General features: G+C 44.7%; 1 protein-coding gene across 1 annotated transcript; it reads left to right on the top strand.

The window, feature by feature from the left end:
• The first annotated feature begins 50,435 nt into the window (after positions 1 to 50,435).
• AP5S1 (adaptor related protein complex 5 subunit sigma 1) lies at positions 50,436 to 138,953 on the top strand. Its single transcript, XM_069632255.1, has 3 exons — positions 50,436 to 50,555; positions 95,688 to 95,891; positions 137,035 to 138,953. The coding sequence occupies exons 2-3, from the start codon at positions 95,707 to 95,709 to the stop codon at positions 137,462 to 137,464; spliced, it is 615 nt and encodes a 204-aa protein (XP_069488356.1). The 5' UTR covers positions 50,436 to 50,555; positions 95,688 to 95,706; the 3' UTR covers positions 137,465 to 138,953.
• The last annotated feature ends 5,226 nt before the right edge of the window (positions 138,954 to 144,179 follow it).

Below are 144,179 nucleotides of genomic sequence, written 5' to 3'. Positions count from 1 at the left end.
AGAGACCAATGAGAAAGGGTTAGGGGCGGGTCATTGCTTTTAAGTCTGATAGAGACATCCTGTTCTGCGCTCCATCCAGTGTACAGGTTTGAGGGGTATGACAGGAAGTAAGGCATGGGACGTGAACTGGGGTGCAAACATACCCAAACGTTGGTGCGGGGGCCGGGGGAGTGGTAAAGGCCACCTTCAGAGATTTTGTGGTCCAGAACAAATTTACTTCTTTGTCTCAACTAATTAATATTTGCAGCATTCTGTGTCAAATTAGCAGCAATGGTGCAGTATAAAGCACAGTGGAGCTTAAGAAAGAATGCACATTTCTATTGGTACCGGATATCATGGTAATGATTTGGTTGTGTTGTGTCTTTTGTGGTTGACTTTGTCAATTGTTAGTTCATGGTGCATTTCCAGTTGCACTGTACCACAACCCCACGTAAGCTTGAGTGGTTTTACAGTTGGCGTGTCTGTGAAGTGTCCCACAGGTTCTGGCATCAAAGCTGTGGGATGTGAATTTGTGTCATGGCTTAGTGGCACCAGACACAGCACAAATTAGCTTTAAATCACATAATAAAGCATAACAAAGCATACAAGGTGGAAAAAGTATAGCTTTTATGAATGCAAACAAATGCAACCTCTTTCATATTTGATGTTTCAAAAGTTAAAAACCGGTGTCTACTGTTATTGTTGTTGACAACAATACCCACCTATAAATCATTATGCCTCCCACCCTAACAGACAACCCATCCTTATAAGTAACTCTGGCACCAACATATTACAGGTAAACACAATGGAACATGCACAAACCCAAAAAAGATGGCTACACTAAATTTCCCTACAAAGCACTAACCCGCCACAATAAACCAACACAGCTTACCACACTCCCCATAAACAACACTGTGAGGTTGCCACCATGGAATGAGGCACAAACAACAGATTCAATCTAACAAAAATACTTTTTTTTAACTTAAATGTCAGGTTGGTGTAAGGCTTAAGGTGGGATTTCCTTACCTAACAAAACTAAGGATAGTCTATGTGAGTACATTCAACAGTGTAGGGATGTCAACCATAAATTAAAGTGTTCCAAAAGTAATTTTCTGAGCTATTTATATCACAAGCTTAATATTTAACTTCTTTTCTGTAAAGACCAAAATGTTCATCACAATGTTCAAATCATCTCCTCTGGGATTTGAGTTTATAAGGTTCCACACCTTTTGAAATGTCAGATACCCTTCCCCAAGTTCAATACAGTTTCTTGGTAGCAAGTCTCAAGGTTTTCTACCCTATGTTCATTGTCAAAAGAGATCACAAAAAAGAAGTATCTTGAAGCTCTGTCTTTGAACTCAATTCCAACTATTTTTCGCAGTTCAGAGCACCCTTCCCCAAGTCTTTAATGCATCAATAGTAGTCTTCCTCTTGACACAATAGTAGATTTCATTGTTTGTATATAGGGGTTCTTTGGTCTTGGCGCAGTTGTTGGATCACACAGTCCACCCATTATAGGACACACAACCAGGGGCATTGAGTTCTCTTTGTAGCAGGTCAATTAGGGATTCTCTGGTCTTGGCGTAATCGTTGGACCACACGATCCACCCATTAAAGATCACCCAACCAGGAATCTTGATTTCCTTCTGAGTAGTTTAAATATTCAATAAACAAGTGGTTTCTGAAAGGCAGCTTCATAGACAGTTTTCAGACCTGATTTCAACTCTGCAGTTAGAGTTCTTCATACGCTTTTAGTTTCTTTCAGTACATGATTAAACTTTTTCATTCAGTTCGTTTTATAAGATTATCAGATTTGACTACCAACAAACCATTTGTTTTGGAGGGGATAACTTGAATCTCTGTTGTTACGGAGTTACAGATGACAATCGATAGGCTGCCTGACGGCCTTCCACTGTTCTGATGTGTGGCTGGCTGATGTAGAATGGTAAAACCCCCATCTGAAAGGGATTGACGAGCCACGATTCCTTTAATAAAACTAAGTATTTGCAACCAATTATGGCCTCTTTTATGGTCCTTCATTTAAAAGAACTGGTTCCACGCATATTCCAGTTTACAAACCTCCACTCATTTGTGACTAAAGGGACTCACCCCCACCCCCAATTTCTGAAATACTTAGCTTAGGAACTCTGTGAGCAGAGACCAGTCCTTCATCTTTGACTCGCACAATGAGGTACTCTTTCCATTTGCTGTGACTGGTGGGTTTGAGCGTTCATTATCAATTGGCTTTTAACCCTGCTGCACCACCCACTACCAAACCTCCCGGGGATATCCCTCGTTTTCCTATCTGGGAGGGCAGGGTAGACCTCCAGGCCCTGTTGCCTAACATGATGGCTAACTGCTAGAATCGTATTACCACCCACCTTCATTTTTAAACCCAACTCAACTGTTGAAACAGTGTCATCAAATGGAAAACAGATAAATTCAATATCCTTAGATGAGAACATATACAGATTTGAGATTTCCCTAAAGAAGGCCAGGATAGCTCTGTGATTCAGTGACTTATGTTCCAAACCTTTTCCAGTACATTACAGCCATAGGGCCTCATTACGGTAGGCGGTAACCATGGCGCTATTAGCGCCATGGTTGCCGCCGGTATTTTACCGTGTCCACCTTGGTGGATGGCGGAATTACCGCCCTACTCCAAGGTGAGCGGGGGCGGTAATTCCCCATTCACCAAGGCACTTCCCCATTCCCATTTTTGCTCCATTAGGGCATAATGGGAATTGGGAAAGCGCTAATTACGGTACCGCAAATTGCGGTACCGTAATTAGCTCCAAGGTCCCTTTGTGGCAAGGTCGGGTCCCGCAAAGGGAACTCGTAAGGCGGTAAGGGTTTACCGGTACCGGTGCCCTTACCGGTACCGGTAAACCCTTACCGCCTAACGTGTAATGAGGCCCATAGTCTCGGGATTGCAAAGGGGGCTAACTCGACCTCCTTACTCTCGTGCTCCAATTGTGAAGCCCCTTCCACCATCTCACTCCTGTCTTGAACCGAAGTACAAGAGCTGTGAATAGTCCTTTTTAAGGGAATGACCATCCCTGGGACCATTTCTCCAGATGTAGCAGTGCCCCGATTTCCTCCCGCAGTCATAGAGGGCCCTGCGATCGTTGACATCGGGATAGAGCTTGAATCGACCAGGTGGATCTTCTTGTTTGTAGAAAAATAGGAGCCCATTTTATTGGTTTGGGCCTGTTTTTTACAAAGGCAGTACCGGATCATCCAGGAGGCAATTAGCCGTTAGGTGTTGCCCCCCTCCAGCGAGAATTCTGCAAAGGTGAGGGTTGTAGACATTCGCAGCATCAGGACTCAACTACATCGGCACACCAATACAGGCCTTGACGACCTGCGCCCAAGTTACCTTTGGGTTGGTGCACTTCTTATCTGGGTTTTTACGCAGAGCTGAGAGTGCCCTACCTTCAATTAAAGGGGGCTCTGTTACCTGGGCCTGCTGCCCGGCCATTCTAGGATGCTCAAAGGACTCCCTCGCCCGCTTTTCATCCACTATGCGAGGCTCTGACAGGGATCGAATGAAAGTTACAGACCCAGTATTCTTAGTTCTCCTGGATTTTTGAATCTTTGTTTTTTGCCTTTCTGTAGATGTCGGTTCCAATCTCCTATCTTTGTTCTTCTTCCACTTAGCTTTACTCCTCCTTTGATGTGCTTGGCACACCACCTCTTTTGGATCACTTTCTATGGGGGGGCTCTATATGGGTGGGCTTAGACACCGGTGTCCCTTCATCTGTTTGGGGATCCACACATTCGATATCTGGAGCGTGTGAAAGTCACCTAGGAAGCCTGATTTTGCACCTTGGCCTTCAATTCCAATAGAGTGGACATAACTGTGGTGTTTAGGGCGTTCATGAGGCCAACCATCGACGATTCACATGTGCCCATATCCCTGGTTAGTTCCAGCAAATTCACGGAATGGGTCTGAACTTCGCACTTCAGGAGTTCAAACACGTTAACTTGTAAATTTAGTACACATTTCAGGGTCGGTAGAGTGGCATCATTTGCTACCGGTCCCTTAGAATTAATACTAGTTCTTTGCCGATCTGTGGTGACCTGGTTGGGGGGTGGGAGGACGTGAAGCTATACATTTTTGAAATAGTGAGAGCTGCACCAAAATGGGACTCATGGGTGGGGCTATGCTTGGAGAACTCGGTATTGCGGGGTGCAGTTTCCCCCCCTGAGGGACCCCTTCTATCAGATGGCTCCGATCACCCACCTCCGAGTCTGCCAGCCGGGGAGAGCTGTGGTCTAGGTCGCCAATACTCCGACACTTTCGGGGAAGAAGTCGCTGATGTTCCTCATGGTGCTCGTTGCTGTGAGGGTGTATATCAGCCCTGATGCCAAAAATTATCGAGAGTCTCCATTGGCCGGAAAGCACCTTTCCTCATTCTCAACTGCATTGTTATTTTCTTGGGTGTGTATTTGCGCACACTCCGTGCAGAACATTTGGAAACTGTTGGGGTCAGGAGTTTTGTAAACGTTGCTCAATCCCTCCCACCTCAATGACTGGATACTCCACCTGTGGGGCCCTCAAATCGTCTGTCGATGCTCCACTTCGCACATAGTACATTGAGGGCATCACGTTAGTCAAGCAGCTGTTGAAAACAGTCTGTACCCCTTTAGGACCGGGGATGAAACGGCCCACCGACACCCACCCAGTCAGACGGACCAACTCAGAGCCTGAATTAATGCAATGGGGAGTAGGTTGGTGGTACGCAAGAAATGCCTGGGCATTGATGAATGCTGGTCGAGTGTGTGTTTAGTATGTTTCTAGTTTGAAGGGAAAAAAAGAGAAACTGGTACCCTAACCTTGACATCGGTCTTCGATGAAGATTCAGTTTTACGAGGGCATTAAATCCGGAAGTCGCGGTAGTTGCTGTCTTGCAGGGGCTTCCACCAAACGACAAAGGAGGCAACAGAACACTGAAAGATTGTTTATACAACAAATGTCGCCCCCCAGACCGGCCCACTCAGAACAGGAAGAACACTCCCAGGCATCTGCGTCGCTCCGCTTGGTGTGGAATCAGAAAATATAATATTAAGGCTTTTACACCAGGCAAGGAGAAATACACCGACACAAGCTTGTAAAGATTCCCAGAATCTTTATTGCAAAACTGAACAAATAGCTATTTGGCCGTCAATACATCACATAGAGCATCAGCAGGGTTCAATGTGAGCAGTGAACAGGATTTGCTAGCTGGACTTCAGTGTATTTATATAGTTTGTTATAACGATGTCCAGCCTCCTACAAGTTAATCATGTACTGGGCTAGGGTCGCGCCAGGTTCGTTCCTAATTTACATATCTTGTGCATGCGGTTTACTTTTCAACATATTTGCTAACAAACACTATTATTTTCTAGGTTTAACTTTACACTCTTTACACTTTGCTTTAATACAGATCATGCAGATGTTTCACATATCGTGTTTAGATAGCGTTATTGTTCTTGTATACTTGTAGGTTAACATCGCTAATTCAAGTAATCCCCCTGATCCCGAGGTCAACAAAGGACAAGGTCTACATGACCCTAACATGTAGCCTGAAGACAGGTTGGACATTAACTCTCCTACAGAGGTTGAAGAGGTTAAAGCAAGAACAAGAGAACACAAGACGGCCATTTTAGGCCACACGGTGACTTTGTACAATAAACTAAAATGGCGGTTTTAACCTAAAATGGAGGCTTGATTCACTTAAGGTCACGACCTTGCAATACGGATTTCCTCACAAAGCGACTGGGCATAGGCCAACATATACAATGAGGACGAAACAATATTATATCAGTTCTAACATTGGGAGCGAGGTTTTTGAGTTATTTTGCTCCCCCCACAATACTGGCAGTAAAAAAAGACCAGCGAGGCACACAAACGAGCAGGGTATGAAAATGAAGAACACTCCCAGTTACTTCTTCCTCCTCTAAGTACCATAGAGGGGAGAGCGAGTCCCAAGAGGGAAAAGAAGGGGCATTAAACTATAAAGGTCGGGGGACGGCTAGATTGTTGGACATTAGGATAAGGGGGATACCATGTCTCGCCTGAAGGCATCCCACTCTCATTCCCTAAGTCCCCTGCCCCCAGGTGATCCTCCCTCTCTTGTTCGCCCCAGGGGTCAGGATCCAAAAGCGATGGCCTTTCCCTGCCCACCTGCATAGAGGATCCCAGGGAAGTAGGAGTGAGAATACCCTCAGGTTTCTCACAACACTCCGTCAGTTATCACAGACAACTACCCAATTGAAATTGGTAACCTGGAGCACACATTTCCAACTGCTCGAGACAACTCGCAAAGTATCTAAAACTTTTTATCATGCAGAGCTCTGAACAGTTTAACATTGCAACAAATCAAATATGTCCTGATCCCTCGCTGCCTAAATAGTTGCAGATCTTAAAGAGCCAAGAGACCATGAAAATAGTTGATTCTGCTATACATGACCCAATAACACAAGACAAAAGGGCATAGCAAGGACCTTTACTCCTTCCCCAGTGAGGCAGAGATCTAGCCGGCCCAAGCAACTTGTTGAATGGCAGCAGCGGGTTAAAGACTTGCTAGTTGGTGCAAATATTTAAGGTTTGGCTTCCAAGGAAGAACATCTGTCTTCTAAATGTTAAAGTCCAAGAATGAAAGTCTGACAGCAACTCCTTTGTTTCACACCACTGTAATTCCAACATGTCTAGGTACACAAATAAATTGTCTGATAAGGTCAGCACCTTACAGCAATTGTTTAGAACAAGCTTTCAGATTGTGGTCATGCATGAAACAAAGACAATTTGAATATTCATTAAAAAAAAGTGAACCCCTATTCTAGTGCGAAGATAGCAGACAAAAGCTTTAAAAAGGCACAGATCGGGTAGTTAATTGTAGCTCTCATGTGTGAGCTTTCATTTGCATTTACATTACAGTAATGTTTGCCTATTTCACTTGTAGGAAAAGGCTTTGCTATTGAAAAAATTAATTGCCATGCCCTCGTTAAGGTGTTGGCTGCACGCCATGCCCTTGTTAAGGTGTTGGCTGCATGTCATGCCCTTGTTAAGGTGTTGGCTGCACGCCATGCCCTTGTTAAGGTGTTGGCTGCACGCCATGCCCTTGTTAAGGTGTTGGCTGCACGCCATGCCCTTGTTAAGGTGTTGGCTGCACGCCATGCCCTTGTTAAGGTGTTGGCTGCACGCCATGCCCTTGTTAAGGTGTTGGCTGCACGCCATGCCCTCGTTAAGGTGTTGGCTGCACGCCATGCCCTCGTTAAGGTGTTGGCTGCACGTCATGCCCTTGTTAAGGTGTTGGCTGCACGCCATGCCCTTGTTAAGGTGTTGGCTGCACGCCATGCCCTCGTTAAGGTGTTGGCTGCACGCCATGCCCTCGTTAAGGTGTTGGCTGCACGCCATGCCCTTGTTAAGGTGTTGGCTGCATGTCATGCCCTTGTTAAGATGCTGGCTGCATACCGTGTCCCAAACACTATTAAGTGAGTCCAGCTGAGCAAATTGAAAAAAAAAACACTTTTTTTTCATTATGCTCAGCCAGGATTGATGTCCTCAGCCCATAAAACGCCTACATCGGCACCCAAATAAAAGGTGCAGCACATGCTGCATACAGGAGTGGACTGGCCTATAGGGAACTCTGGAGATTTCCTGGTAGGCCTCTGCACCCTGGGGCTCTTTTATGTGGTAATCTTTTTTATTTCCATATTTTCACATTGGAAAAGGGTTGCGCTAGATGAAAATGTGTGATTTGGGGCAACTTAAAAAAATTATTTGCAGGGCCTCTTTTAGTTCCCACTCCAACCCTGGCTTCATGTGCCATTGCTGGAGAATTGCCAGGTCATTCAATGGATAACGGAACATAAACGTATACGAAGTCGTCCTTGTAGGTACTATATAGATATATGGAAGGGGCGCTGCAGGAACCGTCGCTCAAGATACAGACAACCTCTGGGTGTTCATTTCAGTTGGCAACATTTTCACTGTAGTCAGTAAAAAATGTGTGGGAGAATACATCTGCAGTGAAAAAGTTGGCAAGCAAATTATCACAAAATTCAGATGAAAAGTATTTAAAAATGCAGTGATGTCAGGGTAAGCATTGGGGTTAGGGACAGTGTGGCAGGCTCGTGATTGACTGGTCTAAGTTAGGGTATGGGTTAGGCTAAGGCTGGGAATAAGCGAACAACTAGAAGTTAAGGTCAGAGACAAGATTTCGGTTTTAATAAGTGGAATGGTTAGAGTGTTACTGGAGGGCTGGTGAGGTTGGGGTTTGGTTAACAGTTCGGGTAGAGTAAGGGTAGGGGATATGTAAGTCTAGGGTTAACAGAATAAGGGGTTCATTTAGAGTTTGAGGGATAGGGAGTTTGAGGGATAGGGAGGTTGGGGAGGAATGGTGATGTTGGAGTAGGATAAGGGTTTAGGTTGAATCTAGGGGTTAGGGTTCGGTTAGTTTGAGGTAGAGGTCAGGGAGTCAAAGATGACATGGGTAGAGCCGAGCCAGAGCCAAGCCATGGTGCATGGCTCAACTCTAACAGCCAAAGGTGAGCTGAGCCAGCAACAGATGCAAACCCTGAAACACAAAACCCATATCTGTCATCATTTCACTTTAACCCCTACAAAAAAGGCCAATTCCTGGCATCCTCCTTCCAGCCCCACAACACAATGCATACCTAATGTCCTGCCTCCCTACCCGCATAACAGGAAACCTATACCTGGCATCCCAATTTTTAGAAGATGGGGCACAGTGAAATTAAGTGATTTGTTCCAATGAATGTTTGATTCTGTGAAGGGGTAAAGTGATGTCTCCCAGTTCAATGAAAATCTACGTTTCTGGAGCAGATCAACATGATGTGGTAGCCAATAGTAGGATACACAATCATCCACGTCTGGAATAGATGCACAACTGTCCCATGAAGGATTGACACTAAGGGGGGGGTGTATTTCCCTAACGATTCACAATGCTGCTTTATGTCGGTACGGAAGAGCCCTGAACATAAAATGAAGAAACCTCACAGGAACCTGAGCGCTTTGTAATGGCTTGGATTGCAGAGGTAGTGACACACCAAATCTAATGATGAGGCCTGCCTGAGGGCTAAGAAGGTGATATTGGGGCAACTGCAGAGTTTGGTGGGATAGCTGAATTGTGCACTCAGAATTATTCCCATGGGGAGGCCCTTTGCATGGTCTATCGCGGGGGCCATGTCATATTTGACAAAACACATCACCACACCAGGTTGTCAAAAGAGAAGAAGCAGGACTTGGTGATTTGCAACAGTTTTGGGGGGATTTTAATGGGGTATAGGTCTGGCCAAAGGAAATTGAGAACAATGGCCAGTTGGGCCTGTTCACGGACGCAGCCAGGAGTGTTTGGTTCGGGGCCATCCTTGGCAACAAATGATGCCGGCAGCAATGGCCGGACAGCTGGAATATTGAGGGATTGTGCAGGAACATAACATTTTTGGAGATTTTTCCAATTACAGTAAGAATATGCGGGCGGAAGAGCCCAGTAGTAGGGACGTGGTCTTCTGGTCAGGCAGCATGTCTATCGTCTGCTCAATCAACAGCCAGAAGGTGGGGTGCCCGATGGTACAGAGGTTGCTGAAGATATTGGTGTTGCTGTGTCTAAAGGTCAATATGCCCCTCCTGGCAAAACATGTACCAGGTTTTCTTAACAATGCAGCTGTTGCTTTGCCCCATTTTAAACTGTAGGAGTTCCAGCGATGGCTACCAGGTGGGGACCTAGCAATGTCATCCTTCCCCAAGATACTATGAGGACTCAGTGCCCTGGAGTTAGCATCCTTGACAGAAGGTTTGGTGTAAAAAAACAAAAAGGGCATACGAAAGAGTATTTAAGGAATTCAGGGAGTTTTGTGAGGGATGGGGTATGGAGGGCATTTTCAATCGATGTGCAATGATGATATTCTTGGGGCAACTACTTACAGGGCGGGTAACAATGGGGGTGGCTAGAACACAGCGGCCATTGGGTTTTTCACAGGATTAGAAGGAAGGAAGGTCCCCACATCCGCCTATTTTGCCATCAAAAAGGCATTATCAGGCTGGAGGAGGTCAGTGGCACCAATGGGGGATAGTAGGAGGCCCCTAGACCCGGACAATCTAACAGCAAGAATACGGGTACTGGGGGGGGGGATCTGCAGAGATGAGTGGGAGGTGGCGATGTCCAGGGCAGCTTTTGTGACTGCATTTCTTGGTGCTTTCCGGATTGGAGAGGTGGTGGTTATGGAGAGGTGGTGGGACGATCCACAACTGACTTGTTGGGGGAGGAGGTTGTCAAGGGACAACCTATCATTTGAGGGGAGTGTCCTGGCCCACATATGGTTGAGAAAGTCATCAACAGACTAGGAGGGAAAAGGGGCCAGGGTGACAATGACGGTACATGCCATGACAGACATCTGCCTAGTGGGGAGGCTGCAGGCATATTTAGGGTACAGGGGTGGGGGACTAGGCGAGCCTGCTGTTCTTCCACAGGGACTTTGAAAAAGCATTGGAAAAAGCAGTGCTTGGTGGGATTGGATTTTCCCCACACTCCTTCAGAATTGGGGCAGCTAGTTACCACGGCTGCAGGTTACAGGTATGGAGAAAGACAGATCAAGGCAATTGGGCGGTGGAGATCTCACGCATACAAGGGCTACATCAGATCACACCTCTTGTGGTGGAATAACATAGGGGGATGTGGTGAAGGTTTAGCAGGGTTTGGCAAATGTTAAAATGTGATGGAATACCGTGAGATGACTAACACGCTGTCCTTTTGTGTCATTTTTGAGGAAGGAAAATGGCAAAACCAGTAGTATAGGTCATAGGACACTCATTCATAAGGCTGCAACAGAGAGTGCGGAAACAACCCGGGTTGCTGTCCGACATGACAGCATTTGATATCCACTGGATAAATCGTGGGGGGTTGCAAGTGTGCCAAGTGTCATCATTGGTGGAAGGGCAAATACGGAGGGTGCTGTCAAGCCCTGTGTTGTTTATTTTACACATTGGGGGAAAGGACCTGGTGAGATCAGGAAGGAAGGAGCTGATCAGGCATTTGCTATCTCGGTTAACCTGGTTTGGACACAACTTCCCTGGGGCATTGATCACCTGGTCTCAGATCATTCGTAGATTGAACTGGGGGAATCCGGGGCTGGCATGCCCATTGAACATGTCGGCACGGAAACTGAACAACGAACTGGCCCCAGTTGGCAGCTTGACACGGGCGCTTGCAAGTCATCAAGGATGGCCGGCCTATTGAGGGTGTCAGGAACTTGTCACCAAGATGGGGTGCATTTATCCCAGCACAAAACTAGTATTGCAGAACTATTTCGACGTGATAAGAACATTGGTACGATTGGGGGGGTCACGGACCGGTGGGTCTGCACACCTGCGGCAGGTGGAGGAGGACGATGGGGACACTGAGCTCCCTTTCCAGGGGACTCTGGAGCTGGAATGGGGCACGGCTAATGAGAAGGGCATGGTGGGGAGTGGACAGGACCTCACCACCATGCAAAGCCCCTGCTGGGCGGGTGCCATGGTCCGCCATGGACCACTTACCAGTAGAAGTGTTCGAAACTATGTATTAAATATGAATGATTGTGTATTTGAAAAATGTCACATTTTTGGGAGGTGATTTATGTTTGCTGAGAAATTCGAAATGTGGCCGGTTCTGTCATCCAAAATTATATGTGTCACGTATGTTCACTCTTCACCTGGGCATGCCCCCCTGGTCAGCTCAATGCTCACATCCAAACACTGAGGCCGCCCAGATTAGTATACATGGTTCGTGGCTGCAAACACTTTAGTTAGGGCGAGGGTTGTGAAAAAGCCCAGCGGGCAGTATGTATTTAGAGATTCAAGCAGAAAGCAATTGTTTAACAGACATATCTCTCAAATATAAAATCGGTGGTCAAACTTATATCCCAAAAATGCTATTTAATTGTAGACAAAGCACACTGGAACACTTAGCTTTCTTATTTTGAAAGCGTACAATAGCGGTGTGCCAAACTGGCCATCTCTAAATGATAACTGTTAATCAGAAAATAATGTATATGATTATTTTAGGTTTTTGATAATGTCCTTTGTTTCGTAAGTGTAACATTCATATTAAGACTACAATATAGTCTGAGAGTGATCAATAGAAAAGAACATTGGAAAATAATAATAAATAATAAAAAGAGTCACTTAAAATGTTAGTACAATTCAATAATGTATTTTTTAAATAGCTTATTTTTTCCAAGAAGGGTAGCCTCAGATTCAAACAAATGATCTGTTTTGTTCTGTGAGCAGCTGGGCAATATTTAATGTTGTGTTAGCCAATGATTAGTTGGCAGTGCCGAGATGCCCACAAATGTGTTTGGTATGCACAAACACTAATAATGAACAACAAATATTTAAATATTTACAAAATCCAATGTAGTTGCAGAGCCTGCAGCCCGGTCATTTAAAAGGTCTGTGAGGTCTCTAGTGCCCCCTGCAGAGCCTATGCCTATCCACCACACCTACCACAAATGGACAACGCGCGCTCCTTGTTATGGCGACAATCCTGTAACGACAATGTATGTCTCCAAATACCACGCCCGTCCCCACCTCGGGGCTGCCGTTGCTGCTCTCAGTCTACTTACAACCATAAACAACATCCCGGCACCTCTCCCTTCAAGAGAGTTGTGTTTTTACTTTGGTTACACTTCTGTCTACAACAGCTGGAAAGGCTCTATGGAAAGGCTCTAGCAAGCGTTCACCTGACAATGCAACATTTACCCACAGAGAGACAGAAACACAGCGCAAGACAGTGAGAGATTCAGAGACAGAGATGCAGGGAGAGAAAGAGCGTGAAATAAGAAAGAGGGTAACAGCTAGATTGCTGCTGGCTTCCACAATTTCATTATTGAGACTTTAGTCCTACAGAGGCGCCCATCCTACACTTACGGGCAATGGAACAGGCAGCACTGGTTTCCTTCCTGAAAACTGTTAAGAACAAAAACAAGCAGAAGCAGCTGCTAAGAATAACCCCTTTGAAGATGTGCAAGGGCGACTTCCTGTTTTCGCTCTTCCAACCGGTAGCAGTTAATAGTAGTCTTGAGCTAAGCTACAGCTCTTAATTATTCAGTTGCATTCATAAAACCGAGCAACATTACAGGCCAACACACTACATTCAGTCTGGCTTTAAAAGAAACCAAGCCTCAGGCTATCTTGGACTCTTTCCGCTCCTCTGCTTGTTTTGCTAAGACCCCTCAAGTCAGCCTGCCTGGAGTCATTTTGAAGTAGAAACCCCAAGGCTCTTCCTTTCTTGACAGTGACAGAGTGATAGAAGGTAACAAATAACATTTTATAGGGCTTCCTTTGTCATAGTCTCGTGTGAAGGGTTCCATCGAGGTGCACGTTGACTCTGGATCTCGAGACAGGTATGCAGGAATAGAACAGGGCTGAGAGAAAGAATTGGCCGCTGGCAGAAGAATGGTCACTTCTGGACTGTGGTCGAAGTGCATGAAAAGAAGTAGGGGAACTATGTCCACTGCTGCCCTGCCCTGCTCCCCACAAACCCCATTGCTACGCCCTCTCCAACGCACAAGACAAACCCCCAAGCAAATGCGCCAGCTGCTTAAGGGAACGTTTCAACTTCTTCCTACACTTTTATTTTAAAATGAAGCCAACGGTTTCTTTTTAAAATAAAAGCATAGGAACAGTAACCCTTAATTTAAACAAAGTGGAGGAGCACCGCTCCCAACCACTCCCACCCACTTAGATCACTGCTTCTGGAGAGGGGCATCAAGTGGAGAGATTTCCTAAGAAAATCTTCAACCTCGTGGCCATTTCCAAAAGCAAAGTTTCACTGGAGGTTCAATGTGGGACCGCACTCGAATTAGGTTTTAAAGCGTCACTAGATGTCTTGGACTACGACTCCCATGATACCTCAGTATTATGGCTATGGCTGATATGAGCTCTAGTCCAAACCATCCATAGAGTCAGAGGTTGAAGATTTCCTTCACATCAGCAGAGATTTAAATACACATTTGCCAAATGTATGTCAACAATAAGAGAGGTCCATTTGTGCAGCACCGGCCTCCTTGTGATAAAGGTACCAATAGGGATGGGGGCTTAGGTGATAAACATTAATTGTAAACATATAAGGGGACAGCCTCCTATATAAGGCATACCATTTCACTTCAGAACTTTAACAAGTAGCCATGCCAAGTTCACAAGTAAAACTCAAAAGACTAACATGTGGTTGTCATGTGCTATAGCAGAACAGATAGCATCTATTTTCTAATAGGTGCAAACGACTTACCACGTTTGTGAATTTAAGTGAGCCATCAAGGACGACATTAGGGCCTTCAACCTTTTCAGATGATATGGGCTCTAAATCCCAGGAGTCCCCCTATTCTTGGCCCCCCGCCCCCAGTGTTATGGCACAGCAACATCTTCTTTCATTCAGGACATTACATTTGCACTTTTCAGTGCGCAAGTTAGTCTGCCATTGTTTGCTTATGCCTCCAGGCTGTCACCTCGGCCTCTCCCAGTATCAAACAACTTTCTTATCAACTCGTTGGATCTCCATGGCACGCCTGCCACATTAATAATCAGCAGCTTTTCACTGCCTCCGAAGCACGCCAGGATGCCTCAAACTGCTTGTCTGTACTGTAGTCAGGGGTGCCTCAAACCTCATGATGAAATGGGCCACCATGCGCCCTGACACATCTCTAGCCTGCCCTGTATGCCATATAGACTCAAATGCCCGTTAAGGCTCCTTCTGAGCACGTTTGTACACAGTGGCATACTGCAATATGCTGCATAGACACATGCAGGGTACCAGCAACCACAGTGCAGCGCGTGAGCAGCAGTGTTTCCAACGTGTTTGCGCTTGGGTCCAGCTCCCAGAATCACGGAGAGCGCCATGGTCCTGGATTCCTACACCTCCACAGTTGTGTCGGTGGGCTAATAGTTATCATTTTATATTAGGAAACAGCAGAACATTTCCTTTGAAATGCATTATATAAGATTCATATTTTGAAAAATCATAGAGATACAACAGTACATTGAACTGTGTAAAATCAGATATAATGAAGTAGAGTTTTGAGCTATACTGGACACTTAACAATACATTATAATATTGATTTTCCTGAGAATAGTAAAATTAAGTGTTCGGCGGAATACTGAATAGTTGGACAAGTATTCTGCCGAATACGCAGTCGAATAGTTGCCTTTTTAATCTTGCATCTCTTTTCTTTGTTGTCTATGGAAGATGTTTGTGTAAACCATGAAAGGAATACATTATCAGAAAATAGACTGTTCAATAACTGCACAGTTTGTATATTTGTGCATTCATAGGTTTTGCTCGTTGGGAAGGACCCGGGTAACTAAGACGAGCCCAAAAGGTATAGTATGCATGCATGCAATCACTGGGATGTGTCTACTTATGCTTTCCAATGCTCCTTTTGAGCCTGCTCATCTTTAGCCTTCTGGCTGGGATGTGTCTACTTATGCTTTCCAATGCTCCTTTTGAGCCTGCTCATCTTTAGCCTTCTGGCTGGGATGTGTCTACTTATGCTTTCCAATGCTCCTTTTGAGCCTGCTCATCTTTAGCCTTCTGGCTGGGATGCGTCTACTTATGCTTTCCAATGCTCCTTTTGAGCCTGCTCATCTTTAGCCTTCTGGCTGGGATGTGTCTACTTATGCTTTCCAATGCTCCTTTTGAGCCTGCTCATCTTTAGCCTTCTGGCTCAGCAAGGCAGTGAAACACAAAAGGAGTGATTACATCACTATAAATGTGCGCGGTATAAATAAATAAATGTAAGTTAGCACCCTGCCGACTGCTGAAGTGCTTCTGAATACAAACCTCTGGCAAACGCCCTGCTTTACACCTGCTGTACTGAATGGGGATTAGGCATTTTAACAATGTCTTTTCATTAGTAGATGGTTTTTTTCTTTCTTTTTCGGGTATGGAATGTTTGTAATGTTTGGGGGTGGGGGATATGGTAAAAGACATCAGACAAAAATATAAAGGGAATGCAGAGTCCTCCATCACTCTCGGCTGACCCAACTGGGAAGGGACAGTGCTGAATTTCAATTCTCGAATTGGCATCTGCATATTTATTTGCCATAGTTGTTTCACTTGTACATCCATTTGGTCCAAGGTTTCTAAATGGTATCTCCTTTCCTTTTTTGCACACATCTCCCCCTTTTCTAACCCTAATTCTGGAAGAAATATTTCTGCCACAGACTGATGCATTTTGGTAAAACATATATAGCCATGTTCCTAAGTAACCTCTGCTACATTTACTCAATTTTAAGGGACTCAGTTTGGCAACAATAGACAGTTGGAGGGCTGGATATGTCATCTATGTTTCTATATTACAAGCACTTCCCACTGAGCCATCTTACTTGCTTTATAACCTTGGCCTGCAGGATGAATACAGTCCTTTGCTGCCGGCACACTACCTCCTGAGCTCTTTAACTCAGGCTTTGGAACTGGGATCTCTGCAGCAGGTACATTAATCCACTTAAATATATTATGTGAATTTGGAAGTGATGGCATTGGAACCTGTAACTCAGATTTCTCACACATGTCCTCATCAAATCAATGGCAGCGGTAAGGCACTCAGTCAAAGACAGTACTGCAACAGGTGCACTTATTTACATGCTGCATATAAGGGAAAACAGTTACAGAATTGGCTAGCCAGTCTGGAACTGTGGAACATGTATGGGTAAGAGATAGACGAGCCACCCGTTAAAGAATGAATGCTTAATCAGCATGACGAAGGGGGCATAGCACCCATGGCTCCTCCCCCCTCTGCTCCGCGCTGGAGCAGTGATCCATCTTCAGAGGAACAGGGATTATATCCATTAGGAGCATTCATGTGGTATACTAATCCCATATATGCGCCCTCCGTGGACAGTAGTGATTACATTATATGTGTTGAAAAAATAAGTAAGCAAAGATCAGGGTTCACACACATATAATATGAGTGCTGCAGCTTAAAAGCAAAACTGAAAAAAGCAGGGGTGGAGGTCCAGAGAGAAAGAGGCTGGTAGGGCAACAACGATGAGACAGCGAATTGTATCGGATGCATGGGTAGGAGGAAAGATAAAGCTCAAGTTGGATGGAAAGGGCATGGATGATTTTAAAGAAAGTTAAAGGGAAATTAGAGAAAGGCAGAAGTAGGAAGAAGAAAAAAAGGAGAGAGAAACAAAGAAGGAATGAAGAGGAATGGGAGAGAGAGGAAGCAAGACATACAGAAAAAGGGAGAAGAGATGAGAAGAAAGCAAAAATGAGAAATGAAGTGAGGAAAGGGAAAGGAAAAGAGAAAGAAGTAGGGCAAGGTGATGAAAAGAAGTTGATATTATTAGGGGGTGGAGGTCGCACACAGAGAGAGATAGAGGAAAAAAGAACAGAAAAAGAGAGAAAAGCTTAGAGAGATGCCACAAGGAAGTGGAAGAGATTCTTTTAAAAGCATACTCTTCCAGATGAAGGGGATTAAGGGGCTATATGAAGGAGGATTGACAATATGTACAGGAGCAGGAGGGGTGGCACCAACAGCATAAAGGGGTGTAGAAGAGGGTCTCCACAAGATGGAGGAAGGGATATATTGGAGGAGGTGATGCTGGAACGTACAGGACGAGTCCTCTTGGGAGACAAGCTTTTGAATACATTGAAGATGATGCGGGTTATTATAGTGACAACACTATGTTAGAGGATGAACAAAGAGAGGAAAGCAGAGATGAAGAGGACACACAAGCCCCTTCTACAAACACAGGGCTTGGAAGCCCAGATTTGGAAGAACCAGCGAGGAGGCCAGAGCCTGTTGAATATCCCAGACATCCAAAGATGCGATCAAACAGTTTACAGAATAGAACACTGTACATGAATAGACTGAGGAATTTATCAGGAAGGAAGAGAAATAGTATGACAGATGTAGTGACAAAGACAAACGGTGCAGCTGCATTCGGACAGGGCGCTGGGTTTACCCAATTCCCCAGATTAGAGAAAAGGGGAAGACTTCTGCAATACATGCCGTGGCCAAAAACAGACACAAATAATTTAATTTGTAAATTGCCATCACTTACATCGGGGCGGGTAAATTCATCTATGAATTAGAGAGAAAGACAGCTGGGATGACCTTAGCAGTAGGTGGCATAAAATGCTTGCTTGCTGCCATGTTAGGGGAGCAATCTGATGATATTTGGAAGCAAGCAGGATATACTGGGGAGACATCCCAAGATACTAACCATGGCGCAGCACCTTTTAATAATTGTCGAGCTGACATATGGAGAGCACTTAGGGTTCAGTCCCCAGACTCGTGAGATATGAGCACAATTGTGACTTGCAAAGTGTGAGCAGATGAAAATCCTACAGCTTACGTTCAGGATATTTAGCAAAAAGGCCGGTTAGAAACTAGAGAGCCATGGGACAAAAACAACTATCGTCCATCACAGGGACTTCCCAAGGAAGTGCAAAGACAATTGAGGGAAATTGAGAATGCACAAGAATTCATAACATCATTTTATGGTCAGGAAGCACAAAGAGGAGTTCCACTAAACCCATAAGTATTACTTTACGGGGTACACGTATTGTTAGCATGGCTTTCAGGAATACAGGACAGACTATTGCAGTCACCCTCAGAATTCAAAGTACCCACGGACGTGGAGGAAGGGCAGATAATTAGTTGAGTTAAAAACAGAAATAGTGAGAGGAGACAGTCATTTTACACTGAGTTGATGAGGAGGCAAACTGAAGAACAGTGATAGTTCTTGATGAAGGACATAGATTGACTGACTTAACAGATGAAAGTTTGTTTACAGATGATGACTCAGATGAAGAAGTGATGTTTAATAAGTCTTACATATCAGTTAAACATTGAAAATAGGGAAATACCTCAGAGAATGTCACTAGTAAAAGGAAATGAGTCCATTCTCCAAGAAGATTTGGCATACGCACAAGCAAATTGTGGGCCAGCAGTCCATAGGATATTGGTCTATTGAAATGAGTGGGGGCAGTCAAAATTAAATTGAAGCAAGGAGCTATTTTACCATGAGTAAGACAATATCCCATGTAAAAATAAGATGAAGAAATTATGAAATTATTGTCATCTTAGTGTGACAAGGGATATTTCCGAATCCCCATCTAACACGGCTGTGTACCAGGTGAAAAAAGCAACAGGGGGATCGTGGAGATTTACTGAGGACTTACACCCCCTGAATAATATTGTTGAGGCAGAGTACCCATTAGTTCCAAACCCAGCCAAAATATTATGTAAAGTCCCATCCAAATATTCTAAATATTTTACAGTGATTGGTTTAAAGAATGTTTCTTTTCCATTCCCTTGCATGAAGAGTCACAGTATTTAACCTTGTTTACTTACTACGGAATTAAACTAAAACATACTCGGTTACCCCAGGGGTACTCGGAAATCACCCTTGGTTTTTAACCGAGTGCTGAAGATGAAAATGGGAATTGCACAACTTGATAGCACAATAATCCAATACGTAGATAACATCTTAGTATGCAGCAACACAGAGGAAGAATGCAGGAGCGACTCAGTAAAGCTGATGACAGTTTTGGCCGAGAAAGGGTACAAAGTTGATAAAAAGAAAATGCAATATTGCCAGGAAGAAGTCCTATATTTAGGCCAGCTAGTATCAAAAGAAGTAAGGAAGGAAGGCGACACCTGAAAGAGAAGAAGTAATCATGTAAAAACACACAACACGGACAGTGAAAGGGTTACACCAATTTCTAAGCCTTTCCAATTATTGGAGGGCGTGGGCTTTTGACTATAGCACATACATAAGACCACTTTTAAAAAGGGCTGAAGGAGGTGCAAAAGGATGACAGTGATGTAGACTGGACAGGCATGATGAAAGACTCCTTTGATGAATTGAAGCTAGCAATTAGCATAGCTCCCGTGTTAGGGATCCCGATTACAATGAAGAATTCTGTTTAATCTCCCATTCAGATGGAGTAGTGATTACGACTGTCCTTGCACAGAAAATTACCATGGGACACAAACCATTAGCATTCTACAGTGGGATTTTAAGATCCAGTCATGAGAGGTCATAATCCCTGCGAGCAAGCATTGTCGGCAGCAGCCTTCACGAATGTGAAATGTGCCAGTATAACCTTGGGCTGCACAGTTACATTATACGTTGAGCATGCCCTATTTGCCATACTTGAAAAGCCCAAAAGCACAATGACCACACAGAGAGCCTCTGGCTGACTTAGGAAGTAATTATATCAAGCCCCTCAATTAAAATTGTCAGGTGCCGAGTGGCAAATCCAGCCAGATTTATAGCAGAACCAGTAAACAAAGGAGAGAACATGCATGATTGCACTAAGTACACTAAATACCATGATGAAATACCACAGGTCAAGGAAAATTTCCTAGGAAGGGGGATAATTCTCTTAATTGATGGGTCATCGCCAATAGACCAGAGCACTGGCAAAAGGCACAGGAGTAGTGAAGGTAAAAGAGAATAAAAGCTTTGAGACAGTGAGAAGTGCAATATTGCCAGTGAATTTCTCAGCACAAGTGGCAGAATTGGTACTGCTGATTTTGGCAGTTCAAGCGCATTAAGAGGCAGTAACAGTGTATTCTGACTCCGCCTACATGACGTCAACAGTACATGCAGGACTGTCAGGTTGAAAGAGGAGGGGCTTCTTGAACGCAGACGGCAGATCAGTGCAGGCTTATAGATACACTTGAACCTCCATCAGCTATCGCCGGGGTGAATTATTCAGCGCATACCAGAGGTGCAGATTTGATTTCTCGTGGTTAATGAGGCCACCGATCTTGAAGCAAAAAGAGGTGCATATTTTCCCAAAATATCTGACATTGCGACTGCACAAACAAATGTACATGTGCCCACAACATGGTGATGAAGGAGAGTTTTAATACGCTACCCATAACACAGATTACCGAACTACAGGCGTGAAGAATCCTACAGAGTCATCACAGATTCCCAGCCTAGTCTCCTTCCATTTGGCTAGGGAAAGGCAGAGGCTACCAGATCCTAACCCTGGGGCTAGTGTTAGGAGGCAGGATCACATGGGAGGAGAATGCCATCAAGGGAATGTGTTGACTCCATCAGAAGAGACGAGGTATTCCACCTCTTTTGAGGATGAGGCACCCATAGTGTCCGAATATTTAATGCCATGTTACCACAGTAAGGCCACTCCTCCTGGACTTTCCCCAAGTAGCCAAGTATATGAACCCCTTGGTAAACATGGAAAATATGTATATAAAAGTCAGGGAGTAAATGTTACTACTTTTAGTAGTAAGGATTTTCCATGGGGTACAGGTCATAAACCTAAGAGAAAGCCTGTATGTCCTTTAAAATCTTCCCCTAAATATACATCATATAACTCTCCTAAACAACATGGATTCAATAGACTTCAATGTCCTTAGCACTAGGATGAGGAAGAGAAGTCCAGGGTTTCCGAAGTGTAATTTGCAGTCTAGTTGTTATAATGACCCATACCTGGGCAGGGCCTTTAAACATTTGAAGGCTTTTCAGGTGTGGGCCAGAGAGCAAACCGAAGCAGCAGAAACGGCAAAAGAAGCAGGGAATGGAGTCGCACTGTGCTGACAGCGGGACACCGTGTAAAGTTTGTGGAGAAGGTCGAGATCCCTGGCATATACAGAGGATGAGCAGCAGGAAGCGGTATCAATGCTAGTGACCCCAAAGGAGAGAGACGCTATCAGCATCCTGCAACCGACTCCGGTGTCAGTCTTTCACCGTCGAGCATAGAGGGTTATTGCAAAGCTCCATTGGCAGCCAGCAGGAACAGAGGAAGGCTGGCGGGAGCTGTCAAAAAAACTGCAGGAGTCCTGATGAAGAAAAGAGGGGCCAGTGTGCCAAACAGAGACACCAGGAAAGACCGGTGGGTTGGACTGATGCAGGTGACCCTGGTGCACTCCGAGGGAGACCATTGAGCAATTTAGAATTCTGAGCATTTAAATATAAGCAAACTGGGTGCATCTCTCCTATTATGAGATGTGAAGCAGGAGAATATTGTAACCAGTGTAAGGAAGGCATGGTATCAAGAATTAGACACAGACACAATGGATAGAAATTTCAAAACCTTTATTTAATGTTTGGCTTGGGATGGTAGAATTCCTAACCGGCCTAACTCTTCAATGGGCATAATCTCGAGCATTAAATAATAAACACGTCCAAGTCAATCTGCTCAAAATAAAAAGGCATATAATAAGAAAACCTAACCTTGCCCTCCTTCTCAAAGTAATGTGTTAAGAAAAAACAAATGTAAAATAGTGTCTCCAAAAAGAAATTTTAGAATGGCTTCAGCAATCCCCCGGGGTGTAGAGAGTTTTTTTTATGAAAAACAACAAAAAGATAGGTGGATTGCACAGTTCTCCCAGTCTTGCACACTTTGGCTTACTAGCACAGTTCAACAGTTCGATCAGAAAAAAGAAAAGAAGTACGAGCCTGGCTGAAGGACCAATCCCTGATTAATTGGGACAAATGATTGTACCGGATGGAGATTCTTCATGCTAAAGAAACTAAATTGCTCAGGCAGAAAACAACTCTAGGAAACTCTTCAGGCCCTTAGGGATCTGGAAAAACCTAAGGCAATGTTACATCAAATTTCCTCTACAAACCTAGATTGTGAAGCTATCCAGAAAGCTTTCACCCGATTAAAAAGCCTCAGCACAAACTCAGATTAGCGCAAATTTAGCATACTGCTCCTAACTCTATTGTTGAGGAGCTAGATCAATATGTTCAACCACACTTTGAATTCAAAGGTACATCGGAGGAAGCATCATGAAATAAATGAGTCCCACTACGTGTGTAGGAGAAGTTCTGCCCTCTAAAATGATTCTTAATAATTGAGATCGGTTTCTTACTCGCCTTAGCCATGCTAGTTTTAGGGATGGTTGTGTTCCCATGGTCCTGAAGAAAGTCTCTGTGACCCCCTTGCTAAATAAATCTGGTCTGGACCAAAAAGATGACACCAACTTTAGATCCATTTCCAACACCCCTTTTTTACTAAATGTTTTGCATAAGGTGGTTACATCTCAATTTCAAGAATATTTGGAAACATCTTGGGCGTTACATTCAAGACAATCAGGCTTTTTACGGCACTGAGAGCGTCTTGTTGAATATGAAATATGAAATGCTTCAGATCATGGACTGGGCCAAGGCGGGACTGCTGATGTTGCTAGATCTGTCAGCGGCCTTCGACCTTGTCGACCATGGTACATTTTTGAACAGGTTGATGAATGCTGGTAGCTACTCAGCCACGGCCTTGGCCTGGATAAGGTCATTCTTGACAGGGCATTTGTCGAGGATAGTATATGGCATTACGTGTTCACTTGAGGAACCTTTGAAACGTGGTAAGGCTTGTTTGTCTCCCTCCCGTATATTGCTGTCCACTCTGACTTCCTGGACGGTATCGGTGTGCATTTTCACCAACTATGCAGACTATGCAGACGACACCCAGCTCGTCTTTGAGTTGAGTGGCAAGTGCACGGAGGATGCAGAGCTTATTAACAAAGTGTATGCCACAATTCAGCAGTGTATGGCCAACAATTAGATGTGCCCGAATGCTTCTAAAACTGAGATCATGCTATTTGGTTCACCAAAGGCAAGATATTAACTGGACTCTCAGTACGTTGGTTTCTCTAACGGAAACATCTTATTAAGACAGTGGGTAAGGTTAAGACACTGGGCGTCACTTTTGAATCCTCTCTGAGCACAGATGCAAACACCGAAAGTGTTGCTAATAAGGCCCAATATGTACTCCGGCTTCTAAGGCTGGTGAAACCTTATATTTCAAAGGCCAACTGTGCCACTCTGGTTCATGTTCTAATAACGCCAAGGACAGACTACTGTAATTCTTTGATGTTGGGCGCCAGCAAACATAGCCTTAGGCGCCCTCCAAATCCTACAAAATGATGCAGTTCGCATCGTCAAAAATATACCCAGACACAAACCTATCTCCCGCCACAGAAGGAGTCCCCATTGGCTTCCTGTAAAAGCTCGGGTCCATTTTAAGGCTTTGAAAGCTACCTTAAAGATTGTGTCAAGGTACATTGTGCTCGGCCAGATTTACCAGATCGAGTGATGGGGTCTGTTTAACTATTCCCAGGAGTAAGCGTGGTAGAGTTATGGGCAGATCTTTCGCCACCCAAGCTGCCATCCTATGGAACAAACTTCCCAAAGTTCTGGTGCTGAAAACAATCTACTGAAGTTCAGGAAAGGGGTGAAACAATTGTTTTTTGGTAAACTCACTTCCTCCTACCCCCCCACAACCCGCCTCCTTGTCTCTTTCTTTCCCTCTTTGTTTTCTCTGCATGCTGATGCATGCAGGCTCCGGCGCATTACAAAGGAACAAATAAATTAGGCTTTCACTTTCCAATAGTTCAATCACTTTCTTTAGGTTTCCCTTGCCTTACCATTAATGCTCTATTCATATATTTCTCAGCTTTTTACAGTTCTGCACAGCCTTCCTTCTGCCGGGCTCGAGTCTGTCTTTCCCTCATGGGGGTTCCCTTGCCCATGTTTTCTCTAACGTATCTTTTTCCACTGTCGAAGACTTGTAAAACGGCAAGGCATTTCCCCAAACCTCTGCATGAAGAGAATAGAAATTGTATTTTTATGAACATGTATCCCATTTTAGGAGCTTTTTCTTGTCAGCACTTGTTTTTAAAGATATGAAAGAAAAGCTTCGCCTGATCCAAGATTGTACATGTTGAATAAGATATTCTCTTTTAGCACCTAGAAGAGAATTTATTTGCAGCAAGAAAGTATCCTAGTAATTATGATAATAGCAATGTTTTTGTTTACATTTTGTAGTCTTTATATAATATCGCAGCAAGAGAAATAATCATTCAGAACACTGCTAAACCAGTAACCAGTAAACATAAGCTTAAGTGCTGTAACAATGATAAATTAAATGCCACCAGAAGAATTCCCTGTAGCAAACACACAGATGAGGAGTCTGAAAAGTGTGCTAGATGACCCTAGACAATTGAGCAAATATATTACTGATTCTGCCCATGTTACTAATAATTTATGGTACAGCACACGAGGAATGTAGGGAGAGAGACGCCCGATGAGAGCAGTTATGTGTGTTCCCTCATTCCCCACGCCATGAGCGCTTCCAGGACATTTGTGGCCACCGAACTACCTGCACATAGGCACACTGCCTAACGCACTTAGCACTTTGCACAACTAGGGGGCAATTCCAAGGTGGTAATAAAGACACCAGCTTTGGTAGTACCCCAGAGTGAAGTACATATTGGTGATTTCCCTAAAATGAAAACACACATAAGAGGTCCCTCACACTTGCACGCATGAAAAGGAGAAACTATAATACTCCCACTCCCTCCCCTACACTATCTTGTACAGTCATTGACCTTTAATGGATAGTCACTTGTTTTGTTCCTCTCCTTACCCCTTTCCTTTCCATTCCCCTCCCCTCACCTCCCCTCCTCCTCCTGTTGTCACTCTTGCACTGCAACAATTGTCATCAGGCATAGTAATGTTACTACTAGTTTTGTCTCCTCTCCCCCCTTACTTCTTCCCTTATTGTTCCATGCACTTGTGCTATCTGTTATGATTGGATAGTTATTTTTCACATTCGACCTGTTTCAAGGACCTGTATGAATGTAATTGTATTCTCCCATGTTCCCTTCCTCCTTGAAGCACTTTGAAACACATTGTGTATAGGCGCTATACAAATAAACAATCAATATGAATATGAAAAGATGGAAAATGCATATGACACCATACCAGATGAGCCTAAATTGTTCTGCAGAACCGAGATGCTCTTTACATCCCTTTTTACAGCCAGGTTGCAGGCCAACAGAAATGCAAATTGGCTGCAAATAAACAGTAAAATGCTTTAAGACCATAAGAGAAGAGCTGAGGGCAATAAGACTCATGACCCTGCAGACCAGGTAAGTTCTCGATTTGATAACGGCCATGGAGGGGGTGCGCACAAATTGGGACTTCTTGCTGCACATACACACCTGCCCATGATGAGGAGAACAGAATCCTCACAGAGGCTATAGCCACATTAACAGAAATCTCCACACACAAGAATGGTGGAGGAGGTAGACGATATTGATGATGATGAGGACTGGTTTAATTACCTGTTCTCATGGATCCCCTCATGGTTCGATAATGCATTCAAAATACGGACGGCCATTTTAGTACTAGTACTATTTTCCTTCTGTGTTCTAAGAATTGCAATAAGCCAATAGACAGCCAAAAGGGCAGTAGGAATCAAAATAGTAATAAACCTGGATTCTCATGTTCACGAGTATACCCAAACATATGACCTCCCCATGCTCATGCAGTGGACAACCCCATCGCCCCACCAGGATCAAAATGTATCTGTCCTCAGGACCATCACAATTACACCGAGCACTGGGCATATTGTGATTCCAATGGGGAATGCTGCTATATGACCTGGAGTGTGAATGAACAGGTTAGACGAACAGGCTGTTTGAGAGGGGTGAACAAGATCTGGATGCCAAGGGGAGCCCTATGTGGGAGAGAGCAGAAGGAAGAGCGTTGAGGACTCGACCAGAGGGGGGGAATGAGGAGGCACATCCATAGCTTCTGCCCCTCTCCCAGCTCAATACCGCACAGGTTACAAACATAATACTAAAACACCCATACCGCCTTTATCCCCGGTATATTGATCGTCAGGACTGTTGATATCTGGTTCAGGGAAATTGTTTTATTTTAGTAAAATAAGTGTTTTAGCAACTATTTAATAATTTTACAAGTTTTTAAACATTTTATATTGAAAGGGAATTTTATAATACACATCGTCCGATTGTAGCAGGAAAGTACATGCTACTAAAATATACTGCCTCTCAGTTTATAAAACACTTTGGAGGTGAGATGAGGGTGGGCTGGGCTCGAACGGCACAAAATCGAGATTAAACTTAATCTCCCATGGTGAACAGCGTTGCACATTGGCTGTGATGCGTACCTTGGGCGACACAGGCCTGAACTGGCCCACGTTCGTGCTAAGTGCTGATGCAAAGCCTTTTTAGGCCTGTTTGCAGATAATGCAAAGGACGGCAGGTGATTCTGCCAGTTTGGTGCCGGATTTAGAATTTTATATAATACGGACGCCCTCTGGTTAGTATACTGGGCACTATTATTTGCGTTTTCCTGTATTTCTCATACGGGCTTGCTGTGGTAGCATGGATGGTATCAAATATGATGGAATATGTTATAAAATCTGTGGGGCCATTCTGGATCGCTCTCTCTTCGTGCACTAAATAAAATACGCAGAGCTGGCATTGAAATAAATAAGGGCTCCAATCCTGTGCATTTGGGATCTTCTTTGCTACATGTTAGGTCTGCAGGAGCTCACTGTTCTGAAATATGTGACATTATAGAGGAATTTGAATTGGATTTTTTTTGTAATGGAAACGTGGTTCAATGATACCCCTCATGCTATGGTACCAAGGACATGAGCGAGGCGGCTACTTTAAGGTTCCGATAACCTCTCAGAACTACATGAACCCCCGCTTCTTTCCCCAGACATGCTGGCACCTCCACGACTTCCCCACCCGTAGTCTTAATTTGTTACCTTCTCCCCTAGCACCTCACAACACAAATCACATGACCGAATGGTGATGGACGCCCGCCCCTGGTTTCTCATCTTTCCTGATTGATCACCCACTTTACAGTTTTATGGCCAGGGGTCGTGGGCTGGTCAGTGTTTGGGTCTTGTGCTTCTTGGTCCGCTATAATTTAGAGCTCTGGACGGTTGAAGGCCTAAAGCCCTCACCCCCCTTCTCATGCGATAACTCTTCAAAGTTCCTTTCCGGCTTTCTCCTGACCTTGCAGGGCACATTCCTTCTGGGTTACATGCACTAATTATAAGCCACAATAAAGAACTGTGTGCGTGTGTTCAAGAAATTAATCTTATGCAGAGCTACATAGGCTGTGAGCAAAGAACGCACGCCCACCCTCGGGACTGGATGCAATAATACTGGCAAATCTATGTCACTAGGCCACAATTTCAAACTGGCATCTAACTTCTAAAATGGAGTTTCATCACATACGTGATACTAATACCGAAATCCACTACAATGCAGCTTCTATGGGTGAGCCCACTCCCACCTCTATTTTCCCATTTCCCCCACAGCATCTCCTTCTACAATAGTCTCGTCCTAAATCGAGGAGGGGCATGGGACTTCCGCCCCTCCTTCCAAACATTCCCCCCTTTTGTTGATTCTATATTAACGAACTCTGTTACCATCCTCTCAGCCGCCTCATACCTCCATGTTCCTTTCTTGGACACCAACACTCTACACATTCAGCACAAACTTTCTCCCACTTTGGTATTCTGTTCTGTGGTGCAGGTAAGATATATACAGGCCCCATCTCCTTCTAAGTCAATCCAGTGTTCCTCATAGCTCTCGGGATCTGGTGGGGCCATGTTGACTGTTACAGGGGGATCAATTATTAGCTCTATTTTCACCATGCAGTGTATTTTTGAATCATCTGTTTGTACCTGCCCATCTTTCGTACTGCGAGGTGCACTAGTAACCTCAACTGAAACCATCATCATCGCACTATTAGGGTGACCTTTAGCACAACATCGAAGTCCCAACTGGCAGGTGCAAAAAGTCACCAGCAGGAACACCATCACAGGCACTAGTATCTTCACAATTGCTCCCATCCACGATGGTGCCCACGGGAACAGATCATCGAGCCAGTCGCTTTTATGGATCCCTTCTTCCGTCGGCATGTGTTCTCCGAGTATGTGCACGACCTCTATTATTTGTGTGAGAGACCCGTGCGCAGCATCGTTTGGGGTATGCAAGTACAGCAGGATTCTCCTATTTTTATTTGCAAATGCCCCCTTGCATGACTGTGAGTAGATTGAGCAGATGCCCGTTCTTCAACATCATTAGCTGGATGGCTCTCAGTTTGACCTTGACTGCATTGAAACCCTGTTCGGTGTCATTCACCAGCTGTATCAGCTCCCATCTAAATATTTGCAGCCATTTTGCTTTGGCCACTGCTTCTATCCCTTGCCCTAACAGAGAAGCAAACAATGGCTTTTCTTTATTGTACGGTCTATAATGATCAGGTATTTCTTGAAGGAATTGAACTGAGTTTCTTGACTAGTTGGACCTCCTTTTCAGAAGTATGTTTCCCTTTTTTCCCAGCGGAAAAAATGGGGGCTGCAGTGGTGATGCAGAGGTGGTAGGCCCAGGTGGTGGCATGGGGGTAACCAAGCTCCCTGGTCTCATAATCAGGTGTGCTTCAGGGACAACCAGGAGAGCCGCGTGCAGCAGGGTCAGCGAGCATACACCCCTCCATGATGGTGGGAGGTGCAGAAATGCCTGCTGGTCACAGACCTAGTACATGTCCATTACTGCTGTTGTTCCTTTCTGGAATGTTTATTGTCATATTGCACGTGTCATGGTACCCACGGACATAACCTGCATTATAGAAGCACAGATGATATTCTTCCTGTTTTTTGCACCTTCACTAGCTATTCCTTTTCTTCAATCATCTTAGCTTTGCCACCAGTATTCTTGCCATGCTTCGTTTACCCCCTGAATCACTTCTTTTCTGTGTCCTATAAGTCCTACTGCCATTAAGTTTATCACAGTCTCTTCCCACCGATTGGCCACAAAACTCACTCATTCGAGCTGCATGTATGGTCTTTTTAAGCACTGCAGGCCTTTGGCATCATGAGTATACTGCTGTTCATCTGGATCCATCTTCACATGGCGTATGCTGTGCGCTTGGAACGTGCGTCACAACCTACATAGTGCTAGATGGACAAGACATTGGCATCCAAGAGCGCGGTATCAGTACTTTGGGGGCTCCCGGCGCGTGTGGTAGCAAATATAAAAACTCCCATGTACCCTCCGTTTCCCTACCGAGCTCATGTCCCTGTACCAACTATTACTAATTTCTGAGTGGTGCACATCCTCTGTCATGTCAAAACCCAAAACTCAATACCATATCAATCATATTTTTTCTTAGTTTGCCTTCTAAAACACTGTGTGCTTGCATTTGGCACAGATAAATTTGCATCAAATAAAATAGCCACATACATTTTTTTGTCATTACATTCTCATTTACTGGTGTATTGATGTCAGTTCACCATATTGTGTTATTATCCCCATTCTGATATGTAGACCCTCCCCTGATACCTCCCTCGAATATCCCCCCTTTTATATGGTTCCAACCATATAAAATCACATAATATATATAGTACCAAACCAAACATAAACATGCAAAATATTGTCAATGCAAAACGCATTACACCCATGCACATAGAAAAAATCAACATGTTTGTTTTTCTTTAGTTTCTTTTTTTAAAATTTTATTTAATTGTCAAAAAACACCTTTTAGAAAATTCCAAAATCCCTAAAAAGAAAGTCTCTATATTCCAAGTTCATCTCATCAGTTCACCTAAATCACTGTTTCCTGTGGTGCCATATCTATCAGGTCAATCTGTCTGATGAATCCAACAACTGCTATCACCCATTTTGGTTTTTTCTCCTCCAATAAGTCGGGCCCACCATTCTCGTTTGTCGTGAGTATAAGCATCTTCCATAAGGTGACTCAGCCAAGAATATTTTTCTCTCTTCCGTCCTGGCACATTAACAAGAGGTGCTTGATGGTTTCCACCTGATTGGGCGTCTCGCAAAAGCGGCAGGAACTAGACTTCGCAAGGCCTCTTCTAGCTCGGATTTCATTGGTGTTCATTAAATTCAATCGGATCCTTAAAATACTTTGCCAGAGTTGTTGGTTAGGAAATTTCAATAAGTAGGACGGGATTTCATTACGTTTTTTATGTCTCGGAGGGATGTCTTTGGTGATCTTGTATCCTGCTGCCTCCTCCAAGGTTTGAATCCAATCCAGTTCGAGTAGCTTTTTGTTCACCTTGTCTGGGTCCTGGATTATCACACAGTCTGAATAAGAGCGTCGATAAGTACTTGCATGATTAGAGAAAGTGGGAAGTAAAGAGATAGAAAAGCAAGTTCCTTGGACACATCTGTCAGGTTCCATAGGTAAGCTTTATTCCAGTTACACTTAAGATGTTATACAGGAACCACTGGGCCCCATCACCCAAGCTAGGCCTCTCCAACTGACCACCCCTGGATCCTTCACCGACAGGCATTCCTACACTCATCACCAAACATTCCCTCAGCACACCAGCATTCTCTAATGCATTCCCACCAAGCACGATACAACACAAATATGCTCAAAACAAAAAAGTACATATAAACTATAGATCCAAAAATGTAATGCTAGTAAAATAAACAATGTGTAATATTCTTCATGCAATTCATATACATATGTACATTTGATGATTTGTTTTGTAAATTTGTGCTCAGTGTTAAGAGACACTACTCATGTACTACTGTCAGGCACATTAGTGGGAGGTGCGGCATTCAGAGCCTATTTGGACATCAGAAAGGTGTACCCAATATCGCAGCTCCAGGATCTTCACCGTGAATGGAGCAACATACACAACCGCAAATGGCTTGTATCTCGGTTCACTCCACCTTGGCAAAAAGTTTGGGATGAACATGAGATCGCCCGGAAACATTTGTAGAGACTGGTTGCAGTGATGGCTCTTTCTTCAGACCGCCATATCTGTTGGGAAATAAATTTGATTGACCTAGTTAAAACAGTCAGGTAATCCTTAAATTCCTCACCTAGAACATACGCAGCTCTGTGAGCATCAGTGGCCTTCCTCACAAGAGACAGAGGCGTATGCATCCGCCGGCCTGCTACCACCTCATGTGGTGATAAGTGATGATCCTTACAGAGGCACGCACATAAAATGAACAAAGACAGAGGGAGACAATGCACCCAGTTTCTTTTAAGGGTACTACACATCTTTGATAGCTTTGCCTTCAATAATCCGTTGATCCTCTCTACAACCCCTGTAGCCTGGCAGTGGCAAATAGTGCACATACGATGCTTGATGACCAATAGCACGGTCACATCCTTTAAAAGTTTGTTAAAGAAATGATTGTCATTATTTGACCACAATACATTGTAAACACCCCAACAAACAAACACCTCTCTCACTAAGAATTTGGCAGCACAATTAGTATCTGGATGTGCCGAAGGACCTGCCTCAAACCACTTGGAAAAGGCACAGACTACGACAATCGTATTTACACCCATTGCACCGCTCTCCCACATCAGCGTGGTCTAAATGGAGCTCCCGAAAGGCCCAGTAGGGCGAGGTACTGCACCTCGTATCGTTCTTATGATATGACCAGTACTGAAGGTTTGACAGGTGATACAATTAATCCCCATTTAATAAGAACCTTCTGTAAATTGGGGACAAACCAGGCCTCCTGTACATCTGCAGCAATCTGTTGCTTTGACACATGAGATGGGTGATGCAACTGGTCGAAAGCGACCAGCAATAGTTTGTGCGGCATAACAACTTTACCCGTGCTTTCTCATCGCCACAACAAATCTGTGGGGGGGTGTGTACAACCTCTTTTCAGCCCTAACTCCTTCTCCTCCTGTGAGGCCCGGCCTTGTAATGCAATAATTTGTGCATTGGGAGTGAAGTGTATGGTGCTGGCTAGTGCTGTCGCCCCCGTTCTATCACTGGGTACTACGAGATGGTAGGGACTGAGAGATACACAGTCTGGCCGCCGTGTCTGCAGCGGCGTTATGATATGACATGGCATTTATAATGCACCTATACACAAGTGTTTCAAGGCGCCACAAGGCAGGGAGGGGAAACAGAGGGAGGACAAAAAACCATGATCTTACTAGGCCTAGTGACAAGGGAGATGGACAAGTGCAGCACAAGGAAACAGGAAACAACAAGTTGTGCAGCCAACGGGTGGCAAGTGCGCAAGTGTTAGGAGTGCAGACAACAGGTGTCTCATAAGCGTAGGAGAGGGGACTGTAGGATTACAGATACAGACCACATGTGCAGGGGGTGCCCAGAGGCAGTGCAGGTATGCAGCTGGACAGACAGGTATCTGGGCCCAGGTTTCGGAGGGTTGCCAGGTGACTAGTGCATGCAACAGGCAGGAATTCAGCCAGGTAGAGGGAAGAGAGAAGGCAGAAGCAAAGAGGAAGGTACTGGGGTGCTTCCAGAACCGGAGATGGTTCTGCTCAAGTTTCAGAGAAGCAGGGAGGCTGTTAAGAGGGAGGCACCAGCCGATGAAAGAGATCTGCCTCCAACTCGTTGCTTGGAGAAGCGAATGACCCTCACAGAGTTGGAGGTGGAGGAGCGAAGAGCTTGAGTAGGAAGATTTTTTGGTAGAGAGACGTATTGCGGTCCCAGGCCCCAGAAAGCCTTGTGGATGATGCAGAGAGTCTTGAACTTGATCCTTGCCGCCACTGGGAGCCAATGAAGAGATTTCTGTGCCGGAGAGGTACAATAATCCCTGGGCTTGAGGCCAAGGACAGTCTCACAGTCCTGTTCTGGGTGAGTTGTAGAGGACAGAGTGTAGAGACAGCTAGATTTAGAAAGAGTGTGTTGCAATAGTCCAGCCTAGAGAGAACCAGAGCCCTGGAGACAGTGAGCTTCTGGGGAAGTGAGAAAGGGAAGAATACCTCTGAGGAGGTGCAGCTGGTAGTTTGACTTATTAGAGATGACAGAGATGTGAGGAGAGAAGGAGAGTGTGGAGTCGAAGATGACCCGAGGTTCTTAGCCTCATAGATAGGAGCAGGAAGAGGGCCCAGAGTGGGCGGCCAGGGAGCGAGAGGAAAGGAAGGTGCTGGTGACACGATAAGGAGGATCTCCATCTTACTGGCATTATGGCAGAGATCACTGGTGGCACACCACTCCTGGATTGTGGACAGACAATCTGGGATGAAGGCAAAGAGGTGGCTGAGGGAAGCCTGAAAGTGAGCCGAGCGTTATCCGTATAGCACTGAAAGTTGGAGCAGAGAGCAGCTATGCGGTGGGTGAGAGTTGCCAGGTATTGGTTGAACAGCCAATAAGAAAGATTAGACCCCTGGGAACATCCCAGGTAGAGAAAGAGATAGAGGAAAGGAAGGACCCAAGTTGGATCTGGGAGGGTTGGTCAGAGAGAAAGTAGGTCAGCCAGGCCAGGGCCTGATCAGTGATACCCAGGATATCAGGGAGCCGGTTGAGCAGGATGGCAAGGTTGACAGTATCAAAAGCTGAAGAGAGATCGAGGAGAATGAGAAAAGAAGGATGGTTAGTGTCAAGGTTTGAGAGCAGGTCTTCACGGATGTTTAGGAGAGCAGTTGTTATGCTTCTGGCCGCTCTGAAGCCAGACTGATGGTTATGGAGACAACCAACAGATTCAGTGTGAAGGTTAAGCTGGGAGATGGCCAGCTTTTCCAAGAGTTTTCCCAGAAAAGGAGTAATGGAGATCGGGCGAGAATTAGCCAGACAGGAGGGAGTGGATGAGGGTTTCTTAAGATGAGGGTGCACAAGGGAGTGCTTCAGAGGGGAAGGGAAGGCTCCAGTTGCGAAAGAGTGGTTGCAGAAGTCGGCCAAGGACGAGGGTGTCAATATGGTCCTCGATTGTTTTGGATGAACAGGGAAGAAACTGTTTTGACGAAACTGTCAATATCGGGCTTGTCTAGAAACCTTGTCAGGGGTGGACAAAGGAAAGGAAGAGAAGGGTGGAGGAGAGGCAGCCACAGGAAGGACAGGGGTAGAGAAAGAAAAAGAGAGTTTGGCTGAGTTGTTAGATGCCGCAGAGACATGGGTTTGGATGTGAGCTCTCTTCTTAGTGTGGACAGAGTCGTTATTGCCTTTGGAGCAGGGAGCAGGCCAGTTTGTCAGAGGGTGCACATGATACCCGTCATTTCCTCTCAGCCACCCTACACTTGTGTTAAGGGTGACGAGGTCTGAGTCATACCGAGAAAGAGAGAGATATGAGAGGAGAAGTGGTCACTCCAGGAGAGATGAGTGGTGAGAGGGTTAGACTGGGGAGGTCTGAGGAGATCAGAACATCCAAGGTATGCCCTTCATGGGGAGTCGGGCCAGAGGGAAGAATAGAGAGAGAAAGAATTGCAGAGGTTGCGAAGGTTTCCAGAGGAAGGGCAGGTAGCATCCAGGTGGATGTTAAGGTCTTAGAGGAGGAAGAGTTGAGTGGTAGAGGCAAGGAGGGAGGAGGAGAGGTCTGCCCACTTGGAGAGGAAGGAGGTTACTTGGCCAGGCGGCAGGTAGATAGCCACAGTAAGAGAGCGGACAGAAGCGAGAGAGCCTGCAGACCAGGCATTCAAAGGAGGAGTAGACCTACATAGGAATGATAGAGGCAGGGATCTGCTTCGGGAAGATCAAGGCTACAACCCCAGGCAGGACGGTTGGATCTGTGCGCAAGAGGATCTGGTAGCCATCAGGGAGGAGAGCGTCAAAGCTTGTGACAGATCTGGCCGTAAACCACGTCTCGGTCAAACCGAGAACATCAAGGTCGAGTTCTTCCAGGAGACGACATAGTGTTGGACAGCTGAGAGAGAGTTGAGAGTGGCAATGTGGAGAAGGTTGCCACCCTTGAAAGATTTCCGTGGAGGGGTACAGGTCAGAGGTAGTCCTGCAGAAGTGCAGAAGGAACCCGAGGGCAGAGGAGTAAGGAGGAGAGGGCAAGGTATCCAAGGAGGAGGGTGAAGATGCCAGAGAGGTGGCGGAGGAGGGAGGCAACAGGGCAGCCAGAGAAGTAGTACAGGAAGCCAAAAAGGTGGCAGAGGGTGGAGGCAGAGGAGCCGGAGAAGGAAATGAAGGGACAGCAGGAGAAGAAAGGAAATTGATGAGGCGTGAGAAACATCTATCAAAAGGGAGGAGGTTGGCCTGAGGGCCTTGGACCAGAGAGTGCCATTTAGGTAAACATTAATAATGTTCTTAGAGGAGTGGAAGGGGGCCAGGAGGGCCTCCCACCGGGTGCCACCATTAAGGGGAGAGGAGGAAAGAGGAGAGTGCACAGAGACCATATGCCGAGTCCATAGGTCTTGCGAAGGAACAACAAAGAGTATGTCCGTGAGAGTCTGTCTGGAGAAAGCGCTGGTGTAGGCATCAGCGATAGGGAGACCTGGGTTGGAGACTAGGAGATCCCTTTTGAACGTCTTCCTCCCAGACTTGGTAAGAAGGACATGATAGTCAATAGAGAAGCAGTTGGAGAAGATAGGAGAGACAGAGAGGACCATCGAGGATACAGAGAAAGGGGAGATGGGGGAAAGGGAGAGAGGGGGGAGTGAGGGGAGGACACACTAGGAGGTGGGCACAAGAGGTGGGGTGCAGGCAGACGAGACAAAAATAAGACAAGAACAAATTAATTTCAATTCGCGATGGACTTGATGAGACAAAAAAAGAAGAGCAGTCATGTAGATGTGAGTAACAAACCATTAAAAAGAGCAAGAAACGTCCAAGGGAACCTGTAAGAAAAAAGAACACAACAGGGAACGACCAGGCAGAGCGAGGGCAAAGTAACAGAACAATGATAAAGGGAACCGAAAGGAGGAGAGTGAGAAACATCCAGAAGTAGGCAGTACAAGTAGACAGCAATCAAAGGCACAAGAACGGAGAAGTCAAGCAAATAGGGGCCCAGAAGAAGAAAAGCAGCAGAGCACAGAGTAATAACAAAGGGGTAAGGAAAGGGGCTGTGAAGGGGAAAAGGGCAGGCATGAGGGGAAGCAGGGATGGACTATGACGCGTAGGCGCAAGCACAGCTAAAGGGGAACGGAGCACACACGATCAAGGGTTGGGAGGGGACCATGAAGGGAGAGGATGCACGGGCGAGAGTGTAGCCAAGGATGGACGGGGTGCAGAGCACACATGATCAAGGATTGTAAGGGAACCACACAGGCAGAGGACTGGGACACACAACATCACAAATGACTCTGGTCAGACGATGGAAACTAGCAAACCGTAAGAAGCAGCAGTGAGGCTACCCCGAACAGTGTGCAGAGAAGCCGGAATGAATGAAACTCCCTTCTTGAGACTGAAGCAGTGGCAAACGTGCACAGCAGAGGAAGGCAAAGCGAGGGCTAACCAGCTAACGGGACGCACGCTGAGTCAACAAACCGAAGAGGACAGAGATGGAGAGACGCATGAAACACCAAAGCTGCCAGGTAAGCCCAGGAAACACCGATGGGTTACCGGGGTGCCTGGAAGTGTATGATGTGTTACAGAAACAGCACGAGACAAAGTGAAGCCTTTGAAGAAATTGATACATTTGTGAACGATACCAAACGGTTGATGACCCAATGCCTCAAAAGAGAAATCAATGTGAATGCAAATATAATTGGACAAAGGGCAGAGAGCAAATGTTTGAAAGGAAGAGTGAATATTGAAACGAACTGTGCTAAGCATTGGGCAAACATTTCATAGTTAAAAGGGAGAATATAACCTGCTAGGGAACAAAGGCCCAAGTCGATCTTGTAAGGATAACAAGTTTTAATCTCACACGCATATCAACAGCAAAGAACTGTGCTGCTAAGAACGTTGTGCTGAAAAGAGGCATACAAGCACAAACTTTTAAAGATACACAGCGTCATAATGACATAACATACAGTAAAAATCCATGTGGCTTATTGGATTGAGCCTATACATGATCCACCTTTACCCATAAGGGGTGACGGTCTATCCGTCCCAGCCCAATCCGTCCATCGCCCATTACATGGGTGCTGCCGGGCTCATCTTTTCATGTCGAAGCTCAGAAAACAAATAATTATACTCCTACCATACAAATATTTTATCACTCATGCTGTGCACTTGGCAGGCCTTAAAACGGACACAAAGGAGGTTCTGGGGCACTCTAACCATCACACACACATTTCACTCACTCCCCTCCACGTCATACGGCTCCAAGGTCTCCACCCTCATTATGAACTTTAATGTATCCCTCCAAGCACTGCACAATACAAATCACATCTTAGTCGCTTCAACTATATGCCCTGTCCGTCCCTGTTGAACATTTCAGGACTTGTTACTTTGGGTTGTTGGTCAAAGGGCACCTGGTGCCAAGGAATTCGGGGATCTTAAGGTTTAGTCAGTTATATGGGCTATAACTTGTGGTCACCAGGGAATGGCCCGGTCATGCTTCGGCAACATGCACACCAGGCGCCGGTCTCTGATCGCGGCCTTGTGGGGCACATTCCTCTTGGGTAATTGACACATCTTTGCAACACTTTTGGAACAATGAATAGACATTGTGGGGGTGTGAACTGTCCTCATGGGAGCTCGGGCATGGCTGGGGATTTCTGTGGTCTCGCGAATTTGGGCCTAGTACATGCAATGCTGCATTTAGTGTAGGCCTTCCTTCTACCTTTGATTACTAATATCTACACAAAATAGCAATGCCACTCGCGCCTTGGGCCACACCACGTAGTTAGACTGTATTTGATTACATTACAATTAAACAGTAAGGCATCCCTCTCACTGTTCCCCCTCCCCATCATAGTGCCTCAAATGCTTCTCGCCTCACTTTAAAACACCTAAGGGGTGGGATGGGGCTGGCCCCTTCCCAACAAGGGAAAAGTAATTAAAGAATGGATAAGCCCTGGCAGGTTAGTGAACCAGACAATCGAAAACTCACAAGTAATCCCCTGTGAGAACCACAGGCTCTCGCAATGCCCTACTAGTGTGCTGAAGAAGTACTTTTTTAATTACCAAAGTGTTATTTTAATGTATATACAGAGATGAGACAGTGAAGCGTTATAAGTATTTAAAAGATGCCTATGCATTTCGGATGTAATCTGTCATCAGGGACAAACCCTATGTTCATCCATGAGCATGAGAAATTAAAAGAATTCCACATGAAGGTCATATTTGTCAGCATATAAATGTAGTCACAGCGATAAAGTGAACTGTCGTTAGTACACCTATGTGTATGATCAATATATGTAAACAAAAACACATGTACCTTAGCTCCCATTGCTAGTTAAAAACTGCAAGAGATGGAAATAAAGTGTGTTCAAATATGTGTATATGGTATAGGATGCACTGCCACCTGGTGACAATGCGATCCCTCACCTGCGTTTATCTTCAATCATCACACATATGTGTGGTTAACATGCATTGGTCTGCATCTGGGGAAACATTAATATTCATTAGCATTGCAGAGCTCTATGGCGCAGCATGTGCATCAAAGGGGCCTAATGCCCATCCTCTTACCATGGGATTTCAGCAGTTTCCGCCAACATGTTGTGTAAGTGAGGCTGCCGGCCCACTTCTGAGCTCCATAAGAGTATCGGGACCCGGGACGTGACACAAATCTGATGACAGGGTGCCGCGGTGAGGTCACACGCGCACTGTCTAAACACAATGCGTGATGCTGATGTAATATATTGTGATCGCTTTTAGCGAATAGGTCTACAGTAAAACAGAGCAAATGTGTACCATGGGGTCGATGCAGTATTCAAACCCAGAGGGTTAAACCGCATTTACATTACAGCTTTGGTGTCCAAGCCAATTAAGTGAAACAATGAACAAGAGCAAATACGTACCTTCAGATTCAAACCTGTGCAGCATCTGGATTTCATAATAAATAAAGAATCCATATACAGTTGAATACCAAGGCAAATTAAACTGGATCCATTTGTGAATTGTTTCACTTAAGCAAACATATCCATTCAGTACAATCGACCAAGGTGGATACCATCAGAATATGCTATTTGTCAGTGAAGTGTACAGTATCGGTACATATTCATAAATTCATAAATTAATCAAAAACATTTCAAAGGGTCACATGGAGTTGGGGTAGTGAGTGCCATCAGTAGGAGTGTAGTTTATAGGTAACATGCCCTGGCCCACCATAGGGCCCTGTAGCATCTCGCCTAGGGGGGTGGGATGGGGCTGTCCCCTTCCCGACAGGGGAAAAGTGATTAAAGAATGGCAAAGCCCTGGCAGATTAGTGAACCAGGCAAGCCAGTAGTCTGGGACTCACATCCAAGAAAGAGAAATAAAGAGACTCACCAATGTGATACCATGGCAGGAGAGTAAACCAGGAGTAGGAAGAGAAACAAACTTTACTTGACTTTGTGGAATAGTGGTGCAACATCCTGGCAGGAGCGTAAACCTGGAGTGCGAAATTGTGAAACTGTGAGAAACGAATATTAAGGGAAGAATCATACCCCTTCTTTGAGGATTGTTGATAAAGTGGCAAATACCCTGACAGGAGAGTATACCAGGGGTGTAAAGAAGAACAATGGAAAGATGAGAACCATGCCACTTTAAAGTCAATGGAAATTTAGAGGATGAGATGGAAAACCTGTGTGTTTAAAGGAGGCTCAAGGTTCATGTCCGCTGAAAACAATCGTGAACTGTGATAAAGTGACCTTTCAATTACCATCTAGGGGATGGGAGATCCCTTTACTGGTGGAACTGTATTCCTTTCTTTTCGACATCTTAAAACTTTGTTTTTCAAACTTAGGAGGAAACGCTATAAAGGTGTATAGCTCGCAGCAATCCCCATGTGCACATTATATTGAGTTTAGAGTGCAAGTGTCAGTTTAGGGTTTGAACACAGAACAGAGGATGCTCTTTCGGTTAGTATCCTGACACAGACGTTCCTTTGTTTTGTTAGTTCAAGGCTAGATAGGATTTCCCCCTACCTTCTTATTTTGTTGAATAGAAGTTTATAACCAACATCTAAGATGCCACTGTGTTCAAATCCTACTCTTGACCCCTCACAGGAGGCTATTGTGACAATAGGCCAGGTCATACGTCTCTGGTACCTAGGTTTGGTTGCCCTGGAGGTGGTACTTGGAAATGCGTCACCCCGCCAATTGCAAACACACCTAGATGCCCCATTGCTCCCTTTAGATCTACATGCCCCATCCCTCCACTCACACCTAGATGCCCCAACCTTCCGTCCAGACCAATGCACAGGTGCTCCAGCCCTCCCTCCACATGCAGATTGGTTGATAAGGTATTTATAATGCGCCTATACACAAGTGTTTCAATGATCGCAGCCCTACATGCCCAATCCCAGATGCTGCCTCCTTTCCTCCAGACATACAAACTACCATTCTTCCATTAACAGATACCCTCCTCCCTTGGTTCACATGCAAATGTCCCATCCCTCACTCCAGAGGTGCTCCAGATTCACGCGTCGCATCCATCCAGATATTTAAAAAATGCGTTTGCTGCACAAACCCCCTACCAACCTGCCAAAATCAGCTCTCCCTCTGAGGCTCTGTGGAGCCCAGGGGACTGCAATGGTATTTATTTTTACTGGCCATCTATCATAGATGCAAGACATAAAATAAGCAATGTTGCATAGCAATTTGCTATGCAATTCTATAGGTTTGCTAGCTAAATTAAATTGACAGTTGTGTAGCAAAGCTATCTATCCAAGTTACCCCGTTCCATGAAAGTATAGCCCGCCCTGCATTCTTCTCTTGACCCCAGGGTTCTCGCCACCCTCTTTTCTCGGTTTACTGAAAGCTCAACGGGGCTAATGGAGAGAGAGTGCAGCAGTAACTAATCCCTCCACCTTTAAGTGCCAAATGCATGTGTGGGAGTGCTAGGCAAGTTATGTTTTTTCTGTCAAATAAGTGCATTAAGTCTATTAAGCCAACTATATCCTGCTTGGCAAAGACCTGTCATGCAATTCCATTCCTAAAAAATGTTGGTTGTTACATAATCCATAATTACAGTATTGCTACTGTAAAACACTGCATTGTCTTCATGCTTTACAGTAAAGTTTAGGTTAGCTTATCTAAATCTCATAGTGTCAACCATATTTGATTTTGTTGGGGGAAGATGCATCATATTGAATAGTGAACACCTTTGAAAACGTACATCACAGAGCCAAATGCTTTTGATGGCAAGCCTAATTCAGTGACCTTCTGGTTGCTTATACCTGTGAACCTGGTGCTCAATCCATGAGCTAATCCCCATACTACTTGACAGTCTTATTTTTTCAACCTGTTGCTTTATACCAGCTGCCTTGAAAGTGAGTTGGCCACAAACTACAATCCTCCACCTAGTTTACCGGTTCTCTGCTTGCTACACCATGCACTCTCCTTAGTCTCTTACTTTCTTTTCTATTTACATAATGAATATATAAAACTAACTGGATGTTTATGCAAAAAAGTGATCAATAGTTCCATCCAGTCTCTACATCTACAGAGATACTGCAATATCATACACTGCAGGTAGTCCACCAGAGCTCGCTTTACTCTACGATTATGATTGCATTATATATTTGCTCTTGCAGGAGAGAGCTGGCCAAACTGTTTTCAGAGCCTTTTTCATCATATCTATTATTTATTTGTAACCAATGTCAGAAACATAGGGGTATTCTCCCATTTGGGCCACGAGAAACCTCTATTCGGGTGGCCAGTGCATGGCCATCGCCTTTGAATCCAGATCCTGGGGGTGGACCAGTGTGGGAGGAGCACCCGGGTAGGGGAGTCTGGGGTTATTCTAATAGGAATACCCCAGGCGAGACGCAGTGTTTCAATTTTTCCAATGCAAACCTACCCGATATCTCAGCAGATATCCCAGCAGTCTTTATGGGCTGTTGTCACCAAAATCCCAAACCCCCCCCCAGCACTTCCCTTACGGAAAAAACAGATAAAACAGGGGGAATCCAAATTGCCTGTAAAATTACCTCTGAAACCGAAAACAGAGTACCTACCCACAATACTACAACTAACCATAATTCCGTCCGCCCATTGAAATCGACAAGGACTGTGACGAGGAAGAGGCAGATGGGAGTCATGAGGATTACCCATAGGAAACCATGGGCAATGGATTCCTATGGGCAGTCTCCATGTTGTCCCGATAATGAAGTCAGAGAGGGACAGCTATTCACACTTAGCTCCAATCTGGGAGTATAAAAGCAGCAGCCAGGAACAGCATTGTGAGTCAGGGATGCTGGAATGTAATGCAGAGCAGGAGAGAGCCCATGTCAGCTGGAGCGACCCTGGGAGGCCTGGATGAGGAGGAGAAAACCACCCAAACACTGGCCCTACTACCAGGGAGGAGATGCAGTGTGGAGAAGAAAACCATTCCTCCCGAAGGCAAGACCATGGGCAGCTGGGGTGGCCCTGTGGTACCAACCGTTAAACTCCTGCCCTGGGCCAGGCAGACAAACCCAGGCCTCTGAGTGGCAAAGGGAGAGACCCTGACCTCCTACAAACATCCCCTTTTAGCTCCTGCAGCTCCGAATGACAAAGTGCCATTTTGGGGATCAAAAGAAGAAGGAGCAATATCAGCCAAGTGCATTCTGAGACTATAAGTCCCACAACCTTTTTTTGTTAAAATTGAGACATTTGCAAGCAGGGTCCGTCCTGGAAGAGGGAGGCCTTTGTAAACCTAGACAAGGGTCCAAGCCAAGGGAGAACCTTGAGGAGCATTAAGCAGGTTATGATCCCTACAGAGGGACAGCCAGTGGTGAAGCTTTAAGACACAAATCAAACTTCAGGGCCAGCTGCAGAGTGTTCAAGCACCACATGGGTGCTCGTGTGAAATACTCTGGCTGATCCCCCCCATTGTTTTGAAGGAAACTACAAAGACCAGAAGGCCATAGGGGACCCGCCAGAAGAGGTCAAAGTGGTCATACTAGAGGTCTAGTAATACTGTACATTTGATCCACAACCTTGAGAAAGTAAAAGGGGAAAGTGAATCTTGTGAACCTTACAAGTGAATGTGAAGTTGGCAAGAGTGAACCCAGAAGAGGGGTGCTAACGAGAAAGGGGCAAAGTCTAAAGTCCCGAGAAACAGAGTGTGTCGATATCAACTATGAACTGTTGGAAGACATCGAGATGCTAAAGAGGGGACCCGCTGGTCATTTTGGAATCCGAGCCCGACAGAGGGAGAAACTAAGAGACACTATAAGACAGGAAAAGTACACCGTCTCGCTTGTCAAAGAAGGGTCAGCCCCAGAAGAGGGGGATCCAGGGGTGAGCCGTTATCACTCTGATCAAGTGAACCCGAGAAAAGGAGGTTCACAGCGAAGTCTTGAACAGACTTTTTGTGAGAACAATAGCAGAAAACTTGTTGAAAGCCATAGGGAACCCGGCGGAGGGAGGCCAACAGTTGAGGCGGGTCCGAGCCCGAACGAGGGAGAACCAGGGTGAAGTCATCATCCAAAACCCATTAAGAAGAGGATTAGTTTTGAAGGGTCAGCCCAAGAAGAGGGGGACCCGAGGGTGCAACCATCACCCGATGTGAACTGCAAAGAACTTTGTGTTTGTTTTGTTATTGGATACATCGGCCCTCGAAGGCAAGACATGTGAAACGAGACTTGGTCATTGATGGTCCCGATTGCTGCCATTGGAACTGTTACTCGTGCTGGGAAAGCTCTAGTGTGTGCCCATCTTACCCAGTGTAGAAAGCATGGGGAAAGAAGTACCAGGCTACCGTATTCTGACATATTGTTTACGAACGCTTCTTTCTTTTCCTGAAAACTATCCCACACCCTTTGTATTAGTTGTGAGGTTTGGCAATAGGTTTCTTAGTATATGCCCATATTATTTGACACAACGCTACCAGGACTGCCTTATTTTTCATTTGATGATCAACGTTTGCTCCCATTTTATTTTTTCGGTTTAGATTAAGTGTTTTTCCAACCTGCATTCAGCAGTTTTTGTTCAATAAGCACCCTTGAACTGTGATCATTTGTGTCTGTCTTGCTTGTTGTCACCATGAGTTCCTCACACCAATCATGCAGCTAACAGTTTCCATTTTACAGACACTCATCCAAGTCACGCAAAGTCTTTTCACTCACACGCACAGTCAAGTACGTTTTATGAAGGGCCAGTACCATTTGCAGGGGTTGTTTGAAACTTATTTTACATTTACTTTGTTTTTAATGAACTGTCAAATAAATGTTTCACTGTGCATGAGTGGCTTCTGGGTGGCAGCAGTGTACCAAAGTCGGTTTGTAGTCACATGAACCATTTTACAGAAAGCACATTGACATATTTTGTCATCCATTATCATGGGTCAAGGTAATTTCTCTTGGTCGAATGGGTAAACTAAGTTACCCGACGTGCTGGTGAAGCGGAATTTTAAAAAATGTGCAAGGCCCGACTCATCTTACTAATGTCTTACTTAGGCGGTACACAGAACTCAGCGGTACACAGAACTGTTAATTTTATGTCTTCGATACAAACAACTTTTGGTGACATTAAAAATAGTACATCATTGCTAATCAAATGTGTTTGCTTGATAATCAAGAAACAGAGCAAACTCTGCTAATCAATTTTTTTAAATGAATTTATGCCTTGCCTGATCCCTCCCTCCGGACCCCACCAAGATGTTCCCATCCATCCATTCCAGACACAAAGATGTCACCAACCCTCCAGACCAGACCCCACCAAGATGCGCCCATCCCTCCGTTACAGACCCACACCAAGATTCCCCTATCCCAGATACCACCAACCCTGCAAGCCAGAACCCAAGATGCCCCATCCCTCCCTCTAGACCCAAACCACGATGCTCCATCCTCCCTCCACACAGCAAGATGCCCCATCCCTCCCCAACCAATGAGCCCCCATCCTTCCCTACCCAAACCAATGTACCCCATCCCACCCTCCAGTCCCACACCAATATACCCCATCCCTCCTTCTCAGACCCACACCAAGATGTCCCTTACCTCTCTCTCAGAACCACACCAAGATGCCAAGCCTCTAGACCCACTCCAAGATGCCCCTTATCCCTTAATTCTAGAGCCCACCAAGATGCCATCACCCTTCCAAACCAGACCCCCCAAACCCACTCTAGACCCATACCATGATGCCCCTTCTTCCCCCCACAGACCCACACCAAGATACCCCATCCCTCCCTCCACTCAGACCAATGTGCCCCATCCCTCCCATCAAACCCACACCAATATGCCCCCATCCCCCCAGATGTCCCATCCCACCAACACCTAGATGACCCATACAACCCTTCAGACCAATAGATGTCCCATACCTGTTTCAGACAGACGCCAATGTGCCCCCATCCATTGCAGACCCCACCAAGATGCCACCATCACTCTCTGCACACAGCAGGATGTCCACACGCTGCCCTCCAGACACACACCTAGATGATCCATCCCTCCACCCAGACTCACCCCAATGCGCCCGTCCCTCCCAAAAAAACCACAATGTGCCCCCATCCACTCCCTCCAGACCGACACTAAGATCAGATGCCCCCATTGCACCCTCCAGATGCCCCATCCCACCCTCCCAACCCACACATAGATGACCCATGCCACCTCCCAGACCAACAGATGCCCCATACCTGTTCCAGACCGACACCAATGTCCCTTGATCCATCCGTTGCAGACCGCAACAAAAAATACTGCCCTTCAGACCCACACCTAGATGACCCCATCATTCTCGCCAGACCCACACCAATGTGCCCCATACCTCCCCACAGACCCACACCGATATGCCCCATACCTCGCCCAAGACCCACCCCAATGTGACCCATCCCTCGCCTCACACGAATGTGTCCCACCTCTCCCATCAAACCCACACAAATGTTCCCCATCCACTCCCCCGAGAACCACACAAAGATGTTCCCCCATCCCAACCTCCAGATGCACATCATATCTCATCATCATATGAACTAATCCAGAAAGGACTGCGAGACTTGGCATTGGCCTCAAGCCCAGGCACTGTATCTCTCCAGCCCTGAAATCTTTGAACTCCAGACCCACACACGGATGCCCCCATTCCACCCACACCAAGATGTCCCATCCTGCCCTCCCGACCAAAACACCTAGATGACCTGTCTGACCCTCCAGACCTGCAGATACCTCATGTCACTCTCCAGACCAACACATAGATGGCCCCATCACTCCATTCCAGACCCCATGAAGATGCCCCCATTCCACCCTCCAGGCCAATGTGCCCCATCCCTCCTGACCAATATGCCGCCAGGCCTCTCGCCAGACACACATCAAGATGCCCCTATAACTACATTCCAGACCCCACCAACCCCCCCCTCTAGACCCATACCATGATGCCCCATCCCACCATCCAGAACCCCACCAATATGCCCCATCCCTCATTCTCAGACCCACACCAATATTCCCCATCCCTCTTTCTCAGACCCACAACAATGTGCCCCCATACCTCCCCCAAGACCCACACCAATGTGCCCCCATACCTCCATCCAGACTCACACCAATGTGCCCCCATACCTCCATCCAGGCCCACAGCAATGTGCCCCATCCCTCGCCTTAGACCAAAGTGCCCCACTCCTCCCATCAAACCCACACCAATGTTCCCCCATACCTCCATCCAGACCCACACCAATGTGCCCCCATACCTCCATCCAGGCCCACACCAATGTGCCCCATCCCTCGCCTTAGACCAAAGTGCCCCACCCCTCCCTCAAGACCCACACCAATGTGCCCCATACCTCCCCACAGACCCACACCGATATGCCCCATACCTCGCCCAAGACCCACCCCAATGTGACCCATCCCTCGCCTCACACGAATGTGTCCCACCTCTCCCATCAAACCCACACACATGTTCCCCCATCCCCTCCCTCCAGACCCACACCAAGATGCCCCATCCCAACCTCCAGATGCACGTCATATCTCATCATCATATGAACTAATCCAGAAAGGACTGCGAGACTTGGCATTGGCCTCAAACCCAGGCACTGTATCTCTCCAGCCCTGAAATCTTTGAACTCCAGACCCACACACGGATGCCCCCATTCCACCCACACCAAGATGTCCCATCCTGCCCTCCCGACCAAAACACCTAGATGACCTGTCTGACCCTCCAGACCTGCAGATACCTCATGTCACCCTCCAGACCAACACATAGATGGCCCCATCACTCCATTCCAGACCCCATGAAGATGCCCCCATTCCACCCTCCAGGCCAATGTGCCCCATCCCTCCTGACCAATGTGCCGCCAGGCCTCTCGCCAGACACACATCAAGATGCCCCTATAACTACATTCCAGACCCCACCAACCCCCCCCCTCTAGACCCATACCATGATGCCCCATCCCACCATCCAGAACCCCACCAATATGCCCCATCCCTCATTCTCAGACCCACACCAATATTCCCCATCCCTCTTTCTCAGACCCACAACAATGTGCCCCCATACCTCCCCCAAGACCCACACCAATGTGCCCCCATACCTCCATCCAGACCCACACCAATGTGCCCCCATACCTCCATCCAGGCCCACAGCAATGTGCCCCATCCCTCGCCTTAGACCAAAGTGCCCCACTCCTCCCATCAAACCCACACCAATGTTCCCCCATACCTCCATCCAGACCCACACCAATGTGCCCCCATACCTCCATCCAGGCCCACACCAATGTGCCCCATCCCTCGCCTTAGACCAAAGTGCCCCACCCCTCCCTCAAGACCCACACCAATGTGCCCCATACCTCCCCACAGACCCACACCGATATGCCCCATACCTCGCCCAAGACCCACCCCAATGTGACCCATCCCTCGCCTCACACGAATGTGTCCCACCTCTCCCATCAAACCCACACACATGTTCCCCCATCCCCTCCCTCCAGACCCACACCAAGATGCCCCATCCCAACCTCCAGATGCACGTCATATCTCATCATCATATGAACTAATCCAGAAAGGACTGCGAGACTTGGCATTGGCCTCAAACCCAGGCACTGTATCTCTCCAGCCCTGAAATCTTTGAACTCCAGACCCACACACGGATGCCACCATTCCACCCACACCAAGATGTCCCATCCTGCCCTCCCGACCAAAACACCTAGATGACCTGTCTGACCCTCCAGACCTGCAGATACCTCATGTCACCCTCCAGACCAACACATAGATGGCCCCATCACTCCATTCCAGACCCCATGAAGATGCCCCCATTCCACCCTCCAGGCCAATGAGCCCCATCCCTCCTGACCAATCTGCCGCCAGGCCTCTCGCCAGACACACATCAAGATGCCCCTATAACTACATTCCAGACCCCACCAACCCCCCCCCTAGACCCATACCATGATGCCCCACCCCACCATCCAGAACCCCACCAATATGCCCCATCCCTCATTCTCAGACCCACACCAATATTCCCCATCCCTCTTTCTCAGACCCACAACAATGTGCCCCCATACCTCCCCCAAGACCCACACCAATGTGCCCCCATACCTCCATCCAGACCCACACCAATGTGCCCCCATACCTCCATCCAGGCCCACACCAATGTGCCCCATCCCTCGCCTTAGACCAAAGTGCCCCACCCCTCCCATCAAACCCACACCAATGTTCCCCCATACCTCCATCCAGACCCACACCAATGTGCCCCCATACCTCCATCCAGGCCCACACCAATGTGCCCCATCCCTCGCCTTAGACCAAAGTGCCCCACCTCTCCCTCAAGACCCACACCAAGATGCCCCATTCCACCCTCCAGATGTAGGTGATATCTCATCACATCAACTAATCCAGAAAGGACTGCAATACTTGTCCTTGGCATCAAGCCCAGAGACCATATCTCTCCAGCCCTGAATTCTCTGTACTGGCTCCCAGTGGCTGCAAGGATCAAGTTCAAGACCCTCTGCATTGTCCAAAAGGCTTTCTGGGGCCAGGGCACATACTAAATCCAACTCTTCCTAAACACTTTCTTTCTCGAGCCCTTGGCTTAGCCACCCCAAACTCTCTGAGTGCCATACTTTTCTCCCAGGGGACGGGGGTAGATCTCTCTCCTCTGCAGGTGCCTCCCTAAGGAATGGCCTCTCTGCCCTGCTCAAAACGAGCCGGACCACCAGAAATTATGGAAGCACTTGTGCCCCTATCCCTCCAACCAGACCCACAACATGGTCCTTCCAGACCCACACCAATGTGCCCTATCCCTCTCCAGACCCCCACCAGCATGCCCCTTTCCAACCATTCAGACCCCAAGATGTCCCACTCCCTCTGGACAAATAGCATAAGGCCCCATTCTCCCTCCACATAGCAATTTGCTCCATCCCACTTGCAGACCCATACCAAGATGCCCAGGTGTCACTGTCTCTCTCGAATAACACACAGATAGCCCCAGCCAACCCACTCTAAAACCACCTATCCCAAACACACTCTCATCAAACACATAGCTCTCAACCATTTGTGTTGCAAAGGCGGGTGAAATCGCCCGATTTTGTTTTTGGCGGGTGAGACGCCCATTGAAATGAATGGGCGTGCAGGAGGCTTGGCAGGTGAGTCAGCCCTTTACAAGGCGGGTGACACCAGCCAAAAGCGTGTGAGTTGAGAGCTATGCAAACATTAAATTCCCCTATTAGCCCCTTTTGATCATTTAAACACCAGCATCCACTGTCCCTGCACCACTCCTTTTGTTAGCCCTGCATACCTTCCTCACGTTGAATAAATGACATGACTTTTAAAGTAATTATCCACTCCCTCCCCCCATCTCCATCTGGTGTCTTGCAGTAAACTTTCAAATACCCATCGTAGTCTGAACCACTGCCAGCCAAGTAAGGACACGTAATCTCGGAGTTGCAATGATAGCCGAAGCCTTCCCTCTACCAGCTCACTAAAATGACAACGATGACGTCAGACGCCACGTTAGGGAACGTGCCCAAAGTCACGTGATGAAGAGTGGGCGGGGCGTTGTTGTGGATGGGAACTGGCCACTGCCGTCCCTGGAAGGCGCTGGCAGGTCCGCCGGGGAGTACTGTGGGATTCCTGTTCCGGTGATGGGGGTGTAACAGAAGGTAGAGGAGCTTGGGCTGAGGATAGGGCACGGTATTTCAGAGGTGACAGTAAAGTGGCATTGTGAAGACTCAAGCCGCGCACCTGACCTTGCACTGAAACGAACGTTCAGATCTGCGCTCACTTCTCTATTTAGGGGCGACACTTTTTTGATTTTTTTAATTTTATTTTAATATAGTGTTGGTTTCACCATCTTTTACGTTCTCTCTTTTGCAATATCATCTCTTTCCGATGCATTTCGAATGTAATTGTTTCTGGCAAATCTTAGTGAATATTTCCACATGCCATTTAGGCAGCTCGCTTCACGTGTGTTTCGAAGGTGGACGAAACTCGCACATATTTTGTTTTTAAGGGAAAAGAATGGGATTCTGCCTCAACGGTATTTGCTCAAGCTCTAGAGCTATCCCAGTCACGACTAGGTTCTTCCAGCATAGCTTTGTAACTTGTATTCTGGATTGTTGCTTTATTTTTTTTCCACTAGTTATGCCAGGCTATACATCTTAAAATGCAAGTCTCAGCAATACCAACCAGGCACCGACCTAACTCCTTGAGGTATGCATATTGTATTCAGCTCAGAACGCTCCTGCTTCAAGAGGCCAGTCAAACCTTTCGAACAACGTAGATCGATGGAACACTCAGCAAAACATCAAGACCCCAAAACGCGTAGCTCTGGCCTCGGCTGGGACTTTGTTAGCTTCTCTGGTGCCCCCAGTCTTCCTTTCCGACCTGTTATGCATCAATAACATATATGTGCCTAAAGAAAATTGTTAGCGAGAGCCAATGGCTATACATTTCATCTCCTCAATGAGTGAGTACCCTGGCAGTTTATTTATTTATGTTTAACACTTATAGAGCACGTTAAACCCTGGGGGATCAATGGTGGTGTTAACAGACTAAATTTCAAGCATGACTTTATACAGTGCAGGTCTGAGGGGAAGTCTCCCTGCTCAGGTTACACAAAGAGCCAGTTTTTGAGGGCTTTCCGGAAAGCCCAGTAGGATTGTTCAGCTTGCAAGGCGGCAGATGGTAACAAGTTCCAGTGTTTGGCTGCCATAGTTGGAAGCTCGAGCCGTCGGCTTTGTCTTTTCAATTTCGGCTGGACAAGTTGGTGGGCGTAGGCCAATCTAGTAGGTCTGGTAGATTGGGCTTTTGTGATTTTCTGTGTGAGGTAAGGGGGGCTGAGTTCGAAAGGCATCTGTACGTGATTGATAAAGTTTTACACCGGATCTGTTCTCAAATTGGGAACCAATTCACATTCTTTCTTGACGTGGATATGTGTTCTCGTTTAGTGATGTTGAGTGCTGCTCTGGGTGCATTATTCTGGATAACCTGCATCTTATGGATGTTGATCGCTGAGGTGCCTACGGAGCGTTTATTACAATAATCAAGCCTTGAGCCTATAATCGCTGGGGCAATGGTAATGCAGCGGTCGGCGGGGGGGGGGATAGAAATGGTCTCGATGCAGTGATCAGTTTTCTCGTGTAGGCAGCGGAGGAGGCAATGATTCACTTGAAATGTCAGGGAGAGAGTGGCATCCAAATATACACCCAATGTCTTCACTGCCGGGGAGATGGGGAGGATCTTGCTGTCGATGCTAAAGGATGTATATTGGGAGTTAAGCTTCTTAAGGACTGCTGACGGCCCAATGAGGAAGATCTCTGTCTTTTCGTCATTGAGGCAGAGGTAGTGTGTGACCATCCAGGCCTGGTTGGTCCGGTAAATAACGTTTAAGGAATTTGCGTCTTTGATGTAATTGCGAGTGAGAGGAAGGAGGACTTTGGTGTTGTCAGCGTATTTGATATATCAAAGGAGTCTAGGAGGGCAAAGCGGTTTTGTGAAGATTGTAAAGGGTGGGAGAGACACATGAGCCTTGAAGCACACCACAGGAGATAGGTGCAGAGGGGGAACTAACATTGTTAGCAAATCCTGATTGTTCTTTCCTCCAAGAAGGAGGCAATCCTGGCTGTAGCTTCAGTCGCGAAGTTGGCTGCCAAACTGGGGTGCTGACAAAGGATCTTGTCGATCTATACGAAAAGTCTAGTAGTAGGAGTGCTGGATTTCCCTCATCACAGATATCTTTGAGCTGGTTCTTCAGGTCCATCGGGCCTGATTTTGTTCCGTGGCCTAGGCCAAACCCAGATTGATGTATTCCTGGGATGTGGTTGACTTCCAAGTAGTGCTGGATTTTCAAGTACGCCGCTCTGTCTACGATTTTCAGTAGGAAGGGTACAATGGTAATGTGCCTGATTTGCTGCAGCAGGGTTGAGGGAAGGTTTCTTCAGTAGTGGGAGAATCCAAGCTTCTTTGAGGCCAGTAGGGACTTGGCTGGTGGCGAAGGAAGCATTAATGAAGGCAGTGATGACGGGAACCATGGTCACGGCGCAGTCCTTAACGATGGTGACTGGGCAAATGTCACCTTTACATCTAGATGGTTCAAGGCCTTTCAAGGTAGCTGTAGCCACTGTGACGCTGTTGAAGGAAAAGGTGGGAAAGTCTTGTCAGTCAGTGGCGGGGCAGCAGTGAGGGGCTGTGGGTTATTACTGAGTGTAACCTGCAGGTGGATTATTTTTTGTGAGGTGTCAATTTTGTCAAGGAAGGCATTTTGTATACTAGTACACCAAGCCTTGTCTTTGGTGATGTTAGAAGGGTGGGTGGTCGACGTCCAGGTCTCTCAAGTGTTGGACTTGACAATCGCTATTCTGGCATTATAAGTGGTCGATTTTGCAAGTAGGATTGCTTGTTTGTATAGTTTTGCTGTGGTGGTGAACTGCAACTACTGGGAGTCTGAATTCCTCCGTTTCAATTCAGCTTCGTGTTTTTTTAGTACAGAGCGCTTGGAGGTCTGGTGTGTGTCTTTCAGACTTCCCAAGGTTGCTAAAACACATACTGACGGTAGTCAGTCCCAGAGAATGTAAAGTTAAATTGACTTTACAAGTCTCTTTAAATTTACTGACCCAGCACACCTTATCTTCCTATAGAGTGCTTCAGGTGTTGCCTAGCTTCCCCCGAGTCAAAACACTTGTGTAACAGTAAAATGTTAAATGGATGGTGGCAGTAGCTTAGATCAAACTAGCATGATTTTCTCCGACCGCTAACAACGGTAGCTAAAAATCGGGTCAGCCATGTTTTTCAATATGGCACCCAAGACCTATCATCTGGTCATCTTTTTTTCGCCATTTCTTTTAGCAAAGGTCCTTCTTGTGTTTGTCTCTGCGCGCCAAACCAGGTTTGGTCCCTTTGTCCGTTGGCCTTTGGTGGACTTCAGTGCTGAAGCCCTCTGGTGCCAGGGTGTCTGGGGTGGACAGGATGTGAGGGAGGTGCCCAAAACTCCCTGTGCTTAGTCTCCTAGGAGATCTGAATGCACTCTGGCGTGATTGGCTGGCTGTCCGGCAAGTACAGCTACCCTGCTGTGTGAGTGACAGCCAGGCTGGAATGAATGGGGGGAAAACTGTTTAAAAGCAGGTCTCTGGGGCTTGGAAAGCAGAGTCGACCACTGGAACGAAAGAACCGAAGACAAGCTGAAGGAAGAGGACTGCTGCAACTCCTGGACGACCGGTGAAGCCCTGCTACAGGTCCGAATTGTCTGAAACTCCATCGACAGAGAAGCCCTTCAAGGTTAACTTCTTCCCTTGAGTTTGGTGGGAACAACCAAATCGCAAGCCTCCTGGACACCGTCCCCATCTGGTCGAATTTTCATCAGAGTGCTGCCGAAAACTGGATAGCCAGAGTCATGGAAACCAGCTTGTCGACTTTAAGGCCCTCGCACCTTAAAGCAACGTCTTGCTAAAGCTTTTGGCCTCCTCCGTGGGCAGTGCAGGAACCTCCCGACATCCTCCTTCTTGTCCGCATGACTGAAGCTCAGGAGCTACGAGATCTGCTCGAACTGCCAGGAACAACTGCCTCAGCTACATCTCTTCTTCGTTAACAAGGAACTGTGCAAACGCGGTCTGGAAATCTTTTTGGCCATCGAGAAAGTGCATGAAACTTTCCTCGACTACGAAGGCTTGTCCTTCCTTAACATTCGTCAAACTTTTCACCTAGCCAAATTCTTCTAAACTCTGTGGCAAAGACTTAACCGTTATCTACCAGAACTGTGCTATCCTATACAAAAGACTCTGAACCATTGACTTTGGGCCAGGCTTATTGAGAAGAATTTCTGATTGTATTTAACTGAAACCCTTTGCCCTGCCTATGAATGTATTTGGGCTGTATATACATTTTTTACCTATTTATTAAGTATCTGAAGTGCCATTTTGCTCCCACTTCATTTGGAGCTAAACTTGTTCATTTGCTTACCGGTTGTATTTTTGTGGTTTATTAGTGGGTGATATTGAACTGCTTATGCTAGTGTAATGTTTTCTAACTGAGTAAATTAATGTATATTCTTTTTCCAAGAAACCTTGGGCAAGTGTATATTTGAATCACTGTATTTGTTGGTCCTTTGTGCAACTTGTTCTACTGCTCACTTAAACTCTTGAGATAAGTCTGGCTGTTCAGCCATCACTACCACTTTACTGTGTAGTACAAGCGTGTACCAAAGGTGAAATTGTGCTTACACTTGTAGTCCTAATTGCCTATAGTGTTCCCAAAGGGCAATGCAGGTGATTCTGCCTAACAGCCTTCAAAATCAATACAAAGCTACTAGACCTGCAGGTTGAGTAGCTCAGTTGATCTACTCGACCCGAGAGAAGTGCACTCAACCTATTTTTGAACAGGTGGTCTCATCTTAGAGATTCCCCACACCAAGATAAAGCAGAGCCACCGTAGTGCAAAGAGGAAGGAGCATGAGAGGTCAAAGTGGGAATGGCCATAGAAATTCACATGGGTAGATAATGGGTGGGCACATAACTGAACACCTGCAGAGTCTGTTTTCCCTCGTATGTCATTCCTGTATGTCCTTTTGGATATGGTATTGCTCCCTTTATGTATTCCAGTGCAATAGTTTTGGCTTAAAGGTTTCGCATGAGACATCTAATAGTCGGGAATAGTTTATTTTGAAAACCTTTACACCCTGCTAAAGAAAATAAGACGCACTACTTCAACTGCAAATTGTATGGGTGAAACTCTTGAATAATCAGAATTTACCTTAGAAGTACATCCCAGGACTTTTTAACATGGCTAGTTCATTCTCTATAGAAAAAACTCTGAACCCTACAACAGCCTTAACATTTTCAGGACATATTTGTGGGTGGGCAGATGTACTTTCCTTTAATTGAGGAAGGGTCCTTCAAAACGGACACATGCATTCACGGGCGGCCTGTACAGATGGCAGTCTTATGGAGCAATATATTAAAACCCATTAGCCCCTGTTACAAGCCTGGCTGTACAATACACACTTCTATAGTTCTGCGATTTAATATTCATTTCCACAAGGCATACACCTCGAGTAAAGCTGCTACCCTTTAGCCCCCACCGAGCCCAGGTGAACTTTGCGCCTGCTTATGCCTTCACAAGAGCCACTTGACTTGTTGTGTTATGTTAAAGGTATGTATATAGCGCAACGTCACCAACAGAATTGGTCCCCAGGCACTCTGGCCGATCTGTAAACTAGAAGGTGGGGCAGGTTAGTAAGGTGAAGAGGGAGTAGGATAGTGAGAGGAGTGGTATACTGTTGGCAGCTTCAACTCAGCAGACCCCGCGGCTGAACTTTGGTGCGAGTATTGGATCGGTGTCAGTCCGCGTGTATTGTTGGTGCGACTTGTGTTGTGTTGGTGTGGTGAAGTGCGTGCAGCTTGTTGTGCGAGAGATGGTTGTGAGTTTTTTGAATGAGATAATATGCAGAGAGTTTGAGTTTATATTGGTTAGTGGGTTATATGACATTTAACATGCTAACATTCACAGTTCTAAGTGTTGCACTTGCTGACCTACATTATTCTGTCTAAGTGTGGCACTCGCTCACCTTCACAGTATTATCTAGGTATGGCGCAGGCTAATGTTCTCAATTCGAAGTGTGTCAGATGGTAAAATTCACAATTCTATCGAAGTGTGGCACATGCTAACATTGAGAATTCCATCTAAGTGTGTCATTGGCTAGCCTTCGTACTAACATCTGAGTGTAGCGCCTGCTAACATTCACAATCCTATATGGCGCAGGCTAAGTTTGAGTGGTGTATGCAGAGGGGTGAAACCGTTAGTCGATTGGTTAATTGGCGTTGCAGTCCTTGCAACTATGTCTAGCTGTAATGCTTGCTATCATTCTCTCTTCCATCTTAGTGTTGCACCTGTTAATTGTAAGTCTTCATCCCCCGGCCTGGGAATGACACCATTTGGCTGCCTCGCTGCAACATGTTAAAAGGTGCGGGCAGCCCCTTCATGTCTAGCCTTTCACTAATTACGTGCAGCTAATGCGCCTCGCCTCGCAAGCCACAGTGAGAGTGAGGTATGCCTAAAAGGTGGTTTCCGAGAAAATCAGACACCACTTTTGTTGCTTAAAATGTGTATGAACATACCTTGACAAGGCAATCCTGAGATGTATCCTGTTGTAGGTTCACTCCTGTGTTAATCCAGGATAACAATTTGAAGAATTAACATTTGTGGGCTGTTTTATTGGAGACACTAACAATGTCTCACTCTGTGATTCTGGCAATGGTTTAAAAACAGTATAGAAAGATAATGATACTGATATGTGCGGCACACTGGATTACAAATGAGCCAGAGAAGCAATTCATGCAAGTTGAAAGAATGGACAAAAACAGGGTAGAGTGACAAAAACCATTGTTTAAAAAATACCGTAGATTCATCGCATTGGACAGCACCAGTGCTTAAAGTGGGCCGGGGCCTGCCGGGGCTGGGCCCCGGCAGTCTCCAAAAAGTGGGACTGAGCCGGGGCCCTGCCGGGGCCCCCCATCCCACACAACATTGGCGGGATGCATTATCACGCCGCGGCCGCAGCCGCGACGGGAGATGCGCCCGCCACTTTAATTTCAGGCGAGCTGACAGAAGTGCCAGCCAGGCACAGCGTCGCTGAGGCTGGCTGGCACTTCTGTCAGTCACTGTAACTTCCCTGATGACCCCTCATCTGAGGGGTCATCAGGGAAGTTACAGTTCCTTTGTTTGCCCTCGCCAGGTCACTGACCCTCAGCGAACCTGCGGCCTCCATGATCTAATATGCAGATTAGATCACGGAGCCCACGGGTTCCCAGAGGGTGAAAGGCGCCTCGGGCTCAGTGACCTATCTGCTCAGAGCAGAGATCACACAGCCCGAGGCGTCTATCTCCATCGGCAAAGCTTTATAAAAGATGCCTTGAATTGTATACGTTTCAAGCCATCTTTTATAAACGTAGAAATATTTCTATGTTTATAAAAGACCGCTTGAAACGTGCACAATTCAAGGCATCTTTTATAAAGCTTTGCCGATGGACAAAGCCACCTCGGGTTTTGTCCGTCCTCAACGCTTTATAAAAGATGCCTTGAATTGTGCACGTTTCAAGCCGTCTTTTATAAACATAGAAATATGGTATAAATGTCTATGCTTATAAAAGGTGGCTTGAAAAGTGCACAAACCATAGTAAGGTAAGCACACAAGTGTGCGTAAATTACTATGGTTTGTGCACTTTTCAAGCCATCTTTTTATAAACCTAGAAATACGTAACATTGGTATGTTTATAAGGCTTGAAAGGTACACAAACCATAGTAGTGCGCATACAAATATATAAATGCTCACATACATTTATATATTTGTTTGCGCAAGTTTTAGGCCACGCCCACAATGGAAGCCACGCCCCCAAACGAGCCCCCCCCCTCAATTTCTTACCCCACTTAAAGCACTGGACAGCACACAATGAAAATATCACTCTGCATGTTTACGGGTTGGGCTCTCCCTTCAAATATATGTGCTTCATTTGCCCAGTACCACCTTGACCCTCAACACATTGGAGAGTTGTATGCAAAGTCCCACACAAACTTACTGTTTGTAGGAAACAAGCAAAGCCAAAACATCCTCCACCCAAACTTCCTTCTCCGAGACCTTTAACATTGGAATGGCGAAGTGCACTGCTGCCATCTAGAGGCTGCTAAAGACGGTACATGTATCATATTTAATACAAAAGATTTTCTGAAGGCGCTTGGTCAAGTAGTCTAAAAAGAGTACAAGCACTTTGAAAAAAGTACCCGCCAATGAGAGGGGGCGAGGGGATTTTGAGAGGCCTGAGGTGGGTTGATATCCTGGCCCATACAAAAAAGGATTTCCTATTTAGGAGATCTGCGTCCCCTGCACACTTTCTGAATGGCATAGGCCTAAAGAAGTATTTGTATAGATAAGTCTTCTTTAGGTCTAGGCCATTCAGAAAGTGTGCAGGGGACGCAGGTTTCCTATCTAGGAAATGCTTTTTTGTTTGTATTTTTCCCAGCCTAGATACCAAGGCGGAGCACTTCTCCCCTGCACCTCAAATACCCCCAATTGTGCAGTGAATTTATCAGCAACACCTATAACCTAGATTCAAACTAACTGTACCATTGAAAAGGTGAGCGTCCATGGGTACAAGGGTGCTGTCCTGGAATATCGCCGGAATAGAAAGGCACCTGAACGTCCCACACTGGATTGCATTAATTCATAGCTGTGAGATCATTTGTATCCAGGAAACATGGGCCCAGTTACCAATTGAGGTACAGGGGTTCAAGGCATTCACTACTCGGCAGCAAAAGGTGCAGGGAGGAGGCCATGGGGGCGGGGGGCTATTGACCCTGGTGACAGAAGGATTGGGGTGGCAAACAGAAATAAGTGATCTGTATTCATCTGATCTCAGATTCGTAATCGGTAAGGACAGAGAGGGGCATATTCTACTCATATTTAATATATACAATAGACCATATGGGACGAACCTGCTGGGACGCTAGTACTTTTCAGGATCTGATAGAAAGCTGGGAGCATGAGAAGCCCGGGAAACTACACCTTTTAGCTGAGGTTGATTTTAACTTGCAGTTTGAAACTCTGAAAGGGTAATGGGATGAAATAGATTCAGCGTGGGAGATACCAGCACTAGAGGCTAGCTATCCCTCCAGGGGTAACAAATATGCACTAGACACAGCCCCGAATATTGCAGGGACTAAAGTTAAGGGCATGCAAATGGGTGGTGCGATGGTGACCGACCCGGCAGGAATACCTTTTTTGTTTGAATGTTCCAAACACATAGCTTTTACCCTTGTGTTAACGAGAGATTGGGTACTTGTGGATGATTTTTGCATCGTCGATCGCTGAGAAAGCAATCATAAACCACTTTTGCCATCAATGATATTGAAAGTGGGGCGATATGTTGGAGCTGGATGTGGTAATTAGGATCTCCTGAAATTCCCCACGTGTCATCAAATGGGATTATATTGGCACAGTCGAACTAAAACACGTTATTTACCAAACAGCCTTGCTAAGCATTAAGAAAATATGTGACAGGGTTCTCAGTGGTAACACGGTTCTAGCTGAATATGGTTACTTGGTAGATGGTCTATACACAATATTTACAAGACCAGCAAACAAGTTATTTTTATTTATTTGTGATGCGCCAAAAGCCCGCAGGCAACGGGGCGCAACAAGAATACACATACGGGTGACAATAGGCATGAGACGTAGAAAACAGGACACTTGGCAAGCCAAGACAAAGAGGGAGCTGCCTAATTAACTAGTAACGACTGTCTTCATTTGAAAATAAATGTTTTCAGGATCTTTATGAAAGTGAGATGATTAGGCTCTAGTCTCAGGTTAAGAGGGAGTTTGTTCCAGCTAGAGGCTGCACAGTTGGGGAAATGCTCTACCTAGGCCATTGGCTTTCTTATGTGGATTAACCACAATGAGTTAAAACAAAAAGTGATAGGGAAGCCCGATTGGTTTCACAATGATTGTAGACGGGCAAAGAAACACAATACAATTCCTAGTCGCTGAAGGGAAGGTGAACAAAGAAGAGCTGTGCTTACTGAGATCCCACCAGAAAAATAAAATAAGGGAGAAAAAAGAGGGATACAATAAAGCGAAATGGGATGATCTCCCGGAGGCAGCAACCAAGAGGAATGCCAAGGCTTTCGGGGCGCATATAAGCAAGGAACAAACAACAATAGGCTTAATTGCAATATTCCCCTGAAGACTGTCTTAACTGTTTTAGCGGACTTTACGGAGAAGTCTTGGTCCATGTGTGCGCCAATACTTGCAGGTGAAACCACTGATCAGTGTAGGGTCAACGGGGGCGTGCAGCAAGGTTGTGCCTTTGCCCCGCTCCGGTTTTGCCTTAATAAAGTTATCTTGAAACTGGTGGCTAAATGTTCTGGTGGCAGGCTTGATTCCCCCAAAGCTCTGCACTGAGATCATCCTGGCATTTATTTTTGCCTGTGATTCCGTGCTATTGGCAACATCACCACAGGGGATTGGGCAATGCTTGGAATGTTTCACCACCAAATGTCAAATGGGCCTGAACCTAAATAAAAACAAGACTAAAATACTGGTGTTTAGACCAATGAGAACAACGCCACGTATATGCTGTTTGCTTGTAGATGAACCTAACCTTGAACAAGTAAACCACTATGATTACTTGGGAGTAGGTTTTACTGATACTGGGGCATGGTCTACTCAGTCCAAAAAGTCCCAGGTTTTTCTGGAAAAAAACTGTGTTGGTTTAAGAAGAAAATGTGGTGAGGGAGCTATAGCTGCTTCCATCAATATCTACACACTGCCTCTACCGCTTTATATGGTGCTGAATTGTGGTTTTTGAAAAAGATGTTTAGGCTACCAAGGAGTTTTACTAACACCCCGTTATTTATGGAAACCAGTATTCGATTGGAGAAGACTCTGTGGGACTCCAGAGCTGAGAAAATATCAAGAGGCTCTAACTCGTTTACTGCGCTTTCCAAGAGACAACTCGCTGCCATGGCCCAAATATGTAAGGCAGCAGTTATGTGCAATGGGCCTAAGCGAATGTTGGAGGAATCCACAGTATTTAACTAGCTGTATCAAAAAGGAGGTGAAGTTGGCTGCGCGAAGGGCTGTTTATGAACATCCTGTAAGCTTGTGCGTCATCTGAAAGTAGGATTGAACTATTTGACTGTGAAAATTGACCAAGGCATGAGCAATAATACCTTGATCTAATAATACCAGCCTACGCTCGGACACTATTCATGGAATTCAGGACTGGTACCCTCAAGGTTGCAAAATGTACCAAAAGGTTGGAAAGATCCTACTTTTGAAACCTGCCCATTGTGCGATTCATGCTCTGTGACGCAATAAATTTGATGCATTTTTAGTTATTCTGTGAGAAATACAAAGATTTAAGAAGAATATATTTGTTGCTATTGTTAAAGAAGGCTTGTGTAAATGGAGTCACAGAAGCCCTAAAACTTTGTCAATCAACTAGAATTGTTAATTCTATTTATTTTACGGCCAGATTTATTTACCGAGCTTGGCCCCGCAGGAACTATTTAATTGGGTAATTGAAATAAGTTTGACTATGTAAGGTTTTTATTGTATTGTTGTTCTTAAGCCATGGTCTGGGACGAACCTTCTTTTAAAAAAATGTTAGTCTTTTTAATGGACAATCATTGTTTCTTGGATGCGATGATCATGAAATGTGTGATGAATTATGCATGCAAAAGACAAACTGTCGAATAAAGCAGAATAAAGTAAACTACCCAATGGCTAGTGGCTAATACAAATGTTGCACCCTGATTTATTTATATAATGTATTTATTGTGCATTTGTACGGCACTTATACATCAAGTAAATTGTGTTTCAAAGGCAAAGTGGATGGAACATTGGAGTGAAAGGCAAATATAACAATATAATATACTTGCACATTCAGATACTAGAAGCCCGTTAGAGAGCACTGTGATTTGCAAAAAGGAGCCCTGCATTTCCAATACACCGCTGTTTGCCTTGAAATCTGCACAAATAGTTTTCGTCTAGGTTCTGTTTTGATTTGTGGATATTCTCTGCAAGACGGCAATTTCATTTCATTTGTTCGCTAACTGGACTGGTAGCAGTAGTACCACTGTATTAGTTTGCAAAAGTAGTTCAGCATTCAAATCAATAATTAAAACAGAAAAAAATAAACGCTAGACTACTAGTTGGTCAACGTTTTTTTTTTTTTTTTTTTTTTTTTTTAATTGGACCTTCTGATGTTCCATATCAACATGATCTGTTTCTTGTTACAGTGTTATTGTTTCGAAACAACTGGTAGAAAACCCACTTGACCACTTTGAACCATCACAGGACATTATTTTTCTGGGATCTGTCGTTTCACTACTTCTGGATCTGCCTTTTCTGGGCAGGAGCAAGTTGCAAGCTTATGGCAGACCTAAGGTCTTTTCTGGCCGACTCCCAAGCACTGTTGGTGATTGTGTGTGCTCACGGCCAAATGTCAGCCTGTATCTGTGTTCTACTGCTACCAGTCTGTTACAACCCGGACCTCCTCTGAGTTAATTCCCGTTCCCTTAGGGATTCGCCGATGCTGAATTTGAAAGTCCTGGTTCTAATTTCTGAGAAGGCGAAGGAGCATCTGCAGTGGTAATTGGTTTGCTTTAATCTCAGCAAAGGTATATTTGGAGCCCTTCTCCAAAATTGTCCCCGTCAGTGGCCAGTTTACAGGGATGGGAGCAACTTCGGAAAGCACAGTAAATTCAGAATGTTTGGTCTAGCAAAGAAGAATTTGGTGTAGAAGTTAGATGCTGATTGAATGCCTCTTCAGGTGTTTACGTAAGGTGCTTTAGTTAATCACATGGTGAACACGCTGAGCAGAGTTTTTCTAATGTTCAAAAACCTGTCTCTAACACAGAAGCATTCGGGGAAGTTTGACATAGGTTCTTGTTTCCAGGTGTGAGTTTAGTTGCATGCAGTCAACATGTCCTTGAAAATAGGGTTTATTCCTGGTTCTTTGTCGTTGGGGACGGATGCCCTCCGGATTCCTTGGAAAGATGTTTGATAATGTTTTTTTCCCATTATCTCTACTTCCCTGAGTATTGGAAAGAGTAGTGAGGAGGAACATTTCATCGTTCTATTAGTGTGCTTCTGGCCAGATGGGCTTGTGTAGGATATTTTAATCATGCAGCATCTAATTCAAGTGACTTTACCACCCAGCGCAAACCAGGCATGCACATGTTTACTGATTCAAGTTCTTTTTATGAACATGGGACCCCAAATTTAATTACATTGATTTCTTACAACTTTCCCTTTCTTTTGGGACAAGCAACACACAGTGTGCCACAGAAGGTTTATTTATTAATCTAATAGAAATCATTGAATTGGTTTAAGGATAAATGAGTTCTTCTTCCATTCAATTCTAAGGCAATGATTAAAAATAATCAAGACACTAGTCCCCCAGTTTTCAATGCTGCAGTTGAAGATATAGAGACTTTGATAACAAACAAACCACCACTTATGTTTTTCCCCCCCTCGGGATCCCATGCACCATTGATTAAAATGCATGAGTAGCCAGGATACGACTTTCATTTGTTAAAAAACAAAATTATTTAAAACATCCCAGCCATCCAGTTTTCTGTACTTCAACTTTATTGCAAATAGATACCAACCCCCTTGTTCAATAGGCATGAATACCCAATTGAACAAACTACTGGCCCGTCACATATGTAAATGGCTTGTAGAAAGGAAAATGTTTGAAGAGAATCTAGCCTACATACATATTAAACAGTTATGTTTGTCTATATTTAATTACCATGTAAAAGTGTATCTTTTTAAACTTTTTATGGGCAACTTAAAATCATAAGAATGAGTAGCGATGACTAGACCTTAGCATTAACAACACTATTCTGCTTGATGATATACCCAGGAATTACTTCAAATATTTATTTTTGTAGGTATGCACACAGCAAGCTGTCCATTTAATTCTCTGATAATTCTTCTTTGCAAGACTTCTTGGTACAGAGACGGAGCAAGGGGATCTCAAGTTTGACACACTGGACCTAGTCTATAAAATATATATATATTTCCAGAATCACTTGCACTTCTGAAATGACCCCTAACTTCCCGGGATGCACAATCCATTTATATATTCCCACCCATCAGTCCTAACAAATAACCTGGACCAGGATTTAATCTAATTCCCTTTATAGTTTCACTCCTCTCAGGACTATTTCCTCTTCAGATCATCCTCACTAATGCATTTATTTGACTTTAGCAAAGACAGGTGGGCACCCTCTTAAGGACTGGTTCAATTCACCCCTTCTAGGAACAGGTGGGCATCAGTCCACAAGATTGAATCGGCTCTCCTCCTCAGCATGTCTGCTATTTCTTCCACTGAAGGTGGTCTTGGCCTTTAACTCCTGGTAGGCCTCCCTTGCAGTCTCTGCTGATTAATCCATCAATGGGTCCGAAAGGAAAGTAACCTATTCCCTCACCTTTTTCTTATTAACTCCTCTTCTTCCTCTCCACCAGTCGGTGATTGATTCTGTCAGTGTCTTTTCTAGTGAGTGTGTTATCTTTCATAGACCCAAAATCCCACCTTTTTGAGGTGTGTATACTTTCCCCTATCTAATTGGTCAATGCCTGTAATTGGACTGTGTTCCAAAAGTGACAACACAGTAGACCTATCCCTCTGCGGTCAATGGGCATATCAATGAAGGGGGCAGTCTGATGGGAGTAACTTCTTCACCCAGTTTCCCTCACTTTTAATGTGATGTCATCTCAAAGATTTGTTACATTAAACCTTCTAAATTGATACATTCCACACATATGACCACTTTACTAATCACCTCACCATATTTCTCTCTCTCTGTTACAAATCAAGCAACACAATTTCCTTCATATCATCACAAATGGTTACTAAGTTACAGATTTTTCCACTCGCTCCTACATTTATATACACATTATATTTCCATCTCAAAGTAGCAGGCTCTTCTCTGCGGACGCTAGGGCATTCGACACACTGGCGTGAGCCCTTTCTGTTCAGCAAAAATTAACCTAATTTGCATATTTAAAAATCACACTAGAAAAATCGATTTTGGTCCATCTAATAGATATTTTCAAACTGAATGCTTCACAAGCAGATGAACTTGCTACGACACTCCATGTAAGAATTATGAGCAAAATAATACATCACAATGTACCATTTAAAAGACACATTTCTTTCTCGCTTATTTATTTTTATTTATTTCCATTTATAAAGCGCACAACTGCCCTAGGGTATTGTGGTGCTGTTACAGAATATTCACTTAGATGCAGGATACATGGGAGAAAAACCTAGTTGCTAAGTTAACATTCAATATGTGTTTTACATGCATACAATTTACATGATAGATACAATACATGATATAAGAGTACATAATGGTGAGGGTGTAGTCTTCTTAAAAAGTATGGCCTTTCGGAAGGACATGAGAGAAGTTTGTTTCCTAAGTTTGAGTGGTAGGGAGTTCAAAGTTTTGGTGCTAACACTTAAAAACTGGAGCCTCCTACTTTGAATTTGTTAAAGGTGGGAATTTTGAGTTGGAGTGAGTATAGGTCGCGTTTGGGTCTCAGATTGGGTGCTTGGTGAATTCTTTCGGTAAAATAAGGGGTTGCTGTCTGCGATAGACATCTGTGTGTTATTGTGAGTGCCTTGAACAGAATTCGCTCTTTGATAGGGAGCCGATGGGCTTCTTGTCTTGCCTGAGAAATATGCTCTCTCGTGGGAATGCTGAGGGCGGCTCTGAGAGCATTGTTTTGTGTTATAAATCTATTCATGTTTTTGGAGGATGTACCTAGTAGGATGACATTACAATAGTCCAATTTTGCACCTATTGTGGCGGAGAGGTGAGGTTTGACAGCATTAATGATTTTCGTTGTGAGTGCTGCTGATGACGAGATGGAACTAACTTTTCTATCCATGGATAGTGTAGAATCCAGGAAGACTCCTAATGTTTTTACCGCGGTCGAAGCTGGGATTACAGTGCTTTCCATTTGGAAGTTGCAGTATTTGCTGTCTAGTCTTTTTAGTGTCTCCTTGGGTCCTACCAGTAAGATTTCCGTTTTGTCACTGTTGAGGCAAAGGCCATTGGCTGCCATCCAGGCTTGGATGATTGCATATGTATTCTGTAAGGTTTTAAGGTCTTCCTCATAGTCCTACATAGCCCCTCTTCCCTTTCCATTGTAGTTTGCAAAAAGCATAAGTACGTGGCATGACACAGAACCTGTAAATAAACATTCAGCAACATACAAGGTAATAACTTACATTTGCAAATAAAACAGTGGAATGGTAAAGAACATGTGACCATTTTACAGGTTACAAAATAGATTTATTTAATAACAAACGTGCAGAGACCATCAGAATAATTGCATAATCAATGCAATGATTACAATGCTGGTAAGGGAGGCATTGCAAATATTGAAGATGAGGAGGGCGTTTTCTTTGCTCAAACAAACCTTTTGAGGTCTTCGTTGAAGCAGTCGCTTTGTTTCCACAGTTATTTCCCAGAAGTCGTCATGACGTTGAGGCTACAGCACCATAAATGTCACGTTGCTCCGAATAGAGAGTTCAGCGAACGGACAAAGCGGGCTTACAGTGTCATTCCACATTATTGTTGTGGGCAGGCAACCGCTCACCCTCCCCCCCCCCCCCCCCCCCCACCAAGTAGGCCACGAGTGGACGGAATGGAAGAGGAGGGTAGGAAAGCTGAACGGGAAGGAAGAAAGGCATACATTTATGAAAAGTAGACAGAATTCCAAGTTTAAGAAGGGGAGATTTGCGCAGGTCAGACAACAACTATTTAGGGAAAATTCCATAGTTTGGGGAAAAATTGGAAAAATGAGAGTAGTGGACATGGTTGGCCCTGTAAGGCAATGACTTATGTGAAGTTTGAGAAAAGCAATGCCACGCTACATTCCCCCGACTCTTCCGGTTAGGAAATCGCACTTTATTCGTAATATTTCACAAAACAAGCAATACCACAAGCCAAACACTGAGTCATGGAACACAGGTTTTTTATGCTTACAGCCTGAACAGATGTACTTAGCATGTGTAAGTAAGGAAAGCAAATGTGGTTAGGAATGGCAAGCATACATTTTTTGAGAGAGCACGGGCAGACCTTTTGAAGGGTAGGTGACGTGTGCAGGTTACAAAAGTGTATAGTGCCTAAAGCAGCGAGCAAATGCAGGTCACATTTGGGAAATTAAAGGGTTGTGTGACAAAGTGCAGCAGCAAATGTTTGAAAATGTTATGAAAACCAAGCAAATGTCCTACCTTCCCGTGTTCCCACAGGTGCCTCATGTGTGGGTGCACCTACCTGGCCGCAAAGGGAAAAGGCTAAACCACTGGTAACCCCAAGTGTTTTGGTAGAGCAGATTTGTGGAAGAAAAAGTGTTGACCGTCCACAAGTCCAACGGTAGTCCCAGGGAGCCCTGGCAGGCTCTGGCTTCCCTGCGTTGCAGATTCTCCCTCCGAAAGGTCGGGGACCCTGCCGTGGGCTCCCTGGAACCCAAGGCCAGGGACATCACCACTGACCATCTTGGAGTGCTGGCTGGGCTGCGTTACAGGATTTACCTCTGGGGAGGGAAGGGGACCCTGCTGGGGCTCCATGGTGCTGCTGCTGTGCTTGGGGACGGTACATCCACATGGTAAACTGATGTACAAGGCCGGGGACACCACCTCCAAACGTCCTGGAGTTTTGGCTGGGCTGCGTTACAACCTTTCCTTCCGGGGAGGTATTGGCACACTGCGGGAGCTCCCTGGTGGGGAAAAGCTTTCCCCCATGTGGTTTGACCATCCGCCCAAGTGCCGCGGCAGTCCCAGGGAGCCCCGGCAGGGTCCCCAACCTTTCCTGAAGAGAGAAGCTGTGACGCAGGTTAGTCGGAGCTCCAGGATAGAGCGGTGTAATGTCCCTGGCCTTGGGTGGCTGTCTCCCATATGGAGAGACCATCTCCAAGTGCAGTGGCCATCCCAGGGCGCCACAGCAGAGTCCCCATCGCTTCCCCGAGGGAAATTCTATAACCCAGCCGAGCCAGCGCCCGGGACTTGTCGAGGGTGATGTCCCAGGCCTTGGGTGGCTCTCTCCCATATGGGTCGACCGTCCCCAAGTTCAGTGGGAGTTCTGGAAGGGTCCCCATTATTCCCCAGAGGGAAAAGCCTTAACGCAGCCCAGCCAGAGCTCCATGGGAGATGGATGCCCAAGGCCAGGGACTTCACCCCCGACCATCCTGGAGCTCTGACTGGGCTGCGTTACAGAATTTGCCTCTGGGAAGGGATGGGGACACTGCATAAGCCCACTGGGACTGCCGCTGGGCTTGGGGATTGTAGACCTGCATGGAAGATGGGTGCCCAAGGCCGGGCACATCACCCCCAACCATGCTGGAACTCTGGCTGGGCTACGTTACAGCTTCTCCTCACCCCCTCTACCCCCCCCGGGAAGGGATTGGCACACTCCCAGGCCTACCCGGCGGGGAAACGCTGTATCGCAGCCCAGCCAGAACTCTAGGACTATTAGGGGCGATGTCACTGGCCTTGGGCATTCGTTTCCCATGTGGGTCTACCATTCTCAAGCCCAGCAGCAGTCCCAGGGATCCCCAGCAGGATCCCCATTCCTCCCCGGTGGTGACATCTGTAACGCACCACAGCCAGAGGTGCAGCCTGGGCTTGCGGACAGTCAACCCACATGGGAGACAGCTGCTCCCAGGGAAACATGAGAAGACTGAGCTCCTGATCGTAGGGTCCCAAATACGCCTCAACAATCTTGACATGAGATACAACATTGACGAAAACTCGATCAAAGTGGGCAAGGAAATCAAAACCTTGGGTGTCTACGTAGACACCACACTCTCACTCAAGAAGCAAGTGAGTGCCACTGCCTCTTCTACTGCCTACACCAAGAAGCTGATCAACGCGTGTAAATTATTTCTATCTCCCAACAGTTGCATTACGATAGCTGGGACACTAGTACTATCCAAAATAGACTACTGCAACATCCTCTTCCTAGGATGCTCTGAAAGGAAACTTAACAAGACTTCAGTTCTTACAAAATAATGCCCTGAGATCTGCACTTAAGATCCAACCACATCACTAGTTTCAGACAGGATGCCCATTGGCTCCCGGTGCATGATAGAATTGCTCTCCGCACACTAGTAATCCCACAAATGCCTGACCAACTCTGCCCCTATGTACGTCTCAGACAGATTCACCAATCACCGATCAGTCAGAGCTCAGTATGCGCACTGCCTTACTATCCCAAGATTCAATCTAAAAAGTGCAGGAGGGGCGAGTTTCCCGGTTCTGGCCGCCAAATCGAGGAATGCCATCCCACTCACTATCAGAATGGAACCGTCATTTTGGACCTTTAGAGCCAAAGTAAAAAGTTCCTTTTCAACAAGAAACACTAGCGGCCATCCATCTGCCATCCCTTCCCTCAGCATTGCTGGGGAACTGTGTCATCCTGGCATCGCCACCTATCCTGTAACTGTTACTGCTTTACAGCAACCTTCACCACACTGTAACCACCGGTCAACTGCACTTGTATTGTTGTTTTCTTGCCATGCTTGTAATTCTCTTGTATTCCTGTAATACTTCTTAAGTTATCACGCCCAGTTAGGTGTGGTGCGCGTTCTAAATAAACTAATCTAAACACCAATGTTACACTGGCATGGGCCTATTTGTGGGCTGACCCTGCAATTGTGTCTGAGTCTACCAAAATACCTCACCAGACGGCACACTCCCGCCCACACCACCAACAATCCAGTCCCATACCCACCCACCCCACTGACAATGGGCCCTAACCGTAGAATAATAAAAAACAGTACTCTCATAATGTTGCAGCTTCTCACGTAGAAAAAGCTGTAACGGAAACAAAACACATTTGTTACTTATGGTCCGCCCAGCTAAAACAAATCATAACTACTACTCTCTGATCACGGCCTCTCTTTGAAGCCATCCCTGGTGGTCTACTGACCCTCACCCCCCAGTAAAACATGTGCCCCTTCCTAGGGGCAGATTGCACTAGCAATCTGCCCCCAAAGAGAGCTACATACGAGCCCCCCTCGATTTTGGGTGGGCGGAGAGGGCCACCCTCCTTTTCTAGTAAAAACATCCATGGTGGTTTAGAGTACCACCACCCCTAACTTGCTAAATTTTATAATTATCTTTCTGTCCGTTCGGTTGGGGCAGATGGGCCCACTAGTGTGCCAGGGTGGGCATAACGTACTGCCCCTTGCTTTTGGGGGCCATTCCAAAGTTTTCTGGTGGCTCTCTTCCCCCTCCACCCCAAATGGATGGGGGGCATCTCATGTACCCCTTCCTAGGGGCACAAATCTTGGGGTGGATGGGAGAGGGCCACCCCCATTTTCATTATATATGATCACAGGTGCTTCACTGTCCCCCTCCCCAAACCTCCAAATAATTGTTTTCTTTCAATTTTATTGTTTTTGTTTTGCCCCGTACTGCCCCAGGCTTGGGGGGGGGGGGGGGGGCGGGGTGTCTCTGCCAATATTTCTGGAGGCCTTCTCCCCCACCCCAAAACCCCAAATGAATGGGGGCATCTCATGTACCCATTCCTAGGGGCAGAAATCTGCCCCCAGAGAGGGCTACATGAGGTGTCCCCCATCCACTTAGGTTGGGGGGAGAGGGCCACCCCATCTTTAATTATATAAAAAAAAATCCTGGTACTCTAGTGGCCCCCCACCTGAATGTTTATTTTTTTGGCACCTTCCCAGGGGGGGCCAACATGTTTGGCCCCATGCTTTAGGGGCTGGAGGGGAGAGGGCCTCTTACATAGTAAGCAGCCCTCTATTGCCCCCCCCCACTTTACAAACAGATGACTGGTCATCTAGTGGCATTGCTGGGGGCTGGTCGAGCGCTATGCACCCGAACCCCACCCAGCAATGTTTCAAAAAAGGTGGTGTTGGAAAGGGGAGAGTCAAAAAGGACAAGCTATCTTTTCCTTGGCAACAGAAATGTAATGTGACGGACGAGATGGCTCGTCCTTGGCACTTAAGGGGTTAAAGCATGGAATTCATGTATTGCCAATGGCATTGTTGCTGGAGACATCCCTGCGACTCGAACATGGAGGAGTGGAGCCTCGAGATCCATAATTGATTATCTGATACTCTCCCCTAGTCTTCTCAGCAGATGTAATATGATGCTGATTGAAGATACGGGGAAGAGTGATCAAATAAGGAAGGATGAAAGGCTGTATATGCAGGCTCTGTCTTCTAACAATGCAGGGAATCGATTGGTCAGGTTCAAGAAAGGTGATGGGGGTATTGAATTGTAAACTGGACAACTTATTAGAAGCAGATTATGGGCAGGTCCCAAGTAAACTAACTAACCCAATAGTCTTCCTAGATTTCTCTTGGGAATTGGATAACTAAGCGTCAAGAAGTGGCAATTGCGTGAGAACCATCATCATGGTTTTGATCGGGAGACCTGTGACCGAAAGAGGGAATTGAGAAGAGAAATTCGCCTACTGGCTGGTGGAGACCTTAAAAAAAGAGGTCTTTAAGCAGATGAAGAAAGATACATGTAATCACTATTGAAACTTGTCTAAACAAAGTATGAGTGAAACAGTCAGGATGGATTGCATATGCTGAAAGCCATCTCAGAATGCAACTCAAAGAATTTCTATAGACTAATTCATCCTCAAAGTCATGCCTAAGTCTCAGTTCAGTCTAATGTTATCCCCAAACAGTAGTGGAGAAAATATTTTGGGGGCATTTACAAACAAAGGAACCCCAGTGATTGTGAGCTAAGGCCAATTGCCAAATGGGCCATTTTCTTCGATGGAGAGGATAGAGGGCCTCATGTGTACCTCATCTAGATCAAGAGCTGCAGACCCAAAAGGCCTTACTAATGAAATTATGAAAACATTGGTGAGAGCTTGGACCTCAATCCTCTTAAATCTTTTTTAGAACATCATGGCGAAGAAGAAATGTCCAGTAACATGGAATCAGGCCATTGTAAACCAATCCATAAAAAAGGGGAACCGGTTGGATCCCTCAAAGAATCGCCTTGCTGGACGTCGAGAGTAACCTCTTCAGATTGGTTCTCAAGGAATTGAAAGACTGGGCAGAATGGGCCAATATCATCTCTACATTTCAATGGTTCTCAAGGAATTGGAAGACTGGGCAGAACGGGCCAATATCATCTCTAAATTTCAAACGGGATTCCGAAAAGGCCTTTCAACTACTCTGAATGGCCTGGTATTGAATACATTTAATCTGAGTCGGAAGTCTGATCTCCTGGTTTACAAAGTGTGGATTGACCTTTCTAGTGCTTTCAACACTATAAATCGGGATGAATTATGGAGTAAGTTAAAAAAAATGGGGAATCAACCCTAATCTATTTCCACAAGGAAACATCTATCCAAGTAAGATTGGTCTTGGAGGGACATTTGTCCTGCCCAATAACAATGGAAAAAAGACTGGGATGCATACTGGGCCCCTGTTTCTTCATTCTCTTCCTGGCGGCCCTCTGGGAATTGCTTAGACCCCATGCCCTGATAGCACCTTCATTAGGGATACCAAAGGTGAATGGTTTGGCCTACGTGGATGATGTACTATTGGTAGATCATACCCCTGTGTGCTTACAGTGTCTGATCATAGCATTTGGCAAATATGCTTTGGCAAACATGCTTTGGCAAACGTTCAGGTTATCAATTTAAAGAAGACTTTTATCATGTCATGTAACCTCTCAAAAAGGAAGAAGCCCGCCACATTTGGGTGGATATGGGACTCACAGACCCTCCCAGTATTTAATGAAATTAAATACCTAGCATTCAACATACGGTCTTGTCCCTCATTAAAACAAAAAATCAGAGATGGTCATAGAGGGAAAAGTAACTCAATTATATGCCAGATGAAAAATATATTACATTCATACTGTAGATTTACTTTGCTGCCCCTCATTAAATTAAGGGCAAAGTAATCCCAGTGTTTATGTATGGCACTGAAATTGAAAATATGGCTGCAAAATTGGGTCTGAACTGAAGGCCAAATTTGGAAAAGAGTATTAAATCTATCGATGTCACTTCCCATGGCACGCCTAACTAATGAATTGGAATTACAATCACTTAGTCTCACATGGTGTGGGCGAAGGGTTCTGCTATATCATTCCGTCATAAGCCCCAAAACAGATTCATTCTGAATCAGGGTGAAAATGGGTTCCTAACAGCACTAAAGGAAGAAGTGAGGAATTGGTTGTGATTAATACAAAAGGTGTTGATAGAGAATCTCCTTGAGGTAAAAAAAAAAGTTAATGCAGAGTGATTGGATCACAACCAAGGAACTGTTATCAGACATTAAAGTTTTTCAAAAATGTCCCCATTTGCCATAAACCAAGAGATTTTGTTACCCTATCTTATGTGTTTTCCAAATGCCAGGTGGCACGGGAATTTAGAGATTTTGTTTGAACCTTTTCAATATGAGAGAATTGGGAACCTAAGGAAGTGTTTTGGAGGACTCGGGTAACCTGTGTAAGCTTGATTTACAACAAAGTGTGAAACATCTCCTAATGGCTTGTGTGGCCACGAAAGGGAAAAGAATGAAACATTTCTCTCGTTTTGTTCATACCGTTGATTGGACTCAGATTAATTTTGGAATAGACTGTCACCGGGAGGGAAATGTTTTTATCATTGGAGGTAATAATGCTGATGGAACTTGAACAAATCATTTTTTATTGGGAAGGTTTATTGGCATTGACGTGTATGTGTTGAACTGGTTTATGGTCGTCGAAAACGTTGCATCAAAATACAAATCCATTGAAAAAAAATCCAACGAAACCCATTCATCGAAATTCTATCTTTATAATAGAAAATAACCATCTATTGAAACATATCCATCGAACATTAAAATACGAAGAAATGAAAAATCTTAGCAATAAAATATATAAAGGTAGACTTTATACATATTATTGGGGGAACCACCCCCGCACACCTTAATCCCATAAATAGCTCCCTGTCGTAATAACTCCGACGTCGAAACCACACTGCAAATAGTAAACCCATGTAAGAATAAACCAGAGTAAAGCACCCTATGTTGTGACGCAAACTGAAATGACGGTTGCTCTTAACGTCATACTGTCAACTATGAGAAGAGTGGAGAGACACACAAAGAAGTTATCAAAGCGGATTAAGAAAATAAACCTTACTGCAAAATATTGGTAAGAAATATTCTTCATTAAAAACGACCGAAATGTAACGTATAACACTATCATATTAATAGGTTGGCCGTTAAACATAACGGTTTGTTTCTTTTTGCAGCGAAAATGACAGGCACAGTGGAATTCATAAACTCAAAATTGGTAAAAAACAACTTGTGTACTGGGGCTATACATATAATAAAGACAGAGAATAATTGGAAGTGCACAGAGTACTTTAAAAGTCATTGTAATGAATGGGCTATTAGTCATGGAGAAAAGATAATGCATAATAGTGAACACAATCATTTGCCAGACTATACCAATGTGATGATAAAAAAGACACTGCAAAAAATTAAAAATAAAGCAAATGAAAACACATCAGAAGCAAGTAGTTCCGTCATCAACCAGATTCGTACAAAAATACACTTTCATGTGGCGGCACAGATGCCAGAAGTCACAACAATTGGACGGCAAATAAATAGAATGAGACAAAAAAACAGAACTTTCCGAAAATACCGACAACATTCCAAGAAATTAACATACCGTCTCTGTTACAAGTGACGGAAAAAAAATGAAAATTTCATTCTGTTATCACAAGAAATAAAAGACCAAAAAGACTAATATTTGGAACAAGTAAAACATGGATTACCTGAAACAGTCCAAAATATGGCATGGTGATGTGACATTCAAGGTGTGCCCAAAGCCATTTGCACAATTTTACAGCATACACGGGATGGTAGAAGAGACACTGGTACCATTGCTATACGTATTGAGGTTTACAGTGATAATTTCGACAACAAAAATGTCGAAAGTCAAAATATCGAAAAAAAAATGTCGAAAAAAAAAGTCGACTTTTTTTTTCAATGCATTTTTTTTTTAAATGGGGAGGGTTCCCCCCAAACTCCCTTTTTTAATTTTTTTTTTTTAATTTTTCCCTTTTTTTAACTCCCGAACCCCTAAAATAAATATATAATTAAAAAAAACGAAAGTCGACATTTTTTTTCTCAACATTTTTTTGTCGAAATTTTGACCACCCACCACGTATTGATGCCAAGTAAAACTGAAGAGATGTATAAAGCTATTTTTAAATTCATTCAAGATAGTATTGACTCGAACACTCCACAAATCATGGTACTAGATTTCGAAATTGTGCAAATGAAAGCATTAACAGACACGTTCCAAACATGTAAGATACAAGGTTTTTTTTTTCTTCATTTTACGCAAGCTATATGTCATAAAATTCAGAAGCTGGGAATGCAAACACAATGCATAACTGATTCTGAATACCAACATAACGTTAAACTATTATTTATACTTGTATTTGTAAAGATTGAACTTGTGGAAAATTACTATGAACATCTTATTGACACAGATTTTTTTAAAAACAATGAAAATTACCTAGATGCCACTACTGGATTACTTCGAAAGTACTTGGATTGGCCAACTAACTACGACTGGCACGAGGTGGAGACCCATATTCAGTAAAATGGTGTGGAACTGTGACAATGCAGTACAAGAAAGTCATGCCAGGACCAATAACCGAATGGAGGGTTGGTACAACCAACTGAATAATCTTTTAAAACAACAAATCCGTCCCTATGGGCCTTTTTAAAACCACTAAAACTTGAACAATCAGCCAAGAAATAAACATTGTGCAAACAATTTCAAGGGAAAAAAACACAGCAACAAAAGAAGAAATATAGATACTACAAAGAGATTGAAAACGTGCATTGAAAATTTCGACAAAGTGGATAAATTCACATATCTCAACAGTATCGCCTTCAACTTAAAGTGCTGAAATAAGTATTAAACTCTCCAAAATCCAGTGGTATCCATCAATCCTCGGAACGGGAACTTGTTTAATCCAAATAAAAAGTTGAAATCCAATTAAAAACCAATCCAAAAAATGGAAGAATGCCGCAGCACCAAAACCCCCCCAAAAAATTCTAAAATAGCAATCCACAGAAAGATACATAATCCAAGGAAAAAATGCATAAATCCAGGAAAAATCCAGCAGAAAACAAATCCACAAGCAGCAGGAAATCGGCGAGACAGGACCGACGGCAACGACCGATAACGTCTAAAATGGCGACTACGTCGTGCGTATGATGTGGGAAAGAAAGGATTTACATAAAAAATCAAGTTAAATAATATTGAAAAATGAACAAGGAGCGCCATCTACTGGACTGAAATATGACAGTGGAGTGAGCTGCTGAGTGAAGTTGCAGACTGTGGCAGACCCCGAGTCTTTTTTCCAGTGGACACAGTTTTCCCAGCTCACCTGAACTGCACCTGACTCTTTAAATAGCCACTCCAGCCGCGGAGCGGGCTGCTGAGTGAAGTTGCAGACTGTGGCAGACCGTGGTGTGACTACGGTCTTTGAGGGCAAATGGTTAATACGGACTTACAGCCTCGCATAGACGAGACTGACAGGATGGGCTCTTCCTCTCTGGGACAAACAGCAAGAGAAAAACCGCAGCAATTACCGCCTCCATCGAGCGGCCCCAAAGCGGATGCAGGTATGGCGTTCCTTCCCTCCCCCTTTCCGGAAGATGTAGGCGCTGTAAAGTGTCTCCCTGTTCCTGTCTCTTTACTCTCCTTACCCCTTCCTCCCTTGCTTTCCTCTTTCCCATCCCAATCCCTTCTTCCTGCAACCTCGCCTTGCCCTTTTTCCCCGCTCCCCCCATCCTCCTCTCCCCGCCTCACCTGCTCGCTCGCTAGCTCTGAGGCCGAAGTCCCCCGACGGGTGCTCCGACCGTTGAAAGAAACCCTAGCGGGAAAAACAAACACTAAGAGGCGGGGAGAAAAGCCATCAGCGCCTAGGCGGGTCGGACTATTTCATCGGACCCGCCCGAGCTCGCTACAGACTTCCAACCAAAAAATGCAAGGTTGTCAATGAATACCTACAGCCGCGGGGAATTCATCTCTGAGGCTGGAAATGATCTCAGCATGGCACCGCTGCTGGGGACGCAGAGCGAATACCTGCAAGCAGAGATCTTGCCTACGACTCTCGCTGAGGTAGCCGGTTTGATTTCCCAGTCTGCGTGTATCCCCCTCTCAGGAGAGGGGCCACAGACAATACGCAAACGGACTGGCCACTTGAATGCAGCCGTGTGCACACTGATCACAGAGAAGCTGGATGAAAACTCTGATCGGGACGAAAGCCCCAATGTGTTATGCCTCCAGTCGACTATCACTACCGAAGATAAAGCACCTCAGTACATAAGCCCCGTGAGAACTGAACAGGCTGACACGATGCATCCAATGAAGGGCCCAGCGGATACAGTTTGTGCTGTTCAAGTGCACCGTGTTCTAACATTAGAAGACCGGGAGGGCCGCACAGAGGAGGTTCATACAACACTAACCGCCGTCAACAGAAATAACGGAGAGCTACAGAATTGTAAAAGATGCCATCGAAATCCAGCTGTACATGATCCTGCTCTCTGCAAGCATAATGATGAAATCAAATCTGCTAATGAACCTGGCACTTCTAGTGAAAATCCAGAAAACCTTGCAGTTGCTTGTACGCAAATGGTAATTTTTCCAAAAAAGAAAAACAAGGAGTCCAAAATGAGGAGCAACATAAACTACTCCCAACAACGACCACGAAAACTCACTGTTACAACCACAACAAGGTGAGAAGATTATTGACCTCAAGACTCAAGCGCCCCCCAAACAAGAAAATGGGCCCAAAGATCAGACCAACCAAGCCCTTTACAGTGACAACGCTAAATGACTTCTTCAGGAAAAAGACGGAGATCCGTCTAAATCCTCAGCTTGAGCTATCGGATTGTGAAATCCTAGAGAGCCTGGTCGATGCAGAGGTTGATTCCCCAACTATGATATGCCCCGTAGAGGAAGTCACCACAATCTCGGAACCTTTAGAAACCACTTTACCCGCGACCCCGGCAGCTGTCATACCACCACTCAGATGGCATTACTCAAACCCACACTGATGGTGGAAAGGGACTAGGGGGAAAAAAGTAATCAAGAAAAATTCCCTGGCGAAACAAGAACTGAAATCGAGAGTACTGAGAGTGGTGCCCGAAACAAAAGTCAAGTCCTAGTCTGCAAGAAATCTCTCCTGAACACTGCTACCATGCCCTCAGATTACCATCTGCCTGAATCTCAGCCATCTGTGGATGAATGTGCAAACCGACGATTGCAGCACACTAACGCTCCACCGGCAGCTTTGTCTGCCACTATACACGAGAAATCTGGACCGTCATCTCAACAGGACAGAGACCTTCATATTCCAATATGCAAACAAGGAGCTGAGCCTTTAGACGCCATCATTGCCATACTAGAGGAGGAAGATGAACATCCAGTGTCCATTCAAACTATGGTTACAGAAGTTATCGAAAAACGAGCACCAAATCCCTTTTCCTATATAAAGACTGCAGAAGGTGAGCGAAGAACTAATTAAGGCCTTGACATAAATCCTAAGAACTTTACATATGGCATATTTACCCAGCAAAAGTCGATCGTAAATCGAAACCCCAAGAGGGACGACAACATGTCACAAGCTACATTGGGCTCGCAAATCCAGATGAGGCAGCCCAAGGCTGCTGCCAAGAGAGAAGGCCCCCGTGCCAAACCTAAGAAGTTAGCTAGCTCGCACCAGAATCGTGCATTGGAAAAACGAAACCACTGTGTAAAGGAATCTGTCCCTGTCCTTGTTGTTGAGGAGCAGTCAGACTGGAGTATTCTGACGGTGGATGAGATTGATGGTTTTTTTGGGTTATTTTCAAACCCAAAGAGAAAGGCGAACAAAGGGATTACAGACTCCCCTAAAAATGAACCACCAAACAAATCTACGAACTCTCTGTTTTGCGGTCAAAGTCCCCCTGAGCATCCCCAAAGACTTCAAAAAGTGGAGTCCGTGGACACCACAAAACTAAGGTCCAAGGCCCTTGAGGAAAAAAGACCTGATAGGATGCGCAGAGGAAGTACAAACATGGAAAAGGAATAAATATTCCCATACATCAGTCCACTCTCGAACACGGGATGAAAACGATGACCAGAAAAAGACTGGAAAGCCTAGTAACGAAACAGGGAAAAAGGCCTCAGATTCATATCTGCAATATATCTCTCAGGTGAACAAGAAGCAAAAGGAAAAGAGCAGATCGGACCCAGATCATGATCAGAAAACGGAATCAAAGCAAATTATGAGCGAATATACGCTAAGGCTGAAAAATATCAACTCCAAGCAGGACGGCCTGAACATGAACAGAACTAATATCATCAAAATCTTAACCCAAATTCCAAACCTGAAGAATATCCAAAATCAGGATCTCTGGATGGTGGAGCTAAGTACGTCAGGCAGAACTGACTACTCCTACATACATCTAAATTCCGAAATTATCAAGCACCATCTAATGAGAGAATCTGACAAACTGTTGTCAGTGGGTTTCGAACTATCGGAAATCAGACGCTCTAACAAACAAGAAGACTCAGTTAAAAGAACTGAAAGCGAAATAAGTAAACAAAAGGAAATCCTGAAGACGACCAAGGACAATCGCATCAGCTATATTAGCAGGATGTCTCACGCTCGTCCTTCACAGTCCGCTCAATTAACAAGCAAATCAGGAACTCACAGCCCCAATCGGGGGGGAAAGAGAGAAGGTTCTGGGAAAAATCTCCGGTCCGAACGCAGGTGGGAACAGATTGATACCCGGAGCAAAAGGCCCCAGCAAACCTCTCGAAATGACCAAGGTCGAAGCAGCCAGGGAACATCAGGGGCAAACCAAGTCGGACCTTGGACCTGGCCTAAAGCCGACTCCAATTCAAGGAAAAAGCATTAGCAACGAGTCTCGGAAAAGAAGATCCAGCTACAGATATGCCAGGAAAAGGTCACCGAGAAGCAAACATCCCCGCTAAAAATGCTAAAATTGGGCTGCTGGAATACGAGGGGCTTTGCCCATCTCACCAAGGAAACCGATGTCAACCTGGGCAACTTCGATGTTCTGTGCCTGCAGGAGACCTGGTTGACCACCAAACCCCAGCTGGACGGGTTTGAAATAATATTTACGAGTGCCAAGAAAGGTCTAACGGGACGTCCTTCAGCTGGTCTTATCACTACGATCAGAGCCGGATCGGGTGTGGACATTTCTGAAATCCTTCCGACACCGGACTGGATCCAGGCCTCAATACTTACAAGAAAACTCTTCTCTACTGACCAAAAAGAAAGTATAGTTCTCTTAATAAATATATATTGGAACCCTGAGACAACAACAAATGAAGACTTCACAAATGATCTTCAAAATGTCCTGGATGAAGTCCAGCAAAAAAGGAATGATTACAGTACGATTATAAATGGTGACTTCAATGCCATATGCGAAGGGATTGTAAACCGTTCAAAACTGCAAAATCAAAAATCCCTAGCACGGGATAGAGGGAAACTTCTTGAAAAGATAATGTCTGATAGGGACATGTATAATCTTCACTGGCAGCGTTCCAAAGCAAACCTGCCGATCCCGTCATGGCAAAGAGGTGATCAAAAAGGGACGATAGATCATATATTTGTCTCAAGAGACATCTTGCCGGAGATCCATTCCTTCGCAATCAGACCTACAATCTTTAGCGATCACAACCTCCTAATCATAGAAGGCTGGGCGTCCAGATCTCAAACGTTCTCGTGCCCGCTGTCACTTGAGACAGTGGAGAGGGGCGAACGAGTTAAGATCTCTGAAAAAGGGTTGCTTGAACTAGAAACCCAACTGACACGATCCTGAATAAAGTCCACGGCAAATGCAAGAAAGAACGGGATCGACCTGGACTATACATCCTTATTAACCAGGTTCCTCATGACTACAGCAAAAACATCTACTTCAAAGAAAGAGCATCCATATTCTTATAGCAAAGATCTGGTAGAGAAAAGAAAGGAGCATAGAAGGCTAAAGAGACTGTACCAAAAGGTGCCATCTTCCGAGAATCTGGCAATTTGGTCAAAGGCAGTGCGCAATTACAGAAGCTGGCTCTTGCACTATCATCATAAACTATACCTGAATGACTCACAACAAATGTCTGCCATCTGTGGAAATAAGCCAAAGGAATTCTGAAACCTGATTAAGGGTACACACAGTAACATCAATGACAACATCCAGAACAATGTGGGTGAGGCCCGCTGGATTGATCACTTTTCAAAACTATTTGCACCAATCACGGATGAGAATAAAATCAAATCTCCTAGTAGAGAATGCCACAAAATGAATACCCCGTGGACCATCCCTGATGACAAAGATTCAATCCTAAACAAACTCAAGAAAATGAATAACTCAAGGGCTCCCGGTCCTGATGGTATCAGCAATTTGGAACTTAAAAAACATCCTGAGTTGTGGGCCAATATCATGAGCAAGCTTTTCTCAAACTGTAATCAGACTAAGGAAATTCCACCGACCTGGAAAAAGGCAAACATTGTACCCATCTTTAAAAGAGGCACAACTGATGATCCAAACCAGTACAGGCCTATTGACCTATTAGATGTCATGGGTAAAGTTTTTTCGTCTCTTGTACTGGATGCTTTTCAAAACTGGTCTCGCTCCACCAATGCAATGGACCCCTTTCAGAATGGTTTTATTAGAAACTGAGGGACAACCACCAACATCTTGCTCATGAGCGCACTGAAGGCAAAAGTTCTACAAGGTGGCCTTCCGATCTACGTTGTCTTTGTGGACCTGGTCCAAGCCTTTGACCAGGTCAACAGGCAGCGCCTCTGGGCGAACCTAGAAGCAAAAGGTTGTCCAGACTCAATCTTAAACCCTATAAAGGCTCTACATCAAGATACCTCCATACGAGTTCGCCTCAGTGTCTATCTGAGGAGATCAGGACAGCACGAGGAGTTAAACAATGCTGCCCTTTGGCTCCTTCTTTATATAACTCCTATATTGCAGATTACAGGGAGTCAATCCACATGGTAAGGCATTTCCCACCCTCTCTGGGAGGTGAGACGATCGATCGATCGACTACTGTATGCCGATGACGACATCCTGATGGATTTGACGCGCATAGGCCTTCAACACCAACTGGATAACTTGGTAGCCTATATGTCAGAAAATAATCTCCGACTAAACAACGAGAAGACCAAAGTGCTCATTTTGGGCAGGCCCTCAAAGAAGACACAAACTTGCCTGGCACTGCGATGGTAAGAAACTAGAAACGTCCATGCTTTTAAATATCTTGGAATTACAATCCGCTACGACAAGGACGAAAAGACCATGCAAGAAACACTCTGGCTAAAGATAAAAATTCTCACAGCCCAAGCAAAGGCTGTGGACAAGAAACATGGTTGTTTCTCGATCACCCCTATCTTGAGATTTTTCAAGTCAAAGGTGGTTCCTGCCTTGATATATGGCATGGACGCAATGCCATTGGTTCTGAACACCATATGGGAGAAACGTGAAAGTTTTTTCTGGCGAAACATCTTAGGCCTGGCGACATCTACACCAATTGCATTAATAAGTAGAGAACCTTGCAAATCATCATTGCTAGCAACAAAAATGAGAGCCACCTTGATGCTTTACTGCAAAGTCATCAATAGCCCTGAAGCACGATTGTTGGACCTTATACGAAAAGAAATTGTTGACGGTGACAACTGGATGCTCACAAAATGGGAACAAACGAATCCAGCCATCTTGAAAGAATTGGATCTGATGATCGAGACACTAATTCAAAATCCTGATAGAGTATCAAAAAAACTGTTCGAAGCAGACTGGATCCATACACAAGAAGTGGCATACACGTATTCTTTGACAGCCAATTTTCCATCTGCTCCGATTAAACTTAACGCATTGCAAGGCTACCTCCATAAATTTCCAGACAAAAGTCTTAGCCGGATGTTCTTAAGATTTAAACTAAACCAACTGAAAACCAACGAGATCCTCACAATTCGTAAACAAGTGACATCGAACACATGCCGCTTCTGCAATTCAAAGGAAAACACAGAAAGTACAAAGCACTTGATAATGGAGTGTTCCAGTTTGGTAACGGAAAGGTCTCGGTTTCTCATGGACCCGTTGAAGCACTACTCAACCCTAGACTTGGAAAATCTCTGGTCACTGTTGACTAATGGGAACAATAAGCGATGTGTCATAGGGAGTGGCTTTGTTTCTCAAATCTCTGAAATTATAGTAGTAGAAATCTGCTTCCGGAAGAAGTTACCGAAAATGCCTAACTGTGAACCAACTGAAGGTTTCTTTGTTCTGTGTGCTGGGACTCAGGAAGCTAAATCCAAATCATGGACTTGTCTTATGTAAGTTTGTAGACAGGAGTCCAGAAATGGCTTTTTGTTCTTTTTTGTAAAAATTGTCATACAATTAAATCAAAAATAATTTTTTTTAAAAAATGACATTTACTAAGCATTTCACCTACTGCAATATTTATTTATATATTTAAAAACAGTTACTCCATTACAGTTAAATGTTTAAAAAAAGTATATATTAGTTACATATTTAATAAAAGTACTAGCTGTGTAACTGGTCTTCATTATACAAAAATACACCATCGAAATACCATCAAATTTTATTCAAAGAAAATGCATTTTCGATGAATAAAATTTTGATGGTAATGACTTGGATGCATTTGATTTCGATGCAAAGTCTAGATACCTGAAGAACTCGGTGAAGAGGAAGTGGCACCTCTCCAGTTAAAGATGCATTGATTGCTTATTCCCTTGAGCTGTGTTTAAATGGTCTATTTTCCTGTTTCACTTCTTTCTCTTTTCTTTTATATGTTCTTCTTTATGTATTTTATGTAATAGTTTTTTTTTTCTATTACAAATTGTGAAAAGTCTCATGTTGACTAAACACACATGAAACAAAACTGAAAACTGGAAGGCCTTTGAGAAATGAACCACACAGTTGGGAGTGAGTTATAGTAATCTTGGGTAAACATTTCAAGTTGCACACTAGCCACAAGTTACTTGTCCCCTGGATTTTTCAAATGCTAACCCTCCCTTTATCAATCTTCAGGAGTCAATTCTCATTTGCCAGTAGCTAATGGTGAGCGCAAGTTTTGGGTTTACTTATAATGCTCATTTACTCAGATTCTCCAGTTTCTACATACTATTTTCTCTTTAGAATTGTCAGTGTCTACACTCTGGTTCTATTGGACAGCAATTGGGACCTTCAGTGTACCTTGGGGAGGGATTGCAGAAGCTGGGGTTCTGTTAACCTTTGTCTTGAAATGGGTTTTTTTTATAAGCCATCCTAATCCTAAACAGCTAGCTCCTACCTGAGATCTACTTCTGTTTTGGCAGACTTTACATTGTCCTCCATTTGAGCCCTTCGGCTCTGCATACCTAAGGTTTGTACTCATGCATAGTTTATTTTGTGTAGCCATCATCTCGGCTCCCTGGATAAGTAGTTGGCTTGTTTTTGATGGTTGAAGCGAAAACCCCAGTTTTGTGAATGGAGGGCTTTCAAGCCAAAAATTCTTTCTCTGCCACAGATTCGAGGTGGCCATCAGACCAGTTCCTTGTGATGTTGAGGAGCAGTTGCGGTCCAATGATGTTATTAGGGTTCTATTGATCTATTTACTTTCATTTGTCTAAAGAAGATATTGTAGGTCCTCCAACATTTTGTCATACTCCTTTTAGGTTCTATTTCTGCCTGTAGTCAGTCAATCATTACGTTCTGCATTTAAACACAGCACTACAAGGACTGTAAATATAGATGAAAAACTGGACTGGCTGGATTCTCCTTAATGGAATGGGATTCTCTTTAATGGAATGGGATTCTAGCACATTTGTGGTGGGTATCCAAGGAATGCCCACTAGATGTCTTCTGCAGCTTCCCTGGCCAGCCCACATAATAAATGAAACCTCCTCCAAATCCATTTCTATGTTTGATTCCCTAAGCTAAAAATTTGCAAAGCGGGTGCTCATTAGCCTGTTAGAGAAATAGATTGTCTTTCTCATATCCTGCCAATATGGGTTCCCCCGTGGAGATATTCTGCAGCACTTCTGGGCCTCCCCTGGTCACGGCACTTATACATGATGTTCCCTCTATACCGTAAGCTGTGTGCTCTAATCTCTTCCATGCTTGCACATTGGCGTCCCATAGTACCCGAGTCATGGGTGAGTAGGGTGGACGTTAAGTTTGGGGACCTTACGAAGGTCCCTGGTCTCGGCATCCAGATCAGAGGGGGCAATGATTGAATGGAGTCTCGCAGGGTCTGGATTGTGATGGACAGTGTTCACTTTGGACAATACCGAGCTGGGATCATCACATTCTATCGGGCATTCCGCAGGTAGATTATTAAGCCCTCTGGCGGCAAGTGAGGCGTTGGAGAATACCCCGTGTGGGAACCCTCCTCCCCTTCCCTGGGCCTCTATCATGACAAGTAAGAGTTTTCTAATAGCTGCCACCTCGGTAAGCACTTTGTTACAGTTACACCCCCAGACTGTGCGGGTAATTCAATGGTGGCATCAATGCCATGAGTGGTTGCTTGACTCAGGGACTTGGGGCCCTGAAAGGAGTTAGACGGAGAAAAGAGAGTGCATAATCGACAAGTTCTCACTCCAGGCGCTACAAGAGGAGCTAGAAGGGAGTTTGTTTTTTAATGCGTCGTAGGTCGCTGTGTCAACTGGGACCAGAGAATATGGTGGAGGAGGACACGGGTTGGACTGTATGAGAGAAAGGACTCAGCAATCGGGATCCTGTCTGGTGGTCACAGGGATAAAATGTAATGGCGGGATGCATTTGGCGGGGACAGCCGAGGTGACATCCTCTCACTGGTGTAGGCAACTTCGCCATCCCAAGGTTCATCGGATCGGGTGGAGGCAGTGCTCCAGATAGGATTTTGGAGTGAGAGTATTTTATTCTAAATATTTAGAATTGGCGAGTAAATCCAATTCCACCTTCGCAAGAGAGTAAAGTGTCTGATAACTAGTGCATAAAATTAAAACTTTGTTCGAAAACATTAGTGACAAAGCAGCTGGATTTCAAAGTGGTTCTAAATAATGTGGTGTGCAGTCATAATGTCGACATCAATAATGTCGACAGTCAAAATGTCGACAAATTAATGTCGAAAATCAATAATGTCGACATACAAAAATGTCGACATTTTACATTAATGTCGACATTTTTTCGATATGTTGTATAAATAAATAAATATATATTTATTGTTGTGTTGTATGTGTTGAGTATGAGGGGTGGGGGGTGGCAGGGGGTATTGGGTGAGAGGGGTTGGGGGGGACATCCCCATAGTAAATGATATTCTTTTTATTTATTTGTTTATTTATTTATTGAAAAATAAATAAATATATAATTACTATGTGTTGGGAATGAGGGTGAGAGGGTGGTTGGGGGGGTGTGGGGGGGGTGTCAGGGGGGTGTTGGGTGAGGGGGGGTTGGGGGGACCCCCCCCATAGTAAATTAGACTCTTTTTGGTTATTTATTTATTGAAAAAATAAATAAATAAATAAATAATTAGATTGTGTTGAGTATGAGGGGTGAGAGGGTGGTTAGGGGGTGTGGTGGGGTGGCAGGGGGGTGTTGGGTGAGGGGGGGTTGGGGGGGGGACCCCCCCATAGTAAATGATACTTTTTGTTGGTTATTTATTGAAAAAATAAATAAATAAATATATAAATAATTAGAATGTGTTGCATATGAGGGGTGGGAGGGTGGTGGTGTGGGGTGTGGGGGGGTTGCAGGAGGGTGTTGGGTGAGGTGTTGATAGTGTTAAGGGTTTATAGTCATATTGTCGAAAAAAAAATGTCGACATTTTTTTTTCGACATTATGACTTTTTACATTAAAAGTATAGAATGTCGACATTATTATTTTCGACATTATTTTTTCGACATTTTTGTCTGTCGACATTTTTTTGTCGACATTATGACTATAAACCAAATAATGTATTGCACCTGTGGAACATATTTTCCCCGCACAAGAACCTTGCAGATGAACACTTCCCAGCTTCATCTTCATGATACTTGGGCACAATCTCTGTTAACGCCTACCACAGATGCCAGTTAGTTACATAGGGTGATTTAATAAATCAAGTCCCTCACTCTACCAGCATCATTTCTTTGCCTCTTGGGCCTTCTGTTGGTGCCTTGTACTACCTGCTTGACGTCCACTACATGTTTGTGCTCTCTTCCCTTTGCTACACTGTTTCCCCTGTCTCTCACGTTCTGACGCTCTGCCTCTCACCCTTGAGTGTTGCAATGCCATGTTTTGGGGTCTGTTTCTCTGTCACTCTGCCTCTCCCATCTCTGCATTCTATTGTTGATGTTTCCCTCCTATATCGCTGTATCTGTTGATATGACTCCTATTCCTCTCTCATCTCCTTACTCTGGCTTTATCTGTTCTTTCATTTTCTTGGTTGTGGTTGCTACACCTTTTGATTATCTTTCTTGCACTGTGTCTATTGGCCTGCCCTTCTCTAGTCTTGCTTTTCTATTTCCATCTCTCCCCACCTGATGGATGTTGATCTGTGTTTTATTTTACTGTCTCTAAATGTCTCCTTTGCTCTGCTTCTATTCCTCACTCCTATTGTGTGTTTGTCCTATTATTAACTCTGTATCCCTTCTCACTTTCTTTGTTGCCCTATAATGTAGCTCATTGCTCTCTTCCTGTTGCTGAAATTCCTGTTTTGGATTTTCTAGTATGTTCTCTGTCCCTTCGCCCCTCCCCCACCACACCTTTATTCTCCTGTATTGCTTAGGTTCAGAGTTTCTCTTCCTCTCCTGTTTTTCTGTTTGTCTTTTAACATAGCCCCAATACATATCCAAAAAGGTGAAAATGTCTTTTCCATCTAGTGCAGTTTTACCATTGGGTGCTCCTTTTTAGTTGTGTGCAAACATTCTTTTGACCATTAGGCTGGGAATTATAGAGTAAGAGTTTTGTCTACCAGAAGTAGCACTTGCTTGAATGCAGATGCTTTACCAACACTGCATTCCATTACAGGTACCATATGAGATGGGTTTTCTGAGCCATTACAAGTATAACAGCCCAGATGAGCAGTGTCTGTTCTGAACCATTACAAGTATAGCAGTCCTCGTGGGATGTGCGTGTTCTACTTCTGAGCCATTACAGGTATAGTGGTCCCGATGGTGGGATTATTCTGAGCCATCACAGGTATAGCAACCCTGATTTGGTGTGTTCTGAGCCATTACATATGTAGCAGTCCTCCTGGGAAGTGCATCTTCCAAGCCATTACAAGTAAATCAGCCCAAATGAGATGTTTCTGTTCTAAGACATCATAGGCATAGCAGCCCTGATGAACTGTGTGTTCTGAGCCATTACAAGTAGAGCATCCTGGATGAAATGTATGTTCTGAATCACTGAACATTTAGTAGTCCTTTTGAGAGGTTGAACGTTAAGTCAACTGTTACAATTGAATGTTACCTGCATCTTAAATGCATATCTCTGATGCAGACTCGTTAACTCGCCTATCAACAAGACTAACAGGTTGCACAATAATCTGCAGCAGGGTTATTGACCCACTGAGCTGCATTTCCTAACAGGCGGCTGACACTGAAAGACACATAGGGTTAGTGCACTGGAAGCTCCATGTGAGGCTTGCCTGATATAAATGGCTTTTCAAAAGAAAAGATCTATGCCTGCTTGGACTATCCTACATTAGTCATGAGATTTATAATGAGGCTTTGAAATGTGCTAGATTGTTGGCAGTGTGAATCGGACATGGAAGAAGCATATATTTTGAAAAGCACTAGACCGAGCAGAGCGGATTGAAGTATATGACAGCTCCTCACACTTGTCAGAGTTTGGTGGGAAGAGCTCACACTGTTCTTGCTCAGTACTTTAGCTTGTTGCAGAAAATGGCAACACATGTTCATGCTTTCTTAACAGCAGCTCTGTTAAGACATTCTGGTACTGTCCCGAAACATAGTAGCACTGCTAAGAAATGAGGGCATGATGCAATCAGCCCTGCTGTGAATATTTGTCACTGTGCCATGACATGCATAGTGCAGTTCCGTGGCTAAATTAGGCTACTTTGCCTGAATATATAGCAGTCCTGTTTAGAGGTACCGGTACAATCTATACCACTGAAAATATATACAGCACTGCTTCTACCTGTATCTACTATACGTGAGTACGGTGGGTGGTCACAAAGGGAGTTAAAGTTCAGGTCACATGCCTAGCTATTTGTTGCTCTCTAAGAAAACAAACTCTGTGTAGTGCCCGTTCATGTACGCAAACACATGCTATCTTAAGACAAAGACACCTTCATATAGAACACCCAAAATGTTTTTTCTTCTCGCACAAGCCAAAACAACTGCTTGCTGGGAGGCACTCCTAAAAACTTCAAGAGATCAATCGGTCTGATGCCCCCGGGTTTGGTACACTTTATAAATGTCAAAATAAAGAAGTACATAAATAAAGAACTGCAAATCATTGAATGCAATTGATGTGCTTCTGTGATGAAAAGAAAAAGTATGAAATGCCCATTCTGTTGCCTCCACTAAAGCGTATTAAGACTGAGGAAAATGAAGCAGAAAGGCAGCCCTTGTTTAAGACAATTTTCATTTTACACAATACTATCAGAGTCCTAAAGCAAAGTGAAAAGCATGTTTCAAGATGCTTTAATAACGTAACCTACAAAATACAGGCAGTTGAACAAAGTGACCAAAACACACATTCCCTTTGACATTACTCAAAGTATTAGCTTACAATAAATAAGGCTTTGTGACTGGCTAATGTGACCCAACTGCCCACCTATGTTATGCAACTAAGACATATTCTTGTAACAGCGCCTCAATGCCCATAGGCTGTGTGAGCGCTCTATAAATGCAAATAAATTAGCTTGTTAGAATCATTAAGAGAGTGTTAAACAATGGGCTCCTCCCAGTTGCTGCTTTCAAAGAACTGTGTCGATTGCTAAAGTAAAGAGTGATTTGCATCCTGCTACTGGCCAGGCTGTCCAGTGAGCTCCATGATGTAGGAGGTGCTGCTATAAATAGCTTGTGTAAGGGGTACGCAAGGAAGAATTAAAAGGGCCATATTGACAAGATTTCTGTGCGCATAAAGGCCGAATACGCACCTTATCTGGAGGGCTGGGTGGTGGAGATTGGATGGGCACGGTAGATGTCAAGTTGGAATAAGGAGGGTCACAGTAGCAGGGTATGCTGCATAAGATTGAGGGAGAAAAGTATTTCGCACCTGCAGGTCCTGTTGCTTTGCCGCTGACCGTATCCATGCATGCAGGTTTCCCGCCAATGAAGAATATACTTCCATTAGCGGCTAAGTCTTCCCGGTTCATAGCTGTTCTGCCTCCCCATGGCACAAGACAGGCGAGCACCCCCCCATGCTGATGGGCATCTCTCCTCTATGAAAATCAGCTGGTGCCCCTCCTGGAGCTTCTTGTCTAAACCTCATAAATTGGTGGATCTCTTCTTTCAGGGAGGAAACCTCCCCCACAGGATTGCTGGGGCTGTTATCAGGTGCCCTGTCTCCCCGCTCAAAAAAAGCACAGAAGTAGCAACATACCTAATGATTCAATCGATGAGCCCCTCGTTTCTGCTGCCTCCTCACAGCCAATATCTTGCGCTGGTACTTGTGCTTACGTGGTCCTGTTTGGCGGGCGGAGTGGTGAGCTGTGTGTAAAAGAAAAGCAGGGAAAAAGGATGGTGAGGACTCCATAAGTGGGCCGGATGCCCCTGTGTGCCAAATTACTGGGCCAACAATCACCCACCTCAAGGTTCCACTGGAGTTTTCAGCTCAATCCCAGCTTGCTGTGACCTTGCTCTCACCTCGGATCGTCAAAAGGACTTCCAAGGGGACGTTCCGGGTTAGCCTTGCTTTGGTTTGCCTTAGGACCCCTGCGGTGCCGAAAACATGCAGCACCAAACACAGCGCCCTTTCCCCACCGCGGGCTTCACCGATGCAGGGACTTTGCAGGCCACAAATGTCCAAGGGGGCGTGGTCTGCAGGGAGCAGCGAGTCCTCAGAACCCCCAGACACTGCAACCTTGCCCCGCTGCGGGCTTCACAGCTGCAGGGACTTCGACGGCAGAAAATGTCACAAGAGTGCTGAGCGCGGGCAAGAACCCCCACTGTAAAACTGGAATTCTGGGACACGGCGTGGTCAACGGTGTCCTGGGAAGTAGTGGGCCAGATGGCCAAGAGCGGGATCTCTATTAGCCCGTTCCCCCACTCTGGTCTTTATTGCCCCACTTGGAACTATTCCATTTACCACTCCCCTAACTGGCACAAATCTTGGAGAGGAGGTTTTAATGGGGACTAATTTGGCTGGCCCAGGGATTCTTTGATACTTCAAATGGCGCCACAGCTATAATCTAAGGGCTCACCCAATGAGTGGGCTTCCTGCCACTGATTTCCCTATACGATTGTGATAGGATATACTTTGATGGCCTGATGGCCGAATGAAGTTATTAGATTTGCTAGATTCGGTCCACTGTACCAAACTTCTGCTTCTACCAACTATCATAACACTATACAAAAGCAGGAAATATAGAGATTCTAACCTTTAACTTGGGACAGGGTTCCTCCCCCTTGTTGAAGTTTAGGGGTTGCTGGTTTTCTTATCCCCACCCAAATAGTTCATACCATATATTTTCTGCACCTTATCTTTGTGAAATAGTCCTCAAAAAAAAGAAATGTACTCTGCTTCTACGCCGGTCAAAATAATGTTTGTGTTGGGTATTCTTCACAGTCCCTGGTTTATCCTTTCTTGTGGGGTCTACGTTTCTGTATGACTGGAGATTGTTGTGTCCAAGAAAACCACAGTTCGTTCTGTATCCCACCTGATTGACTTTTAGCCTAGTGTCTAGGGCTTGCTCATCCTGGTGTTTTGTTATTTCTCTTGTTCATTCCAGAGTTAGTTGCGCCGTTAGCCCTGTGTGGACTTCTGGCTTGCTCAGTCTGATTGGAGTGGTTGCTTCTCTTATCCCCTCGAGGGGGAGTCATGTTTATAGCCCTGTGTGGGCTTCGGTCTTGCGTGTACTTATTAGGGTGGTCATGAAAGGTCCCAGTGAGAAAGAGGGGTTCATCTTGCGCATGCCATATTTGTGACTGGGGGATCAGTGAAGTTGGCGCGATGTTGCAGTTGTGTGTATCCAACGTAGTTAATGAGAATGGGATATGTTTTACTTGTGTTTAAGTTAATACATTTAAGATTTGCTCGAGCACAGCAAGATAAATGTCTAAATCGCCAATGAAAGGCAAATGCAATCTGGGTATGGTGTGCCACGAAGCACCAAGAAGCGCGGCAACGAGAAGCTTCATAATGCGCATGAGAGGTAGGGGATTTGTCACGAAGAACCCACTGTGAAGAAGACCATGCAGTGGACTGAAATGCATACATGGGGAATTTACAAATCTATATGCAGTGCACTTTTTTCATAAATTGGCCAAACTCTGCAGTCAGGGTTTGCGTGGTGAATTCTGAGTGACTGGGAAAAGCTGGTTTTGCAAGCCGAAGTGAAGGTAATGAGTAACCGCGACATTGAGCAGATGGTCATCCAACAGGCCGGCCCAGTATTTTTATTGCTTGGTGGTATCGCAGACAATGCAATCTTTTAAGTGCATGGGAGCTTGTTATTTACTGTTTAGGGGATTCCGGCTATTTACTTTTTGACCAGCAATAAACTTTGGGTGAAGACGCACCTGAGGGCAGAGTTGATCGATACTTCATGGGTTTCAATTGCTTTCTCTGGATGTGCCTGGAGGCCATGCATGTTGAATTGGTAGTCCTTTAGATAAGTGTTCTGAAGATGACAGCAAGTTGGGGTGGGTGAGATGGTTATCGCCAGTTGAAAGGGAACCTGTTTATTCTTCCCCACCTCATATTGTTTGAAGTGCTCCATGTACAATTACATCTGAGGTTCGGTTGTCTCGGGCCAGCTGGGACTTGCAATGAATTATGTTTACATGTGAATGTGAATGTGTAACTGTGATGATTACATAACCTACCACAGACAAATCCTGAAAGGGTATGTGTTGAAGATGGTAGTTAAGAGAACTGTGTCCAATGAGAACAGGGGAATTGGAGAAAGATTGGATTTCTTTTTGTATAGGTTTTCACCAATCGTGTGGGGGATGGTTTGTAATAAAATATATGGGAGTGTTTTAAGTGTTGTAAAAATGTATACAATGTGTCAACTTGTGTGGTTCAGGGAGCCTCTGGTTAGACTCCATAGAATCATCTAGCCCCTCCCGGCTGATTTTACAATAAACTTGCTTTACATGCAAACGTGCACTCGCTTCTTAAGTGGTGGGCCTGCTCTTGTTTAAGTGATTTAAAGGCCATTCCGCACATACTTCATGGCTTCCATTTTCACCTTTTTCCAGGGCATTTGGGCTGCTATCCCTAGAAGGGCCTCAAGCTTTTACAGCTGTGTTCGGTTAGCTTCAGACCGGTTTAGCCCTGTTTGGCTGCTTGTGCATTCACCGCCTTGCGGGGTAGTCGGATTGGTAGCCTTGTCTGGGCCTCAGGCCTGCTTAGCCCTGACGGTCAGTTGTTGTCCACCCTCTTCCAAGTTAGTCTAGTCAAGAGCCCTGTGTGGGCTTTGGTATGTTATAACTGCCTTCCAACATAAGCATGCATAATTTGGTGTACATTTCAGCCAGTGCCGCTGCTCTCTGTTGGAGGTGGTAGTTATGGCCTGTGCAGATCGGTTCTTGCTTTGGTCCCGATGGTCTCTTGTTCCGCAGGACTTCTTTTGCTGCTGCATTTTGTCAGAGGATGTCACTAGTGCTTCTTGTTTCTCTAGGCTTTCCTTGGTTCTCCAATGGTTTCTAACTTTCTGGGCTTTTGCTTTCTTAGAAGAGAGCACACTGCATGCTCCTGTGGCTCTCTGCCTGTCATGCCTGCTTGTCAGCTCCTCGTGACTCGGAGTGTCCTTCTCTGTTGCACATCCACACAGACCAGAGCGTCCTGCTCCCTGGCGGGTTCGTCCTCTTTGGTTTGATGTTCCTCTGCATTGAGTCCCTTTCTGGGAATGGAATGGAAGACTCCATTGGCCCACTTTGCGTGAAGAGGCGGAAGAAAATTCCAGTCTGGGACTTAGCCTTCCACATTATAGGGGCCCTTTATGTGTTTGCCCTGTTCAACTCCCATATGAGCAACAAACCATGGCAGGGTTTGGACATTCAAGGAGGTGGGATGGGATCTACACTTGGGCATTCCTTGTTACACCCACTGGGATCCCGCTTGCCCTGTCCCCTCAGGAGGGTATCATGTAGCAGGCTCAGCTCAATAGACCCATAGGGGAGGTTCCACCTTGGGGAGAAGGGACTTATCCCTGGATTTGTCACACCACCCGAAGAACAAGTTTGGTGTAAGTGTACTAAAGGAAGCAGCTATGTAGACTTTTGGCAGCTCAGGTTTGTCAGTAAACATGGGTGTTGCAGTACTTTCAAGAATTTGGTCTTTTCTTTTCCGAAGCAAGTCTGCTTGGGTTTCATGAAGTTAAAATGGACAGGGACAAGATTTGGTTGTGGGTGTAATGTCTAGTTTACTAACGGTAATCCATCTTCCACTTAGTCCTACTATTCCGTGTCACAGGCTTAATCTCTGGTACCCTTCTCGCTAAGAGATCTGGCCAGAGCTGGGTGAAGGTTTGGGGACATTCCTCTCTATTTCTGTGGCAGACGTTTTCATGACAGGTGTATTTGTAGAGTACACGTTAACACAGGAGGGGCATCTTGGCGCTATTGACGGGTGACGGGTGTTTATTGTTACTCCATATAATGGTACTCATTTTGTCAACCTCGGAGGGATGAAGGATTGAGTGATCTGCCAGGATTTGAACCTGTGACGATTAGGTCAAACACAGGCCACTCTATGATGCATTATTCCACTGAACCAGCTTTATATATCTTTCATATATCTTTTTGTGGGAGTCGCCTCAAATGAGTTAGGACTGTGACAAGGAATAGTAGGATTAATGAGGATTTCTGCTTAGTAATGAGCATAATTGGTAAGTAATCAAAGTATTCACCTGCCTGGTAGGTCATAAGGTGTGGCGATCAGGCTGAAGGAAGAATCTGCCCCTGAATTGTGTAATAGTCTAAAATGGCAGGATATAACAATGTGAACTTCCACACAGTAGAACGTTAGTCTAGATCATCCACCGGAAGGATCAAATATTGTAACGTTTTTATCATGTGTGTCATTTATGGTATATTTCAGCTGTCATTAGGATATCACCATGGTGCATGGCTTCCTCATCCACACGCTTTGCCATTGTCCAGATGGTAGTACAAGTCTTTGTCGAGTGCTGTATTCCAGAACCTTCAGTTCAGAGGTGTTTGATGATCAAGCAGAAGATCAAAGGGAAGATGATCCAGAAAAGGAGAGATTGCGAAGAAAAGAACAAATTCTGACTGTGGCAAGGTAAAACAACTGAAATGCGTAGTTGGCTAACCTGAAATGTGTTCTCTATTGTGAAGTGTAAGACGACAGAGGCTACTTTTTATTAGCATTTTCATAGGTTCAAACAACTGACAACAAGTGACCCACTTTTCCCTCCCCCATTGCCCCGTCCCCTAGTACTTCGTGTAGACCGGTGTGACCTTCAATCTCCTCCTGTTCACGGTTGGTCGGCGGATCCTATCTTCCAACCCCTCCGGTGCAGCCTCTCAGCAGAATCTTGTCTCCCTGTCCTTTCCCTTTAGCCTCCCAAACTCCCCCAGTTGCGAATGGTTCATGGTGGTTTCAGATCGTTAGCTTTTGATAAATCGTTCAATAACTGGCTCCAATGTACAGTAACCTCTGATGCCCCCGTGTCATTACCCATCACCTGCAATCTCGTCAATTTGGCAATCCCCCCATGTGCGGATATCCTCTAGCCAGCTGGGTAGTGCTGGGCCCTGTGGGTGTTTCCATGCAATAGCCACTCGACGTTTAGCCAGCAGTAATAGGAACCTTATCATTTTGTTGTGTTTATTTCCCCCTGGGAGAAGCCCCCAGATACATATTTACAGGTTGCATTCCAGTTTTGACCCCATTAGCCTGTTCACATCCTCCATAGCTTTATCCCAGTAGACTGTAATAACCCTGCAGTCCCAGATCATGTGCCAGAATCTCGCTGGGCCTCTACCACATCTGTGGCATAAATCTGCCTGGGTGTTGTTAATTGCCTTCAATATGGTTGGGTCACATATGTCCTATGCATTATGTTGAACTGGATCAGTTGGAATCAAGGGTTCCATGAGACCTTTCGGACAGATTACCATATTGCCTCCCACTCCTTATCTGGGATCTGGTACCCCATGTCAAACTCCCATTTCTCCTTCACCTTCAGAGTTGTCGTGGGCTCCCCTTCCCTTAGAGCTTTATAGATGTGTGAGACCCTAGCTGTGCCCCCAATTGTTCTAACAATCCCCATAGCAACGGATTCGTTTCCGGTTCTTCTGGGATTCCGTCCCATAATTCCACCACTCTTTGGACTATTGCCCTGTACGCCAAAAATACACCCTCCGGGAGATCAAATTTTGTTTACCACTCCACAAAGGTCAATAGCTTGCCCCTTTTTTAATAGATCCCCTACCTTCTCACATCCCTTCTCTTGAAGTCTGTGTCCCTTCTCTTCTTATTGCCAGTTGTAGTTTTCGATCCATTCCCCAGGACAGGTATCCCTCGTAGAGCCCTCCCGACCCTTTCTTCCAGTGCATTACTTCCACGTTTCCCTGACCGTCTCGAACACAATTGACGAGCTCTTAATTACCCACTGGGTTACACAGCATTTCGATTCCCTTCATATATGGTGGCCGTTTCCGCACTAGACCTCTCAAGGTTTCCTTCTCTGGCTGTCCCCAATCCAACACTGCCTGTAACTGTGCTGCCATGAAATATTTCTCATAGTCCGGTAGGTCAAAGCCACCTTCTGTTCTAGGTCTACGTAGCGTAGATGGGGACACCACCCTCCTCCCCCTGTGTTCCATAGTAGTGCCCCCCCACTTTAGCATGTAGCATTTTAAAATCTCTTTTTCACCACATATGGTATAGTGGTTTAAGTAATAAAGTAATCTTGGTAGAATGACCATTTTACATAACGCCACTATACCCATCAGGGACAGTGGCAGACCTTTCTAAAATGGAGTCCCCTATTCTTGAGTGCCCTGCCTGTGTTGCATAAGAAGGTTTCCTCCATGTCGTGAAAGATCTGTATACCTTGATATTTGAATGACTCCCGTCTCCCATTTTATCCCCTTGTTTGGGAGATCGTGTGTATGGTATTCCAAAGCCCTCCCATGGGGCAGAACTGACTTCCCGCAACATAGACTACTTAACTGGCGGTTTAGACCTCTGAACAACAAAAGGAATATGGGGCAATGAACAAGGAACTAGGGTTATGAAAAGTGCAAGAACAGTGGAGATGAGCATATTTGCATGAAGCAGCAATAGAAAAAGTGTATGGACAAAATAGATGGAGGCGTGCATCTCTTAGGCTTGGTCCAGGTAGGTTACATCGCGCCCACCTCAGTGGTAGTTTTGAAGAATTTCTTTGGGTTTGCGGTATTGTTATTTCTATATGCCCACTCTTGCAGACACGTTAGAATAACCTTTCCAAATAGCTTGCCTGCACTATGCAAAAGTGATAATGGACGAAATATTTGGCAGGAATATTCCTGCCTCCCTTTTTTACAGTGGGGCTGTTGAGGACCTTCACCAAGACTCTGGCATTACACCTTCCCTTATGACCCCATTAAAAACCCTACACAAGATAGGGGACCAAATGCCCACCTCGTCCTTGAACAAATCGGCTGGGATTAAATGTGGCCCACTGCTTTACCACTTTTTGCAATTTATTTTTTTATTGCTCGTTCCACCTCTCCTATGATAATACACAGGTGATCATAGCTCAAGGGGGCACCCACTATATTAATTTTGGCTGGGGAAGGAACTATATCCAATGCTTCGTACAAACTCCCAAAATGTTGCCGCCAGTCATCTGCGCCAATACAACATTTCAGTAGTTGGTCTCCCCCTCAATTCTCTGTAACCAATTGCCAGTGTAACACGTTATTTTTTGCTTGTAGAGCATCAAACGGGGATTTCCATTTATCTTGCAAATATTCTTTTATTTTTTTCAGAAAGTTCTACTTTCTTGTACTCTGATCGTGCCCAACACAAGGTAACTTTATCGACCCCCACAACTTTCTTTTTTGCCTCCCGGCACTCTGCATCGTACCAACCATTTTTAGCAAGGGTTTTCTTTTTTATCTTTCCCTTAGGATTAGAGATATGTGGGAGCATAGTTTCTTTAAAGAAATATTATTGTCCCAAGCGTTTGGGCATGTGGTTTTAAGCAAACTGTGATGGATCGTAAAAACATTTCCTATGCAACTTACCTTCATTTTCACACTTTTACATATACAAAAACAACTAGCGGGACGCAGCCATCTTGTGCTAATCTTATTCGTTTATCCATCGCTGTAAGTTCAAATTCCCCTGTGGCACTAAATCGTATCCCCCTCCTTTGAAGCTGACATCACTAGACGCGTACTGCCCATTTCACAACGCCAATGCACGTCTTGTGTCAGGGTTCTCTGCGCGCAAGTTATTGACGTGTCTCCATGGAAATGGCAGACGCCTCTTTCCTAAATAATTATGAACAGTACGCTTCACATCATACAACATCAGAGTTGCATTTTCAATCGTTTCACTGTCTTCTTTTGTATAGCCTGTGACTCGTTTCGGTCTGTTCAGCTATCTCCGTTGTTCGTAGCCCGTGCGAACAGATGCTAGCAATATCATTACTATCGATATTTTTTTTTAAAAAATTTTATTGTATAATGGCAACAATACAGCCCGATGCAGATGCGGAAACAATGGGGCATCGGACAACCATTGGGAGGACGAATCACCGGAGCATGAGCCTGATCCTAGTCGCATGGAAGACGTTTCCACCTGGTGTACATGCAATCAGTGTGAGGTTATGCCAAGCGAGGTGGAGAACTGCTGATGCAGAGAAAACTTTGGATGCTTGGCCTACATATCAGAAGGAGACACACCACCGCTGTGCGTTACTGAGCTGCATGACTTCAAGCAGCCTGCCTCACAAGGTCCTTGTTGAGGATTATGATGGTGCTTATGCGCAAACTTCGCGCAACAGTTCACCCTCGCAATCCAAGTAACCAGTAAGTGTACCTGGATGTCATATCACTTTGACCACTGAGGCCACTAACATTTCATGTTTGTCTCCTATATTGTCGTAACTCTGATCGATCACTGCCAAATGAATGTAGTTTGGCAATTCAATACATCTCTCGCGCGCTTTGGTGAAATCATAGTGGTCATCTTGCGTGTCTTTCATGTACAACCAAAAAACCATATTTCTCTGTGCCCCAAACGTTATGGATTGCATGGGTGTTCACTTTTGTAGTGTGTCCACATTTTAAAGCCCAAGTTGATTGATCCACGAATTAACATTTGTACTGACACCTATGCCATATGATACAGGATGCATTTTCAACTAAAGTTTGTACACTTAGGTTAATCTAAACACAGTATGTATGTTTCCCTTTCACAGGTGGTACAGGCTGGTGGCTTATCTTTTGTTTTATATGGTGGCTTCATTGGAGGTTTGGGTCCCGCGTTCGACCAGTAAACCTGCCTGTGTTGTTGGAGCCATTTGAGCCAAATTCCCCAGTGACAGCGGTCAGTGCAGGGGATTTTCCCACACTGTGCTGCAACCCGAAGTATACAATTTGTAGTACATTTTTACCATCCACATCAGCAACAAAATAAAATATAAATCCTCTTTTATGAATAGTTGTTTCCATTTTTCAGTGAATCAAGGACACGCTCACTTGTCTGAGTGACAAGCTAAAAAGTTTGGTGCCCTCTTGCGCTCACCCCCTCTGCAATAATCCAAGCCCCCTCCGGTATCAATGGCAGTTTGCTCCTGATGGCCGTGCGCTCCCAAGGGGGCTGGCAGGGTGGGAACGGCCGAGGTGTCAAACACCATGTACACTTCAAAGGTATCTTCCACACAGTGGCCATTGTGCAAATGGCCCAACCAGACAGTGTCTCCAGGATCCCATGAAGCAGTCCGCGCCAGAAACATGTCACTCATTCACATACACACCCACTTTTCTAATTCTTTATAAACCCCATGACATTTATCCTGAGAACAGTACTGGAAGTCAATCGTGCTACCTGTTCTCCTGCTGCCAACGATCCTTCTTGCTGAATCCAAGTGTTTGTTAGTTAAGGTAAGGGCAGGTCACCCATTAACTTCACTATAATCATCTGTTTCTGATCTTAAAATGACATTTTATTTCGACTGAATGCACCCAGTAGTGTAATGTTCATTCATCTCATTGACTTTACCATTGTCTCATATTTAAAGTTTTCTGATCTGGATATATAGCAAATTTCAGCAGTGTGAATTGTAATAGAATCGCATCTTTCTTGGACCATGTCTATAAGTATGTTTCATTTTGATCCCTGAAAGTATATTCAATGGTCGAATTACACGTTACGATTTGCGTTACATCTATCAATTCTGTATGAAAGGTAGCCCATTGTATATTCGACCACGATACACAGGTTTTGCTTCTTTGACCAAAACAAACGATGCATAGAAAACTTTGATATAATTCCATCAATTTCATGCATTCAGTACAATTTATTTTTTTGTTGTAATTATATGTACTTTTTTTTACACAGATCTTATAGATCTTTCAAGAATGCCTGCGTGTACGGTATTCGGTTGCCGTTCTAGGAGCCATGACAAAATGAAGGGCACAATCCTGCATATATTCCAAGGGGTATTGTTTTAATAAGAGAATGGGTTCAACATTGTGGTTTTTGGGCGGACGAGCCTGAAAGTAGAGGCCAGGCTATCTTGGACGACCCGAGGGCCAATCGAATCCGCATCTGCGGCCTGCACTTTACAGATGATATGTATGTCCAATCGCGGTACATAACGCATCGATTCAGAACATCTCGTAAATTGCTTCCGGATGCAATTCCAACTCGATTGATTTATTTATTTATATAGCACTTTATACCAAGGCGCTGTACAGTGGAACAACAAAATGCAAAATAACATTTAACAATGAGAGCAAAATTTACATCATGAATCATTCAACAAAACAGTGCAAAGAGCAATTAGCTGAGTTGGGGGGTTGAAAGGGGAGATGGAAGAGGTAGGGGGGAGTAGTAGATGGACAGGGCTAGGGAGAATGGAAGGGGGAAAAGAGAGGAGTAGGAGAGGGGAGAGGAATCAGATGAGGGTAAGAAGAGGGGGGTGGAGGTAAGTGAAGAGGGCAGACGAGAAGTTTTCAAGGAGGGGGAGGGATTTAAGGGAAGTGCGAAATGAGGTGAAGTTTGTGGTAAAGCAGATTGTAAGAGGGAGCGAGTTCCAATGCAGGGGTGCAGGGAGTTGGAATGAGCGGAAACGGGAGGAAGCGCAAGGGGAAGGAGGAACAGTGAGAAGGAAATGGTCAGCGGAGTGAAGGGAGGGGGAGTAGAAGGAGAGGAGGGAGGAGAGATGAGGAGGAGCAAGACCATGGAGGGATTTGAAGACAAGGCAGAGAAAGTAGAACTTTAGGTGTGATTGGAAAGGTAGCCAGCCAAGGTGAGAGAGCGAGGAAGAGATGGAGTCATGGGAGGTAAGGAGACAAAGGGTACGGACAGCAGAGTGGTATATGGATTTAGAGGGGTAAGCTGAGATGCGGGAAGTCCCAAGATTAGAGAGGAGCAGTAGAAGAGGCGGAAAAAGATGAGAGAGGAAATTAGGAGTTTGGTGGCGTGGAATGTGAGGGAAGGATTCATGCACACGCTGCCTCAGGAGAGTCCCGGATGATGAATTTAGCTGTAGGCGGTGGGGTATTGAACAGGAAACTACATGAACGGATTGGTGCTTTCAGTGTAAAGGTTTCTTATTAAAGTTTGCCTATTTACCAGATTGTATTAGCTTTGACCTATACCACATCTTTCTACACATATGATCATCCTCCCTCCAATAGTTTGTTCACACAACATCCTGTGCTACAACTACGCCGATGACACTCAACTAATTCTAAAACTAATGAACTCAAATCCCAACTTCCGACATGACCTGGCATTCTGCCTCCTCAACATAGAACTCTGGATGACCCAAAGCCACCTCTTGTTAAACCCCTCCAAAACGGAAATCTTGGTATGTGGCAACTCCGAGCTTCTTCCGCACCCACTACCCTGGCCACCCGCCATGGACAGCTCACCGACCCCCTGCAAATCAGTGAAAAATCTTGGATGCATCCTTGACTCTGACCTAACACTCTCGCGCCAAGTCAACGTCTCAAAATCCTGCCACTATCTTAGGCGCATCTTTCCATATCTCTCCTCTCCTTTCCTAACGACTCTCCGCGGTCTAATCAATCGTTATGTCAAGACTGGACTATGGAAACCACCTATACCTCGGAATCCACACGTACCAACTGAATAAACTCCAAAGGGCACAAAACGCGGCAGCCAAATTGCTACTTGCGCTCGGCCCAAGAGACCACATCTCCCCAGCCCTTAAGACGCTGCACTGGCTTCCAGTAGCCCGAAGAGTGACTTTCTAAACCTTACTCATCTCCCATCGAGCACTGCATAAAACCGGACCTCAATATCTTCAAAACAAACTAAAACCCTATCACCCCCCCCCCCCCCCGCACCCTAACATCAAGCTCAGCCGGCCTCCTAGTCATCCCTAAGACAAACTCAGTCAGATTAGGCGGATCATCATTCTCAGCCTTGGCCCCCACCCTGTGGAAGTCACTCCCACCCCACATCCGCCAAACTGAGGATTTAACATATTTCCGCAAACTGCTGAAAACCTGGCTCTTCCCCTAAAGCCAACCGGTAACCAAACTAACCCAAACAGACAAACAGCATCTCAACGACACCAACCCAACAAACTACCTGAGGCAAGAAATGGACAGCTAATAACCCCGAATATAAACTAGAAAGACAAACAGAATTAAACGAGTAAAGTAGATCAAAACAGTGAAGCGGATAATAAGAATAAATCATAGGGAAACAGTAAGGAGATATAAACTGCTGAAATGCACATAATGCATGAGGAGGGAACGAAGTGAATGGCGTCGATGAAATAGTTAGAAAGGATGAAGCGTGTTGAACAGATGAATGCACTGAGTGGAAGAATGCATGAGTGGAGCGGAGGAGTGTGTAGAGCGGAGGATGAATTTATAGAACCGGATCAGTGCGTATTAGCAAATGACTCTAAGGGGCTGATGAGTGCATATTAATGTTGAATGCGGGGAAAGCATGAGTGCATAGAGCGGATGAATGTGCGGATCGGATGAGTGCGGGGAGCGGATGAGTTGAATGCGTGAAAAGCACGAGTGCATTGAGCAGGTGAGTACCGTGAGCGGATGAGTACAAGGAACTGTTGAGCGCAGGGAGCGGATGAGTGAAGCGAGCGAATGAGTGCGGGAGCGGCCAATTTGAATGCGTAGAAAACATGAGTGCATAGAGCAGGTGAGTGCGGGGAGCTGGTGAGTGCGGGTGAATGTGGGGAGTGGGTGACTGCGTACGGTGTGTGAATGCGAAATACAGGCGCAGACAGGGCGCGTGCATGAATGCGTCGAGCAGACCGTAGTGTGTATCGTTGACTGGGACGCATGGAATGAATAAAAGTCCATAGAACGGACTGGAGTGCATAGTACTGCACGACGTACATAGTATGGTCTGGAATTCAGGGAACGTTTGAAAGAGCATGTAACCCATCATATCACACTCCACGCTTACTCTCTTCTTTACACCACCACTCAACTAGAACACAGAGATACTATGACACCATTCGGTATAACTGTTCTCATACCAACACCTCCCGCTCACTCCCCATCACTGCTGGTTACACACCCCCCAGCCAGGCGTTCTCCTCAGGCCTAATGCAGCCACAGTTGGTCTAGATAAATCCTGCCAGAACGACCACATACCCCTGATCTCAACCACCACACCTACTGCTAAGAAGCAGCTATTTCACGAATACCGCACCAGCTGCACACATACCCGGTGCGCACACGCGCCGTTGACTCTCCCTACTCTCTCTACTGACCTGAACTTCGGTTCCCAAGGGCGTTCAACCTACCAGCGCCTTCAGACCATGCCAATGGTATATAAGTGCAAAATAGTATAACGTATGTCCCGGGTTTATTGCGCATCAAAGAAAGTAATTATGACCATAGAAAGCAATGCCATCGTGCCCTACAAAAGAAGCATAATCTTTTCGTAAACGGTTGCTTGACTTGTCCCTTTTTTTTTTAGGGGTGCATACTGATGGAAGCATAGACGCTCGCAAGTGACGAAACCACCAACACGTCCACTATACCAATGGTAAACCCTACATACTTGCAGAAATTCATATTCTAGACCGTTGTATCTTCCCACATATCTAATGCAATTCTTATTTTCCCTTTTACCACTTCATGACAATGCACTGAAAATGAAGGCGCAAGATTCTGCCTCCATTTATTTACCGGAGTCCACAACAACTTCAAGCGCCTACCAGGTATTTGTATTTCACTTTTCAATTTACGAGAATGTTTTATGCTTGGAATTTTAAATAATATAAAATCATTTATGGATCCAGTTGGTTGTTTACACTGAGTGCTCATTTATGGGTTTCTGTTTAAATGTACAATTGTGTGCACCCCATTGTCTCTCTTCCATTTCAGTTTTCATCCATACTACAAAAAGTAGTGTGTTACATGGGGATGCTGGTACTTTGACAACAATTACATCGTCAGTATGGGGTATGTGTACTGACAGTTCCCTTGAATGAAAGAAAGTAAATCCTACCTGGGATACTATTAGACACTGACAGTCGCATAAACACGCAATGTTTCAAACCTTTATGATTTCGCTGTGTGCGATGGAAATTTTCAATTTCCAATACGATTGACTATTTTTTTTTTTTTAATGAATGTTCCAATCTAACATTTTTTTTCTACAAGTGTTTGGGGCTGGTCTTTTGTTCATAATCTGGTTTTGTATTTAAAGTGCTATCTGCTGTTTTTGTGCGACACATTCAACATGTTTTTACAACCCATCTCCTAGAGGCCCAGAAGGAAAAGAAGTATTAAGACACAGACAACAAATGAAACCAAAGATGCTGCTTGCTAAACCGATTTCACCATGGAGCAACTACTATTTGAGGCGCAGCGTGGTCCAGGCAATAAGCAGAATCGAGATGCTTATGACCAGTGGCCTGAAACTGAATTGAATGTTACCGGCAAAGCCAGCAAAGTGCTCTTGGACCATTGCTACAATGTGAGAAATACACAAGATGAAACGGAATATAGTGAAGATGCATTAGAATACCTCACAGACCACTTGACACAATCTACTCATGCAAAAAAAATTCCACCCAATAAACTTTCGACATTGAAGGTGTCTCCAATTCGTGTACAAATTGCACAAGCTGAACTAACAGAGACTGAACCTTCAACACAATTGAGAGATGAACTTGCCGAAGATCTCGACTTCAGTGTGGGCAGTTTGGGTGATTTGTCCACCATGGTTCAGTCACAAACCACATTCCAGCAGGACAATTGGCTAATAAAGGAGCACAAATACATTGTATTCGACAGCTGCCTGTTGGAGATTATACTGATGCTGAAATGTGTCCATTGAGAGAGGGGGAAAATATGCGGGGAGCCATTGGTAAATGTGACTCGTGTATTGTAAGCCACTAGCCTGAAAATCCAAGCAACCTGTGTCCACCGGCATAATAATTTTCATGGTCCACTCAACCTATGCTGGGCAAAGTGCCAGCTGGAAATCTATGTCCAGCAGCTTTACTTTTCAGTGACTCAACTTTTATTGAGTTGTCCAGCTTCTGTCAATTTGTGGGAGTACAGTTCATTGCTAAAACCCAGTACTACAAATGTCAAAGAGATTTCTTATTCCCCGCAATTAGTCAAGCGTGGAAAATTGAACAAATGCTAATTGAAAACGCATTCATTGGCAAATGGTACAGGCTAGCTGGTGACGGACAGTGTGATAACCCAGGACTTTCAGCAAAGTACTGCACATACCACTTTCAAGACATGGAAACTAAAAAAATGGTGAGTTCGGAGATGACATAGAGATGTTCAGTGAGACAAGCAAGGTAGAGGATGCACTTGACTGGGAAGACATACTCTACATTGATGGTTCTTCGACAATTGATCAAACTGATGGGGTTAGACGTATTGGGACTGCAGTGGTAAGACTGAAGGAGGATGGGACAAGTGAGGTGGTTGCAAGTGCGCAGCCACCATCCCATTATTCAGCACAAGCAGCAGAACTAGTGACTCTCATATTGGCACTGGAAAGGAGCATAGAGAAAGAAGTAATGATTTATTCTGACTCGGCCTATGTGACGTCAACAGTGCACTCAGGACTGGCACAATGGCTTCGGAGAGGGTTCAGGAGAGCAGACGGTACTCCAGTTCACTATTATTGGACAGACTGATCGAGGTGATTGCTTATCCAAAAAAGGTAGCACTAGTGAAGTGCCAGGCCCACACCAAATAGAAATTGAAGCAGAAGACTTTGAGGTGAAATGCGCAGCATACTTTGGGCAATTGTAGGAACTGAGAGAAAGACAAAAGGCTCGGGGAGGAGTGAGGGACATGGTAATGAAGGAGGGTTACTATGCATTACCAGAGACACACACCTTAGAGCTGCAGGGAGCAGAGTCAAAGGAGAGAAAGGGCTATGGGTGAGGAGAGGGTGCTCAATGTCTCCGACAGATGCCTTATGGATGTCATGACTCCCGAGGCGTGTACCCTGTCTCGCTGTCACTGGCCGTCAACTACCCACTTGGAGCATAGCTTACCTGGCCCTGGGCTCAGTAAACGGCCACTTTTTGGTTCCTGGCAGGTAGCGTGGTGGTTGCCATGGTCTCGCTGGTCTTCCTGTAGGTGTCATGATGCCCGCTCCCGGGGAGCCGGTTCAAGCCCTGCATCCCCGAAAGCGGACATCCAGTCCCCAAGGAAGGACCCAGCAACCCCATATAGGGGCCCTTTGGACAGTGTCCCGGCGCCTATGGCGCCAGGCTCATAAAAGACATCAGTCCTGGCGCCATAGGCGCCAGGCTCATTATGGAAGTGCTTGGGTGCACTTACCTGATTGGAGGAAGGATACATACCTGGAACTTCTTCCAAGGCTATTTAAACCCCACCCGAACAGCCACACGTGCTTCGCGTTGTTCTGCATCTAGCAGCTGGACTCTCACTGTGTCTGCTCCTGCATCCTGACTTCTGCCACGCCTGCCAGCATCCTGGATCACCTGCAAAGGAAGAGAAGAAGAGAACAGAAGAAGGAAAAGTCCTTACCTGCTAAATCCGCATCCCGGAGACATCTCGCCGACAATCCTGAAAAGGAAGACTTTTATTTAAAAGCTCATCGCGTGGATCGCTGCAGCGCCGCATTCCACTCACCTTTACAGGGTGCCTCCATGTTCAGCAGCGATCATCCGGATTCACAGTCACGCCCCAGCGACTAGGGAGAAAAAGACCAGAACAAAAGGTGAGAGGGAGAAGGGAATAAGGGAAGCTAAATCTCCATGTTAAGACTTACCTGTTGATTCATTCCCTCTTCATTTCGGGTCTGCGCCGCATCCTGGCGTTTCCGGCCCCCAGCCCCTAAGGGGAAAAAGAGACATCAGCGTTAATGAGCGAATGAAAAGACATTGCCAAAAAAACGCTCATTAAAGACTTACCTGATTTCTACAAGGATTTCACCTCTCATCTCGGGTCGGTGCCTGTTCCCCGGCATTCCGTACCCCGGCCCCTATGGGAAAAAAGACACTAGCATTAGTACATTAATGCATGGACACAAGGGGAACCTCTTATCAAAAAACTTACCTGGAAGCCAAGCAAGTTTGGTTCTCACCAATCCGAAAATCCAGTGAATTAACTGGATACCAACGCGCCCCTGCATCAGAAGCAAGATGGAGAGCTCGTCCTTCCAGACCCTAAGGTGAGACGCTACGAGGAATCACAGAAGGGTTTCGAGGAGGGTGAGAGGGGAAAGTGGGAGGCTGCTTGCATTACCCCGCAGACAGTTAATCCCCTATTTTCGCCTACAGAAGGATACTTCTGCGAGCCAGACAAGCCAGATTTGGGGGCCCGGTCCAGTCCGTCTTCCGAACCCTGCGCATCACCTTAGAAGAGGTCACAGCAGCGTGAACCAGGCCAGCGCCTCCGTGGGAGTCAGGTGAGCGTTACAGTAGGCTTGGAGGACAGCCCGCATGCCCCGTGAGTATGCGCGGTCATGTGATTGCAAGATGCGCAGTTCGGCGTCAACGCTGCATCCAGGGAGCAGCATAGTCTTAGATTCTATAAAACCGGAAGCAACTACTGTGGCCTTCCTTCGTGGATTACGTAGAGCTTCTCTTTCGTGTTATGCTTCAAGGCTGTTTCTGTTTACCTGGATTCCAGTTGCCGACCCTGCTACTGCTTATTGGACTTTGCTTTTGGTTCCGTATTGTCTGCCTTCTTCCGTGCTACTGACCTCCTGGTACTCCCTTTGCCTTTGATTCTGTGATTAACTTTGTCCGCTCTGTTTCTGACCTCGTCCCGCTTATTGGTATTCCATTTTGCTACACGATTCTGTACCTCAGCTCGTTGGTTGATTTTATTCTGCTGATTGATTCTGACATTGATACCACCCACTCTGTTACTGACCTTGGCCGGCCTGCCTGTGCTCCCCCGTGGCATAGCACAGCACTACAACCATCTCTGTGACCTGCATTCACTCTGCCCATTCACTGATCAATTAAAACATCTTCCCGTCTCTACCCAGACTTACCTCCTCTTCCTACCCTTGTCAACGGATTCTTACAGCGCTTGGACGGTGGCCGCTATGCTGTTATAGAAGTGCTGCAACCCGTCTCTAGTGCATCCCTCGTTCCGCTAGGGTATAGCCCCATACTAACCTACCTACTCCCTTCGTTTTTCCTATGCTCCAGATTCCTCTCTACACAGTCATCTGGATCACAGACCTTCAGGCCATTACACCTCTGTACCTTCTTCTTCTTCTTCTTAATTATCGAAAGCGTGGGCGGACCCACGCAGGCGCTTCCCCATCCTATAGGATGATGTGCACCGTACCCACTAATTATTATTTGGCTCCATTTAAGCTCACAACTCCTCCCACCTCCCCGTCTGCCTCAACTGTACCAACGGTAAGTATTTATTTGTCCTAGTTCCTTAGTACCCTAGGTATGGGATACTGTAGATTCGTGTACAAGTCTTATCAGGAGTGGGTCTCTCCTTCCCTTTCAGGGGCAGTCACTAGACGGTTGTCCTCCTCGCCTCCCCTCCAAAGCCTATGGCACCTCTGTTTAGGTTAGCGAATGGTTCTACTGCTGTTGCTTCTGGCTATTGAAACCATTAATTATCAGAACGCATTCCTGATTCTGTTCTTTTGTTGTTTCAGCCTGGTGTCTTTCTCTGGCATCCGCCCTTTCAGGAGATTTGCTCATATGTCCCTTGATGTTCTTAGGGCCGTAGGGTGTATCATTGGGAATGACTCTTTTGCTTGGTGAGGAGTTTGGAGCGGATCCATATTCAGGGTGAGGGTATTGTCGCTATATCTCGATGGCCACCCTGAGTATCTACGTTGTTTCTGTCCTCGTGATATCATTCAAGTTGTGAAAATGGCAACAGAACACAGGGAAAGTGGTCATGCCACTAGCATTTTTGAAGATGGCATTTGCACAATTACACACGGGAAGGAGGTCATTGCTACACGCATCAGAGAAATGTGGTTCTGTCTAAATTTAAATGAACATGTAGCTGAGTTTGTGAGTAAATTCCTGACCTGGATGCTAGTGCTTCTTTTATCTTTTGCCAGATACAACGAATCCAGGGGGGGCCCAAAAGATGGCAAAGAGACTGAATGCGACGACTGCACCTCAAGACTGTGAACTGAATCACCTTGTGAAAGTAGGCGATATGTTCTCTTGCGCAATTTCATAAGGCGCTGGAACGCACCATGGTTCACTGGCCCGCATAAGGTCTAGGAAGTGGCAGACCGTGCTGTTAAGCTAGTAGGCAAACGGTGTGGTATAATCTGCAGGACATCAAGCCCTACAAAGCATTGGCCTCACCTGGCAACAAGGGTCCCATTACCAACAGGGACAACGTTAAGCACCTAGATGAGCACCAAGTGCATGCAGACCTCACCCGATAAGGAAGACACGGGCATTCCGTTGTCACTCGTCCCAAGCAGCCGCAGAAGCAACTGGAATACTTGTACAAATTGACTAAGGATACACTGTCTGTTATACTCTCTTTCCGCACATGGAGGATCTACATGAATGTCGTGGGGATTGCACTGTTTGTTTTACCCATGTTACCTTTCACCTACCTCCAAGAAGCTTTCTCTCACCAGTTTGTACACTATGTGAGGAGTATATTCTTTTGTCTTTGTAGAGTATTTGGCCCAACCATCGCCCACAACTTGAGCACGGTGAACCCCAGGTGTTAGGCATTTTGGGAAACCCCTCAGTAGGAAAAGTCTAGTAGGAGAAGGTATTTGCCTTTGCAATAAGTGATTTGGTCCGCGTGGCTTAAAGGCACTGACAATACTAACAGTAATGCCTTTTTCTGTGCATTTCAGCGGGCAACTGTATCACTGAGCTGCAAGGATCAAGCAGCGTAAGTGGAAATAAATGGGACAATAAAGAACATTATCTTTGTCGCGTCTATTGATTCCTAGTGACTTGTAATAAGTAATGGAATTCATGTTCTGGCAATTATATGTCGTTGTTACTGCTATCGCTGTACCCTCTACTAACATTCCCCCGATCCCAGCTGGTGGTACGACCATGTCAGGTGGATGAGAGAACACTGCTGATAAGATAAGGAGAGGTAAACGCAGTATTGACACAGACATGAAGGGAGTAGACCCGTATCTCAATGACACTACTTGAGTGTCTAACAACACCTGGTACAAACGTATGCCAAAAGTAGTAAAGGGGGGAGAGCTGTTATGTCTGCTCTTTAATCCCCTACCCCATGAGTGCCTATAGAACAACATAGGAACAGTAATACCAACAGCAAGGTGTTAAGGATTCCAATCGGACATCACACACTGGACTAGGACACTTGGTTTTAGCCTGGGATGTGGTGCTCAATAGGAATGCTTTTTCTTTAATTTCAATGAATTCTAATTGAGCTTGTACCTGACCCGTGTCCCACCCCCTTTTACAAATAACCCGGGTCACAATGGACCATGAACTAGGCCGGTTGGTGAAAATGCAATATTTATTTATTTTAAATTCACAAAAATCACACACATTTTAATAGTGGGCAGCAATCACCAATGGGATGATAATGACAATGGAAATGGAAGCAATGCACTTGTTTAACCTTCTAGGAGAACGTACCAAAGGTCAAGTGAATAGGAACACTTTTTGAATTAGGATAGATAGCACCCAAGTCAAGGTTCCCCCTGCAGTGTTCGCTCAACCCACAAATAATCTAATTCTGAGTGGATAGAAAGAAGCAGCGGGGGTGTCCAGTCATTATTTCGAATACAATATTTAAGGATACATTGTTCCTAATAGTCATTTTTTCGAATAGTATTTTTTGTGAATATTTTTTGACTGATTTATGTTATGTTAAAGGTATTTGTACCGTGCACCATCACCAACGGAATTGGTCCCAGGCGCTCTACATCTAAAAAAATATTACATGGATACTTATGGGTTGAATGTAACTTTTTTTTATTTTTAATATTACATTTATTTTATAATTTATATACTGTATTAAATAATGTACTGTATTAAATAAGCTTTTTCTTAACACTTATACTGTATTGTTTAACTTTTATTCACTTAAAACTGTTATATATTTTGACCAGTAGATGACGCCATTGGATCATTTATTCCGATGTTAGTGTTTTGTTTTTGTATATTTTTGTAGGCCAACATGCAACGTATGACGTTTACGCATTTGCGCTTGAATGCCATTTTGCAAGTTCCTTTCTTTGCATCGGGTGCTTCTGCTGGTACTCTCTCCATTTATTTTAATCCTATTTGTTTTTTCAACTTGGAGTGTTTATTTTCTTAGGATATGTACTACCGGATGGATTTAGATATTTATTTTTTTTTGATGGTTTTGCATCGTTGAATGCAGTGTTGTTTTTTTTTTTTTTTTTTTTCTTTTTTTTTTTTTTTTTTTTTTTACTAAGGTATGGATTTTGGCAAGGATTCCGGATTCCCGATTACTTGGATTGGATCACCATGGACAACTCGGATTTTTTTGGGCGATTTTTTTATTTTTAAATCTGGAATCTTGTTTGGAATGCGGAATTATGGTGAAATTTGATTTTTATGGATATTTCTTGCTGTGGATTTTGGATTATGCTGAAATTCAGTGTTTTTACTTACTTTTTCAACATTTTAAATTATATGCTAGTGCTTGTAAATAGTTCATTGCATCCATCGTTTTGAACCTGTTCACGATACTCGCTATACATTCTTCATAATCTCTGTATTTTTTAATGTGTCTTTTCCATTGAAATAGTCTGAGCTATTTTAATTTCTTGTGCTGATTGTTACATTTTAAGATGCTTTATAAAATGCCACAGATTTGGGTTATTTACGTTAAATTGTTTATTTATTCCGCTCTGCCATCCTTCTTGAATGTTGTTGGTTCTTGCTCTGTTTTCTTTCACTGCATGGTAGTAGTTCCATACCGAAATTGCATATTTTGTTTTTGTCCTTGTTCCATTTCTTGTTAGTTGCCCTATCCAGGTGCTTTCCACGTAGTCTAGTAAATCTTCAAATTGTTCCTCATTTATCTTAGTATTCCGTGTTAATTTGTGTTTCGTAATATGCAATTACTTGGTCTTCTTTAACAAATGCTAATGAAAATATTTGCTTAATGTTGTGCTGAAATTCACTGTTTTCTATGTATTTTGATTGCAGTCCCAGTTTTAGTATTTATCTCCAAATGGCTTGGCCAAAATGAAAAAAACATCCTTGGATATTTGTCTCTCGGTATATTGTTTTAACTGCTTTATTTGTCCTTGCTCGAAGTCCATTTCCACTGTATTAGGCTTTTTTTCTAGAATATTTTCTAGAAAAATGGACATCTGTACAATTCCTCTGTTTTATTTGGCATTAATGCATATACCAACGGTATTACTGTCTCGTTTATGCTGCCATGCATACTATAAAACTGTATAAATGGTTCTGGACATGCTATAAAGGTTGCATCGCCATGCCATAATGTTGAATTTCCAAGATGTAGTAATAAATTGTCATTAGTTGTAAAATGTTTTACTTGTTTTGTTTCTAATGTGGCGAAGAGAAACTGCTCCCCCTTTTCAGTTTTTTGCAATATTTCCGGTATATCTATTTCAGCATATGTATGCAGTGCCATTGGTAGGTTTTTTTTCGTTGTTTTTTTCTATTAATTCTACGTTGGAGCAGTTTTGTATTTGGCATTTGAGCGGTATTTTTTCACATGTTCTGCTTACTATTGAGCCACTTGCCTCATTTTGATGTGTTTCCGCATTTTTCTTTATTTATTTCAATTATAGTCTTTAAAAAATCAGTATAGCAGTGTTATCTGGCTTATGATTATGCTCTCCGGTGCTTAGTATCTTTTCCCCTTCAGTAGTGGCTCTTCCAATACATTTTGATTTGTGGTACTCCGTACACTTCAAATATGTTTCCTTTCATTTCACGATTGTACGTGTAAGCTCCGTATACCAACTGGTTTCCTCCCATTTGAGACTTTACATAATCAATTGTGGCACTCATCATGTATCTGAAATATCGAAAGTACCAGTTAATTTTGTTTTCGTGTCTTTTTTATGGATCATATTTTATCATTTTGTCATTTCATTATCATTATTCATTCTGTTTACATGTTTTCTGTCGTGCAATACGATGTTCGTGTTAGCAGGTGTTTCCTTTCTCCGGTTCTACCACGCACTGACAGTTTGTTTTCAACTATCAGCTGTGTGTCAGTGTCTACATAAGGTTCTTTACTCGTCGTTCGTTTCTAATGTTTTAACCCTTAAGTGATCGGGTTTTCTAGTACTATCTGGTTTTGATGTTCGAAGCTTTTGTTTCGACGGAATGACTGTTTACATGATTTCTATTGAATGTCCAAAAATGTACTTTCAATACTTTGTCAGCATTTTTATTTCCGGTACTATCACTATAAAGCGCAGCAGGTAGTCAGGGATAAGAGGTAGCAAACGGAATCGAATTCCCTCACAGAAGCTGTCATGACCACTGTGAGGGGACACGAGTTGTGCCACAAGCAGGCTCCCACCAGAACCCTGAGGGCCTTAAAACCACTGCAAAAGAGCTCCTGGAGCCAGTCCTGGCACCTTTGGCACCAGGCTCATATGTAGAAAGGAAGGGATGTTCAAACTAGGTCCCATTTATGTACATGGGCCTTGAAATCCAACATGGATGCACCCACATAGTCTAGTTCTAAGAACCAAGCCATGCGGGCTAGTGTTTTGGGTGTGGGAGGCCTGGAACTACTTTCCCTGGTACTACTTTACCTGGGCTATATAAACCACACCCTGACTGCAGAGCAGGCTTTGTGTTATTCTGCAACCTGCAGCATGACGCTCACCGTGTCCAGCTCCTGGTCTTCAGCATCTTCCTGTAATCCTGCAAGAACAAGATTAGTCTGTTTTACCTGAGAAAACACCATCCAGCACTCGGCATCTCAACTGGGCTGCAATCTGTGGAAACCGAGAGAAAAAGAAACATCACTCGCCTGTGAGTACTAGCTTAAGGACTTCCGGCGAACCGCTACCACAGCTGCTGTTCGAACATTGAGACCTGCAGTAACAAGAAAGGGAAAAGCAATATTAGAAGGCGCGCTTCCAAAACATCGAATTCCAATAGTCTTACCTGAATTCCATCACTCTACGCCACGCTTCCATCCGGAGCACCACAGCATCATCTGCAAAGGAAAAAAGACATATTCAGGTTTGCTTTCAATATTAAACAGCCGCACAGCGCTGTATTTACCTTAACGGGTTCCGGGGGCCTGTTTTTCATCGCACTCTCATCCGCTTGCAGCACCACAGCGGCCTGTGAGGAGAAGAAGAAGAAGAAAACGCAGGTTAGCTTTAAAAGACAATAAAGGTGCTGCACTTCGCACTTTCTCTTACCTAGAAAACATGCCTCTCCATTCGGCACGCCAGCATCAAGACCTTTGCACCTGAAAAGGAGCTAGACATTAACGAATTCCCACCATAAATGGAACAAAGACTTACAATTAACAAACCTACTTGCCTACCAGCAGATTTGGGGTCACAGCAAGCCTGGGCCCAAGGAAGGCGTACTGCACCAGTGAAGCAACTTGGGCAGCTCGCCAACAAACGTCAAGCGCCCCTGCACAAGAAACGCTGGACGGATAGCTCACCCTACAAATAACTAAGGTGAGAAAAGAACCCAGTGGGAAGGGAATCGGTCAGAGGGAGGTGGGAGATTCACCCATTAGAGACAGTTATCACAAATCCTCCCTTCTGTAATTGCAGATTCATTATTCAGCACTGGGCAACTACGCATCCAGGGTTCCAGATCTCAGAGCCTTCCAGACGCCCCTGGGGATATCAGGTGAGAGTAACAGAATAAGAGGCAAAACCGGATTTTAAACCCTTTGCAAAGGCCTAAAATGACACTCTGATTTTGAAAAATAATTATGTGTGCTGAAATAATGATATGCATATGTTTTATCACAGTATTAGGGATGTTATCTCACAATCAATCATCAGGCAAGGTATCACAAAAGCATACAGTTCACAAAACAGATTGAAATCAAAAACCCAGTGCAGCCGAATTCACACATGGAAAGGTTGCATTTTGTCTGGTTTGCAGTTTTAAATGCAAAAAAACGTTTTTTTCAAAAAATGGGTGAAAAAAACGGAATCGGAATGCAGTTTTTGGGCAGGGAGATAGATGCACCGCACAGGGACAATACAGAAGTGAAGGGAGGGGCTATAGCTGGTGAATTGAGAGAGATTTGGAAGGTAGAATAAGGTTTGTTTTTAGAAAAATAGAGCAGTGAAAAAGAGAAAATCTGTTAAAAAAATGAAAGGCAAATTTTGCTTAAACTAAATTATTTAGACTATATTGTTAAAGAAAGCCATGGTACATCCAAAGATGTATTCACAACGTCAACCTTTTCCCACCGTGTTCTGATCTATGTGGGAATTGATTTAAATTACTCCAAATATTACTAATGAGTTACAAGGTGAGGTGAATAACAGAGGAAACAAGAATAGTGTGCACAGAAAATTGGACCAGTCTATACATGTTATCTGGGTATGAATAGGGTTGCACAATGACACAAGTCAAGATGGGGTAGACTATGTGTTATGGGATGGGGGATACTCAGTCCACTCTTAAATCTGGGATTAGGAACAGTCAACCGTGTTCTGGACTCCAGGGCTCGGGTCACCAGGTAGCAGTGGACTCTCCTAGCAGAACAGCTGGGCCTGTCTGGACATCGTATAATCAGGACAGCTGGATGGAGGGGTTGCAGCCGGCATGCAGTTAGTGGTTCCCAAAAGAACACCACAGCTTTTCCCTTTTGGTTATTTGGATTTTTTTAGTGGGATCTCTGGATTGAGGCCCACCTTGCAGTGGGATCTGGTATCTGGCAAGATGAATGTAGAAGATCAGGAACGCAGGCGCATGAAATTCAGGAAAGAGTCTGTCTAGAGTTTTGTCAGCCACCCTTTTTATAGAGCATGGTGACATCATAGAATTATACGGCTGTCCAGGCTTAGCTAAACATGCCTCTAAACAACTGGAATGGTCAGAGATTGGGAGATAGTTACTGCCTACCTCTGAGCTGGCTGGGTTTTAAGGACATGTCAGATTTATGATGTGAATTTTACAATGTCCAGAACCTCCCACCGTTACTTTAGCTAAAATCCAGTGGTAGAATCTGGGTGCGGAGAGGATCTTGTAGCCGTCAGGGAGGAGGGTGTCAAAGCTTGTGACAGAGATAGCCGTAAACCATGTCTCTGTGAGACTGAGGACATTGAGGTCAAGTTCTTCCAGGAGGTGTCAGATGTCAGAGGAGTGTTTGACAGCAAAGTGAGAGTGGCTAGATAATGGAGGTTACCAGCCTTAAAGGCCTTCCGAAGAGGGGTACAAATCAGAGGTATGCCCTATGGAGGTATAGAAGGATCCCGAGGTGTGGTAAAAAAGGAGGGAGGAGAGGGTGAGGTAGCCAAAGTGGGTGGAGGGGACAGCCGATGATTAAAGGAAATTGATGAGGCGAGGGAAGCACCTATCAAAGAAGAGATTGGCCTGAAGGCCTTGTACCATGAAGGTGCCATTTAGGTAGAGATTAATGATGACCTTAGAGGAGTCTAAGGGAGCCATGAGGGCTTACCAGCGGGTGCCACCATTAATGGGAAAGGAGGAGAAAGGACAGAGCACAGAGCTCATATGAACAGTCCATAGATCTGGCGAAGAAACGACAGAGGATGTCAGTGAGGGTATTTCTGGAGGAAGCGTTGGAACAGATGTCAGCGATAGGGAGACCAGGCTTGGAGTCCAAGATACACTTTTTGAACTTCTTCCTACCAGACTTAGTGAGAAGGGAAGGGTAGTCGATGGAGAAGCAGTTGGAAAGGATAGGAGAAACAGAAAGCGCCATGTTTGTGATAGCGAGAGAGGGGGGAGAAGAAGAGGGGCAGAGGGACAGTGGGTGAGAGTAGAACAAGTAAAACGGCGAAAGTCAGCAGGTTACAGAAAAAGCATGCAGTACAGGCAAAGGGCAAAGCAAATTTGCAAAAACACACAGCTATGTTTGACTTTTAACTGAAATGTAAAAACACAGCTAGATTTGACTTTTAACCAAAATGCAAAAACAAAGCTAGATTTGAAATTTCAGTTAGGTTCAGATGCAACATGCAATGCAATTAGGAGTGTAAACATGGGAGACAAGCAGAGAAGGAAGAGAAGTCAAGAGAGGGTAGGAGTGAGTTAAGGGGGTATTAATGTCATGGTAGTCCAGATGCGAGTGAACCTGTATGATCCAAAGTACTATGAAGGAAAGTGGGTTTGTTGCAACCCTGAAGGAGTGTGCGGTTACATGCACTGGACATTCAACAACCACCTAAACTATCATGGACTTCTTGGAGGAATAACAAACATATGGCAGCCCAGAGCGAAGTGGCCATCATATAAGATGTGGTCAACAGGTCGACCAAAGGGGGGACTGAAGAGGGATGGAGTCGAAGTTCACCCCCTCCCATAAGATATGACGCAGCAGAATGCTAGGAGAAACCGCGAGCACCCATACTATTTTGGACCAATTCCTAGTGCTCCAATGATCGATGAGTATCTCGAGGTACCCTCTCAGCCAGCCCTATAGGCCAGGTGTGTTAAGGTCTACCCCAGAGTGGATAAGGAGCCCCATGCTACAACTAAAGACACCTCACTTAAAAGTATTGACTAAAGCGCCAAGAAGCCATGTTGCTGACGTCGATAGACACCATGACTTGGCAGCGGTGGACATGAAGCACACGTGCCACCCTCACTTCGGGACACCAACACGCACTCGAATGTATGAAGAACATGAACATGTAAAAAGAGGGGGGATACCCTTCCTAGTGGACAAGCTGAAGGCTATAGTATTTCACAGGTACAGGAGGGGTAGACCTGTCCACAAATCGATATGTAGGTCGGTCTATTGAGTGGTAGATCCAAACCTAAGATCAAAGGTGTATTGCCTTCTCACTAAGCTAAGACAAACCAGAGAGTAGCAAACAAAAGTTTTATTTGCTAATTATATAGATAAGTATTCAATACATAAAAGTTGAGAACAGATGTTGAAAAAAATGCAACATACAAGTTAAGACAACATATAATACCATCAATAAAAATTCATAACAAGGAACAAAAGTACAGTATTTACAACAAAGTGAACACGGAATACTGTATTAGCAATAGACAGGTCAATCTTAAGCAAAGGTTTCTTTTCTATTTTCTTGCATAATAGTGAACCAATTGAAGTGGACACACAGGTCCTTTGTGAATAAATCCCAAAGTCAGAAATTTCTTTATGGATAACCTTGTAACTGGAAAGTTACTTAGTCAGGTATTACTTACCAGCGTAATGTGTTTCCGGGGTCCTATGGAGAATAAGATATCTTGGTAGCCAACGTGACAGAGACTGAATAAACAGGGTCTGATTCAGGCGGGAACAGATGAATGTAGCTGTTCCCGGGTGGGCACGTTTCGGCGGAAGTGCATTAAGGTAGCGTTCGCCTTCATCAGGGCTCCGTAGGGGCGACCCTGCAGTGGGTATAGATAGCTTTAGTGAGTGATTTTGCAAGAATGCCAATGGTTATTTGGCATATGTAACAGAAAGTTTAGTCTCTCATGCACCGAGGCGGCGGCTTACCTGCCGGTGCTGTAATCCCAAAAACTCGGTTTCAAATCACCAGAGGGCAAAAAGGGGGCTGGGCAAAGGAGGATACTCAAGTAGGTCCTGTTGAAAGGTGGGCTGGCCCAGGGCAGTAGTCATAGGGTAGAGCGTTGTGCTGCACAGGGGACAAAAAATTGAGGTAAGGAATTACTTTGGTTGTTGTATGAACCTCACTACTGGCTGCAGTGGCTTGCGGGCAAATGTCAATGCAGGGAAAAGAAAAAATGCAAACAATAATACCTGCAGGTGGACAAGTGAAAGTTCACTTGGTAGTTTGAGTTGAGGTGGTGGCGCAGAAATTCTTCATCAGCATCAGGCGTGATTTCTGCGAGTGGTCCTAGGGAGAACCCTGGACAAGGGAAAAGAAGAGCAGCCCAGGGTGAGGTAGGGAGCCAAGGAACCTGGTCAGTGGAGGTTCGTATGGGCTATATGCGTTATCCATTTGGGGGACACTGGAATGGAGTGCGGGGTGATGTCTACTAGCACGCATTTGGATGGTGGCTAACAATGGAGGTTAGTGCCGTTAGTGACATCATGTACAGCAGAGGGAGGGAATAGAGGCCTCCCTCTTATACCCCTAGTGTGCTAACAGGGGAAACCCTCGTGGCTGTGAGTGCGGAATGAGAGTTGTGGCTACAGTGATCTAGGAGCACATCAAATATCACACCCGGTGTGCGCTAGTGGGTGAGCAAGCATTCTGAAGCTTACCTCGTGTAACGGCTCGAAAACGTCCAGTCGCGCGCAGTGAAACTTGGCGTCTGGCTGGAGAAAGAGCGGCCGTGAGTGCAAAATGCAAGTGAATGTGCGGGTGCTGGGTGCCGTTATGAAAGAATACGGCGTCCATAGTAACCGCGCATGGCCTGAGGCTCTGTCGTTCTAGCCAATCCCCTGCAGACATGAAAGCAGTGTCCTGCAGGGGTGGAGGCGCGAATTCCCGGTTGTTTTGCTGCCAGTAACCATGGGAACTGGCAACGGCGCACAGGGTCTGCCGCTGCAGAACTGCTCGTAGAGCAGTCGGGACTCATCCCACAAAGTGTGGGCAGGTGAGACTCCGGTGGGGAGCTCTGAGGGGTGTGGGGGGGTAGGGGGGATAAAGGGGGGTGGGGGTGACACGGGAAGGACAGGGTAGACTATAGAACATACAGTTTTATAGTCAGAGGACAGATACATATACATTCTGTTACTGCTTTTATTATTTTGCCATTAGCTAGACGCAACAATGCAAAAACCACAAGATGCAAGAGATCCTGAGTAAAGCATGGAGATGCTTATACACGACTAACCTTATGGAACTGCATGAGCACCTATGGGATGTGACAGAGCCAAGTGCGATTAACGTATGGAGAATATAGAATTGCACGAACACTGTAGGAACCGCATCATGGTTTAGGAAAATCACAGGAGGTCACAAGCCTCTCAGCAAGAGTTGAACTGATTTGAATGCAGGCTGGACGAGAGTAAACATGTGACACAGGACCCTCTGCCAAGGCCACCAGCTACGGATGACATTCAATCTCCTGAACAACAGTAACACCAGCTGCAATAAATACGAACAATTCTTCATAAATCAGAGCTACACAGCTCCAAATCATGGTCTATGAGCATGTGACCTGACCGATGCTGACAATGGACAGCAACCAGCACTGAGAAAGAGAGACGATCTTGCGCTACCAGAGAGAGGACTGCAACAAAGATGTTAAAGTGTGAGACAAGTGTTGCACGGAGCAATCAAGCAATCTCATAGCCCAAGGTGGGACACACAAGGTACAATGCAGACACATTGTCACTCTTATTACCTTGAAAAGGTACACCAAGAGCTGAAAACCTTTTGCAGATCCCTGGCCTGGGGACGTCCGCTCTAGCCAATCACAGTTTAGTATCCTAGGGGGAGTAGCAACGGGCAAGAACCAATGGCAAGACCCTCACACTATAAATTTGTTTCAGATAGTGACTTGGGGATGTACCAGGCCAGCCACCTGACATGGGAGAGCCAGTAGAATAACACATATAGGCAATCGTATAGGTTATTAGGCTCCTGATGGCCAATCATGTCGTCTGATAGGTTTTCTGGAGAAGGACCCAGGTTGTAAAATCAATCTATTATTAATTTTTTTAATTGTGTTATTTTATTTGTTTGTATAGCGCTGCTGCCCGCTGGCATCAGAGCGCTTTCCATATACACATAGACAGTGGCGACGTGACAACAGAGGGTACATTAGGGTACAAAACTGGCCTGCAAGGCAGAAGTTGAGATGTCTATGGAATTCCTCTGTCCATGTGCTGATCCCTGTTGGTTTTGTCTGTAATAAAAAAACAGTTTGAACTTGCCGTTGACTGAGTCCTTCCGTTTGTCCTGTGCAAGGTGTTTGGCCTTCCGAGTTTACGCCAACTCCTAGTGGCCCTCTGGCATACCTGGGGGTTTTGAGTCTTATGTGGATGAGACCATCTTTTGGCTTAGAGTTTTAGAAGGTCACTCGCCCCTCTTGATAATGACTGTATCCTTTTTAAAAGTTTTAAACTTAGTGACGATCTTTTTTAACCTTTTTATAATTATATGATGAATTGTTTTGATTGACTGTGTGTATTTGAACATTTCTTTGTATCTTTCTATTTTTGCAGTGTTTTAACCAATAGAATGTATTTATGGATTTTTACAGATTTATATGGAAATTGTAATTATGTTTATATTGACGTGATATAAATGAATTATTTTGTTCAACGTTTGAGTGGATAAGGTCTTTATAAACCAATAAATAAATGGAAGATTGTAAAAAACTGCAACCTTAGAGATGAAAACATTGGTAAAATCAGTGGAGAGAGAGAAGAGGATAGAGATCAGTCAGAAGGAGGAGAAAGAATGCAATTTAAGGAACTGAAAAAGAGGTTGAGGAGAGGTAGGAAACAGTGAGATTAGAAAAATACTATTCCTTAGCAGCCGAAAGAGTGGAATCATAAAAATTTAATAGCACATTGAGGTCTGCAGACTATTTACTTTTCTTCCACAGACATTCAGCACATCTCAAAGTGGTGCGCAAAGAACGAAGGTCTGGTGGTAACCATGGCTGAGGAGCTTTTGCAGAAGGTCGAAAAGAACGTAATGGGTGATGTATATCTAACAAGAGGAGGAAAGAGCCCTGCTAAGGGATGATAGCACATATCTACAGTTAGAGTAGAAATAGTAGCAGGAGAAAGGAGAGAACAAAAGGGAGTAGGAAGAAATACCGACTTATCGAACAAATGAAAATTACGAGAGAAGAAAGCCTGCTTAACAATAGTGGATGCAGGAAGAATAGGAGCAGTATAAGAAAGAAGATGGTCTGAAAGTTAAAAAAAAAGCATAAGAAGAAACTAATGAAGACAAATGGGCAGATGAAAGGATTAGCTCAAGAGAGCAACCAGCCGAATGAGAAGGTGGAGTAAGGTATTGGAACACGTCATAAAAATACATAATCGCAAGAAAGGGAGAGAAAGAATGAATAGTAGAAAGATGGAGATGGAAGTCCCCAAGAAGAAAACACAAGGAAGAAAGAGGTGTAAGAGCAGGGAGTAGAGAATCCAAGTCAGTACAAAAAGTGGAAAGAGGACTGGATGACGATATAATCTAAGAGAAGTAATAGCATAAGGTTTGGAAAAAGAAATACGCTAATACTCAAATGAAGGAAAAAGTGGCAAAACAGAGGAGGAGGGGAGAAAAAAGGAAAAAATTAAATGAATACCAGTTCCAGCACCCCTGCCAACTAAGCTAGGTGAGTGGGGAAAAACTGAATGAGCATGTAGATAAAAAAAAAAATATCTGGGATAGTTGAAGCTAAAGGTGAGATCCAGGTCTCTGTAAAACATAGAAAATGCAGATTAAGATGAAGAAATGTATCTAGTAGAAGGTGAGTTTGCAAATAGAATGTCCATTAAGACGACTAATATTAAGCCGAGGAGAACCATGATGAAGTGGGATAGAAGAAAGCTTACAATCGTAACATGAATTGCGAGGCTAGAACAGTGATGGAATACAGTCAGGCATAAGTACAAAGGAAAAGACGGCCGCGGCTAGAAAAAGAAGAGTAACTGTCGTCGTGGGGACAAATGATCACAAAGTTGGATGGAAAATAGTCCTTGCCGGGAGAAGTCAACGGGAGTAACATGATGAAAGATCTTCTGGATTAAGCGAAAATCTCATGATGGATGGAAATCGTGGATGGTTAGCCACAAACTGAACCACAGAGGAAGGTTATTGCTCTTGGAACGGAGCCCTTTGCTGCAGAAAATCAGGGCTAAGGACGTCCTAACAGGACTTGCTATATGGCGGTCATGTGATCCTTCACATGACTACTGTGCCACATCACTGGGGACAGTGGGGCAGGTACAGAGTATGCAGCAGTGATCTGACCCGAGGTCAGAATGGAGTGACGACCTCCTTGCTCAACCCTCAATTGAGACTGCAAGCAAGTCATGCCAGAATAGTCTATGGTGGCTCTGAATAGAGCAACAGCATGCATTTTGGAAGGGTTTGAACACATTTGATAATGAACACCCTAATGCTGGGATGTCTGTGCGAATGCATGCTTTAACTCTTAGGCAAATTCTCTTGGAGATTGGTCCTAGCCACACACCATATTGAATGCAGCTTTACAGGCCTCTTGAAGGTCTCTGTGTGTATAAACATGTTTTCAAATTGCTGCCTTAAAAGTAGACCACTTGTATTTGTATTTTGTTGAATTTATAAAGGGCCTTTCCCAGGCACTGAACAGTAAAAAGAATCCAAAAACAGTGCAATAAAATGGATACAAATGAGTAATGGTTACGTTAGTGAAAACAGCAACAATCCTTTTAAAGAGACAAGAGACGAAAGAAGGTAGAGTTTAAGATTAGTTTGGAAAAGGCAAAGAGATGAGGAGGAACAAAGTGAAAAGGGAAGAGCATTCCAATGTTTAGGCGCCAAAAGAGAAAAATAGCGGAAATGAGACAAAGCACAGGGGGGCTTAGGAACAGTTAAGAGAAATAGATGATTGTAGGGGGCATGGAGGGACCTAGAACGAGAGTAGGGAGTAGTTTTAAGGCCACATAGGGTGCATAGGCTAAGCCACGGGTGCATTTGAAGATGATCGAAAGTGATACAAAAGACGGGATGCGAAAGGGCTTAGTGAAATTGAGAGTAAAGGGAGGATGTATAAAGGGGAACGAGGGGGTTGAGAGAAAAGCTGACAGGAGTTATAGATATAATAAAGGGGCAAAATGTGGCAGGCGGGGAGACCAAGCAATAAAGATGAACAGTAGTTGATACAGAAAAAAACAAGGTAAAGGAGAAGAATTTTAGTAGCGTGGAAAGACCGAAAAGCGCAAGCTTGACGAAAGTTAAACAGAGCATTATAACCCGCTGCTGCTATAGAGGATATATGAAGGGAAAAGGAAAGGCAGGGATCAAAGATAAAGCGCAGGTTACACGCTGAAAGGCAAAGGGAGGATGGCGAAGGAAAGAAGCGGGGAGGAGTTGAAGAGATAGTATAAGGGGGAAGAATAGCACCTCATTTTTTGAGGTATTGCGATGTAGATAATGGGAAGACGGTGGAGTGCAGAGCAGATTCAAAGGAAGAGAAAGAGAGAACGATCTGGGTGTCATCAGCATAAAGGTGAAAGAGGGAGATGAGAGAGGAGCAGTGTAGAGAGAGAAAAGAGTACCAAGCCTTACGGGACACCATAGACAAGGAGTGAGGATGAAGTGTCCAGCCCAGGTGACGGAATAAGTCTGTTGCAAAAGATGAGTGGAACCATTTGAGAGCAGACCCAGAGATACCGAAAGAGAAGATAAGGAGGGAGTGGTCCACAGTGTCAAATGCTACAGACAGATCGAGGAAAAAGAAGAATAAAAAAAAAGCTTTGAGAGGCGTGCTGTGAGGAGAGAATTGGGAATTGTGGAATGAGACGGGCGGAAACGACTGTAAGGGAGGAAGAAGAGAATGAAGACAAAGGTAACGGGTTATCTGGGTATAGACGGCCCATTCAAGAATTTTAGAGAGAAAGGGTAGAAAGGGAAATGGGGCAGAAATTAGTCGGGAAGATGGATTAAGAGGTTTTTTTCAGAATCGGGAGAATAACGTATGCTTGAAAGCCACAGAAACGGAAGAATGTACAAGGGAGGAGTTAAGGGAAGTAAGATAGGTAAGAAGAGGGGTTTATACCTGAAGAATGGAGAGGGTCAGAAGTATAATTAGTAGTATGAGCATGAGTTAAGAGAGCAGAAGTATCAAGGTCCATGAGTGGATGAGAAAGAGTAGTTTGCAAATTCACAGGAAGAAAGACGAGATAGCACAAGGATCAGGGGCTTTTGGAGATAGGATATTGTGTAAAAGCTGATAGAGACAGTGAGTTGGAGAAAGTGAAAGTAGGATTTATTGGCAATAAGTAAAGCAGAATCAAAAAAAGAGTGCAGCTTTGAAAGCGTAGCAGGGTAAGAAAGGGAGTGAGTTTTTCTAAAGCCGCTCGGCTTTACGTAGGCTACGGTAAAGGGAAATAAGACTTGAAGTGAGCCAAGGTTGTGAAGTTTTACAAGTCTGGGAGAAGGGATGTAGCGGGAACGTAGAGTCAAGATCAGATGGTACAAAGGAGCGTAGAGTATTTGGCCGCTAAGTACTGGCAGCTAAGTCAGGAGAAAGGGAGAAGAGCAAAATTGGAGATGGGGAAGAGCTCGGTGATTAGAGGAAAGATGAAGAGTAAAAAGAAGAAAGATTTTGATGTGTGAAGATGGTCAAAGGCGGACCAGGTGGACAGAAAGAGAAAGGGAGAGGAGTAAATGATCAGAGGCATAAAAAGGGGAAGAGGAGACGGGAGGGAGGGCGGGGAAAGGAAGAGAAGATTGAGTCGAGGCAGGAGCCAGTCTGATGTTAAGAAGGAGATGGAAGAAAGTGCAAGTGATAAGAGTCAGCAGGAGAGAGCAGGATGGGACGTGAAAAGTTGGTGGTGGGAAAATTGAAATCCCCAATGAGAAAGAAAGGGGAGGAAGACTGAAGAAGATGAAATAGAAGAAGATCCAGATGTGTGAGAAAATTGGTAGGTGGATCAGGGGGATGATAAACAAAACAAGAGCAACAGGGAAAGGATTAAAAAAGGAGCAAAAGTGGTATTCAAAGGAAGGAAAACTGGGGAGATTATAACAAGGAGATAGAGTCCAAGAGGAATTGAAGGTGAGTCCAAGAGGAATTGATGATTCCAGTGCTCCACCCCACTGCTAAGTAGGTGGGGATGTCGGAAAAGGATGTAGAGACAGAGAGAAGAAAAGCAGGAGTTAGAGTTATCAGGGGTGATCAAAGATTCAGTTAAACAGAGAAAATGGAAATTGCAACAAAGAAAGAGGTCAAGAATAAAGTGTAATTTATTACAGATAGAGCGAGCATTTAAGACTGAAGTGGAATTGCGGAAGGGCATCAGAGGAAATAGGAGGGTAGGACAAGTTAGATGCATTACGTAGACAATCATTGTTGCACCGGAGGAGTGTGATAGGTTATCCTAGATGGTAGAGACATAAAAGCAGAAAGAAGAATAGGAAAGAGAAATGTAGACAAATACCATCCAGCACATGATTTGGCACAAACAGAAATAGATAATGAAAATGGAAGCCTTTCAAAGGGGGGGGATTGCCCGTAGAGGAGGGTGCTCATGTTTATAGATGTCCAAGGGTGCTCCTTGAAATAATAGCAGTCGCGTGGAGACGCATGACTGCACCATTCATCGAACATGGGAGGTGGATAAGATTGAGAGACGCTGCAGTGGCGATTAAATGGCCACAAGGAATTTAGTTGCGAGTTCCAGAAACGATGGCACAAAGCAGATGATAATAGGAGAACAGCGCCGGTACCAGTCCAAAGAAAAGCACAAAGTTGGAAAGTCGGGAAAGATGGTATAAAAGTGGCAGTTGCAGTTGGTAGTTCTGTTGCCCTAGGCGGAAGACCAAACAGCAGAGGGCAACAAGCGCTCTTTCGCTGAGGTTGTGGAAACTACAGTCCAGAACCTGTTGTAGTCTACCTCCAGAGAAGTAGGCGAAAAAAGGTTAATCAGCCCACCCAGCAGTAAACTGCAAGGAGGGGGTGGGGGGGAGAGCCAGAAAATCTGGGTGCACAAGGGTCTCAAGAGCAGTTGCTTGCAGTCACCCCTGGTGATCCTTCTCCCCAAAAACCTCAATCAACGCCCAAGCTAGCAGATGCTTAAAATAGGAGAAAAGAAGGGGGTGGGGAGAAGTAGCACAGTGTATATATGATGGCAAAAGGCATGGAAGGCAACCGAGCCCCACAAAAGCTTGAGCCTGAGATGAACTGGAGACCTTCCACAGGGGCCCCAAAAAGCATGGTATCTGGGGCACTGAGTGCCCCCAAAGCATCAGCACTACAGATTAATACCCACCACAGGATGCCCAGCCCAGCTCATCTCATCCAGTAGTAGAAAGACCGCCACAGAGCATACCAAACAGGGCTCAAGGAGGCTCTTAGGAGGAGGAGGATGCCATAGCTGGAGACAGCCCATAACCGGAAGGAGCTCCAATGCAGGGTCCTCAAATGCACATACAGTGGTAGAGCTGATCTTTCAGGGCAGCAAAGGATGGCCAGCGTGGTAGCCGCAGCTCACGGAGTGGCAATAAAAGCCTGACCTCGGTCACTGATGAAGTGCCCGATGAAAGCCATGTCGATGGAGGAAGGTGCCGTTAAGGTTAGAGAAGCGGACCCATCAGCGCAGGGTGAGCGTCAAGCCGCACTGTGTGACAGCCACTTCCGATGTCTTGTCTCTGCTCTGGATGTTTCGGCATCTGCCTTCCTTCTCACTTAGGAGACAATGTCCATTTTACATACTCCTTGTTATTTAAATCATTCCTTATTCCAAATGTAGACCTAATTTGTTCTTACAATTCAAGATGTTCACACGCAAAGTATTTCGTATTTTTGTAATCGGTGGTCATAGTACATTTGATGGCTTTAATTTGTTTAATAGGTTCTTTAATGGAACTCCTTTGAGAGCTGGCCTTCTTACGTCTTTGAACCAGAGTCCATTCTCCCCCTGAGTCCAGGCCACTGCTGGAGCCCAATTCCCTGTTGGCATCCGGGCCCTCCCTGCTGTTCTGATTTTGAGAAGGGCTTCTAGATGCACAGAACACAGGTTCCTCCCTTTTTTACTTTGGGACTTCTCATTGTTATATTTCCTTTTGTAGAGGTCAGATAACAGTGGGTCTCTTCCTCGGAGTGCTGTAAATAAAAACTGGCACTTCCCCCAGATGGCCTAGAAGAATCCTTCCAGCCTCCCTTGTGTGAAGAAACCTTGAAAATGCTCTTCCTGGGCAGAAGGTTTTGTCTTTTTATATCAGCTAACTTGTGGTTATAAGGCCATTTTATTATCCCTTCCTAGCATAATTTTCATTTTTTCCAGTTCAGTAATCATTTTTGGCTTATTATGGACTAATTGTTCCCTCATATCGCCATACTGGCCCGGTGAGCTTCCAGAATTTTGCTATGGCGAAGCTACATAGTCTTTTTTTAGCTTGCTGCTCCCGTTTTGTTTTTTAGTTATGATAGACCTTTCATAATTTAACTCTTGCCTTTGCAGCTTTGGCTTTTTAAATACATTTTTTTGTCTGACTGCCCATTTCATGTCAGTCTCCATTTGTTCCAATTGACCTTGCAGGTGCATCTTTCACATTGGCTAATTCTTGCAAAGAGACTTGGCGCAAACCCTCATTTTCATAGGCCTGATTTAATTTTGTAACCAGTTGCTGTTTCTCATGAATTAGAGCACCACACTCCTGTGTGAGCAGATAAATTATGATCAATTTGATCAGATACGTTTTGGATACCAACACCTTTGAGAATTTATTTTCTTGTTTTAATTCCACTTTGTGTAGTTTGTGTCACAATGTTTTATAACAGACCATTAATACACAGATACCAACCATTATATCTTCCTTGTAGCTTATTTTGGGTGACTACACGGATTATAAATGTCCTATAGACTCAAAGATTGTGTCAATTGCATCACAATATGTCTTCATTTCATCTTCAATTTGATCAATAACATTGTACTATTGCAATGCTGAAACCTGCCGTTCTGTCAGTGTTTCTAGCTGCAAAACGACTTATAGTTTGTCATTGTACAATTGCCTCAGATTCTTTCTGTGCTGCTTCTTGGCACTGTCTAATTTAAACATCTGTCTGCTAACCTGCCCACCATCAACTGGAGGTCTAAATACAGGTCTGTAGACGGGCATCTTAGTTTAAAGGTTTCTTCTTTGACTGTTAAAGTCGTATATAGCTTCTGTAGGGACTGATTTATATAGCTTCTGTAGGGACTGATTTAATAGGCCTCGTTCAACTCAAATGTCAGAACGTACAGACTTCATTCTTTTCATCATCCCTGTCTTCCATATGTCATATATGTGGCTGTCTAATACCCCTTTTAAATATAATTTTTAGAGCATGGGTTTTAACCACAGGTATTGCTGTCAAAAATATCTCTATTTAAAAATGCACCAATCTACCTGCAAAATTCTCACTAAACAAAAATGCAAATCTTTCTTATTCCTAATTTACACTATCAATCGCAATCAGTTGCAACTCAAAATTTAAACCTCTAAGACTTCTGTGCACCCATTAGTATCTCCTTATGAGACAGTGGCAGCAATACCATGTAATTCCAATGCAGCAAAAGCTTCCATGCACTTTAGTTGACTTCTGCACAATTTTGGGTTAAAAAGGTTTATGTTGCAATGGCACTTGTAATCTCAGAAATCATAGATTGGTAGGACTTCCAGTTTTTTAGGATGTTTTAATCGGGCAACATCCAATTCAGGGAAATTTTCCACCCTCCCCAAACCAGGTATGCACAGTTTTTAATTATTGAATCAATTTAATAATATTGATTTCCCCACAACCTCCTTCTCCTTTCTGGACAATAAGCATGCAGAGTTCTACAGATGGCCTATTTATTCAATATAAATACATTTTAGTATACACAAATTATGTATCTATGAAATGTCAACATCAATGGTCAAAATGGCATGATTATGAAATTGAACTTTTAAACCACACGAATGCCCGTGCGTACATTTGAAGTATCCTGAGAGAAAATCCTGCATACGTTGAACAGTGAATGAGTGCTTGGGATAAAATTATCTTTTTATACAAAATCAAATTAAATCTGAACATCCGTGCCTATCTAAATCTATATACTTTGCGCCCACTCAATGAACAGTGTCAGAAATTCAAACTATGTATTTCAAGTTAATAGCAAGACAAACTACTTAACATTCCTAAATGTGAATCCCTTACGAGATGGTGTTTGGATTGCATTACCTTGTGAAAGTGTTCATTTGTCATCTTCAATGGGCAACCTAAATGCAGGAAAATAGATGGCAGTTAATAACCCCCCCCCCTTTTCTTGACTAGATCACCACCAGTAACAGAACTCTGCTTGGTGATGTAACCAGGAAATGTCTCAATTAGGACCACTATATTTAGGTCAATTAGAGCATTGCTTCCATCAGGATTATTTCCCCTTTATGTAATACTTACATCTGAGTTTCTTTTGACTGTCTCACAGACAGGTGGGCACCCTCTTAGGCACTGGTTCAATTCGCCCCCTCTAGAAATCAGTCAGTATGATGGGGTAAGCTTCTCTCTACAGTCTGGTCTCTTCCACTGAAGAAGGCCTGTGTCTTTAACTTCAGTAAGGCCTCTCTTACAGTGCTCTGTTAGTAATCCATAAAGATCGGAAGGTAATCAATTCCATTATCCATTCCCTCCTGTTTACTCTTCATCAGTGAGTGAGTGAATCTGCCTGTATCTATGTTTTTGAACATTTAGAAAGCAGAAACCACACCCCTTAAAGGTGTGAATAAAGTCTCTGTCCAATAACATACCTTGACCAATTAGATAAGTGTTCCAAAAGTCACATCACGCATAACCAACCCCTCCACAATCATTGGGCATATTAATGAAGGGGGCAGGCTGTTGGGATTAACTTCGAAACCCAGAGTCCCTCCCATTTGATGTGATGTAATCTTGGATATTTTGATATTAAATAATAATTTTAGTGAAAAAGCATATTCCACACATCAGATACTAATCAGATAATCGGATTGCACTCACTCAGACAAATTAAATGATGCTAGTCTGATTATATCACGACATTGGGACACATGTACTACACATTTCTGTCTTTTAAGCTCTAATACTGTTACACGTAAAGTGTTTTGCGATCTCAAAGTAACAGGATCGCCCCGGCACAGACCTTGAAATATATGAATTAATAACCTGTGCTGTATATGCGCAAAACTATCCAAATTCACCTAATTTACTATATATATATATATATATATATATATCATTTTACAACCATCTATTAGGGCTATTCAAGCTCAGCGTTAATGTATTTTTTAATTCTCTTAGGCCTCTCATTCATAAGATATAACCAATAAAGTGAATCCAATGTAATTTCAATGGTACATTTCTTTTATGATTTACAAATATTAAATGACCGCTCCAGTTAATATGTCATTAATTTCATGCCTGTACACAAGTGTTAATCTGCCCTGCTACAGAACGTCTGCTGTTCCATCCTTTTGGTTCATGGCTGAGTCTTTTAAGACTTGTGAATGCTCGGTCATCATGGCAAATATTCTTTGTAGCTAGCTGGCAGGGTTCTTTATGCCTTTAGTCCCACTTCCTCGGGTGATTACAGGACTTAACTGCCCCTTGTAGTTAGACCGCCAGTCACGAAAGGTGTTACATTTCTATCTTCCGGAAATGTCTGGCTAATTGAAACATCACATTGAATGAGGGAACCACTACTGTTTGAGGATCAGAATAAATTAAATTCCTTTTTTTAATGATTTAAGTACACGCACAAGGACAGTTGTAATTTGTAAATGGGTACCATTTGTTTCTATTGTAGGGCCTGAATCATGTGAAACAACTCAATCGTAAACTTGCATGGTTTAGTTTACTAATCTTTGATTTCTTTCATGGGATGTCAAACCAACCCTCTCAGTCCTGTTCTTGCTGTGTTGCTATGCGTTGGAGCAAGGAAGGAATGCGATTTGGCAGTTCAGGTCTAGTTTCATTCAGGTTGGTTTCATTCACAATCGTAGCCTTGAAACGTCCTTTTATTGTCCATGTTGCAATTATCAGTGTAAACAGAACAACATTATGGGCCTCATTACGAGTTTGGCGGTGTGATAAAGTATTGGTAACTCTGTTAATGTGACGATCTTTTGGTGGTAATAGAACTACTGCCATTTACACTGCAACACCGAATTCTGAGTTAGGAGAAATAGTGGAGGAGAAAAAAGTGGGATGTAAATCCTCCAAAATTTGGTGTAATTGCAGCAGCGGAATTACTGCTCACCGTAATAATGCCAGAATCCCCATGGAGTGCCATGGACTCCAAAAATGGGAATTTATACCACCACTTTTAATCCCACAGTAAATCCGCAGCCCAAGTGGCAATAACGATAACCAAGTTTGGCAGTATTTTGGTGGATTTTCCACCTAAAAATACTGCCAAACTCGTAATGAGGCCCTTTAACGTTTTCTTTGGAATCATATTTATATAAATGGTCCACATTTTCAAAATACTTGAAGAGGGATGGGTAAGTTCTCCCCCTCCCATAAGATACATGATGCGGATGAAGGCCAGGAGACACTGCGTGCACCCATACTATTATGGACCAATTCCTAGTGCTCCAATGATCGATAAGTATGTCGAGAGGTACCGCCTCAGCCAGCCCTATAGGCCAGGTGCAGTACAAGTCTACCCCAGAGTGGAGGAGGAGCCCCAGGCTACAAATAAAGACACCTCAATTGACGGTATCAACTAAAGCGCCAGGAAGCCATGTTGCTGACGTCGATAGACACTGTGGCTTAGCCGCGTTGGACATGAAGCATACGTGCCACCTGCACTTCGGGACACAAACACACACTCGAATACACGAAGAATACGAGCGTACAGTTCTATAGTAAGAAGACAGATACATATGCATACTGTTACTGCTTTTATTATTTTGCCATTGGCTAGATGCAGCAACCGCAAGAAGAAAGAGATCCTGAGTAATGCTTGCAGATGCTTATACATGAATACACTTATGGAACTGCAGGAGCACCTATGGGACCTGACAGAGCCAAGTGTGACTAACATATGGAGAATATAGAATAGCACGAACACTGTAGGAACCGCCTTATGGTTTAGGAAAATTACAGGAGGGAGCAAGCCTCTCGGCAAGAGCTGAGTTGAATTCAGGCTGGACAAGAGCAAACGCCACTGCCAAGGCCACCAGATACGGATGACATTCCATCCCCTGAATGACAGGAACACCAGCTGCAATAAATGCAAATAGTTATTCTTCATAATTCAGAGCTACACGGCTCCAAATCATGGTTTCTGAACACGTGACCCGGCCGACGCAGACAATGGACAGCAACCAGCAATGAGAAAGAGAGCTGATCTCACGCTACCAGACAGAAGCTTGCAAAAAAGGATGTTCGAATGTGAAACAAGTGTTGCACTGAGCAAAAGTGCACTCTCTGAGACCTAGACTAAGAAGAAGGTACACCATGAGCCGAGAACCTTTGCGGATCCGAGGCCTGGGGGCATCCTCTCTAGCCAATCACAGTTTAGTATCCTAGGATGGGTAGCAACGGGCAAGAACCAATGGTAAGACCCTCACACTGCAACATTGTTATAGTGATTTGGGGATGGACCAGGCCAGCCACCTGACATGTGAGCCAGTAGATTAACATATATAGTGTCGACTATAGATGAACTATTACTCAGTACTCAATCCAGTAGTCTGATAGGTTTTCTGGAGTAGGGCCCAGGTTGTAGCTTCACTCTGACGTCATTTGAGTACAAAACTGGCCTGCGAGCCAGATGTTGAGACGTCCACGGATTTCTTCTGTCCCTGTACTGATCCCTGTTGGTTTTTGCTTTAATAAACTGCAGTTTGAACTTGCCGTTTGACTGAGTCCTCCGTTTGTCCTGTGGAAGGTGTTGGGCCTTGCAAGAGGCCGCAAACTCCTAGTGACTCTCTGGCATACCTGGGAGTTTTTCCCAACATACTGATTCTTAATCATGTAAAGGAAATAAAAACAATCGCCAGCTGAAAATGCAAGCCCAATTCTGTTCTTATGTCCTTTTAAATGCTGTACATTTCCTCTCAGGTTGTCCTCTGTTTAATTTTAAAGGTTGCTGGCACTTTCTGCTAACTTGTAGGCCGCATTTTCATGGCTTTATCAGTTGCTTTGGACATATACTCTTGTGGATTGACTGCTAATGTAGCACGTTTCCTCGCAGGTGTTTTCTCAGGTGTGTGCGTAGCCTGCAGCTCACATCTTTGTTTTTTAAAATGACGCTCTTTCTTAGCATTCTTTTCTTTGGTATAGATTTCCCTACAATATACACCACCATTCTCAGATACCATGAGGGAGCTGATGGTCCCTTCCTTCCGGGACTTTTATTCCTGGATTTATAATGGGGAAATCTCAGATGGCAAGTCCTAAAATACAAATAAAATAAACTGAGTCGGACTACCGTTTCCCGAATGGAATAGGGAATTTACGATGTAGCATCTCCTGTCTTCATGCCCAGTGGCTAAGCGATAGAAATCAAGGTAGTGATGTATGCACCACCTGAACAATACAATGACCCAACAAATCTAGCCACGCAAAAGGGCAAGTAGGGATGGGGAGCTACACAGGAGCGGTAGAACGCACCAGAGGTAAGGCAATTAGCATGGCAGTAGTAGCGATGGAGAGAGCCCAAGATGACAGAAGAGGAAAAAAGAAATATGGTTTTGGACTGTAGACGGATCAAACGGAATAAGACTCCGAAACAGCGATACTGTGACAAATAATATATAATGAACATGGGAGAAGTTATTGGGAAGAATAAGTCCAAGAAATGTGAAGCATCATGGCAAGAGACAGAGCAGTTGGTGCAGTCAGCAGTCGGGTGAAATACAGTGCGATACAGCAATAGAAAGGGGGTGGGGTGACTACTGGTGCCAGTATGCCCATGTTATTCAGATATTCATGAAGATTTTGATTATTTTTACTTTTGTATTCTGGACTTGTAATGCTGGATTTGTAATGGGGGGTGGGGAGGAAAAAAGCTGGAAAAACGGTACTGGGTGAGCATGTCGTGAATGTTATGGTGCAAGTAGGTACTTGATTATGTCCGAGTCCGAGTGGGGCCATAAGAACGTATATTAAGACTTCATTTAATAGCTCCTGCATCAGGTGAGTAACTTCTGGCCAGAGGAAAATGCCCGGAATCCAGGAGCTACTCTTAGCTCCTGCTTAATGTGTCCCATGTTCAGCCACTGGATTTGATCACTAGTCCCATGATTCTGACAAAAAGGAAAAGGGTTGTTTTTACTGGCAATTTTGGACTAGAAATTAGCACCTTTTGTGCATTCACAAATACACTGAGACAGTGCATAACTGCATCATTGCAAATTTGACCCGCAAGTGTGTAGGAGTGATAGACTAGAACTGTAAATCAATGTATGGAAGCATATTCAGTCGCCCTATTGCAGTGAAGGAAACGTGCAACCTTTCTATAAGCTAACTTGGTTGCACTGCTCATCTGCCTCTCTTCTTTACCTGCGTTTGGAATGGATCTAGAACAAATATTGTAAATGAATGTATAGACCAGTTTGAGACGTAGATACATTGCAAGCAGGCAATACAACAGGAAAATAAAGTTGATGGAAGCAGAACGTTTCACTTCTATTGACTTCTTTCTCACAAAGAGATGGAACGTCTCGGTGTTAATTTATTTGTTTCAATGACGACATTTCGTTTTTTAAATGTAATGGAATGTTTTTGTATACATCATTAACGCACGAACAATGTTTGTTCCAGTCCTATTCCGAGAGCGGTCTCTATCTTTGTAGAATGGTTGGCATGTGTGTCTTTCGGGAGAATTGTAGACTGCTAGGATGCTCCTTGGGGGGGTAATCCCTGTGCCAGCCCAGAGTCCATGCTTCTTCTGGATGCGATGGTTGACTTTCTGTGGCATTATTTTACATGTAGGCTAATTGATTACGACCTTATTTGATGCTTTTGTTTTGTTTTCAGGCAGGTCCAGTCGTCATGTATGCTACTGCGCCAGGCTTCTGGCAAGCCTGTGGTTGACGCTGCGCCTCCGCTGCCCACCGAAGAGGCCTTTTCACTGCGGGATGCGGACTATGGAGTGTTCGGCCTGGCTCCTGGAGACCCATTCACTGAAAGGAAGATAGTCGTGTGGATGGGCGTGCTCTCTCTGGGCTTTGCACTGATATGTGATGCTGAGGAGAATCTTATGTTGGCAGAGAGCACTCTCCGCATGTTGGTCAAGTTCCTCCTGGATGCCCTAAAGCTGCTCAACCAAAGCAGCGACATTGTCCTGAAAGCGGACAAGGCAGAGATCCTGCTGAACATGTTTCTACCACATGGGCAGCTGCTTTTCCTGAACCATCAGTTTGTTCAGGCCTTAGAAAAGGAACTTGGCCCCTCTACACCCAAATGAATACATGTCTCTTTCACAATTTCCATGATGAAAGACTTGACCGAGAAATCGGCTGGAGAGACCTCTTGGAAAGTTAATAATGAGCTTATCTTAAGCATTTCCTACACATGGGAGGTGGGAAAGTAATGGTTTATAATTATGTTCAACAGTGATAGTGTCACACGTTGTTTGGAATAATGAGTATTTAATGAACCTTGGTTGCATTGAATTCTGTGGTCAGTGTTGTTAGGTTTTATTGTGCTGCTTTTGTTCATGGGTCACCATGCTAATGTTTGATTGACTAACACAAAATGATTAGGTTTACATTGTATTTGTTATTGCGCTTGACACATTCTCACTAGACAATCTTCTGGGATAAAGAATTAATTGGTTGTTAGCTGCTTTTTTCTTCTTTTTTTGATATCTTTTTATTGACATTTTCACAAAACCTAACTTTTCCGAAACCCAAACCTCCCTTGGCCCTCCCGCCGGACCAAGGCAAGCCCCATCCACATGTTCATTTACTCTATCCCCATGCAGTTTGAGGGCAGTATGATTCCCTGTAGTCCTCATGTAAGAAGGTCAGCACCGACTCCCATTCCCTTGTGAATTTAGATTAGTTCCCTTGCAGGGAATATGTGATCCATTCCAACGACACAAAGTTTCAGACTTTAATTATCCAGTCTTGTTCTTGTGGGATATTTTTGGATTTCCAGTTTTGTGCAATAACCTGGCGAGCCGCCAGCGTGGAAATGGCATATGCTTTCCTCTTATGTTTCCTTCCATACTCCCGTACACAGTAAACTTTCTTTTGGACCTCTAACCTCTTGTGCCCTGAACAATTTTCAACAATTGTCAATTGTATCCTCCCATTGACAGCCTTCCAATACGCCCCAGCTTTGGTCAGCCCCACCAAGTATGCACCCAGGTTTGCAGTCTTTATATCGAATATTTTTCTAAAGAATGAACATATAACAAATATTTTATAATCGAGAATGCATTTAGGGGTGCAGTAAAGGGTTACATATTTTTGGGAAATGTTTGTGGTGGATTTTTAGGGGTGGGAAATGGGGGGTTTCTGCGGGCACCCCCCCCCCAAAAAAAATAAAAGGTGCATTCTCTATAACATTTTTAGTTATAAAATATTCGATGTATGTTAATTCTTTATAAAATATTTCGGTATAAAGACACGTAACCATGTACCAAATCCCGTGTAGCTACACATTCCCATCAACAATTCTGGGAGACATTGGGGAACATTTTATGTGAGCGTGCCAGTGTGTAATGCCATTGGGACATAATCTTACACCAGAACTCCCTGATTTGGCTGGCTTGTGAGTTTAGGGATATCTCTCCATAGATCGATTTGCCTAATGTGGTTTCCCATTATGGTTTATATTTTGTTATTAGCTGCTTTTGTGGGTTCTTTTTTTGGTAGTTCCTTATGTTGTGATCAACTGATATACTGTCTTGCTTAATGTAAAAAAAAAATTAAACAAAAATGTTTTCATTAGTGTGTTAGTGCATGGGTACAGGTAATGGGTATTGGGAATTTGGCCTACTGGCCTAAAACGTTATGACAATTTTTCATAATTTAATTCAAGAAGTACTAACTGTTGGTAACCAGTCTGCTAATCTCTGTGGTTAGCAACGTTTTAAACACTTTCACCACCTATAAACTAAAGTATTTTTTAAAACAATTTGTATTGCTTTTAACTCGCAATATACAGGCAATTAACACAACCAGCTAATTCAAGCAAGTAAATATTCACTGCAAACAAACCAATGTTTATAAAAACCTTTTACCACAACAAACCCACCCTACCCTCCCTGATTTCCTCCCCCCGATTCGCCGCCAGCTCTAGCCCGTGACTTGTGTTCAACTTCCTTAGCTAAGCACTGGTCGCTGCCCATGTGTATCTGTGGTATCTATAGCGTCTACGGGGCAATAGCCTCCTGGACGGCTTCTGTGGCTCCAGAGTGTATAGACCTTGCACCAGAGCGATCCAAGCCGCCACCGCTTCATCTGCAGCTGAAAGGCCAAAGTGCAGTGCCCCCCTCCAAGCCTCTGTCACAGCCTCTGCCCATTTCCTCAAATCTCACCACTAATCCTCTGTTAGGCCTCCCTCCCCCGGTGCTTTCCATGCCATTGCAATTCTGTGTTTGGCCAATATATAAGCCAAATCCTTCAACTTATGGATGTGCCTCGTGCCTTTTGGGCACAGGAAAAGACCCAGCAGACATGCCCCGGGGGAGAGAACTTCCAGGGTTAGCCCTCCCCTGTACATTCTAGCTGCTACTTCATCCCAATATTTAAGCACCATGGGGCATGCCCAGAACATATGTAGTATTCCAGCCTCCTCAGATTTGCACCGTGGGCAAAGTCTTGTTCCTGCCCCAGGGAAACGGGAAATCTTCAAGGGGGTCAGATGAGCTCTATGTGTCACAAACCGCTGAATCAGTTGTAATCGTGCATTCCGGGACACACTCATGGTATACCAGAATTTCCTTACACTGTGTGTCTGAGAAAGGGGCTTTGAGGTCCCACTTGAGTCTTACTACCAATGGTGCGTGGGTGCGGGGAATCTCCCATAGGCAGTAAGTCATATATCCTGGATATGGTGTGTCTGCCCTCTGAGATGTAGTACAGGATGTCCACAATTGAGTGCTTTTCCATCGTCTCTCCCCATGTAGGTCAACGGCCTGTGACCTCCCTCCTAATCGTGCAATGTAGTAAGTATCGGCCTCCGTGCATCCCACTAATGTCAACTAATTCACCAAATGGTATGAAAGTTGTGTCCCTTTAATAAATCCCTAATCGTGACCACACCGCTGGGTTCCCAAATCGCTCGTATCCCTCGCGCTTGTGTGGAGGTCGATAGTAACAATGTCAAGGGAATCTGTGCTGAGATCGGGTCCATAAGTCCTATGTGTTTGAGTGCCCTATCCCACACTTGCACCCCCAAAGACACTTGGTGCAACCCAAAGCGTGCCCAAGGCCTCTTGGCCCATAATCGTTCCTTTAAATAGAAATGTGGCTCTGTACACAGGAGCATCCGTGTGTCAGTGTTGGGGGTCATCTGCCAGCCAGTCCACTACAAATTGCAGCTGTCCCGCAAAGTAATACAAGTGTGGATCCCTGATTCCACCTTCGTCATGGGGTCTACGTAGGGAGGATGGCGCTATCCTGGGCCTGCCGTTCTTCCACAAGAAACCTCTGCATACTGTAACGTCCTGGAGAAGAATTTAGGTATGCACTATGGGACATTTACAAAATAGTGTAACAGCCGAGTCAAGACCACCCTTTTCAACAGAGCTGTTCTGCCTATTACTGATGGGGGCAATTTTTTCCAAAAACCTAATTCGAATTTTTAATACTTCCCAAGGTACGCAGGGTGTTGTTGGCATGTTCTGTCTCTGGGTTGCGGTATATGCTAACTCGGAGGTATCTAAACATGCCCACTGTCCATTGTAGTGCCAAAACCTGGAGTGAGTGCTCCTTCTGGACAAGCATGTTAATGGGAACAGAGAGGACTTGTCTATGCTTATTTTTATCCCTGCAACCCCTCGAACAGCAACAGAGCTTCCATAATCAATTCTAAATTGTCTTCCGGGTTCTGAATATACAGTAAGGTGTCATCCGCGTACAATGATATTAGGTGGCTAACTCCATATATAAATATTCCTGTCTCGAGGTATTCTGACTTCAAGTATTGGGCTATCGGTTCCATGGCCAGGATGTAAAGCAATGGGGCAGCGGGCACCCCTGTCTGGTCCCTTTTTCTAGTTCCCACAAGTCTGAAATGTGTCTACCGTTCTTTACTCTTGGAACTGGTTGAGTGTAAATCAGCCGCACCCATATGTCTGCCCAAAGCCAACTCTTGACATCGTCGTATAGAGCCAATCCTACCTCACTGAGTCAAATGCCTTGACAGCGTCAAGCCTTGCTATTACACATGGGGTCTCCCAGGACGCCGTGTGATCTATGACGTGATGTAGCCTAAGCAGGTTCCAGGACATATTCCTGCCTGGCACATAGCCAGTCTGATCCGGAAGAATAATCGTGTGGATCACCCTTTTCAGCCGATTCGCCAGTGTAGCCATCAAGATCTTACTATCCTGATTGAGCATGGATAGGGGCCTGTATGAGTTGCATTTCGCGGGTGGCTTTCGTTATTTAAGGAGAGGGATAGTAATCGATTCTCTCAGGCTGAGGGGAAGAACTCCCTTCTCATAGGAGTTCATAAATGCTCTCAGCAGCTTTGGGGCAAGCTCATCCATGTATTCTTTGTAGAACTCTCCGGGCAAACCATCCAAACCTGGGGTCTTGCCTATAGACATTGCCCTAATCATGCATTGTATTTCTTACAATGTGATGGGCTCTTCTAAACTGCGAATCGCCTCTTGACTTAGCAAAGGCAGGTCTATCCGGTCCAGTACCTCCCTTATGTGTGCCTGTGATATCTGTGGCCCCTCCTGGTAGGGGGTATTGTGAAATTCTTTAAAGGCTGCATTAATTCCCACTTGTGTATGGCATAGAACCCCATTCTGCTTTTGTATTGTATGAATTGGACTCGATTCTCCTCCCTTTTGTACTACCAGGCCAGCAACCTGCCTGGCTTATCCCCTTCCTTATGTTGTCTCTCAATATATTTAGCGTAATTATGTTTCCCCAGTCTTTCCCAACACTCTACCCTCTTATTTTTGAACATCACTGCCTCTGCACCCTCTCCATTCTGATCCTCTGCCTTCTGTAGCTGGTCCTCCGCTGAGGTTAACTCTCTTCCCACCATGGCTTGAACGCCGTTGGATTCTGCAATTGCGGCACCCCTAATGACAAAACTTAAGGGCATACTGCCATTGCAGTCGGAGGGGTGTATGATCCGACAGAATCTTGCCTCTGTACTCAAAGTGTGAAACCGTCTACAATCTCCTGACCAATAAAGAAATAGTCCATCCTTGTGTGGACTGCATGTGGAGCGGAGAAATTGGCAAAGTGCTTCGTGTCTGGGTGCAGTGTCCTCCAGATGTCTTTTAGGCCAAATGCTGTCAGGAGCGCAGGTACCTGCCATGTGGAGCTGGTCTGCAGTGCCTAGTGTCAGATTAATCCAATGATAGGTTTAAAGTACAATTAAAGTCACCTCCCCATTAGGGGTGTCACGGTATTAGTTTTATGACGGTACAATAACCTTCTTGCCAAATGACGGTATATCATGATTATCGCGGTATAGCAGGTGGTGTTAACTAATCTTAACAAATATTTTCTAAAAGGTCATAAATTGTCAGATTTATCATCACAAACAAAACCAGGCACCCAAGACCATAATTGGGCTTTTTAACATACTTTCCACTGAAATGCCACCCCTTGCTTCCACCAAACACACACACACGTGTGGAGAGGAGGAGGGGGGGCTGCTGCGACTAGCAAAGCAAACTGAATAGCTTTTCTTAAGTGGTCATGTAGGCTTTTAGCTCCCCCACTGGCTACTGGTGAAGATGAACATGTTGCCATCTTGATAACCTGCATGCCACAGATCAATGGAGGCGGATGGTAGTATAAGCTTGTGCGCATATACACACACACACACACACATACACGCACTCCCTCCCTCTTTACGTTACAGCCTTTAGTTTACCTCCGGGCCAAAAGGTGTTCAGTAATCACGGACATGTTACCCTTTGGTATGGCAGCAGGGAATACCCACAGAGATGAGTACATTTCGCAGTGTGACTTATATGTAAATTCAATGATAGAACCAGGGAAATCCCCCATTGTCATATGTTTAGAAAACATTATCCATTATAAATATATAAACCCCAAAGCCGCCAACTCAAAGTCCCGGGAGGATAGCTCAGCGGCAACGTGCGCGCCTTGGAAGCAAGACGACGCGAAGCAACACCGGTTCGATCCCCGGGTCTGCGCTTAGAAACCTCTGGGTGTTTAAGCGCTTTATAAATACGCAACTAAGACAAAAACAATTACGCAACTAAATAAACAATTTCTTTAACACTGCCTCAATGCCCGCGGGCTGTGTGAGCGCTTTAAAAAAATAAAAGTAAACCCTTTTCCTTCTTGGCACTGTATTTATTCTTCCTATTGATAACATAGTGATTTTGTGTCGGGCACGTGTGGTTTATGGAATGGAATTAAAAACTGCTCAAACTGAAACTATTTTGCAGACGGCACATCCAACAGTGCAAGACCAAGACTGCGCAGCACTTGCTTACTGCAGCCTTTCCAAATCGGATTGAAAAACGCACTTAACGGTATGAACGGTATACCGGTATAAACAATGTGATGGTTATTATTGTTCAATTAGGTGGTTCACGGTATCTTTAACGGTATACCGTAATACCGTTGCATCCCTACTCCCCATATAACGTTGCTGTTCCTATAGGGGCTAAGCCTTGGATATAACGACTGGAAAAACCCTGCAGCATTATGGTTGTGGGCATACGTGTTAATCAGTCATATCTCTAGATGTTTCAGGAGCCCTGGTACTAACACCATTCTGCCTTCATCATCAATTTTAACACGGGTGACCCAAAAAGGTACTGAGGCGATATCCAAATCAGATCCCTCTGGCATATACCGTATAGGGGGAACCAAACACCTGCCCACGACATTTACCGGACAACAAAGCCTGTTTTTCAGCCGTTAAGTGTGTCTCTTGCAACAGTGCAATGTCAATTTTACCTCTCCTCAGGTATGAAAAGACCCTTTTCCGTTACACAA

Source organism: Ambystoma mexicanum, chromosome 6q, assembly GCF_040938575.1.
Source record: "Ambystoma mexicanum isolate Mex_15411 chromosome 6q, UKY_AmexF1_1, whole genome shotgun sequence".
In the NCBI taxonomy this organism is placed as follows: domain Eukaryota; kingdom Metazoa; phylum Chordata; class Amphibia; order Caudata; family Ambystomatidae; genus Ambystoma; species Ambystoma mexicanum.
This window is presented reverse-complemented; position numbering and strand designations above follow the sequence as displayed.

Bases quoted from the DNA above. Each gene is read 5' to 3' on its own strand.
- AP5S1 (XM_069632255.1), top strand. From the start codon at position 95,707: ATGGTGCATGGCTTCCTCATCCACACGCTTTGCCATTGTCCAGATGGT. The intron at 95,892-137,034 runs GTAAAACAACTG...TTTTGTTTTCAG, and splicing joins CAAATTCTGACTGTGGCAAG to GCAGGTCCAGTCGTCATGTA.